Below are 115,446 nucleotides of genomic sequence, written 5' to 3' on the forward strand. Positions count from 1 at the left end.
TGCTTTTCTACAGCTCAGGATGTTGTTTTAGTTAGTTTTCATGGTCAAACTCAGAGATAAGATGACCAATCTGAAAATAATTCAATACTGAATTTTCTATAAAATTTTAAAGTTCTGTTTGATTGACAGGTCGTCTGGACTCTCATTTACTGTAAACTATGCAATAACTTATTGCTTAATGCTCCTGTTGTTTTGTTGTTTTTTTAACAGAAGTGAGATGAAAGATTTAACATGTAAGAAAGGAAAGAAACGTGAGGGAGATTGATTTGTAAATTCCTTATGATACTGCCACCACAGTGCTTCACACCATGATGCTGCCATTAATCATTTTTACATCCAGTAGTAATGCAGCATTGGTGCCTTTTTAGTCTCCACTGTCTACAGTCTCTTTCACCCATTGTCTTTTTCTGTCTTGTCTCTAAGCCCCACTTGTCCTACTCCAAGGCAACAGCCCCTTTTAGAGAAAAAAGAATCTTTTTTCCTTTTATATGCTGACATTTTACGTTTGTAATATGCCTCCTGAACAGAGTGGAATTACATGTAGTGAATGATGCTAACTTGACCGAATGCTTAATTTCACCTTTAAAACTTAAGCTAGTAGTATTTGGACTGCAATGAGCCTTTAAAATCGGAAGTTGTGCACTTTATCCATCATCCATGGAGGTAGGTGGCGCTGTTTCAACCAGAGACGTGACTCTTTTTTTTAAAAGAACACATAAAAGACAAAGACACACAAAACTCCTAAAAATGGATGCAAAATAGCCAAACACTCAAATTAACTAAATGGAAAAAACAAAAACCACAAAGAGAAACAACACAAGCTACAAAATGATACAAATTTAGTTCAATCAAATGCCAAACAACCTCAGAGATGCTAGATAACAGATGAAACGCAAAGTGACTACAGAAAGACAGAAAACAGCCACAAAGTGATGCAACATTAATAAAACCTGATGTTAAACAACCACAGAGACACTGAATAGCTAAAACATGTTTTAAAAAAACAAAGTCATCTGGTGTTTCAGACTGGAGGTGTTGCCGTTTTTACATCTCTGCATCCCGGAACCTGTTTCATAACATAAAGCCCCAAATGATAGTTTGTAATCATGCATGTGGACACAGCTCCTGCTAAAACTATCATTTTGATATTTTTTGTTCACACATTCACACGTATGGACAATTTAGAGTTACCAATTAACCTGAGCATGTTTTTGGACTGTGGGAGGAAGTCGGAGTACCTGGAGAAAACCCACGCACACACAGGGAGAAGTCAAATCAACTTTATTTATAGAGCAAATTTAAACAACAAGCAAAGTTGACGAAAGTGCTTCACAGTTCAAAATAGAAAAGACAATCTGTAAGAAAATATACAGAGCAAGATAAACACTTCCACATATCAAGGTATCAGGACTCTGCTTCAATTAAAAGCCAGACAGTACATATGTGTCTTCAGTAGGCACTTCAAGGCATCAAGAGATAAACAGTGAAAATCTGATGAGGTAAGCGGTTCCACAGATTGGGTCCAGCCACAGAAAAGGCTCGTTCACCTCTGTTTCTGAGTCTGGATCTGGGAACTTTAAGGAGGCAGATAAACTGGAGCATGGATATATAAAAGTTCAGATAAGGAAGAAGGTGTCAACCCATTTAACACCTTAAAAACAAACAATAAAATCTTTAAAACAATTCAGAAGCAGACAGGAAGCCAGTGGAGTGAGGCTAAAACTGGAGCGATGTGCTCCCTACGCTAGAAGCCAAGTAGCTGCATTTTGTACCAGCTGGAGTCGACGAAGTGACATCTGATCAGAACTGACAGAGTTACAATAGTCTAGTCTAGATGTGATAAAGGCATGTATGAGTCTCTCAAAGTTGTTGTGGGACAGATAGAGCCTTACTTTGGCTAATAGTCTCAACTGAAAGAATATGGTTTTGACAACAGAGCCGATTTGTTTATCAAATTTAAAAGCGTTTTCAAAAATCACAACCAGATTTTGAGGAGGGTTAATTATAAATTTCCAGAGGGCGAAGAGCACTGATGCAGTCACCTAAAAACAACACTCTGTTTTGGTTTCATTGAGAAAGAAAATTAATGTCCACCCGTGATTTTAGATCCTCTAGAGGTTAAATAATGGCTGCAATGAACCCCCAGTTTTGGGTGTAATTGGTAAATAAATCTGGACATCATCTGCAAAACAGTGAAAGGAAATGTTATGTTACTTAAAAATGGACCCCAGGGGTAGCATGTACAAAGAAAACAGTAAGGGGCCTAAAATAGACCCCTGGAGGACCCCGCAAGAGAGAGGGGCTGACGAGGAGGAGTAACCACCGAGTTGAAAAGAAAAGCTTCTGTCTGTCAGATATGACTTCATGCAGTTAAAACATGCAACTCCACTGAGCAGAAAAAACAGATAGGGGGTGAATTCAAATCTAAAAATCCACAGAAACAACCAAAGCACACAGTTGTTGAGCTAAACGAAAGGGAGGAGACGTGGAAACCAATCAAGTGTCGACTGCGCGACAAAAATGATCCACCTAACAGTAGATCTGGTGGTTTCAGAAGGGACCCCATCCTCACGTGTCCAGAACTGGTCCGTCAGCTCCACACCTGTAAGCTGGAGATGGATAGATAGATTTAATGTCATTGCATCAAAATATTAGGGCTGGTCCCAACAGCAGTTTCTGGGCTCTGGATATCTGGCCCCTATTAATGACGAATATCCGAATATTCGGTCCGGTACGTAACATCCAACGGAGGAGGGCTGCACGTGAGGCGAGGCGAATATTAGGATCGGTTCCTATAGTAACCCCCGAAGGGAGGACACTCGGGCGAGACAATACTGTTCGTGCGACATCGTCTGACGGGGCGGGGATATTCGGATCTCAAAATTAATATCCGGATACCACCTTCACGGCTGAATATTCGGGTCCAACCCTACAAAATATACAACAAAACTAACAGTACTGCTCCACATTGTGTTTGTCAGCATCAACATGCACACACTAAGGAATCATACAACAGTAAAACACGTACAATCAGTAACTAAAAGAATAGATTACCATGGTTACTGCACAGTCTGAAAAAGATGACTGATAGAACATTGTAAAGTGAAATGAAACATGAATAGGGCTATTGCATGGCTGAGAATGACGACATGGATACGATATGCTCTGTTAAAACAGTAATATGTCACTAGGATATTTAAAAAAAAAAAACAGGATATGGTGAATAAAATGAGATCTTTCTAGAGTATATCGTTTTTAAACTGCTGATGGCTTTTAGCCTGGTGGTCCTGCACCTGGCTGTCCTGTATCGTCTGTCAGAGGGCAGGAGCTCAAAAGGATGGTTACAGCGTTGTGTGGATTCTATTACAGCACATATATGGGATGTAACTCCTCAGTCAGACAGCAGAGGGTGCTGCTGAACGTTTCTAGTCTATAGTTGCTCCATCAGAAGGCAGGGTGGTGGTGCAGATTTCTGGGATGCAGTTCTTCAGTTAGCCACTAGGGTGGATCTGCATTTATCATCTGTAAATCCTCAAACATACAGCAGAGCGGCGCTACACATTTCTATCAGACAAGAGGGTGGTGCTGCACATTGGGGGTCGACAGATAGTCCGCCTGGCCGATCATACACAGCATCTTTCTAATCATCAGTAATTATTTTTAACTGATTCCTGATAAAAATAAATTAATTTAAACTTCAATTTTACCTCATTCTTATTTGCAAAATCCCTTAAACTATGTCAGGTTAGACTAGGGTTGTGAGTGAACAGCTCTTTTTAAGTCCAGCTGCAAATTCTTAGTTGGACTGAGGTCTGGACTCTGACTCAGCCTTCAGAACATTCACCTTGTTGTCTTTAAACCATTTCTCTGAAGCTTTGGCTGGTGACTTTCTGTCACTGTCTTGCTGGAAAACAAATCTTGTCCCAAGTTGCAGTTCTCTTGTAGACTGCATCAGCCTGTCGTCCAGGATTTCCCTTTACTTTGCTGCATTCGTTACAAGTTTTGTAAGGGAAAGAATATTTTTTAGAGGCACTACAGGTGAGAACATCTTTTGCCGTTTACCTTCGCAGCGTAGCTCCACATGTCGATTCGGTCTTGAAGTCTTTTCTTACACTCAGGCTGCAGACGAACTCTCTTGTCCTGTAACGCCTCCATCAGACACGACATCTCTGCAGGGCGAGAAGGACCAACAAAGACACTGAAGAACATCACTGAAAGGCTTCCAAACTCCAATCTGTGAACAAACTAAGTGTGCAGTTAGAGGTTAGTGAGTTCACTGGAGTTAGACACAAAAACACTCACGGCGTCCTTTGCCAGGCGGGATGGCGGCACAGTGGTGTTTGATGTCCAGAGCGCAGGCTGTGTAGAGGACCGGGTCCACATAGATGTCCGCCTTACTCTCCTTCAGCATGTTCAGGACTTCCTGCAAACAACAACAAACAAACAGCTCAGTTTCATATCACATTCTACGCTCTATTGCACTTTCATTTGACCTCTACTTTGTGCAGCTGCTGTGTTCAGTTTAAAGTATTTCTTCCTTTTCAGAATATTACATTCAAACATTACAGAACAGTGAAAGTCTTCAGCTGACAACTACAATTAGATGTATATGCAAAATCCATCCATCCATTATCTATACACCACTTAAGCCTCATTAGGGTTGTGGGGGGGCTGGAGTCGCCACTGGACTCTTGAGCACTGAGACGTGTTCTCTGGAGTGATGAATCACGATTCTCTGACTATCCGATGAACCAGTCTGGCTTTGGTGGCTGCCTGGAGAATGGCATTTACCTGACTGCACTGTGCCAAGTTTAAAGTTTGGTGGAGGGGGATCATGGTGTGGGGTTGTTTTTTAAGATTTGGCCCCTTAGTTCCAGTGAAAAGAACTCTGAATGCTTCAGCATACTGAGACATTTTGGACACAATAAGATGTCATTAAAGTTCACGTGCGTGTAAAGGCTGACGTCCTATTACTTCTGGCAATATAGTGTATATAAAGGGTTAAAACTGGGAACTTTTGACTTTCTTATTGTTCAACAGTTGCATTTTTTGTGGTCTAGTCTGGATTATTTACAAGAACATCACTCAGTTTAAGCACAGACTAAACTGTTTTTCATCCACATATTTCCAAAACATTTTCAGTGCATGAAGACAAAATCGTATTCAGTAATTTGACATTTAAAATGCCCCAACAATGAGGACACAGTGACATAAACGCACCACTACACAGCCATCCTGTTTGATTTTCAGCAGGTTGACTTTCAGACACTCCTCCACCTGACCGGTCTGCTCCTGAGCCGCCGCCTCCTCAGCACACAATCTGGAGATCTGCAGGAGAAATGAACAACAGCAAGGGAAATAAAAACTGAGGATATTTGATGCAGTCACAGATCCAAGAACAGCATTTGTTGTGTCAGATGTGCAGCTCATGAAGGCGTCTATACGACAGGACACGAGCACACTGTTGATTTAACTGCTGCCAACGGATGTGATAAAACCACATTCGTTTTTCTTTTTCCAGTTATTTGACTTTATTGGACAGGTTAGTAGAGAGGCAGACAGGAAAGTAGGAAGAAGAATGGGAGTTAGACCAGCAGCAAATGACCGTAAGCTGGGATCGGACCCAGGCAGCTGTGTCAGGGACAATAGCCTCTGTTCATGGGTCGCCCACTCAATCAGCTGAGCTGTCTGGGTGCCCATAAAACCACAGTCTGTGTGACGGCAGAACTGTTCTGTAGCATCTTTAACGTGTTGTTTTTCCGGTTAATCCTAGAAACAGGCTGTTCAAACTGTACATGGATAAACTATTTTCTAATCTGTGAGGTGGGTGATATTTGGCAGCTTTGAACATTTTAACAGACTGAATATTAGTGAGTCACGGCTGATGGGTTTCCCAAGGGAAACGGCTGGAGAGTTGATGAGGTTTTGTTCTCTACTAACCAATGCAAACCAGGAACATCGCAGAAGACCAACTGTTTAGGAGAAGCTCTGACCTTTTTTCATCTGTGTCTCAAACTGACCCTGATCAAACTCTTTCAGATTCTCAAGCTCACTGAACAGTTTTTACCTGACATATTCCTTGAACCAACAGGAGCCATTGTAACGAGACAATCAATATCAGTGGTTTTAATGTTGGCCTCTATACACAAACTTGACTCTTGTGCATGTATTTGGCAGATTAATGCGAGACAATCTGAAATGTTTGTACCTCACTTGTGCAGTGTATCTGCAACTGAGGGTCTAGTCTGTAGTCGAGTGCCGACTCCTGCAGAATCACTCTGATCTGGTCCTCACAGTCTGGAGACAACCTCTGAACCAAAGCCCAGACAGAAAACACACAATTAACACAATGATAAACAGGATGTTACATATTTTCCTACCAGCAGCATTAAAATACATCCACCAATCAGGCATAGCATTATGACCACCTGCCTAATATTGTGGTGGTCCCCTTATGTGGTCAAAAATGCTCTGAACCATTGGTCCAGACCAGAGGACCTCTCATAGTGTCCTATGGGGTCTGGAACCAGCACGTTGGCAGTGGATCTTTGGGTGCTCTGGGTTGTGCAGTGAGGCTTCTGGGAATCAAACTTGCTTCACTGCTTCCTGCTGATGCTTGATCAGAATGGGGTCTAGGAAGTTTGGAGGTCAAATCAACATCTTAGGTGATCGTCATGTTCCTCAAGATGTTCCTGATTGACGTTTTTATGGTGTGGTGGGGTGCATTTTCCTGCAGGGTAGGCTGGTGACATTTAGGATTTCCATTTAAATGAAGGAGTGTGCTGTTCTGGGACAGTATTTATTTGGGTGTCTAAATCTCAACAGATTCCAAAATCCAAGATTTTCCAGCAGAACACCACAGAGTCCCAATATGATCGATGTTCACCTGTCAGAGGTCATAATGTTGTGGCTGATCGGTGTATGTACATGTATTATTTTGAAACAACACAACTTTACTGGATAGTTTTGTACAATTTGAAGCCTGCTGTATGTAGTTGTGGTCTAACCTGGTCGGCGTATTTCAGCTTGAGGCAGGCGATGACTTGACCCTCCAGCTCGCTGTCCGCACTCGCTTTGTTCAGGACAGACTGACAGAACTTTGGGATGTCGGCTCGACAAGCTTTCCTCAGCACCGGGTTCAGTCTAAAGTCTGGAGGAGGAAGAGGAGGATGAAGTCAGACATGTGCTTGTCTGAGCCATGAGGGAATTATTTAGAAAAAAAAAACAGTTTGAGAGACGTTTTTCTTATTTTTATTTGAAACACGCATTGTTGAATAGGTCTAATGTCTTTTCAAGTCATATTCATCTTCCTGCTGTAAAACTATTTTGCTGCTTGCAGTATTTGTTTCTTTGTCTTTGTGTACCTGTGTTCTGTGTGATTTGTCTCTTGGTGATCATCTGTTTACACTTTGGATCCATCAGCTCGCTGTTCTTGTTCTGCTTCAGACATTGAAGGATGTTTTTGCCGTCTGATTCAGTACAGAACCGCTGCAAGAGAAAATTGAATAAATCAAATCACTTCAAGTCTCGTCTCGGTTCATAACAGCTGCTGGCATCTGAGAACTCACTTTACAGATTTATATTTTACACAAAAACTTGTGATAAGATATGAAACACAAACCAGTGTTTCATAACAACTTTGTTTTTGATCCCATATTTCAACAACTTCAACTACTGATTTCCTGTCAATTCGTCGGTCAAACTTTAAAAGATACAACATTGTCTATTATTCCACAACAGAATTGCTTTCTCTTTTATCTTTTCTCCCTTATTCATTGTCTCATGCCCTCCAAGACTTATTTTCTGTATCAAAATTAGTTAAAATCAGCAGGAAAATGTTGTTTACACATTGATGAATCTGTATTACGAATCCATCTATCCATCCCTCTGAAATAAGAAATATTTTTACTTTGGCCGATAAATGCTGATAATATTCAGCACTTTTCAATCAAGTAAAGTCCAGATTATCATCTCTCAGTCACCCGGATCATGTGCTTGCAGACTCTCATCAGCTGGTAGTCCAGCTCCGAGTCGCTCATCTCCACTTGCTGCAGTCTGAAGATCCTCTGGTGGCAACGTTGACTGAGCTGCTTCTTCTGCTCCTTCAGACACTCGATCACCTGAGGAAGGAAAATAATAGAAGAAGGATTAGTCTGAATTTCTGATGCTACTTAACATATCTTTACATAATATCACATAGTCCTCACCTGAGCGTTTCCAAAGGCCACGTTGGGACACAGACGACTGATGTCAGACTTACAGGAATCATAAAGCTCAGGTACCAGTCGAATATCCTCCGACTGAGATGAGAGGAAACAAAATATTACAAAGGAATTGTATTGTTCCTCCTATTAACTAAACTGTAGCAGCAAAGGTTTATGGTGTCAAAGAGGCCACAAAATTCATCAGAGAACTCATTTGAGACATTTTATGTATTGTGATGTACATCAGCCAAAGGCTTGGACAAACCTTCACAATTAAGGGTTTTTCTTGATTTTTACGACTGTTTACCTTGTAGATTCTCACTGAAGGCATCAGAACTATGAATGAACACATATGTAATCATGTAGTAAACAAAAAAGTGTGAAATAAGCCAGAAAATGTTTCATATTCTTTAAAATAGCCTTTGCTTTGATTACTGCTTTGCACACTCTTGGCATTCTCTGGATGAGCTTCATGAGGAAGTCCCCTGAAATGGTTTTCCAACAGTCTTGAAGGAGTTCCAGAGATGCTGAGCACTTGTTGGTCCTCTTTCCTTCACTCTGTGGTTCATCTCATCCCAAACCATCTGGATTGGGTTTAGGTCAGTTGACTGGAGGCCAGGTCATCTAAGCAGCACTCCATCATCTCCTTCTTGGTCTAATAGTCCTTACAGCCTGGAGGTGTGTTTGGGGTCATTGTTCTGTTGAAAAATAAATGATGGTCCAACTAAACGCAAACCAGATAGGATGTCATGTCACTGCATGATGCTGTGGTAGCCATGCTGGTTCAGTGTTCCTTCAATTTGGATTAAATCCCCAACAGTGTCACCAGCAAAGCACCCCCACACCATCACACCTCCTCCTCCATGCTTCACAGTGAGAACCATGCAAGTAGAGATCATCCGTTCACCTTTTCTGCATCACAAAAAGACACAGATGTGGAACTAAAGATCTCAAATGTGGACTCATCAGACCAAAGCACAGATTTCCACTGGTCTAATGTCCATTCTTTGTGTTTCTTGATCCAAACTAATCTCTTCTGCTTGTTGCTTTTCCTTAGTAGTTGTTTCTTAGCAGCTATTTGACCTTAAAGACCTGATTGGCTCAGTCTCCTCTGAACAGTTGATGTAGAGATGTGTCTGCTACTAGAACTCTGTGTGGCTTTTATCTGGGCTCTAATCTGAGCTGCTGTTAACTTGTGATTTCTGAGGCTGGTGACTTTGATGAACTTATCCTCAGCAGCAGAGGAGACTCTTGGTCTTCCTTTCCTGGGGCGGTCCTCATGTGAGCCAGTTTCCTCACAGCGCTTGATGGTTTTTACGACTGCATTTGAAAATACATTCACAGTTTTTGAAATTTTCCAGACTGACTGACCTTCAGTTCTTAAAGTAATGATGCACCGTCATTTCTCTTTATTTAGATGATTGGTTCTTGCCATAATATGGATTCTAACAGCTGTCAAATCGGACTGTCAGCTGTGTATCAACCTGATTTCTGCACAACTAATGGTCTCAACCCCATTAAGAAGACAAGAAATTCCACAAACTGACAAGGCACACCTGTGAAGTGAAAAACATTTCAGGTGACTACCTCATGAAACTCACTGAGAGAATGCCAAGAGCGTGAAAAGACGTAATCGAAGCAAAAGGTGGCTAGTTTGAAGAATTTTAAATATAAAACCTGCTTTGATTTATTTCACACTTTTGTTTACTACATAATTCCATTTGTGTTCATTCATAGTTTTGATGCCTTCAATGAGAATGTACAATGTAAATAGTCATAAAAATAAAGAAAAAATGTTAAATGAGAAGATGTGTCCAAACTTTTGACTGGTAGTGTCGTCAGAATGAATTGGTGCTTCTTGTTTTATGGAGGTTTCTTGTCACGACCTCATGAATAGTAAATGGTCTTTGCTAATATCAGCATGCTAACGTTGCTGACCTTTAGCACGTATAATGTTCACAGTATTAAACATCTTGGTTTAGCATGCTAGCATGCTCGTGTTTGCTAACTGGTAACTCACTAAATGCAGAGTGCAGCTTAAGCGGACTTTTAAAGTATGTGAAGTTAGCTATTAGCAGTTGGTATGGATGTACAGAGCAGAACACGGAGTTTCCTAATAGAGTAATTTTTTAGCATATTTCTGGACTTTTAGTCTCAATGTACATCAGATATAGTGACAGCCACTGAAATTGTTAGTAGTATTAAATCTGTGAATCTGCTGCAGTTTCTAAACAGATTTATAAACAAAGAGTGACGTCTTCAGATCCAAGCAGGGCTGGTTTTTATTTGTTTTATCAGGATTGGCATCATGTGACAGGTTGAACAGACTGTTGTCATGGATACGTGTCACACACAGCTGGTTCACCCTGAAGTTAAATTAACTTAACCTGAGCACCAACTGAAGCATCAAGACAAAGTGTGAAAACGCCCTGAGTGGGAGTTCAGCGAAGTGACACTACAGCTGTTTGTGTGTTTTTGTGTGTATTTGTGTGTGTTAGTTTTTGTTACCATCTCCACCTCCTCCACTCGCAGCTCTTTGCGACACTTGAGAGAAACTTGCTGTTCTCGGGCGTCCTGCAGCGTATCGTTCCTCACCGTGGTGCTGAGACAGATGACGGCGTCGACCCTGCAGTGAAACGGAGACATGAGAATGAAGTGAGACAGTTTAAATCAACTGGACACATTCAACAGAGAACAAGTTCACATTAAAATTATGATTTTCTGGATGTTTTCCTGGAATTTAAACTCACTTTTTCTTGATGTTTGGACACAAACGCAGAACATCCTCCTCACAGGCTGTCTTGAACTTGTAGGAGAACCTGAAATCCTTCATTTGAATCTGAAAGGTGAGGACAGAGACAGAAATGAACATTTTAATGATTCATCAACTCCTATTGCAAGTATTACATGTAGAATCTCATTTATGACCATCCACAGTACATCTTGCAGACCAAATTCATCTCAATAAGTACAGTGCTTTTTTTCACTGGTTGGCCAACAGCTTTTCTTTAAAAATCCAAAATTTTTTATTTTATTCACATGAAATATAGGTACATTTGTATAAAACATTGGCTCACATGGTCTTCTTAAACATAAAATACAGAGACAACCATGGTGTGAGTTAGTGTATAAAAGACATGTAAATGTGTGAGTACGACCATTTATACAAATAAAAAATACAAAAACAAAAAATAAATTAAAAAAAAACAAAAAAACAGGACCTTCCCACTCATCCCACCACTGCTTAACAGAATGTTCACTCCAGGATAAAGATTATACTATGCTGCATCGAATGAATCACAGACCTGGGAATGCCTGTATGAATGAGCCCCACATAGCCTCAAAAGCACCAGGAGTTTGTTTCAGCGAGTATCTGATCTTTTCCAAATTTTAAATGGGACATAACATCCTGCAGCCACTGTGCATGAGAAGGAGGGGAAGCATCTTTCCACTTTAGTAAGATGGCACGACGAAGTGGTACTTCATTTTCAGTAACCCCAAAGTTAGAGGGCTACGATAGGATTTGGTTCCAATCTACAGCCATGGCCATAAGTTTGGACACCGCATGACTTACTATGTCTGTTTTGATGTCTATTACAGAACATAACTAATATTTTTTGACAGCACCAGTTTAATTAGTCAACAAATCAACAAGGGATATAATATTATCAATAAATTCCAACAATTGCAACAACTTTGTTCCCAAAACATAATATTAGAAGAAAATAACAAAAAAATGCAGTACTTTCACAACCGAATTTGGTAAGAATAACAAAATGACACCAAACTCTTTTGATGTTTTTTTAAATATGAAACTTAATATAGTTCTCAGGAGTTGTATTGTAAGTGACAATTTTGTGGTACTTTCTAAGATTCACAAGCGTCATGGTACTTGTGTCCAAACTTATGGCCATGGCTGTAATGCTCAATATCCCAGAAAGAGTGCTAAAGATGGCTCCCCGGTAGTTACTCAAATGTGGGCAAGACCAGAACATGTGGCTGAGGGAGGCTTCCGTCAGGTTACACCTGGTATATAGAGGGCTAACTTCAGGGTACATAAAGGGCAGTTTGGCCTTGGAAAGGTGTGCCCGGTGTACGATTTTAAATTGGATTAATCGATGGCGAGCACAGAAAGAAGATGAGTGAACCTGTCTCAGCATGCTAGTCCAGACATCTTCTGTTATAGTGACATCCAAATCCTCCTCAAAGGCTCTTCTGAATTTGTTTACAGAAGGGCTTTTAGGTTCTAACATAATGTTATATAATTTACAAATGAGGCCTTTGGATGGCTTTAATGACATGATTTTAATCAAGTGTTGCTGCTTGTTAAGAAGTTTGGGATTCAGATAATTGTGACAAGAAAATATCTAATCTGAAGAAAAACGAAAGAAATCAGATTTTAAAAGGTCGTAGATCACAAGAATAAGTCCAGTTGCCTGAACTAAACCCTTCGCCTTAAGATAACCTGGATGACTGGGAACATTTACAGAAAATCAGATTTTAAAAGTTTTTCTTCAATTCTGAAAAGGACAAAATGTTGCCTCCTTTGAGCAAATGTTTGAAATAAATGATACCCTCCTGATGCCATCTCTGAAAACCTGCATCCATGATGGAAGGCTTAAAAAAATGGTTCAGGATAGGGCTCCAGGTAGAGAAGCTGGTCAGGGCAAATTGCCTTCTAAATTATCCCCAGATTATCAAAGATTGTTTAACCACAGGATTATCAAAAACACTAACAGAAGGTAAAGGTAAGGCAGAGTCAATTCAAGCCAGAGGGGAAGGATTCTTCAAAGAAAGCTCCAAAGCAACCCAGTCATGAAGTTCAGACTGTTCATAATAGAAGGACCCATGAACTAGACATCTCAAATAAGCTGCCCAGTAACAAAAATGGAAATGTGGCAAGGCGAGACCACCAGTAAATTTAGACTTTCAAAGAGGTTCTGCGTAAGTGTGAAGGCTTGCCTCTCCACAAGTAGGAGGACATGATTGAGTAACTGTTGGAAAAAAGCCTGTGGAATAAAGACTGGCAATATTTTAAAGAGATACAAGAATTTTGGGAGAATAACCATTTTAACAGAGTTCACACGGCCCACCAAAGACATTGATAAGGGTGAGCATTGTGATGCCAGTTGCTTGGCCTGGTTTGGAAGGACAGACAGGTTTTCTTTGAACAAATCTGTTACGGCTGGTGGCTGGAGAACCCAAGCGCAGACTCACATAAACTGGCAGACACGTGGATAATTGAAAGGGATTTATTAACCCAAAAACTAAACTAATACATAATGGAGAACAGAACTAGCGGGAAAGAACCAAACCAAAACTATGAAAACTCTAAAAGCAAAACTCACCAACACTAGAATACAACACAATAGAACCAACACCAGGAATACAAAAACAGATCTATACACCAAACAGCATTGACAAAACGGAGCTAAGGAGAGGTACTCACACTAAGGGAAACTAACAACCAAGGGAGCAAACAGGCTGAGTTAAATCCAAAACAGACAGGATCACAACAGAGTCCAAGAGGGGGATTCCACAAAGGAGGGGGAAGCAGAAGTGTCCATATCAATCAATGAACTTTATTTCTAAAGCAATTTAAAAATGACGCTGTCAACCAAAGACACTGAGACGACACATTCCAGCCTATCCTCCTCAGTGGTGTAGAGAATGTCCAAGAGGCGTCTGATGTTAAAATATGATGGCCTATTTCTAATGAAACAAGTTTGATCTTTTGATATATGGAAGGGAGAAGGTTTTCCAGTCTGTGAGCCAGCACTTTGGCCAGGATCTTTGCATCTGTGTTGTCAAGTGGGGCCTAGTTATTTGAGATCCCAGGAGCAACCACTACCTAAATAAAAGCTTTAAGCAAACCAATGAAAAGTTAAAATGAGAAACATTATAAGTTAACCACATGATTATGCTTGCTGAAATACATATATTCTTGAGTGTTGATTTGATTAAAGAGAATGATTTCAAATGAGTTATTTGATCATGCTAAGAAAAATGATTTAAAGAAGTGATTCAGTGTAACTAAATGAGTTTTGAATTGAAGTAATCTGTGCTGTTCTGAGCTGTATGCAGGCAGGAAAGAGAAAAGCAGAAGTCTCTTCAGAAATGAGGAACTTGGAGTTTCCACAGGATGACAGGATGGGCTGAGGCCTACATTGTCATGACAACTGAAGTGTGTGTAACAAGTGGATGTGTTAACAGCAGAGATTGATGGAAAGAATACAATGATGTATGTGTAATAGGAAGAAGGTTGTGTCTTAAACCTATGAGTTGATTAATTGGGCGTACCTACTAGTTAGAATTGTGTGTAAAATGTGTATGTGCAAAGCTGAAGTCGAGCTAGGGTATAAAACCCAGAGCCAGAGACACTGAATTCGGAGTTCTCCCCCAGAGGGGAGAGATGCTGCTCGCCGCAGCTGCCGGAGAGCATTGCCAAAGTTCTGAAGAGTCGACACCGGACCTTTTGCCCAAGAGACGTGAAGACAACGCAGGACTTAGGCTGCAGAGTTCTTTGAGGACGTCTTTGGAAGCAAAGTTGTTCTAACTTTGGTCAAAAGAAGAAGACCACACTCTGCTGAAAGGGGAGTCCTGAGAGGTCTACAGTTATCCAAAGAGATGAAGAGAAGACAGCACCAACGACATCCAGAGAGGGAAAGGAGGCAGCAGCAGAGGGCTGCTCCCCTCCCCGGGGCTGGAGGACCCAGTGACCCACCACAGCCTGGAGAGTCGGGGGCTTTCCACCACCACCACCCGACTGAGAAGACAGCTGAGACGCCCGCACTTGTGTTCCAGCTGCTACTAAAGATAACTGCCAGACCAACGACTGGCTTTCGGGACCTCTCCACTCCCCCTGCCTATGAAGAACACCCTCTGCCCACAAAGAAGACTTCGTACTGAGTCTACTGGTCGATCGAGTGGCTCTCCCAGATGCAGGTCAAGACCGGGTGAAACAGCGGTGGCCACGCTGTCCACTCTCTCTCCTAAATTTACTAATTAGAGAAGATTCTTAGGTACGCTCAGCTTAGTTTAATTTAGTTAAGTTAGAAATAATCAGAAATAATTAAATTGTTTAATCATGAATTAATGCTGTGCCCCTGCTAATAATTGCTTAATAAAACGCTATATTGCATTTAAAGAGAAGTCCAATGAAATGATTATGATTCACCTATTCTGCATAGTGGTAAAAAGTTAAGTTGATTGTGTGCATTAAATCTAATGGTTCTTAAAGGTCACTTTAATCCAACTAGTTACTTTAAACATTACCCCTGAGGTTAGTTTTCCAAACCTCTAAAACGAACCTAGGAATATCACGAAGTGCCACAGTTTTAAGAGGAAAGCTGTCGTTAACAAACGTGGTCAATAAATCAATTCTACTACTTAGGAGGGCTGCTTAGTAAGAGAGTATTTATTGGAGTAAGAGGGGTAAGACGTTTGGAAGAAGACAGTTAGGACCTAGGCGAGTATTCCTCGACACCAGCTTAATTATTCTACTGAATCCTGTTAGGTAAATTCTAATAGGCAGATAGAATCTTACCCTTTAAACGGAGAGCTGGTCCTGAATTAACCTGAGGAAAGGGTTAAGGAGGGCTATACTGACTGACAGTGTTCAGGAGGGAAATGGGCCTGTATGAGGCACAACTGGTTGGGTCTTTGTCTTTCTTTGCAATTAGAGTAATGCATGCCTCAGTAAAGGATCGAGGTAGTTGTTTCACTTTGCAGGATTCTGAAAAAAAATCCCAACACAGCTTGTAAAACCGTACATAACATGAATTTACTTATGTACACCTTCAGAATAAATAATGTGTGATCTAAGAGGTATTTTTAATACTTCACACATGTTAAATTTAGAATAATTTACACTGATAAACTGTCCCAGTCATTGCATTTAAACTTGTATTAATTAGCTATTTATTTTTTGTTTATCATTATCAATACAACAAGTTTTGATTATTCAGTTATACTATTATATCATTCTTTATTTTGTACTGCTATTACTGCTATCACTGCAGTAGTTTTCTGTGTCAATGTCAAACTGTAACTCCTAACTATTGCCTTTTCTTAAACTTAAAATCCAAAATAAATAAATGCTAATCTATTGATAAAATGAAACTAAGTACATTTAAAAACTGAAGAAATATTTCCTTAATCATGGAATGATTACTGGATTTCATATCTCTCAAAATAGGTAACATTAACTTTTTAAAGTATAAAAGCCAACATTAGGGAAAATCTACTAATAAGAAGGCGAAGAGAGAAACAAAAAGATATTTTCTTGATAACTGACCAGCTGGAAATGCGTAACACCGACTCCACACTTGTCGTTCATCTCCTTCTGGTGTTTATTCTGAACCAAACACTCCATCAGATCACCGGTATCAATCTGGTTATCGGCTACTTCCTGCAGACACACAAGCAGAATAATAAATCAATATTTACATGCTCCATAAGTAAATAAAATATGAGCAAGAACCCAAATCAGTGCTGCTTCACTGAACCTTCACAAAATCTATATGATAGAAAACTCAATTGTTGACATGTTGGAGAATTAAATGTTAAATTAATGTTCAATTATCCAGAGCAGTCACTGCAGATTTCATTCAAACATGCTGTTATTTAAATATTTATGCAATTATGAAGCATCGGAAGATAAATGATAGTTTCTACATTCTGGTAAGCATGAATGAGTAGACCCGAGATCAGTAGGGGACCACAGTCCTGTTGTTATACATGACTCACCCATTGAGCAGGTCAGCTCATACAAGTATCTTGGAGTTCATTTAGACAGCTCTTTTAGTTGGATTGTCCATGTGGAAAGCCTGTGTTCCCGTTTACAGCAGAGACTGTACTTCTTGCGCAGGCTAAGACTGTATGGTGTGAACAAAAACGTTATGTTTTTATTTTATCAAGCAGTACTGGAGAGCTTAATCCGCTATGGGATGTCAGCCTGGTATGGAAACCTGACTGTAAAGATGAGAAGCAAACTGGCTCGTTTGGTGCACACGGCCATGAAGCTGATGGGGAAAAATGACTACCAATCCTTGCAGTCCATTTATGAGCGAACGGTTCTAAGGCAAGCTCAGAGGATAGTGACTGAACCATCACATATCCTTCACTCAGAATACAAGCTCCTTCCCTCAGGCAGACGGTACAGAGTCCCCAACTGCAGACTCAACCGTTTTAAGAACTCATTTGTTCCCACCTCCATCAAACTCCTAAACAATGCTGCTTAGGCTGAAGATTGTGCAATTATTTTTAATTTTCTATAGCGTATGTTTGTGTCGTGTGACCTTGGCACATGTGCAATACTGTTTTATGTGCAATACTGTTTTTTTTTTTTTAATAATGTGTTTGATGTGCAATATTGCTTTTATGTGTTTTTATGCACAATATTGTTTTTATGTGTTTTTTGTGCAATACTGGTAGCACAGCTTTAAGTCCAACACAAATTTCCCCAAGTGGGACAATAAAGTATATTGAAAATTGAAATGAGTGCGTTATGGAGAAGTGTGTTTGCTCACATGGCAGTAGGTCTGGATGACGGGTTCACAGGCTCTGATGAGCAGAGCGTCAATCTGGATGTCCTAAACAACGACACAGAAACAAGAATCACTTTAAAACCTCAGCTTCTCCTGCTGGGTTTCCTGTGATATTTCCAATGAGATAACTGGTCTTTTTCAGTTTTTCTGTTTAGTTTTGGTGACCTCTGACTCCAGCTCTGTCAGGTTTCCCACCACGTCCCTGCAGGCCGACACCAGATCCTCCAGATGATCCTGCAGACACTCCAACTCCTGGAATCAAACACAGCAGCAAAGACACAGCATGAAGGTTCTGGAAGTTGTTTCTGTTTTATTACAAATATAATTTTGCACAAGAAGTTCTGATTGTCTCTTTTCTGGGGCGCCTTTGGCTTCTATGACTCGTTTCCACATAAAACAAGTTGCTTGAGAACCATAACTAAGATTTTCAATAAACCAATGCAAGTCTCAAAACTATCAGCAACTTAGAAACTTCACATACGTCAAAGTAAATTGTAAGAGCTACTGTTGGTTCCTAAATCAAATCAATATATTGTTGTGAACCTCAAGATGTCTCTGGGTGTTACATGCTCCATTGTTTTACTCACTGTTGTATGTAATAAATAATCCTCCACCTCTAAGGAACGAAACATCCATAGAAGTAGAACTAAAGGCAGAAAGGGTTTCTGAGCAGGTAAAATGTCATTATAGCAAAACTAAAGACAAAAACAGTTGAATTTATTTATTTAGCAAAAATATTTTCAACCACTCATGAACATTATTATTAGCTTGGCTCCACATGCTACAAATATTTTATTATTTACACTTTTAGATCCTCTACAAAGGAGGACTTTTTCATGCAAATCAACTCTAGAAATGTTTCACCATGCTGAATGTATCGTCCAGCAACTCGTTCCTCTGTTTACCGTTTTTGAGCCATGCCGTGTTTATTTTATTAATCAAAAATGTTGACTTTTCCCCTCAATCTTGCAAATTTATTTTCACTCCGCTCCAGCCTGCAGTTCAGCCAAATGGTCTCTGATTTTTTGTCATGTGACTGTGGGTTGGAGCAGAGTTACTCATAGCTTACTGTTTGCAGTGAGGAGTGCACTGTATTTTTGGTAAATTTTTATGAGATATGTAGAATAAAGTGGTTTTGATGACATTCTTTCTGACACCCATAAATGCTGTAATTTTAGCACTTTTCCAAAAGATAAAATGTGTTTCAAACCTGTCGCTGGGGGTTTTGGGGTTCAGAGGGTTAACTAAACCAACAGATATCATCACCAGCAGCCTCACCTGTCCAGCATCGGTCTTCTCGCTGCACCACTTTCCGAGGTCGGTCATGCAGCGTCTTTGCAGCTCCGGGTCCAACTTCACGTCCAGCGCCCTCTGGTGGAGAATCCTCTGGACCTCCACCTTACAGTCCCGAGATAACTGCAAACACAAACACAGAAAAACATCTTTACTGCAGTTTCATCTCCACCATAATATGTGCTCATAACCAGCTAATACTGACTGATAACACTGACTGGACCCTCATGGACATCATGTGATAACAAGCCCCTAAAGTGTTGCAATAATGACCAGGTTCTGACCCCAAATTAGCATTAATGAAACAATAATTTGTCCTTTGTCAAGCAGGTTGCGCATTATCTTTGCTTTGGTTGTTTCATTAGCAGCGAAAAAGTCCCAACTTCCAGAATTATGCTCAGTGTGAAGGTCTGAAACACAGCAGATTACTGAGGATACAATCACATCAAATCAAGCAGTCAAGAGCCTCCTCGCTGACGGGAGTAATTACCAAAATCATGGACGAGGGCAGCTTCCCACTTGGTATTTTTAATAGAGAGACAGTGATTACATGGATATCAGGACAGAGCAGACTTCATCATTATGGTTAAATGTGTTTATTCAGCAGATGCTTTTGTCCAAAGGCTCAAACTAACGACTGAAATCATGTCCAGAAATTGTTTATTTTATTCTATTTTAGCTCTGCTTATGATTAGAATCTGACCGTTTCTCAAAAATACTGCAGCTCAGTCTTACAGTACATAATACTAGCTGGTTGATATATTACCAGAGATAAAAAAGAAGACATAATCATCCTTTGTCTCATATCTTTCTAAAGCAAACTTTACTGGTTAAATTAAATTTATTCTCTGCACTGGATGTGAATTATTGCAACCTGTTCTAACAGTTTGCCTACATCGTAGCTGCAAGGCCACAGTGTGCTCACCAACCACTGTGCAGCACAAAGTAAATACATATTTAGCAATTTTATTTTATTTGCTCAGGACACTTTTTGAATAAAAAGATTATTATTTGTTATGTGCACACTGACCGGGCACTCCGGTTTCCTCCCACAGTCCAAAAATATGCTGAGGTTAATTGGTGACTCTAAATTGTCCGCAGGTGTGAATGTGAGTGTGATTGTGTGTCTGTATATGTAGCCCTGTGACAGACTGGTGACCTGTCCAGGGTGTCCCCTGCCTTCGCCCGAGTCAGCTGAGATAGGCTCCAGCCCCCCCCATGACCCTAGTGAGGATAAAGTGGTGTATAGAGAATGAATGGATGGACACCGACCGGTCCGTGGTTTAAAAAGGTTGTAGACCGCTGCTGTAAAGCACTTTGTACTTTACAAATAAAGTTATTACTAACATTATTATTGCACAGATATGATTTCAGGTGCTGTGTTTTTCATTCTCACCTCAGCCAATCAGATGACAACAGATTAAAACCACAATTCATCCAGAATCACTGCTGTAACCGCCATCATTAAACCCCTCGCCGGGATCAATACTACTTGATTGATTAACTGATTGATTTAGGTGAACTTCGGACCGCTTACCTGCTTGTCTGGCTTCACCTGTTAGATTTAAAAACATCAGAGTTGTAGATTCTGTGTTTAGAGAACCAGACAGAGAAATCCTCCAACAAACATCAACACATTAAATCTTCTACATTATTTAAACGTGAGTGTGTTTGTGCCACCATCGTACCCGTCGTCCCTGCTCCTCGGTGCGGTAGGCGTGGCGATACAGGCAGGAGAAAACGGCGCCCGGCGGCATCAGCTCACTGGTTTCATTCCAGCCGTGAGTGTGGCAGAGTCGAGCAGCGTCGCCTTGACATTTCTTAAAGAGGATCGGGTCCAGTCTGGGACAGAAAGAGACAAAGATCAGACGTATTAAAGCACAGAACAGACTTCCTGTTCCGTTTCCTGATTCTTCACCACTTCTAGAATCATCTGACCTGAAAACTGAGATGAGTTCACTTTGGTTCTGTTCTTTCTGTCCGAGGGAAAAAAGCCACAATTCTGAGAAGTGTGAACTGATGAGCTTCTTTTGTTTTCTCTGCTTCAATCACAGATCATGAGTAAAATATGTGTATTTAATTAGAACTATATTTGAATATTAGTACAGCTGTAGGTACTGGTTGGTTGATTGACTTTCATCTGATCAAACTCTTAACTCAAACTGGGAGTAAAACTCTACACTAAGGTGAGCAGGTGAAATAATTATCTGCAAACACACAAGACTGAGCTCCTGAGTCAGATATTTTCATACAGATATGGACCTTGAGTTGTAGTTATTCATTCAAGCGGCCATGTCTAACGTAAAGAATGAACTTTCAGTGTCACAAGCTGCTTGTGTTGATCTTGTGATGCCAATAATGTTTAAGCTTGTGCCTGTAAATATGACAAATTAAACCAAACTAGCTGTTTAAACCAGCTGAAAAACGAAGAGCAGAAGAGTTTCCACTGCCGAGGGCTGAACTTCGAAGCCAGATTAGTGGGTTAGAGAGGCATGTTGAACCTAAAGTCAGAGTTTTCTGTATTGTGAAGGTGGCTCTGTTTAAACCTGACTAGAACTGATGCTGAGGTTCTGTTCAGAGTTTTGATTTAAACCAGCTGGAAGAAGCATCTCCCTTTAAACAAGACATTTCCTGGTAATCATTTATGAACAACACAGATTCTCAGATAATAGAAAACGTTTTATCTGTAAACCTGTTGATCAGTTTGTTACTAAAAACACCGAATGAAGCCGTGTAGTTACAGTATCGCACACTGTATGCATCACGTTGCCATGGAAACCTAGATGTCCTTCATTTACTCTGATGGCACTGCAGCTGACAGACCAGAGATTAGAACACTGGTTTATATTACAGAAAATATTCAATCAGCAACATTAGTTTCACTTTGATTTGGCCACAAATTAAAGTGATCTCCTTCATTATGGGATGGTGTCAGACCTAAATGCACTTTGGGAAAGCATCACGTTTAAATATATGAAGTTGAAGGTTGAACAGTTTTATTGTGCAGCTATCAATAAAAATCTGCACTGATCAGTAAAATGTATATATTAACACGCGTTTACCAGTTTTCTACCAGCATTCCTGTCTTACATAATTTCCAGTCACAGCTTTTTATTGTCATAAATTGTTCATATTCCTCATTGTTCTCCATTAAAACAACCTCTTGACTAATGAAGGTGCATACGACTGTTTCATTTTGTGCAGCATTATAATCACACGATGCATCATTTTATGTGAACGTGCACAGAGTTCGAACACCTTCGTGATACCTGATAACTCTGACTGAGGTTTTAGTTTATGTCGAGTCGACTCACACAAATAAAGTCTGGATATGTCAAACACGCTTCGTATTATAATCCTCAGGATGGCTCAGATTTATTGTGTTACTGACTCACTTCCAGTCTCTGGATATGAAATACTGCAGCTCCAGCAGTCGGTGTTCACAATCCTCCACCATCTTCTCAGTGTACAGATGCTCCATGAGGCACGACAGGATCCTGCACCGACACACAAACACCAGGGGAACATCCAGTGATTATTAAAGAAGAACACGGCTAATTATTTACGGTAACAAAGGTTAAAAAAATCACTGGATTACAGTTAAAAACATTGTGTAATCTGCTCACATTGGGTCTCCGTTGCGGATGTGTTTGCAGGCGGTCTGGATGACGGACTCACAGGCCTCGTTGAGCGCTCGATCGATCCGATAGTCGGCTCCGGGGTCGGCCGACTGGATCAGAGTCTGCAGCTGCAGCCAGAAAAACATTTGGGAAAATACTAAAAACAACAAAAAAAATGGGATTTTATTTGTTTTTCTATATTTAATTTATTCATAAACAACCTATCAACCCTCACTGACATGCAGTGAAGTGGAGAAAGGAGCATAAAGAAAAGAGCATGATGAGTTGTAGGCCCTTAAAAAGATGTCTTTATGGATTGCTTGAATATGAAAAGTGAAGAGGATTCTCTCATATATGACATATTTATGTATGATAATTCAGGACCAAAACATACACGACCATTCAAAGATTTGGGGTCACTTAGAAATGTCCTTGTTTTTTTAAAGAAAAGCATTTTTTTTTGAGTGAAGATAACTTTAAACGAATCAGAATTCCAGTCTAGACATTGTTAATGTGGTAAATGACTACGGTATTCTAGCTGGAAAAAGCTGATTTTTAATGGAATATCTCCATAGGGGTACAGAGGAACATTTCCAACAACCATCACTCCTGTGTTCTAATGCTACATTGTGTTAGCTAATGGTGTTGAAAGGCTCATTGAGGATTAGAAATCCCTTGTGCAGTTATGTTAGCACATGAATAAAAGTGTGAGTTTTCATGGAAAACACTAAGTCGTCTTACTGACCCCAAACTGTTGAACAGTAGTGTATGTTAAATATATGCTTTCTGATGTTCCAGCATTCATTTTCTTGCTAAATATATAGATTTTTAAAAAAGTGTATTTTTGCTTGAAAGCAGCAGATCCAGATGTGCAGCAGCATCTACAGACTAAAAATCTGTATTTTACACAAACATGGAAAAAACAGCAGGAAGGAATCACAGCTGCTGAAGTTTTAAATTATGCTTGTGGAGGATTTCGCACAGCTGGTGTACAATCTGAATTTAAACTTCATAATCAAAAGACAACTTGAAGTTTTCACATCAAGATTTCACAGCAGAAAGCATCCATCAGTCTGACTAGTGACAGCTGGACCACGGAACGGACGGTTCTGACTGGATTTAGATGCTGGTGTGACAAATTAAAAGCGGACCAGGAACAACACCGACTATTTCTCAAGTTAAATCAAAGCAGGAACTAATTTCATGTTAAATATCAGCAGACCTGGCAAGATAAGAAACTACATAACTGGCTGAAGCTTTGTCAGACCCCACAAAGCTAAATGAAACAGCTTGATGTGGATGATGAATCCGTCTAATGAGGCCTCTGCTGTGATGTAATGTCTAAGCATCACGGCGGCGGCTCTATTTCTTACGGCGCTCTGGCAGACGCTGTCAACGGCGGTGCTTCGGTCGCCGCGGCCGATCCTCATCAGGCAGTGCAGCGTTCGTCCTTTGCGTTGAAGTCCAGAGCAGTGAGCCTCGATCTCTGTCCGGCAGTGAAGCACGATCTCCGGACTGAGAGAGAAATCCTCCATCAGCATCCGCCGATAGTCCAGCATCTCCCCCTGACACTCACCACTGACCGGACGACCTGCAGGACACAAGATCCAGATATTACTGACAGAAATACGCCAGGACGACACAAAGGAGGCTGATTACGACGTGACTTGTACTATTTTTGTTTTTTAAGAATGTTCTTATAAATTTGATGCTCAATTGCATTTTGTGGTCTTACTTGTACATTTTGAACAACATTATCTCAGGAACTGTTAAAGATAAAAGCTGCAATTTTCACTCTTATTTCTAATCATGCCATGATTCAGAATGTAAACAAATCTTCAATGCAGGGTTTATGCTGACAAAGTGGAGTCTGAAAATAAAAATATCTGCTCACATGTACATAAAAAAATCTTTTCAACATCAGCATTCATGTAGAGTTGTGTTTACGTCCACCAGGTTAATGTTGAGCTCAATAGTTACTCTACTTTTAGCTCTGCTTTGGTCTCCACCAGCCTTTTTGCTACTAAAACCTTTAATATTTGTTCACTGCTGATAACTTTGTCAGATTTCCGTTTGGAAGCATGAAGACGTTTTTTTGCAGGCTGCAGCAAATGAGGGTCATGAAAGTGAACTCTATCAGCTGATGAAGTCTGTGAGATGCAACTGAAAGCTTAAAATCAGTGGTGGTACGCGATTAAAAAAATATAATTAATTATAGGCTTTGTAACTAATTAATCACGATTAATCCCATTTTGTCAAATAGCAATATTTGACACAATAAGCAAAGTTTTTCCATTCAAATAAATTTTGGTTGATAACTGAATCAATGAATAGACATAAAGGTGAACTTAAACAACAAAAATGTTTGTTTCATTTCTATTTATCTGCATTTTCATCTTTCTACTAAATTCACAGACTACTGCAAACTCAAAGTGAAATTATAGTGATTATATTCAACATTTTCAGTCTTTTTGTAAACTCAATCACTTTCACTGTTTTATAAAGTGGTTTATTATGGGATGGCTACACCGCCATTACCAGGACAGTCGTAGCTGACGTTAGCTCTGATGCTAACAGCAACATGTTTTACACTGAGGTGAACAGAAAACTCTCCGTTGCACAATTTGTACACAACCACATTTTTACCCAAGCTGCATCGGGAAGTTTTTTAAAACTTTCTGCCCGAAAATTTCAATTCAGTTTCATCTTCCATCATCAAACTTTCTTGTGCGCTGACGTCACTCAGTTCGTCCTGTACATCTTCTTCACAGCTGGCAAAGATTTGAGGTTCACTACCGCCACCTACTGGGCTGGAGTGTTCATCAGTGTTACTGATGTGCCAGAAATTAGGGAACTGAGAAAGGTGTGATTAAATGTGTTTTTTTTTAACAAGTTATTTTTTCTGTAATTAATTAGTGATCGAAATTAACATGTTAAACCCCTACTTAAAATCAGATTTTATATCGTGAGACTCATGCAGTCGTAGCAAAACAGTTGAGTTCGTCCATCCTGGTCTACATAAATAAAGGCTTCAGTAAACTGTGCAGCAACAACAGGTTTAGTGCAGGTCACAGTTTTAGTTGGGTGTGGGCAATATGAGTCAGAGCGATTTGTAAAACGCAGGTAATGTGTTGCATCTGACGACTTCTCACCGCGGTGCACGGCGGCCTCCAGACACAGCAGCAGGTAGGACAGTCGGGCCTCGCGGGCTCGAGGCAGGTTGGTGTCGAGGCTGCAGCGCTGCTTCCTCAGGTCCAGTTTACAGGCTTTAGCCAGAGAGTAACTGACTCTGTAGTCCTGAGAGATCAGCTTCTGTCGGGTGGTCAAAGCGTCACGGCACTGTGGAGGGAAAAAGAAGGAAACCTTAGAGACCAAGTTAGTGAGGAAGAATCCTCCTGTCTGAGGGTCAGGAGCTGGTACCTTTTCTGACATGGCCTCTTCAAACTTGTGGTTGAACAGACACTTGTAGACTTTTCCTTCTCCTGCCTGAGTCTGAGGAAAAGAAGAATAAGAGGGTTTGTGTTTTTACATGTTTATTCAATGGAAAGTTGTTTGCGTCTCTTTTTGTCGTTAGAAATAATTCACACTAATCCTGGCGACTATCTGCCTTTAGGGTTTCTTGACTCTTTTCTTCTTTCAGAATAAAATAGAAGATTTTTATTGTCAGTTTCTCTATATATCCAGGACATAGAGGAACTGAAAACACATTTCTCTCCCATCTTCTTCTTAGTAACTATACATTTTCAAAATATAGTTTAAATAAAATAAAGTAAAATCAACCTGTGTACACTGCCCGAAGTGCAACATAGTGACAGCATAACTCAAGTTTCTAGATGATTAAATATTTGGCTTTGCAGAAGTTGGATGATTTTTCCGTCAGCTCTTCATTTTCACTTTTATTTTTGCTAACTAGTTGTCACACCTTCAACTGTAACAGTTTGTGTTAAGGTTTAACAGAACTCAAACTGTGTGTTTGGAGCTGTAGTTGCAGGAAAATTACTGTTAATGGAAAATAAATATCACTAATTGTAATCCTATCTGTGGATTTATTTTAATCTAAAACACAAACATTTACATATATTTCATCATAATTGTTGCTGTCTTTGAAAGGAGCAAGTTACTGAATTCTAATCGTTCACAGTAACAAAAACACAAAAAAAACATTTCAGCTGATGTTCACTGCATTTAAAAACAAGCTAAATATAATTAGAATTAATTAACTTTTGTTTCCATTTCAGTATCTCAAAATCCTGAGAACATCTAAGAATGAAGTATTGTTGAGAATCAACTCATCGATAAAGCAGCAAATGAGTTGGTGTCAATGTGGAATATTCTGAACTACTTCAGAGTTTCATGAAAAATCTGTCTCTATATAATAAACACAGAACTGTGAAGCGTGCAGTTTCTGCAGTTTTCAACAATTAGAGGTTTGCACGAAATATTTTTTAAGAAATATATTAAAATAGTCCGTTCTCACACACCTGCATCCTAATCTGTTGACAAATCTGAATTAAAACCAAGAGGCTCCTGAACATCCCTGCTGAACTCTGCCCCTACACATCACTACACATCTGTCCATCCACACTGAACCCATCACTCCTCCTGGTTACACTCATGTATGTCTCTCACACATCTGCATAATATGTCTACAGCACTTAAATCTGTATACAATGTTCAGATCAACTTTAAGCTGTTATCTTCTTGTGTAATGCGTCCGTAATCTGCATATTATGACTATAATGTTCATATATGTCCTTATATTACATCTATTAGCATAGCATGTTCATTGCACCTGTACAGCATATTTGTAGCACCCCAATAATCTGTATATTATGTCTATATTCATTCATATAAATCTGTCAAAATGTGCATGGCATCTCAACATTCGGTGCATTATATCTATAATAAACCATTTGTATTTCATTGCTACGATATATATTTGAAGTCTCATTCACTTGTATATCTCTGTACATTTTTTAAATCTTGCATTTGCTGCCTTTTACACTCCTGGTTAGATGTCAAACTGCATTTCATTACATTTATGATTTCCACCTGATGTGAGATAATTATCAGTTGGTCAAAGTGTGACATCCTGCACACAGCATCATCAGTCTCCTTACGTTCTGACAGAATCTCTCGCGATCGTCTCTGCAGAAGTAAAGATGTCTGTCGAGGTGGAAGTCGTCCGACGACAGCTCGGCAACCCTCAGGATCGCTTTCTGACACTCCTCTCTGATTGGACGAACTCCTTTCTGCTGCTCCGCCTCCCTGACCAACGCCTTCTCCAGACAGGCGATCACTTCGCCCTGAGTGTGGACGTCCTGGAAAGAGATTAAAAACCTCGAGGCATCAGGGATTCTGCTGCAGAGAGAGCGGCGTCATTCAAACCAGTTAAAGCTGCTGAAGGCTGATTGTCACAGCAACAAGAGACAAAGGTTCATCAAAACAGCTTCTCAAGATTTTTTCTTTACAAATGAAACATTGGATTTAAAAGAAAGAAACACACTGACAGAAAACATTGAGGATCCAGAAATAATGTCGAAACTGCACAGTGGGAAAAAAACAAACACTACCTGACATTTTGTAGGCCGAACAATTTTCCAACAAATCGACAAAATAATGGAAAGACAAATTGAAAATGAAAACAATCGTCAGCTGCAACATTTTCATCAAGTTTGAGCTTCATCATGTGCTGTGACTCCAGCTTTGGAAGGCTGTTGATTTAATGACAACTAAAGTAAAAACAAAAACACGTCTCATTCACCTTACTGATCATCTACTAACCTGCCAGTGGGATGGAACTACTAATGATGTGTCCCATTGAAGTTACATTTGTGTAGATTCTCGGTCGCCTAAAAGCTTAAGGAAAAAAACAACGTCTCTCTTTTTTAAAGAAATTTCACTACTCTGTCAGAAAAATTGACCAAAATCTAAACTTAAAATCACCAATATCACTTAATTCTACATGTTTTATTGAACAATTTGCCAAAAAATATGCACCAGATTCTGTTAAACATTCAGAAAGTTTTCAGCTGAACTGCAGGCTGTGTAGCAAACAGATATAGAAGCAGATTAGAGAAACTGAGATGAAAATGAGACTAATCTGATTCTTAATATAAATGCAGCATGGCTCAAAAATGGTAAACAGAGCAGCAAGTGGTTGGAAGATACATTCAGCTTGGTGAAACGTCTTTACGTCCAGAGTCGTGGTAAAAAACGTCTCGTTTGTAGACCTTGTAAACATATTAATAGTAGAATATCTACAGTATGTAGAGCCAATCTTTGTTATAGTGTTGGTGACACCTGTGGGCTCTTAGACAAGTTATTTATTTATTTTCAGGATTTATGGCATTGTAATTGTGCCATACTACACCAAGGATACTTCTGAGTTCTGTCTTCTTGTTGCCGTTGTTGTGTTGTTTCCATAAAGGTGCAGGACTTCATTTTGCAGTGAAAAATGATTGTGGTTCTGAGCTTTCTAACTATTATGTAATGTGCATTTTTTTAGTCACTAAAAGGCAGTGTGGTGCAGGAAAAAAAAAAAAAAAAAAAAAAAAAAAAAAAATCGACAAAAGTGATCGAGTGCACCTTGCTTCAATATTTTCTAACCAATTTTATATCATTATTGTTTAAATAAACAAAAATAACTTTAATTTTACTTCATAAACATGCAGTATTTTTGTTGTTTTAGTCAACAAACGTCCACCTTGTGTCCGACGTTGATGCTGCCGCAGTGCAGCCTGTTGATGTCGTCTCTGCATTTGTCCATGAAGCCGTAGATCAGCCGGAAGTCGCTGAAGATGATGCTGGTCATCTTGGTGATGTACTGGTTGCACTGGTAGTCGCTGATGCTGCCACGGTGATCCACCAGGCAGGACACCAGGTAGCCCCGCCCCCTCTCCTCCTCGTTACACTCCTTAATCTGCAGGTGAGCAACATGCGACACATCAGGGGTCCAATCAGATCACAGGAAACCTCTGTGCAGGCAGACTTTTGGAACCTTTTACACTTCTGGTTAGATGCTTGATTACATTTTGTTGTCTAAAGCCTTATTCACACGGTATTAGTACTACCTTGGGACCAACCGTGATTTGTAATAAATGCAGAGGAGGTCGGTGATCTTAATCCCGTCTGAATGCGCCATGTCTGTAATTTGTAAAGTAAAAATTCCCCTGCAAATTACCTACTATATTTCGCCAAACACCGACGTCTTGTAATACTAGTCCAGTGCAAATCTGCATCTCAGTGATTGGGGGGGATTTTTGTTGTTTTTTTCCTTGTTATTGCGCACCGTTTTCTACCCGTTTCCCGGTTGAATTATGGAGGCTGTTATTGACAGCATTTCAGGAGCAAATGCAGGAGTAGGCTGATACACAACAGGCCTGTGGACCATTCACAGAAACAGCAAAATGAAATCAAGAAGAAGAGGGAAATTTGGAAGATATTGAGATGGATGACATGCGTAGCAGCATGCGGTAAGCATCTTTTAACAGTCTGAATACAAACTCCCTGAAGGCCCGTTATCCTGACAACGCAGCAGACTGTTCTCAAGTCACGTTGCTGCTTTGACATATTTAGTGTTGCCATGACGACTACGTGCCACGTTAAAAGTCCGAACCACAAGCTTTCCATAAACCTAACCTCGTGGTTTTTGTGCCCAAACCTAATGAGACCCTAACAATAGCGTTGTCATGACATAGGCTTTTAATGTTTTAATGTTTATTCGTGCGACCGGTGTCTGTTTGTTTGCGCGTAGTGGCCGACCACTTTGCACATGGACGTGAAAATAGCGGATGTTGCGAACTGCACAGATTTGACATCTGTAACGTCAGTAAATTAGAGTAAAATACAGACTTCACTTATCCCATGTGAATGCACTGCAAGAAACACAGACGTGGAGGTACAATTCACAAACTACCAGTGATCCTCAGGTAATACTAATCCTGTGTGAATAGTACATTACTTGTACTGTAGTCTGTGCAATGACAATAAAGTTGAATTTAATCAAAGTTGAATAATTTAATCCTATCTAATTCGGCTAAAAAAATATTTCTTTCTTAATGCTGCAGTGTGGAGTTTTGTTATTTAATTTCATTCAATGACAAAAGAAAAAAATTCTATCCACAAACATCATTTATAGCAATCAGTTTACAATGAGCATTAAAAACAAACAACAAACAAAATGATTAAAAAGTCTGAGAGGCCTCCACAGCCACTCTCACTCATGTCAGAGTCTTCTCTCATAACAAACACTATGATACTCTTAATTCATTTCTTTGTATTTTCATAAGATGCTGGTATTAAATACATTTTCAAATCTTGCGTGTGATTTAGATTTATTTGATTCTTTGTCTGGATTGTTCCTTAAATCGACCCCTTTCACAGAAATATAACGCTCCTTTAATTTCATCCTAAATCTTGTTTTTTTTAGGATCTCTGTTCCTTTCACTTACTTTCTATTTTTGCAGATCTGCTGTGGACATAGACTGGTAAAGTTTTAAAGTTTTTTAGTGAGCTTTCTACATAATTTGCAGAATACTATAATAAATTTTGTCCTGAAATTTCAAGTTTCAACTGAGGGAATAATTTTGTCTCCCCCTTCTGGCAGTGACAGTAATTACACAAACACTGCCTACATGTTCTGGACTTCAACATTTAGACTGCAATCCTTCCTCTGAACAATAATTTTGCAGCTTCAGAAACTTTTCTTGGTTTTCCACGGTTTTCTTAGCTGCAATTCCAGACAGTTTATCTTCTCAGTAGATGCTGATTAATGTAAAATAAATACAGATAGTTTGGCTTAATTGTAACATTTTCTTCTGACATTTACTAATTAGTCCATGAGCCAAGTGGGTAAAATTGGGGTCATCGGTACCACTTTGGGGGGCAAATTCTCATATGCATTTTTGTTAAGGACAATATCCCTAGTAACTATTCCTGTGTGATAGACATGCACAAGTGGCAGCTTTATGTGAGATATCCATGGGTTTTTAATAGGTACGTCAATATAATTTTCTAGCCTCTGATACAGTAAATGCCAGCATCTACATTGATTTAAATACTAACTACACTCATAAGACATTCAAAATCATTGAAAACTATAATGAGTTTCTTATTGATATGCTGTGACACAAAGAACTTAAAGGAATGTTTTTATCTACACATTTTAACTGAGAAATTTAAATTAAAGCAGAGCGTTTAACACTTATTTTTGTCATTATTCTTCTGGTAGATTGTAACACATTCATCTTTTATGTAATACATCTGTAGTGTGACATAGAGCAAGGGAAAATGTGTCCTTACAACTTTTAGCATCCTTACCACCTCTGTGATTGGGCTTTGACCTTTACATGTAAATATTAATGGTTAACATAAGGGTTATCCATGTAAGACCATGTAAGACCGCCAATAAGATGGCAACTACACTAGTAATATACTAGTAAATAGAGCAAATATACTTGTATAAAAGTGCTCCTCTCTAGCTTTAAAGCTGCATTAGTTCAGTGTTTTATACGGAGGCGAACTGACCTCGGCGATGGTGCTCTTGCAGACTTCCGTGGCCACAGATTCAAACTTCGGATCCGTGATCAGGTCGAGTTTGTAGTTCCAGAGAAGCTGAGGAAGGAAAGAAAACATTAAAATTATACACATATATGCAGCTGACACCTCCAGGTTGTTTATTAATCACAAACAAGACTCAGTCAGAAAAAACTTAAAGCACAACTCTACGAGAAACCAAAGAAAAGGAGAGCTGGTGGTGGTTGTGGTTATTGCGTAATTTCATAAAACAGTGCCTGCATGTAAGAGAATGAGTTCTATTTCCTTTTTCTCACACTTGTTTTCACACTTTTACACTCTGACAATGATGACTGACACTTTTTATGTCCAATGAGGCAGAATTTATAGCAACAAAAATATGTTTCTTATCAAACTCTGCTGAAAATGTGGCCTGAAGCAAAATCACATCAGTGTTGAGAGAAGTTGAATATTTTAACATGAAACCTGAATGGACTGAGATTGTACAGGAGATAAACATCACGGAAAACTTGATGTTTGAGCTTTATTTTAAATTCCAGTCAAGATTTACATGTCCAAAGACCCCACACGTTATTCTGTGTTAAAGGGAGATAATAATGCAACTGACCTGCAAGCACAAGAATCAAGCTCCTGAATTAACTTTTACAATTAATAATCATGGACGTCTTGATTAAGTTTTTTTTGGATCCGATTTGTGTGCAAACATGTTTAGGATGAGGAACTTGTTCTTTTGAGTGAAATGATCCCACAAAGAACTTTCTTCACCTCAAAACTCGAGTTTATCCTCCAGAAAAAAAAAAGCAAATCCATTTTTGCAATTGTTTTGTCACAAAGTGGGTTTTATCAGTGAAGTTTAGATGGAAGTTTAAGTCCTCCTGTTTTCTTTTTGCAGTTTATACCAGCTATGTGTTCTTATGAAGTTTGTATTTTAGGCCGAAGTGAGTCAAGATTTTACTGAGAAAGTGTAATTATTTAATCGTCAAAGGGACTGTCTTGATTCCAAACATTTTAGATTGTATTTACCATTGAAATGTTAATTTGTATAATGAAGTTTAAAACCACGGGGCCCATGGGGCACAAAAAGAATAAAAATGTTTAATTTTTTATTTTATTCCCGGCACAGTAAATGATTAGATTTTCTTCCGTCTGTGCTTGGTTCTCGCACATTGTCACTTCTCATGCCGTTAAATGAAGCCATTAATCTGCCAAAATGAATAAAAAAGAAACATCTTTAGAGAGCTGCTTTGAAAAGAAGAGATTTGATGCTATGACAGCAGAAAAAATGAATATGTTAAACAAATGAAAAACTAATTTTATTTGTTTGGCATACTTTCTTTAAAATAATTTTTAAAAAACATTATTATTCATTATGTGTGTGATGACCGGTCTGTAGAAAATCGTCTTGCTTGAAACCAGTCTGTGGTGCAAAAAAGTGTTTTGATATTCAAGATGAAAATAGTATTTGGACTTTTTTAAAAAGCTGTTATATAATAATTTTAACTTTAATGTCACATATTTAATACCTGACACCATTTTCCTGCATTATACACACTTTCGGTACACTGAAGGTATTTTAATTTAGGCTGTTAGTCAGACATTTGATTATTTTATTTTATTTATTATTCTTCTTAATTTGTTTTGTACTTTTTTGATTTCTCAATGTATTTACCTATTTTAGTCTATTTAATGTACTGTTTGTTCTTAATTTTTATAATTTCTTCTTCTGTTTTTTTAAATGTATTTTCTATCTCTAGCTATATTTTCATAATAAATATTTTATTACATTTATTTTAGCCATTTATCTAGCTATGTTAAATGGGGTGGGTTGGTTTCCACTGATTCATTTTATTTTTTTATTTTTGTAAAGCATTTTTGTTCGTACTAAAAGTGCTACATAAATGAAGTCTGATTGAATGATTGGTAAACATTTAAATTGTGATATGATGAATAATGCTGAAAACTCTCCCATTTCCTGTGTCTCCGTCCTTTGAATGATCTAATAGAGAAATAAAAGCCTGTTTGTGTGCGTTTTAATGGAAATACTCACATGGTGGCAGTCGGGAGCGATTTCACTTTCCTGCAGAAACACAGAAAAAGAGAAAACAGTGAATCCAAACACAGAAAACCTCAGAAGCTCATCAGTTAACATATTGGGCTGAGTTTTTTGTTCAATGCTTCCAACAGAGAAGTAAAAACACCAGTTTGTGTTTTATTTTGGTGTAACTACGTCTCTGCAAACAACAGACAGCAACACAGCAGGAGTTCCAGGCTCATCTTTAAATGATTCATTTCTTTGCACTCTGAATAAACAAACAAGACATAAACGGTTAATCGGTGAGTTTAAGAGGTGTCTGTAGGCTGAACTGTGCACCGATTCAAACCCAGAGGGGACTAAGTAAAGCCAAACCTTTAAAAAACATGTTTTATTTCTGATAAATACTCAGCAAAGCAGTCGGTTGTGTTGCCGTCATCAGGGCAGTTCAAACCAGTAAATTAACTCAACGGTAAAGTTTGTGCAGAGCTGCCAGGTTGGTGTATTTTAAGTAAAAAGTGATGAAAACACAAGAATCACCTGGGGTTTTCAGGTTATTAGAACGTATTGGGAACGAGGCCATGAACACCTATACTGCTGTTTAAAAGTTTGGGGTCACTTAGAAATGGGTCATTCCATATCATTTCAACCGTGGTCCCCACCTGACCCTCTCAGTTTTTACATAAATTTAGTACATTGTATATGATGGGAAAATCCAAAATTTGAATGCTTTATTGTCATTAGTTTCAAAGTTATGGCCATTTGAAGTTGGTAGTGGGTACCCTAAAATTGCGGCCAAAATTAAGACTTGAAATTTTCGACCATTTCCAGACTTCTATAACTTCTGAACAACAAAAGATAGAGATCTGAAATTTTCAGAATCATTTCACAGTGACCTATAGTCCTCAGAAAATATTTACTTTATATTTATAATTGCATGTTTCAGACAATGACAAAGTTGTGATTTTATCCATCACGAACTTCTAAACTACTACATTTGGCCACCCATTACACAAAAAGTAATCATCATATCCATTAGAGATTTTATGTGGTATAATTAGGCCATCTAAGGATTGGATCTGTATAAAATGAAAGTGCTATGGTATGTAATGCATGAAATATGAACAGCTAAAAATCAAAAATATCTGTCCGACCTTCAGATTCAAAGGTCAATATCAGCATGTGGGAGAGGTGGTATCAAAAAATAAAAGACATCATGTAAAATTACAGGAATTTCCCTCAATTTTAACACCAAGCACAACTTGCTTCTATAAACCCTTCTATGTTTAATGTATGTACGTTTAATGTATTTTAATTAATGAATCCGAAGGTCGGACATATGTGACAACAACACCAACATGACACCAAAGCACTGAGCAAAGCAGCACTTTCCCTCCAAAAAGCAGCAGTTTAATAGGAACAAAGCAGCAGAAGCTCTTCACAGATTTGCCCACAACATCCTCGCCTATCAGAGGAAACAGCAGCAGAAGCTCCTCTCGCAGCTTCACATCGCTGTGCAGCACAAAAAAAAATAATAAAAAGAGAAAAGACATGAAAGCACTTCGTGATAACTCGGCTCTGCCCACGGGAGCCGAGACAAAAAGCCTTCTTCTGGTTTCAAACCCTTGTTTCCACTAAACGTTTCGCAGACAGAGGAGTGAGTGTAATGAGGATACAGACCCTCAGCGGCCGCCCAGATAAAAATGACCAATTAGCACGACGATGACTTATTAATTAATGAAGAGCCGTTCTGTTCACATCAAAGGCCTCTGGAACAAAACCTCATTAATCAACAAGACTGATCAAACCGGAGAGCTGAAAGAGGATTCATTGTGTCTGAGGCTCATGTCACACTCAGAACCAAATGTCAGGGACGGACTTAGACGTAATCTTCACATTTAAAGCACATTGAAGCGATTTTTTCCTTTCATCTATGAGTAAAAGTCATTAAAATAGCAGTGTGTAATGTGAAAGGGATCCCACAGAGAACCATCACTGACTCTGCAGCGCCTCCAAGCATCTTTTAGTGCATAATTTAGGTTTTTACAGCACATGTACTGTTTTTGGTTCACTCCCACTGACTTCAGTTTGCAGCAGGAAGAGTCCCACGTTGTCCTCAGGAGTTAGAGGAGACCAAACCAGAGCTAAAACTAAACTTTAAACACTAACATTGCTTTTATGTGTCTTAGTGGCCGACTATCACCTACACATTTTTAGCTTATTGCTATATGTAACAAAATGGTAACATTTTCTTTGCACTAAAGATCATAATGTCAGTAATATTCATTGAAAGTATGCAATCAAGTAGCCCCGTCGGACAAGGTACGTTTTATCCGTTTGTTTCCTGGCTATAAAAGACACAAGCAGAAACAAAAAATCAAGCCGTTTTTTCGTTTTGAGCAAAAAACAAAAAAACAGGAAACGGTTCGTTTTTTTGTTTTGAACAAAAAAAACAGGAAACGGTTCATTTTTTCGTTTTCACCCCCAAAATGAAAATACGACTCCATATTCCGTTTCATTGGTGGGCGGGGCTTCGGAGCCTGCCAGTGCACAATAAAGCTCCTGCCCATCACAATAAAGCTCTTGCGCTGGCATTCATAGACAGACTGACTTTCATTGTATTGCCTGCCCCCACTGCACTTCCCCTAACTCTAAATCAAAGCAAGTCGTGTACACAGTAATGACAGTCATAACCAGTGGTGTAGTCTAGTTTTTTCTAGTGGGTATACTCCAACCTCATAAACCAAAGCCAGGTCAGGTTCTCATATATGTGCGCGTCGCGTGCACTCACATGTTCACACACACACACGCACGCACACACACACACACACACAGCAGCAGCAGCAGCTCCTTTATTTCAAACTACCAATTAGATACTTATAGACATTATAGCGTCAGCAGCTCCTCCTCCTGCCATCAGGTACACACGTGGACAAAATTGTTGGTACCCCTCAGTTAAAGAAGGAAAAACCCACAATTCTCACTGAAATCACTTGAAACTCACAAAAGTAACAATAAATAAAAATTTATTGAAAATTAAATCATCAAAATCAGCCATCACTTTTGAATTGTTGATTAACATAATTATTTAAAAAAACAAACTAATGAAATAGGGCTGGACAAAAATGATGGTACCCATAACTTAATATTTTGTTGCACAACCTTTTGAGGCAATCACTGCAATTAAACGATTTCTGTATTTGTCAATGAGCGTTCTGCAGCTGTCAACAGGTATTTTGACCCACTCCTCATGAGCAAACAGCTCCAGTTGTCTCAGGTTTGATGGGTGTCTTCTCCAAATGGCATGTTTCAGCTCCTTCCACATATGTTCAATGGGATTCAGATCTGGGCTCATAGAAGGCCACTTTAGAATAGTCCAACGCTTTTCTCTCAGCCATTCTTGGGTGTTTTTGGCTGTGTGTTTTGGATCGTTGTCCTGTTGGAAGACCCATGACCTGCGACTGAGACCAAGCTTTCTGACACTAGGCAGCACATTTCTCTCCAGAATGCCTTGATAGTCTTCAGATTTCATCGTACCTTGCACACTTTCAAGACACCCTGTGCCAGATGCAGCAAAGCAGCCCCAAAACATTATTGAGCCTCCTCCATGTTTCACCGTAGGGACAGTGTTCTTTTCTTCGTATGCTTGGTTTTTGAGTCTATGAACATAGAGTTGATGTGCCTTACCAAAAAGCTCCAGTTTGGTCTCATCTGTCCAAAGGACATTCTCCCAGAAGCTTTGTGGCTTGTCAACATGCATTTTTGCAAATTCCAGTCTCGCTTTTTTATGAGTTTCTTTCAGCAGTGGTGTCCTCCTTGGTCGTCTCCCATGAAGTCCACTTTGGCTCAAACAACGACGAATGGTGCGATCTGACACTGATGTACCTTGGCCTTGGAGTTCACCTTTAATTTCTTTGGAGGTTGCTCTGGGCTCTTTGGATACAATTCCAACGATCCGTCTCTTCAATTTGTCATCAATTTTCCTCTTGCGGCCACGTCCAGGGAGGTTGGCTACTGTCCCGTGGGTCTTGAACTTCTGAATAATATGAGCCACTGTTGTCACAGGAACTTCAAGCTGTTTAGAGATGGTCTTATAGCCTTTACCTTTAAGATGTTTGTCTATAATTTTTTTTCGGATGTCCTGGGACAATTCTCTCCTTCGCTTTCTGTTGTCCATGTTCAGTGTGGTACACACCTTTTCACCAAACAGCAGGGTGACTACTTGTCTCCCTTTAAATAGGAAGACTGACTGATTATGAGTTTGGAAACACCTGTGATGTCAATTAAATGACACACCTGAGTTAATCATGTCACTCTGGTCAAATAGTTTTCAATCTTTTATAGAGGTACCATCATTTTTGTCCAGGCCTGTTTCATTAGTTTGTTTTTTTAAATAATTATGTTAATCAACAATTCAAAAGTAATGGCTGTTTTTGATTATTTAATTTTCAATAAATTTTTATTTATTGTTACTTTTGTGAGTTTCAAGTGATTTCAGTGAGAATTGTGGGTTTTTCCTTCTTTAACTGAGGGGTACCAACAATTTTGTCCACGTGTGTAGACCTGATGTTTCCTCTTCATCAGGTAGACCTGATGTTTCCTCTTCATCAGGTAGACCTGATGTTTCCTCTTCATCAGGTAGACCTGATGTTTCCTCTTCATCAGGCTCCCTTTCCTAAACTTTAACCTTATCTCCAGCTGTAGTGTTCCCTAAAGCGGCAATATTCACAGGACAAGCAACAGGCTTATTAAAACACTGAAATAGTTTCATTTAGCTTTGCTTTCTTTTTCTTATTTTTTCTCCACTGACTGATGTTGGGTCATTAGAAGTTCTAGACTCATGTCCCTCTTCTTCTAAGCCAGGGGTATTCAGCTAAAATTCAGAGAGGTCCAGTCAGCAAAGGTCCAGAACATCATAATGTCTAACTTGAGTTACTGTGATATATGCTGATGTAACCTGGTAGTTTTATTAGAGTCTGCCTGTAATCAAAAACTGACCGTCAGATAAATTCAGTACGGTTCAAAAACATTTTGACATTTATTAATAAATAACTTATATGTAACTGTATATCTTAAAATAAAGTGCAGAACTTAAAAAAGCATGACTGAACAACCTGAATCAACTTCTATACATCTTTTACAATAATTAAATCTCATAAATGTAAACATGTGAACACTTTTACATTTTTGTCTGTCTCATATCACTCCCCTAATATCTCTGCAGCTTAATGGGAGAGCTGAGCTGCTGCTTGTTTGAGCCGTTCTCAAAACATATTTTGATTATGTTCATAGTTGAGAAAGCTGCCTTACAGCTGTTTGCTGAGCCAAACATGGTCAGCATGTGACCACGTCACGTGGGATGCCTGAACTCGTACATAATTGGTCTGTGCGTTTCTGAGCCGATAGACCAATGATAAACACTGGAAAGCTGCACCGGTAAAATAGAAGCGACCTGTCAAATTTACACCCGTATAGACGGCGTCTGGGTCCGGATCCGGACCGCGGTCCGCCTTTAGTGAGCCCTGTTCTCAGCCAGACACCTTCCCCCTTCCCATACAGCTTCACCGCTTCCTGACACAGAGAAAAATGAACGTTATGTCAAAAAAACATACTAATACATGTGTTTGCGCATTTTAAGTGGTTATACGGAAATTCGGACCGTATCTTTTGTGCCTTATACATCTCTAGAGGACAGACTGTGGTCACATGCTGACCATGTTTGGCTCAGCAAACAGCTGTAAGGCAGCTTTCTCAACTATGAACATAATCAAAATATGTTTTGAGAACGACTCAAACAAGCAGCAGCTCAGCTCTCCCATTAAGCTGCAGAGATATTAGGGGAGTGATATGAGACAGACAAAAATGTAAAAGTGTTCAAATGTTTACATTTATGTGATTTAATTATTGTAAAAGATGTATAGAAGTTGATTCAGGTTGTTCAGTCATGCTTTTTTAAGTTCTGCACTTTATTTTAAGATATACAGTTACATATAAGTTATTTATTAATAAATGTCAAAATGTTTTTGAACCGTACTGAATTTATTTGACGGTCAGTTTTTGATTACAGGCAGACTCTAATAAAACTACCAGGTTACATCAGCATATATCACAGTGACTCAAGTTAGACATTATGATGTTCTGGACCTTTGCTGACTGGACCTCTCTGAATTTTAGCTGAATACCCCTGGCTTAGAAGAAGAGGGACATGAGTCTAGAACTTCTAATGACCCAACATCAGTCAGTGGAGAAAAAATAAGAAAAAGAAAGCAAAGCTAAATGAAACTATTTCAGTGTTTTAATAAGCCTGTTGCTTGTCCTGTGAATACTGCCGCTTTAGGGAACACTACAGCTGGAGATAAGGTTAAAGTTTAGGAAAGGGAGCCTGATGAAGAGGAAACATCAGGTCTACCTGATGAAGAGGAAACATCAGGTCTACCTGATGAAGAGGAAACATCAGGTCTACCTGATGAAGAGGAAACATCAGCTCTACCTGATGGCAGGAGGAGGAGCTGCTGACGCTATAATGTCTATAAGTATCTAATTGGTAGTTTGAAATAAAGGAGCTGCTGCTGCTGCTGCTGCTGCTGTGTGTGTGTGTGTGCGTGCGTGTGTGTGTGTGTGTGGACATGTGAGTGCACGCGACGCACACATATATGAGAACCTGACCTGGCTTTGGTTTATGAGGTTGGAGTATACCCACTAGAAAAAACGAGACTACACCACTGGTTATGACTGTCATTACTGTGTACACGACTTGCTTTGATTTAGAGTTAGGGGAAGTGCAGTGGGGGCAGGCAATACAATGAAAGTCAGTCTGTCTATGAATGCCAGCGCAAGAGCTTTATTGTGATGGGCAGGAGCTTTATTGTGCACTGGCAGGCTCCGAAGCCCCGCCCACCAATGAAACGGAATATGGAGTCGTATTTTCATTTTGGGGGTGAAAACGAAAAAAAGAACCGTTTCCTGTTTTTTTTGTTTTTTGTTCAAAACGAAAAAACGGCTTGATTTTTTGTTTCTGCTTGTGTCTATTATAGCCAGGAAACAAACGGATAAAACGTACCTTGTCCCTCCCGTCCGTCCAGAAACATGTCCTTGTACAAAATTCTTTTAAACCACTGATATTACAAAATAAACTGCTTAATTGGAGAGAAGTAGTTTGTCTTTTATCTCAAAAAACGAACACGCTCAACAGGCGACACACCCAGCGGACCCCCATCCCAACACCGGGACCCGTGTGAACTCTCCCGGCCGCTCACCTCTCTGCGGTCCTCCAGGCACTCCAGCACGGCCAGGTTGTTGGTCCAGGTGTGCTTGGGGCAGAGGCGGGTCAGGTCTTCCCGGCAGGCCTCCTCCTCCAACAGCTTCCAGTCGGGCGAACTTCGAGGCTGCGACTGCGAGGTGGCAGGTACATCCTTGACCGTTGGATCGGCGGACGGGTTCGGCGGCTCAATGGTGCCGTTAGTAGCCTTCAGGCTGAGGACAGAGGCAAAGCCGCAGAGAAACACGGAGGAGAATAGCAGCAGCGGAGAGCGACTGGACGCCGACATCTTTACTGCACCGTCAAGCTGGACCGGATGAGACCATCAGAGTCCCGGTGAGCTCAAAGTCCGGTTCACAGGAACTAGTGATGTTAGTGACGAGTAATGGAGGGGGCGTTTCCACGAAGCGAGGCTTGCTTCATTTAGGGGAGGAGCCAAAAATAATGACGTCCGAACCCTCGTTGCCCGGCTGAACCACGTGACTACTTCGGAAAGTGGTTCAGATTTTGCCGCGAGGTCTGACAGCAGAATAAACCCCTCAGGCTCCGTTCAAAATGCGAGTTTTGATAGAGAGTTATGGTCAGTCGAGAGTTTGGATAGAGTTTTGATAGTCTGGATCCTAGAGTTTGGATAGTGTTTATATAGTTTGGATATGGTTTGGAGAGTTTAGAGAGAGAGAGATAGTTTGGAGATTTAGGAGAGTGAGGAGAGAAAGATAGGTGATAGGAAGGAAGGAGCCAACCAGGAAGTGGAAAATTTCCCCTGTGTGGGAACATTTTGATTTTTTTAAACTCATAATAAGGTAAGCTAAATCGAACATTATTACAGACACATTAGGTTTGCTTATCAAGAATTGTATTTTTCACCGTTTCTTATTTTACTCAAAGGTGAGGTGTTTATTGTGTGTCAAAAAATGAGTCGTTTAAAACCAGAAACTGTTGAAAACCTGTTACTTCTGAATAAAATGAATAAAATATCCCCTTTCCTGTACTTCCTTGTCTAAGTTACACAAGCATATTCAGTACAATCTTCCTAGTTCCACAAGCACTTTCACTGTCCTCTGCCTGCATAAGGCCATGCCATTTTCCTAAGGTAACAGAAAGACATTATTACACAACCTGCTACATTATATGATACTACCATTTTGGGGAAATTTACACACACAGAATACATGAAAATATATTTTATTATACACATATTTGATCATTTATCTATAGAAATTATTTGATCATACATTTTTTTGTTTTTCGTAGTCATTCCCAACAGCCATAATGAACAATGATTCAGTGCATCAGGCATGTGGTTCAGATACAGCTGCCTGTGATTATACACTTGACCAGTAGGTGGTTTCGTGTGCTCATGAAGCTTCAAGAAATGAACCCTTTCTCGAACCAATTGGCTCAAGTGGCTCAATGCCTCATGAGGCTTCATCTCACCATCACTAACCGGAACAAACACACAACTCCGGTCACTTTATCAACAACACTTTAGTATGAAACACGTAGAAGTGAGGCTGTCAAAAACGAACGTTTCTAATTTCTTCCTCATTGCCTTAATAGTGTAATAAGATAATATAACAATTCCTTATAAACGGCTGAGCCATTCCTCCACATCGGTACAATATAAAATATACAATGTTTATGTTTATTATTTTTACATTAAGAACAGTATTCTCCACTTTTTGAACTGTATTATCACTAGCAATTATCATTTTGCACTACTATTTATATATTCTTTTCTATACCTGTACATAGTTTTTTAATTACTATTTTTCCTCTTCTTCTTTCTATTGTTATTTTATTATTCTGTGTTTATTATACACTAAGAACAGTATTCTCTCTTTTTTGCACTATCACTAGCAATTATCATTATGCACTACTGTGTTCATATATTCTTTTCTATATGTGGAATTGCTTGTATATATTTTTTAATTACTTCTATTTTTTTCTCTTCTGTGTATAGTTATTTTATTATTCTCTTTTTATCATGTACTAAGAACAATAGTCTCTGCTTTCTGCACTATTATTACTAGCATATCATTTTACACTACTGTTTATATATTCCTTTCCAGATGTGTAAATATGTGCATATACATTTTGGAATTACTAATATTTTTTACTCATTTTATTTTTTTCAATTTTTCATTCTATAGTTATTTTATTATTCTCTTTTTATTGTGCACTAATTATCTGCTTTTTGCATTGTATAATCACTTTAGGAATAATAATTCTGCACTACTGTTTATATTATTTTCTAGATGTGTACATATCTGTATACCTTTTCTACTACCGTATTTAAATTAGCAAAATATATAATTGGTTGTAGTTATTTGAAAGAGAAAAAAAATCTATATTTTGGACTGAAAAATCATTTACAACTCTGCTACAATGTCAGCTTTTTCACCATGAGGGATCGAGTCACCCAGACTTCCTGAATTATCTGAATAACTCCTCCTTTTCAGAAGCTAACTGAACTGAAATTGAGCACAGTGTGGTAGAAAGAGCTACAGAATGAACAGGGAGAGGGAGCAGTGGCAGACAATATGCGCTCATCACACATTATTTTCCATTAAATTCTCATCATTGATATTTTTTTTCTGTTTCTACAATACTAGTATGAATTTCCTGTCGGTAAATAACTATCTTGTGTTATCAACATGTTGCACAAAAAAATGTATTTTGGTACATAAAACTTTACTACAGTTGTAATGAAGGAGAATTTGGAAGGCTGACTGAAAACCAAAAATAATACTTAAAAAATAATTATATTTTTTGCTGATCTAAATACAGTAGAAACAAAAAATACTGAGAAAACAGACATGAAGAAAATAACAGAAAATTGTCATTGAAAGGCACATCAAAACACCCCTAAAACAACTCAAAATAACATGAAGTAATCTGAAATATCCGTGCTTTATCTTTCAGTGTAACTTTTTGTTTTAATACTGAATTAAACTGACAGTGTTGTGGCCCAACACACAATAGGAGTCCCTTTCAAAGACAGAAAGACCTGAATGTGTGTGTGATCCTCAGAATGCCACCAAAATGTGATGAGCTACTATCAGTGGAGGCAGCCGATGGTTCTGTCTCCTTGGAGGTCCCAAACGAAGAGCTGGAAGATCAGCATCGCCAGACTGCCAGAGAGCTCATGGACGGAGTGTTGATGGAGTGCATCGATCTCTACAACCAGAGCCCTCTGAGTCGGATCCCCAAGTCAAGGAAAACCTGGAGACACCTGTTGAACTACAAGCGGTCGTCGTCAGAAGTTGTTCAGCTCACATCCGAGAGCGCTCAGAGGAGACCTCCACGGGAACTGAATGGAAAGATGTGCTGGCTGTGTGTATCGTGATGTTTATCTTTCTCCTCGTTCTGTACAATGGATCTCATGAGGACTGTGGGACTCCGACGGACCCTGCTCCTGCAAAAACTGAATTTTTAAATTCATCATTCTAAAATATTTGAAATGATTTTTATTGCATAGAAAATCATTTAAATACTTACAATACATGATTTTTTACCAAATATATTGAATAAATCTATGTAGAAATAATCATCCTATTGCATTAGTGTGCTTTTGTTGTATAGAACAAATAGTTTGGAAAAAAAAGTCCAGTGTTTGAGTTGTGCAGTTAAAACATTGGGGCGAGCAGACAGCTCAGTTTATCACACTGACCCATGTGTTGAATGCTGCTGCTCCATATTCTTCATCTGATTGTCCACGTTAAAATGTTGCGGTCTTGGTCTGTTACTTCTGCAACAGTTTTTCCTCTTATGAATCCAGGATCTAAACTTTTATACTCCACAAATGTAATTAGACGTCATTTTTCAAGCACCGATGACAACATTTTTCTGGTCTGTGAGAATTTCTTTGCTTCCTATAATGCAATAATGGATGTAAGTGTATAAAAAGCAGTTTGAAGATGATTATGGGCTTTTAGGAACACATGGTTGCAATTTTTCACAATTTCCAAACATTTCAACTGAGAAACAATGAGGTAGATTAATAATGACAATATTTATTAGTTACATCTATATTTTAATGAATTTGGCAGGTATTTTTTCACCCCTTTTGAATTTTAGACTCTTAATTACAGAAAAACACATCAGGTTTCTTCCATCCTGTGGTTTGTCTTCTTTGAACCCAGGATATGAAGTTTATTGCTGATTGACTACTGCAAAGATGTCATTAGACTTGTAATTTTTCAAGCTGATTTTTGTCACTCGCCTTCTCCAGACCTGAAAATATGTAATCGAACAAAGAAGTCCTGATTTAATATTCTGGCCTTACAGCCCCATTATACTGTCCTATGAGTTTTCTAGTTTCATAGGTAGATACTAGTGAACGTCTGATTCCTCAAAAACCCAAGGCGAGACTTTTCTTGATGATTGAAGATCACTTTAATTTGAACCGTAAAAAGACAAGTCCTTTCCAAGGCCACCACATTAAAATGAAAACAGCAGGAGAAGAAGCAGCTACATCCAGACCCTCTCATGGTCTGACCAACAATAAAAACTCTCTTCGGAAATACCCTGCTTTGACATCACTTCTACGGAAAAATCAGTAGGAGGCACTGCAGCACACAAAATTCTGCTGCAGGGCAGAACACCCATATTTGTTGCATATATTAAACTGTATTACTATAAGCCTCAAAATAATTCTATTTTATCAAAATACCCGAGTTGAAAACAGTTGTCATGTACTTTAATGTTGAAAATATGTTGAATTTTGTGATTTCAACACCACTGTATGGCTCCTTTCATCTGTAAAAATGAGGACTTTTTTTTCTGCTGCAGCCCTGATTCACCATACATTCATGTGGAATGGCCCAACATCACAGACATCTTTTCACATTAGAAAATAGTGCTGCATTCTGTAGTTTGTGAAATAAAGCGTATGTGACTCATGTCAGGCTCTGACCAGCCATTCAAGAGGTGAGATTCTTTATATGCAGATTATATAAAAACATACTAACAAAGGCAGTCATTAGGAAATCAGTGGTTTTAATTCATGTGTCACTAAGAAACAACTTGGCTAACAATAAGTTTTTACACAAACCGTGGCAGTATCCAAACAATGATAGAAAATTGCCTAATCATGATCATGACGTAAAGCATTCAAAATTAATTCAACAAACATTAGTCTTCCATCGTTCAGGTCTGATGTTTTCATCCATGTTTCAGCTTTTCAGAGAACTTAATGTGTTCCTTTAGCTTATCCAATAACTCAGTTTCTTTTGCATTTTTTTCCTGTTATCTAAAATATTGTGAACAGAAATCTTTTTCTCTGCAGTACCACACAACAGTGATCTGAATGCACTTACTATAAAATAACAATCAATAAATGACACCAACACAAGGAACAAAGAAAGTCTGTGAAACTTCCAGCTGCAGAAAGCTCTTTATTGTTGCTCTCCACTTTATGAACTGTACGTGTTACAAACTTGGAAAGAAAAGCAAAGAATCAGAGGAGCAGTGCAGTTAGCATTCATTTTTCTAATATCTCTCTTCATGATTTGAACGTCTACGTGGGTTAGCTGTAGCGATGCTCCGATCAGCAGGGCAGAGGAGGCTCCCTCAAAAACAAACGACAAACATAAATATGAAAAACCCAAAACCTGACATTTTAGACTAAAGACTGAGACTTATTTTAGGTGACTGAGGCGTGCGTCTGGATCCAGCACAGCGAGACAAACTGACAACAAACCACCTTCCAGAGGCTGAATATCCCAAAGCTAACAGTCAGTTCTACACTCCCTGCTTTACTCAGTCTAGCTCGAATTAAAATGATTGCTAAATTAGGAAAATAAATTACAAAGTAAATAAGATGACACTGTAAAAACGCTAATCTTAAAAAAAATTCAAAGAAACAGGTACCAACAGTTTACAGTGTTCATATTCAGAATCAGTTGACTTAATATAAACAGCTATAAAATTAAGAAAAAATCCAAAAAGGAAAGAAGGTGAATCAGTGTCAAATCTAAAAATCTACAGAAACAATGCAAAGCATGCAGTTGTTGAACATTTAGCTCAACAACTAAGGGAGGAGATGTGGAGACCAATCAACTATGCACCTGACAGAAGATCTGGTGGTTCTGGACTGGACTTTATCAGCATGTGACTTGGAGTCCTCCATTGGACAGCAGGGTGGCGCTGTTAAACATATATGGGCTGTAATTCCTCAGTCAGACAGCAGGGGGAGCTGCTGAACATTTCTAGTCTGTACTTCCTCCATCAGACAGCAGGGTGGCGCTATATTTAATGGGAGTAATTCCTTCGTCAGACAGGGTGGTGGTGCAGATTTCTGGGATGCAATTCTTCAGGTAGCCACCACGGCAGCTCCACATTTATCAGCTGGAATTCCTCAAACACATTTCAATCAGACAAGATGGTGGTGCTGCTCAATAGGGGTCGACCGATTATCCTATTTAGCATGTTTCTAATTATCAGTATTCTGATTTTTAAGGTGATTTGAGATAAAATAAATTAATTTACAAACAAGTTACTGTTGCTGTGATGCAGTCGCTTCACTGTCTGTCTTCAGGAATGTCCCATCTAATCGGTTTTACATCTCAAATAACAGCCTCAACACCAAAGGATAAATGTTGAAAAGTACAAAACCTTAATTTTTACTGCACATTTCTACTGATTCTAAATATTGGTTATCTGTCACTTTGATTAATAATAATATAGATTGGCATCAGCTGTGGTCGACTCCAACTGCACATTTCTGGTCTGTAATTCCTCAGCTGTACATCTCTGGCCTCATCAACTAAAGGCACTGACAGTCTTTAATTGGGTTAGTCTTCATATCTTCAATCCGACTGCAGCCACCACAGCTAAGCAGAGAAGACTAAATGATGGGTCCAAGAAAACTCAAAGACCACCTTGAAAAAGTCAAGACTTTTCTCTTGAAGTCAAGATTTTACCCCTTAAAAAGTCTGACTTCATGTAACACAAGTGATATTTAACAATGGGGAATATTTATAAAAAATTATGTTAAATGCTTTGGGGAATGTACTTATAGGATTCTTCACAAAAAGTTCAATGTTAAGATTATTACCACTACTACTGCCAGCAGCTGATCATCTTAGGTTAGCATGAGCATCCAAGGCTATGCAAGAAACTGCAAATCCGTCCACTAGCTACTCTAAAACTTTTTGAGAACCACAAATTGTCATTGTTGAATTTCAGATTTTGTACAAATCAAACAAACCAGATATTTTGAGCTAGCTTGTATGCTAGGTGTTTCCCCTTGTCTGCCTTCATGCTAAGCTAAGCTAACTAGAAGCTGGTGTTAGTTCTACACGAGAGAGGTATCAATCTTTTCACCCAACTGAGTCATTGCCCAAAATGTCAAGTTATTGACAATTAAACTTAAAAAAATGGGAAAGGGGGGGGGGGGGGGGGGGGGTCCGATTAATTAATTGATTGATTGATTGACAGATGTTTTTGCCCAATCACAGTTTGACCAGTCGCTCATTCCACCTCAGCTACACCCAGGCTTTGTCCTCTTGATGATTAAATGTGGATTTATGGCTCTTGGAACAGAAAATGATGGCAGTGAGCAGAAAACTAATTATCCAGAGTTCAATTAAACGTCCCGTCAGAAATCGGCGGATGGCGTGACAGAAAATACGTCCATGTTTCTCTACTACAGTTTCACAAGAAGGGAACTTCAGCTCTGGCTGGTTTTCAAAAAGCTCAAACAACAGAAAATCTGTTTAAAAAACTCAGCGAGGAGCTTTTCAGTCAGTAACCAAAAACTGTCCGAGGGCGTGTCTACCTGTCAGCACTAACAGCTTCTGATTGGTTCTGGCATCATGAGTGAAGTGTTACCATTGGCTGGCTGAGCAGAGGGGGCGGGGCATCAGGAGGCGATGACCTGGACGTAGTTAGCGGGATAAAGGCCAACCTGACCTCCGCTCAGCTGACCTTTACACCAGCCCTGCTCATCCTCCTCACCCAGCTTCAGCAGCTCCTCGCCTGGATGGAAGAGAACCAAAGTCAGGCCAGTTTTACACATTTTAAATTAAATTTAAACTGTATAAACATGTACAGACTTTGTCCAACTAAATATAGACACAACTGAGGCAGATTAAAATCTTCCTTTTTGCACATTTCGAAAATTAAAGCAGACTAATTTCCTTTAAGAATGATTTTAAGATTGTACTGAATACCTTTAAGGGTCCAGATTATATTTAAATCTAAGATGCTAAAACAAGAACCTGCTGGCTGCATCCAAACCAGTACATTTTAACTTTAAACTGTGTTTTCAAATTAAAACACTCTTGCTAAAGACAAGCATTTTTGTGCATCCATCTCAAATCATTTGTAGCCTCCTTCTTCACCATCTCTGATTTGCTTAAAACATTTTTACAATATGATATGGATATTAAAAAAATAGCATTTGTGAAATTTTAGGCTGATTTATCAAATATTTTCCAAGATATATTTTTAAAAATTTGCTCGTTGACTTTGGCACATTTTCTTGCACGTTGAAATCCAAGTCTATGCTTGCATATCAATATTTAGGAACTATTAAAAGGGAAAAGCCTGAAATTTTCTGTTATTTCTCATCATGTCATTGATTCAGAAACTACAATACTGGACAACTAAATGAAATGATATCTGATTATGGATGAAGTAAAAAAATGAAGTTGTCATAAAAAAGTGACATTTTTGAGTACAGATTTTAGTCAACTAGTGATATTTTCTGATCCATATGTAGCTGCATGCCAAAGTAATGGAAAACTAAACATATAGAAAACGTAATATGAACTACTTTGTCATAAAAATAAAGTTGAAATTCTTTTCATTCAAATTTAATAACTGATTGAGCAGGTTTGGAAAGCTGAACCAAAAAAAAAGGGAACTATTTGTAGATAGCATAGCAGAGTTCTGGGTAAAAAAAAAGTATTTTGGAAGTTATTTGATATATTAAGCTAAAATTGTACAAATATCTTTTTCAAGTAAATCAGAGATGGTCAAGCAGAAACTGTTCTACAATTGTCATTATTTGAGATTTAATGATAATTTCTGTGCAGATCAACATGTCTGTGAACACATCGCAGGATTATTCCGTAAAGCTTGATATAGATGCTTTTGCACCCCCCCCCCCCCCTTTTACAAACAAGAGAAAAAAAGAAACTACATGTTGGGACTAGTTTTCTTCGAGAAAAGGGAGTAAACGTAAAAATAAATAAAACTCAATCAGATAGAAAACATGGGTTCTGACTGGGTGTCCTGTCAGGTCAGTCAGTTATCAGTATTGGAATTTTCAAACTAAAACTAAAAAGCTTGATTTTCGGGACCTAAAACTCTGGAGAAGTGTTGAGTGTCGTTGTAAATTTAGTAGAATGTATGCGTTTTAAAATAAAAATGTATCACTGCATTTGAATCAGGAGCGACCTGCCTCAGACATGAAGTCATTAAGGCCTCGGTCTTGTTCAGTTAAAGGGAGATAAGTTGAAAAGTGTACCAGGTGAAGGTACCCGTCTCAGCTGATCAAGGATCTAGTCTGGTTAAGACCAAGACGAGCTGAGCCGGACTAAGCTTTTCTAAACTGAGCTCTGACCTGCTGTGATTCCATCAGGTTCCATTAACTCTGTTGTTCTGAACCACATGAAGCTCGACCAACTGCAGAGTCCCGACACTAAAACCTCGACGCTAAAACTTCAACGGTAAAACCTCGACGCTGGAACCTCAACAGTAAAACCTCCACGTCGAAACCTCAATGCTAGAACCTTGACACTAAAACCTCGACAGTAAAACCTCAACACTAGAACCTCAATGCTAGAACCTTGACACTAAAACCTCGACAGTAAAACCTCAACACTAGAACCTCAATGCTAGAACCTTGACACTAAAACCTCGACAGTAAAACCTCAACACTAGAACCTCAATGCTAGAACCTTGCCACTAAAACCTTGACGCTGAAACCTCAATGCTAGAACCTCGACGCTGAAACCTCGACGCTAGAACCTCGACAGTAAAACCTCAATGTTAGAACCTCGACACTAAAACCTCGACGCTGAAACCTCGACCCTAGAACTTTGATGCCAGAACCTCAACACTAGAATCTTGACGCTAGAACATCAGTGCTAAATGTATGTCTTAATGTCACCAAATATGATAACAAATTCTAAATATCTGCTAATTTACTTTAAAAAATGCAAGTTCCTCTCTAATCATACCAACTTTCACTTGTTTTTAAGCAACCATTGGCTAATTTGAGATAACAACTCATTTAAAACTGATTAAACCTGCTTTAAAGTCGACCAAATGTTTACAAATTCTTCAGCAAACAACTTAATGAACTTTCTGCCTAAGATTTGATTTTAGTATTTAGAACGTGATGTTTAAAAAAAGTTGTAAAAGTCTTGAAAGTATTTCACTATTTCTGGTTCACCCTTGTTGCTAGATTTCTTTCCTTTTTTTAACAGATTATTTTTACAGTGTAAAGAGACTCGCAGATGTTTCAGGGTTGTTAACAGCTTCACCAAATAGTGTTTTTCCTCCAAAATCAAAGATCAGAGACAAACTAAACAGATTTATGCCTCAGAACCTTTAAATATAAAAATAATCCAAGCATCAGAATAACACATACACAGAAATATTCATGTCACAAAACAACTCCAATCTATGTAATAATAGCATTAATTCATAAAAATTTCCCAGATAAAGTCAAGTTTCTCGTCTTATTCTTTCATTATTTCTTGTTTCTCCTTAACTGTACTTGACTTACCTGCAACATGAGCTCAGATTATTCAGTAATAATCACATAAAGCAGAGGTGATAATGTCAGAACATGCAGTAGATCAGGAGGAGATCAAACAGCAACATGTTCAGATTATTTTTAAGTGAAGCAGGTTAAATATTACACACGTGGACAAAATTGTTGGTACCCCTCAGTTAAAGAAGGAAAAAACCCACAATTCTCACTGAAATCACTTGAAACTCACAAAAGTAACAATAAATAAAAATTTATTGAAAATTAAATAATCAAAATCAGCCATCACTTTTGAATTGTTGATTAACATAATTATTTAAAAAAACAAACTAATGAAATAGGGCTGGACAAAAATGATGGTACCCATAGCTTAATATTTTGTTGCACAACCTTTTGAGGCAATCACTGCAATTAAACGATTTCTGTATTTGTCAATGAGCGTTCTGCAGCTGTCAACAGGTATTTTGGCCCACTCCTCATGAGCAAACAGCTCCAGTTGTCTCAGGTTTGATGGGTGTCTTCTCCAAATGGCATGTTTCAGCTCCTTCCACATATGTTCAATGGGATTCAGATCTGGGCTCATAGAAGGCCACTTTAGAATAGTCCAACGCTTTTCTCTCAGCCATTCTTGGGTGTTTTTGGCTGTGTGTTTTGGATCGTTGTCCTGTTGGAAGACCCATGACCTGCGACTGAGACCAAGCTTTCTGACACTAGGCAGCACATTTCTCTCCAGAATGCCTTGATAGTCTTCAGATTTCATCGTACCTTGCACACTTTCAAGACACCCTGTGCCAGATGCAGCAAAGCAGCCCCAAAACATTACTGAGCCTCCTCCATGTTTCACCGTAGGGACAGTGTTCTTTTCTTCGTATGCTTGGTTTTTGAGTCTATGAACATAGAGTTGATGTGCCTTACCAAAAAGCTCCAGTTTGGTCTCATCTGTCCAAAGGACATTCTCCCAGAAGCTTTGTGGCTTGTCAACATGCATTTTTGCAAATTCCAGTCTGGCTTTTTTATGAGTTTTTTTCAGCAGTGGTGTCCTCCTTGGTCGTCTCCCATGAAGTCCACTTTGGCTCAAACAACGACGAATGGTGCGATCTGACACTGATGTACCTTGGCCTTGGAGTTCACCTTTAATTTCTTTGGAGGTTGCTCTGGGCTCTTTGGATACAATTCCAACGATCCGTCTCTTCAATTTGTCATCAATTTTCCTCTTGCGGCCACGTCCAGGGAGGTTGGCTACTGTCCCGTGGGTCTTGAACTTCTGAATAATATGAGCCACTGTTGTCACGGGAACTTCAAGCTGTTTAGAGATGGTCTTATAGCCTTTACCTTTAAGATGTTTGTCTATCATTTTTTTTCGGATGTCCTGGGACAATTCTCTCCTTCGCTTTCTGTTGTCCATGTTCAGTGTGGTACACACCTTTTCACCAAACAGCAGGGTGACTACTTGTCTCCCTTTAAATAGGCAGACTGACTGATTATGAGTTTGGAAACACCTGTGATGTCAATTAAATGACACACCTGAGTTAATCATGTCACTCTGGTCAAATAGTTTTCAATCTTTTATAGAGGTACCATCATTTTTGTCCAGGCCTGTTTCATTAGTTTGTTTTTTTAAATAATTATGTTAATCAACAATTCAAAAGTAATGACTGTTTTTGATTATTTAATTTTCAATAAATTTTTATTTATTGTTACTTTTGTGAGTTTCAAGTGATTTCAGTGAGAATTGTGGGTTTTTCCTTCTTTAACTGAGGGGTACCAACAATTTTGTCCACGTGTGTAAATAAAGCTCAGTTTGTTGTTTGTCAAAAGCAGATTGTTTCATCAAAATAAAAGCATTAAATCTGTGGAGCAGCTGTTAACATTTGAAATTAATTTCCAGCTGTACTTCTTATGCTTTTATTTCCAGATGTTGTCCAGCTGTAACATCTGTCACACATCATGAACTGATGTGTTCGTATTACTGACAGCTTAAGCAAATAAAACGTTTTCTAATGATCTAATTTGGAGTCACAGAAATGAGTCAGTTTTGTGTGTTTACAGAAAACAATCAGAACATCTTTAGTGAATGATAAAAATCTTCTCTTTTCTGTAAGAGATGTTAAATTTACTGTGGTTCTACAGGTTGTTTTGCCGTTGTTGAGCCAAACACAGATTGTTTTTTTTAATCTACTGAAGCTGTAAAGTTCCTTTGAGCTCATTTATTTATCACTTTAACTAAAGCTGAGATGTTTCTGTGACTCACGTTGATTTATTTATGTAACATAATGAAATAAAAGGTCTCAGTTCTGACAAACATTAAGGAAAGACAGATTTTTGCAGCATTTTACACGTCACATTACAGTCTCACTACATTTAATGATCATGTCTGAAGCCAAGTGTTTGACATGAATCTGTAAATGTGTTAGATGAGGCATCACAGGTGGGAAAGAAAAATTAAAAGAAAAACAATAAAAAATTAAAAATGATAAAAGAAATTTTTTAGACACTAAAACACTCCCTTTTTATTCTTGCTCTTGTGTTCTGGATGTTTTATGTTCAAGAAAACTGTCATTTCGTGCAAAATAAATGTACAAATTAGCTGCAAAGTTGACATAAAAGTTTGTGTCAGATTTTATTTCCTCATTTAACTGACAATTAAAGTTATTTAAATGTTCTTTTGGCTCATTGCTTTTAAATAAATGAGTTTAATGTGATAAAGCACTATGTAATATGTAAATAATTTGTCATTTTCAGACGAAGCCCAAAACTAAAGTAGCTTTTAGAATCTATGTTTGCTTTTGTTTTTCACACTGTTCAGGTTGACAAAAATGCTTATTTCTAGTATTTATGTGCTGAATATATGTACACAGTGGATTGTACAGAATCTGAGAACATTTTTTGCCTTTGAACTGATCTCACTATCATAGTCTTATTATTAAACTGCTTTCACATGATCTTTAATGATGAATTATGGTTATCATGTGATTCTGTATCTTGAGATAAACGACATTTTTAACAGGATTATACAACAGTGGGACTGACTTTGGGTCTTAAACTGGGATATTTTGCTCTTATGAGTAGAATGTCTTGTGATAGCTTATTTAATAATTAAACTGTTATTTATAGATAGATAGATACTTTATTAATCTCCAAAGAGAAATTCCCATATATACTACAGATGTAATTTTACTGGACAGATTCATGTCTCTAAAACATGAAATTAGTTTGTAAATGTCTATAAGTGTGTGCATTTAGTAACATGAGGCTAATATTTATTATTAAAGCTCCATTTCAGAGCATTTCATTTATTTATGGAGCAAAACTAGTTTCTCTTGTTTGTAACTGGTGAGAAAGAGACAAATGTCCACTTCTACTGTGTTTACTGAGTTTAATACAACTGAATTCACCATACAGATGTGCTTATTTACACATTTTACTGATGCAGATAAAGTCATTATTTTACTATAAATACATTTTCTGACCAAAATACCAGTTTGTGATCAGCTATAATCACATTTAAATGATTTTCAAGCAGAGCCAGGAAGCATCCAATCAAGTTGCAGACTTATAATACACAAAAAAATGGCAGAAAAAAATACATTTTACTGCAAATTAAAAGGCGCTCTGCCCATGAAATGATCAAACTAAGCCAGCCTTGATTGATTTGAAACAGAAAGCAGCCAGATATTTGAAACATAAGAAGCTAAGCTGTGATCTTGAGATAATAAAACCTAAAACATTAAAGTTCTCTGCACATACACTGTGATTGTGTTGACGTGTTGTTTTAGATTGTTCTTGACCTCTTTGATGCAGCTGAAAATGTCATTTTTTTGTGCACATTTTACGACATAAAAGTGATGGATTAAACCATAACCCTCACCTGTGATGCCTCTTTGCTCTATGGAAGCGTTAGTAAAGTGTTAATACCTGCTTTAAAGCTCAGCTCATCGGCCTCCTGTCCTGTGTAATCGTACAGCGCTCGGACTCGAACTCCTTCTACCTGCTGCTCCTCCTCGTCCTCGGCCTCCCCGACGCCGTTCACAGCCAGAGTCTTCTTAGGACTCTCATCGTCCGACCAGTCTGAGGAATAATCTTTCACTCTGAGAGGAAAGAGAGGAAGGAGATCAACGTCTGACGGAGACAAACACAGTCCAACCAACCCACCAAATACTGAGGATGCATCCTGTTGCTGCTTTTCCAGAAGCGGAAAATCGCATTAACATTCCATCAGACTAAATGTTCTCCAAAAACCTGCCAGTGGCCTGGAAACGAATCTTATCTTTAAAAGAAAGAAAAAAAAATCACCAAGATGACACCATTTATCAGAGTCAGAAACTGTGAAGGAGAAAGAATCCTCCAATTTTCAACTTTCTGATGGTCTTTGAACTACACATCTGTGAAACACAGTTCTGTCTAATCAAAGCTGAAAATCATGATATTTCAATAATATCATTTTATAAATTAGTCAAAAATAAAACAATTGCAGTAACCAGATTATGGAGAAAACTAAAAAATTCTGGGCTCCTCGTCACAACCGTGAGGCCTTTAGTGACTCAGCGACAACCACCAGTCTGGTGACAAAAATTCAGGAACTTTTAGGCTGAACTGCAAGTTGTGTAACAATATCTAGATATGCAGAGCCACTATTTCCCTCCCAGTGTTAGGAACACTTGGACAGATCCTGAAAAACACTGTTGTACATATTGAATCCAAGTTATTTAATCCAAGAAATTCACAGTTTTTCTGTGACTTAAGCCACTGAGAGCTGCTGGTGCTTTTTCAAAGGCATGTCGTCTTGAAGGAAATTATAATTATTACTTTTTTAAATTGTAAAAATCAACAAAATGACACCAGAAGTTGTAAACACAGAGAGGATCGGCTCATTTTTAACTCTGACATGCCGTTCAGTCAGGAAACCTTGTCTAAATTTTAGATATTTGATTAAAATTACTTTATTCAACATGTCTCATTTAAAGATTTGTAAAAGCTAAACCATTTGTTATAACCAAAATCTGGAATAAAAAATGTTTTGCTCTTCAGCAGAAACAAGAAGTCTTTAGTGACTCAGCAGCGACCAACAGTCATGTGACAAAAATTCAGGAACTTTTAGGCTGAACTGCAGGTTGTGTAAAATATCTATTGCACACAGAACCACTATTTTTCCCCCAGTGTTTGTAACTCCTGGACAAAACCTGAAAAACGCTGTTGTACATATAAATTCCAACCTGCTGGTGGTTTTTCGAAGGCGTCGTCTTCAAGGAAATTCTTGTTTTTACTTTTGTAAATTCTACAAATCAACAAAATGACACCAGAAGCTGTAAACACAGAGAAGATGACCTCATTTTTAACTCTGACATGCCTTTCAGTCAGGAAACCAAGTCTAAAATGGAGATATTTCATTACAATAACTTTCTTCTACATGTCTCATTTAAAGATTTGTAAAAACAAAACCATTTGTTCTAACTAAAGAAAAAAAATCTTTGTTCCTCAGGAGAAACAAGAAGTCTTTAGTGACTCAGCAGCGACCGACATGTGACAAAAATTCAGGAACTTTTAGGCTGAGCTGCAGATAAATGTAAATATGAAAACAAAAATACTCAAAGTAAAGTATCTATAGTATGTACAGACATTTTTCAGTCTTGGTAACACCTGCAGGCACATGAAATGCTTTACATGTTGATTCCATGTTTTAATAATAAAGAAATGCAACTTTTTTCTATTTATTTTGGTAATCGATGGCATTATAACTACATTTTACCACACAAAAGTCATTTATCAGTTCTCTCTCCTTCTAGTGATGGTTGTGCTGTTTCTATTGAGGTGCCTGACTTTATATTGTAGTGAAAAATGAGCCCACATTGAGCAAAAATGTGCAAAAAAAACACCCAGAAACTGCTCTGGGTTGAACATTCCCAGGATATTTTCTCAGCTCCTCTCCGGGTTACTGAGCATCACATGTTCTTCAGCTGAGGTGTCGTAAATAAACTCTGCAGCTTTGTCTCCTGGAAACCAAAGCTGTTGTCATCACGACGTCCAGCCGAGAACAGACAGTGTGAGAATGTCAGAGCTTCAGACCAGAGACACAATCACAGATAGAAAACCGGAAATCAGCCCCGTCATCCACCACAGAGTCGCGTTTTTATGTTTTCATCACTTCTGAGGACTGACTTGCATTCATTTCCTGTAGGCTAATTCCAAGTCTTTCCCCTCAAATTGAATATTTCATATTACTAGGACTTGATTTATGTCCTGAAAACAGAGGCAGATCTCCACAACGTGACTAAGCAGATTTATATCCTCATGAAATGTGTAAACAGACACACACACATAAACAGACACACACACACAGCTTTCTAGCTACTAATTACAGTGTGTTCTGAGCAGGATGTCAACTCCTCAGGGTGACTACAAGCTAGCCACACAAGTAAACTACATGCTGCTGCCATTTCTGTCACAGACACTCATAAACACACACACACAAACACACACAGACAGACGCACACACATGTAATTGTAGTGTCATGTTTAGTCTGAGCTAAACAGCCTACAGGTACGAGCTGCTTTAAAAAACAACAAACACACAGGCGTTCTTCCTAATTAAGCGGTGCATGTGTCTGTGTGTTTGTTGTGTATCCGTGTGTTCGTTGTGTGTGCAGAGGGAGGAGGAGCTCTTTACCCTGAAGTGGAAAAACTCTGCAGACTCCCTCAGATCACATTTCAAGCATCTCTATCCAGATAAAACCCAGATGAGATTTAGCACACAAGTTCAACCTTCAGATGTTTGTTAGATGGCTGATAGATGCCAAAAAAACACGAGAAGAATAACTCCTGCAGTCATCGAAATATACATGTAAAAAGAACCAATATTATTAACTTTGCACATCCTCTCCTTTGGCAATATTATTAGGAAGCATTGCATTAATATCCACTGCTATGCAGATGACACCCTGCTTTATTCATCTATGAAGCCAAATGAAACCAATCAGTTATTTAAACTCCAGGCATGTCTGAAGGACACAAAGGCATAGATGATCTTTAACTTTCTTCATCTAAATTCAGACAAAACTGAGGTTTTTGTATTTGTCCCTAAACACCTCAGAAACACACCATCTAACCAGATAGTTGCTCGAGATGGCATCGCCTCAGTCTCCAGCTCTACTGGAAAAAACCTTGGAGTTATTTTCGATCAGTATATGTTGTTCGACTTGCATATAAAACAAGTTTGTAGGACAACTTTCTGTCATCTATGTAATACTGTAAGAATCATCTTGTCTCAGAGTGATGTTGAGGATCTAGTCCATGTATCTATATCTTCTAGGCTGGACTAATGATGCCTTATTAGGATGTCCCAGTGATTCTCTGAAAAGCCTCCAGCTGATACAAAATGCTGCAGCCAGAGTTCTGACATCCATCCATCCATCCATTTATCCATCCATCCATCCGTTGTATCCATCAATCATCCATGCATCCATCCATCCATATATCCATCCATCCATCCGTTGTATCCATCCATCCATCCATCTATCATCCATCCATCCATCCATTGTATCCATCCATCCATCCATCATCCATCGTATCCATCCATCCACCTATCCATCCATCCACCCACTCACCCACCCATTTGTTGTATCCATCCATCCATCCAATCTGTTCTTCTTAACTACAGTAGATTGAGACCTGATTGGCCCGTTTTGTGCAGAAAAAGAGTCACATGACGCATCAATCCCCCCTTTCATGTAAAATTTGAAGCAAATATTTTGACTTAAAGAAAGCAGCTAACCACCATCATGATACTCACTATCTGACTGCAGCTTTAGGTTTTGTTGAGTTGGCTAACACAAAGGAAGCCTGGCTAAATCGTAGTATACCCCCCCTCTGTAGGTGTCCTCCTACCTGTTGGTATCCACGGTGATAGGACTCGGCGGGGCGTCGCCTCCACCTGAAGAGACGATGTTGGTCAGAGTCACCACATTGTCCTCAGAGTGTCCGGATCGTTCCTTCCTGCTGATGGAGCGACTCGCCTCTGGAGACCACTCCTAAAACACAAACACACCAACACAGAGCCACTTCCATCATTAGAGTCTGAACCAAAGGACTTCACACATTTGTTTCATGAGGCCGGTGAGCAGGAGAACGACGAGCAAATCCAAAAGTTTCAAACAGCTTGACGAAGGTTTAGCATCAAACGGTTGCACTAATAAACATAGCTTTGCAAATTAGATCATTACAATCTACAACAGCAAAGATTTATAACTGTGTTCCAAATAGCATACTACTTCTATATACCTGAAGTTCATATGTTCATGATGAATATTCTGGACTTTTAAAACACCCCATGCAATATTATCTTCTACACACACACACACACTACTGTTCAAAAGGTTAGGGTCACAGAGAGAATTTCATGTTTTCCATGAAAACTCACACTTTTATTCATGTGCTAACAAAACTGTACAAGGGTTTTCTAATCATCAATGAGCCTTTCAGCACCATTAGCGAACACAATGTAGCATTAGAACACAGGAGTGATGGTTGCTGGAAATGTTCCTCTGTACCCCTATGGAGATATTCCATTAGAAATCAGCCTTTTCCAGCTAGAATAGTCATTTACCACATTAACAATGTCTAGACTATTTCTGATTAATGTTATCTGTTTTTCCTAAAATATAAATAATTTTCAGGTCACACCCAGACAAGACACAAACACTCATAATATAATAACAGGGTTCAGGTGTCTGCAGATAAATTCTCAGTATTTACAGTCTATATCTGCAGCTCATGTCCTCACAAGTGTAGAAAGAAACACTGAATAATTACAGCTCCTCCTCGCTCTTTAGGAGTCAGATATTTTAGCAGGACTGTTATGAATGAACGTAGCTGACAGAGAGAAGTCCTCATGAGTACAGAAACGCAAACACGTGTGTGTGTGTGTGTGTGTGTGTGTGTGTGTGTGTGTGTGTGTGTGTGTGTGTGTGTGTGTGTGTGTGTGTGTGTGTGTGTGTGTGTGTGAGAGGACAAAGCCTCTCTGTTTGCGTGTCTGTGGGAACGTCAGGAGATTCCTCGGAGGACAGAAGAGGAGACGGACTCTTTCCACCAGAGTCTCTACAAGTCTGAAGAGCTGAGGAAGCTGCAGTAAATAAATGTTCATCCTCAACGTTTTCTACACTGAAGAAATTTTATGCTGATTCTTCATGGCAAAATAAAATCCTCAAATATGAAGAAAATCTCATGCATTTGTGCAGTTTTATACTTTTAAACCGACGACAACAAAAGAACAGCAGAATTATCCTTTAAGTTGTAAGCATCACTGCACTTCAGCTGCACTTTAAAGCCTCAATTTAGCTTTCAGAGCATAAACTTTAACTATAAGCATTCAAATCCTTTACTTGTAGTTAAAATATTTAAGCAAAAGTCCCGGTTTAGTCCCTCTTACTGACATATTATTACATATATGGCATAACTAGTAGATTAATAGTGAATCATCAGTGTGTCGGCAGTGTCTTCCTGTTGTTTAAACTGTTTTATATTCAGAGACACAATTTAAATCTTGATTATTGAGACCAAAAAGAAGAAAAAACAAACTTCTGAAAAACAATCTGTTTTCAGTTTGTCTCTAATCTTTTGCAAACACATGATGCTATTCAAAAACATCAGAAAAAGACTGCATTTAGCAAAGATTTATTTATTTAACATTTCAGGGATTTATTTATAGCACATATCAACTTGTAAATATAAACTTGCATCTTAATTGTACATTTATATAAATTTTACACCACAGCTGACATGTTTAACTTATTAATTTATTATAAATAAATGTTTTCATCTATTAATTATTGAGATTTGCACAGGAGAAGCATCCTCACAAGCTATTTCTATGATTTTTTTGAATATATACTTTTTCTAATTTCTACAGTCTATTCTTTCTATGTGCCAATAAATGTCAAAGTATAAATAAACTAAATCTGAAACTCCACCGACTCAAATAAAAACAGGTTGTATTTTTCTTTATTTTAACTTTGCATATGAAGAAACAAAGCAGGTTTTTACTGTTGAGAATTTCAATAACACCACCTCCTGTCAGGAAAGATGATCAAAAAGTTTAAAAACGCAGAGTAAATAAAGTATGTGGCAATTAATCATTCAACAAGGATTTCTTTTTTAATCACAATATATGTATTTTGAAGCTCTGGATACACCTGTGTACATATTACACATTATTTTATTTATACTGCGTAAAACTCTTATCAGAGAGGTTTTAAATTGTATAAAAACAAATATTTCAACACTAAATTTAAATTCTAAGCATTTAAAGTACTTCCTCATTTTCCAGCCTTTCCTGACTGACATTTTGTTTTGCGTTCAGAAAAATGGTGAGTAAAGCGCCTCATTGACTGGTTTTAGTGAACAAAGAGCAGGAATGCTGTCTGGAAAATTATCACAAAAATTCAAAGAGCACAACTAAACCAACATACAGGAGCTGTTAAAGAGCAGCAGAGTGAAGAAAAGCTGCTTTCCTCTTTACTTCTACATGTATAAATGCACCTCGTTGTCATGTTTTCACATTGTTATGTTACGTTTTCAGTATAAAACTAAAATTTTATGCCCTGAATGTTGTGGGATTTTTGTCCTGGTTGTATCTAGTGTCAACATTTTGAAGTTAAAGTTAGAAATTCCAGTCTTCTGACAGCACAAGAGCAGCCAGACTGGTGGGAATATTTAGTCCGCTCTCCCTGATATGAAAAGAATCTCTGGTTTTCACACCACATAATTAAGACAAAATTGCAGCTGAATATTTGCTTCAGTCGAGATTTTTAAACCATGAAGAATGGTGGGTGATCGCATGTCAGAATCTGCACTTTAGTGCACATAAAATCTGGTGTTTTGAGCTTTTTCTGCATGTGATTAATCTTAAATCTTTATTGTAAATCACACTTTTGCCTGCAAACCGACCAGTGTCCTCTACCTTTGATTCAGATCAGAAAAACCTTCCTAAAGAAAACCTAAGACAGAAATAAAAATGAAAGGACTGAGGAATCCTTTTTCCAGGACGGACAGACGAGCAGCAGATGTCGCTTACGGAAAAGGAAAATCGCAGAGTTTAGACAATCCTCTCTCAGACTAAACCATCTTCCGCTGCTACACTTCAACAAGTCAAAACTGCTGAAGCGCCTCAGTTTAAACTGTAAATTAAAAAGGATTCCACAAGACATAACATCTATTTGTGGCCCAGTTTCTGCATTTTCTTGATTCCAGATTCAAAAGTTTTCATTTGCTCATGAAGTAAAGCATTCCTTCAAAATAGAAAAGCTCACATTTACAGAGCAGTAAAGGGAGTTGTACATCTCAGAGTATCACATGTCAGCTCTTTGTCTGGTCTGAAGGTGCTGCTGCAGAAACATGACGTGGAGGATGGGAGGCAGGAATCCAGGTGATGGTATCTCTGTTATAACACAACAATCAGAGCTGCAGATCTTTTCACGGAGAGAAAATGGGACAACACGGTGTTGGACAATGGCTCCTGGCTGCTGTGAGGGTGTGGAGCAGCGACAACATCTAACACCTGATACAGCCTCACATCTGAGACCACAGACTTCCTGAGAGCAGGAAACTGGTTCTACAGAGCTCGTGTTCTGGTTTATGAGGTTCTCCACTTTCCTTCAGCGTGAAGGACAGACATCAACAGAATGAGCAACTTTAATTAACACAGAGCAACTTTAATTAATATAGAGTAGTTTTAACTAAGATAGAACAACTTTAACTAATGTAAAGCAATTTTAATTTAGAGCAACTTTAACCATTATTGAGCAATTTTAACTATTGTAGAACAACGAACTCATTTAGAGCAACTTCAATTAACGTAGAGCAACTTTAACTCATTTCAACCCGGTCTCACGGGGATTCGTGAAACTGTGACGTAAGTTTTTGTTTCGGTTTCATGCGCACCAACACGATGTCGTCATGTTTTTCGTGCAGCTCACCACGAACGAAACCGGCTGTGGTAATCACATCTGAAAGTGGTTTATACCGGCGGATTCATGACGATCTAAGCTGTCCATCGGCGTTTGCGGCCGCCACCGCGGCCACCAGACATCCGGCCGCAGCAGCGGCCGCAAACGCCGATGGACAGCTTAGATCGTCATGAATCCAACGAATTCGCATAGGAATTTAAAGAATGTCCGGCGGCGGCGGCGGCGGCCGCAAACGCCGATGGACAGCTTAGGTCGTCATGAATCCGCCGGTATAAACCACTTTCAGATGTGATTACCACAGCCGGTTTCGTTCGTGGTGAGCTGCACAAAAAACATGACGACATCGTGTTGGTGCGCATGAAACCGAAACAAAAACTTACGTCACAGTTTCACGAATCCCCGTGAGACCGGGTTGCTCATTTAAAGCAACTTTAACTAATACAGAGCAACTGTAACTAATGTAGAGTAACTTTAATTACTATAGAGCAACTTTAGCTCATTTAGAGCAATTTTAACCATTATAGAGCAACTTTAGAGCAATCTGAACTAATACAGAGCAACGTTAAATAATGTAGAGCTACTTTAATAATATCAACTTTAAATAATATAGAGCAACTTTAACTCATTTAGAGTAACTAATATCAACATTAAAATAGAGCCACTTTAACTAATGTAGAGCAATTTTAACTTATATAGAGCAACTTTAATTAATATAGAGTAGGGTTAGCCCAGTTCAAAATGAGTTACAGTTAACTCGACTTTAACTCACTTTTACGTAACTTTTATTAATACAGAGCAACTGTAATTAATATGGAGTAACCGTAATTTATACAGAGCAACCTTAACTGTTATAGAGGAACTTTAACTCATTTTTGAGCAACTTTATCTAATATAGAGCAATTTTAAAACAGAGCATCTTTAACTAATACGGAGCAACTTTAATATAGAGCAGCTTTAACCAATAATATCAACTTTAACTAATATAGAGCAACTAAAACAGTAAATTGTCTGGGTGACCCCAAACTTTTGTGTATTTTTGTATTATAGTATGTATTTGATCCCTGCTATAAAAACAGTTATGCTAACATTTAGTACATGAATTACTTCTAATATGACACAAATTAAAGTGTTATGATTCTGAGTGTTAGATTTTTACCAGCAGCAGGACCTTTAAGTCATTTTACTCACTTTGTATCTGCAAGCAGCCCAACCCAGCACAAAGTTAGAAACTGGACTATTTCAATGGTTCTATTTTTTCATTGGTTGGACAAAAAAAAAAATTGCTTAACTTTAGATTGAGTGAAAAAGATGCACATTTAGGTGGTTTAAAACCAGAACGGCTGCAGGTTCACTCCAACGTAAACACAAATCATCTGAAATGTCGTCTTTCTGTCTGAACTTCAGGTCCAGCTCGTTCTCCAGAGAGGCTGGTGGTTTTGTTGTTGGCCAAACACCAGTAAACTGAAAGGAGATTTAACCATTTTTCTGTTATTTTGATGTTTCTTAGAGCAGCAGCAGCAGCTTTCCTGAAAAGACCCAAACAGAGATTGATTCTGTTCTAAAATCATATCAGCATTTACTAGCACCAGAAGTAGCTTAGTCTAATTTAGCTTATCTGAGGAGAAAACATCCAACAGCAAGAATAACGACATAAGAACTATTTAACACGCAACGTGATGCGTGTTGAATTAATGCAGAAAACAAGATGTAAACACAACAACTTGCTGTTTTATGGGGAAACCCAACAGTGTACAGGTGAGGTGTAATTTTCCTGATTTCTTCTTCTGTATTTCCTCTCTCAATTGTTTCTGGTAATAAAAGGCAAAAAAAAATGTCCCTGAAACAATTTTTTTTCTTTTTATCTTTTATATGGCCGTTTAAAAGGGACTCTGTTTTAAACTAGATGGGAAAAAGTGGCCAAAAAAACTAAAAGAAACTGTTTAAAATGCTATCTATGCAAAATATGTTTAAATTTGTTTCATGCCTTCAATTTTAAAGTCTTTATTATTGACTTTTGTTTAAATTATCCTCTGCAGAAATTCATTTAGCTTCTTGTCTTATACAAAAATTTAAAAAAAAAAAAAAAAAGGAAAGATTTTTAATGTGTTTCTGGTTATACTTAAAGGTTTTATTACTGCATTTTGCTAAATTGTGCAGAAGTTCATTTATGTTCAAAAAAATCTCCAACTGTCTCTTTTTGATAGGCTTCTGTATGAATTCTTTAATCATTTATAATTTTTACTTTTAGTTAAATTTGTACTTTCTTGGTTCTGCCCTATACAAAAATCTTAAAATAAAGCAATTATATATATAAAAAAGAACAGTATCTTATTTATTATACGATTTCATCTTCATTAAAAGTCTTATTTTTTTGTCTTTTGTTCTAAATGTATTTTCCAGATGTTCATTCAAGTTCTGATCTTAAACAAAATGAACAACATCTCATTTCTTCATGTCACAGGAAAATTTTTCACCAGCAAATGATAGAAAACTGGAGTCTGAAGACACTCAGCAGCTCTGAGGAAACATAATCTGTCGTTTGTGTTTTCAAATCTGTAAATATTTGTTTGTCCTCAGCGGCAGAAAATCAAATCTGTAGATTTCCACCAACGACTAAACAGACCTGTGTGTGTTTTAATGCATTTTGTATGTGTGTGTTTTTGTGCATGTTTGTGTGGTTTTGTGAGTCTGTGCACGTTTTTGTGAGTGTGTTTTCTCTGTTTTTATCCGTCCATGTGTGTTTTTGGGTGTTTTTCTGTTAATGTGTGTGTTTTTATCCATCTATGTGTATTTTGTGTGTGTGTGTGTGTGTGTGTGTGTGTGTGTGTGTGTGTGTGTGTGTGTGTGTGTGTGTGTGTGTGTGTGTTTTGTGTGTGCCTGTTTTGTGTTACTGTGTTGTACATTCCTGACCCCACTCGCTGCTCTCATCACAAAACACGTCTTTCACTGGAAACCTGTTTAGTATTCGTCTCTGAAACACACACCGAGTCCGTTTTCCATCCTTTATGAAGACTCTGCAGCGACTTACACTCATCTCCTGCAGATTTACAGACTCATAAATCCCAGTTTACCAAACCTCAAACCAAACCTTAGCACTAAACTTTAATCATCAACATTATGAGGAGTTTATCTTCATTTCCTGGAGGAAGTTAAATCCCCTCAAAGTGACATCAAACTGATTAACGTCCCCACAACATGAGGAATCCCTCGGACACGCCCCGACCGTGTTTTTATTCATCAAGACATTCCAAGAAACACAATGAATGAATGCAGTCGTGTAAAACACTTCCCAGTGTGAAGTGAGATGCGGTGAACAGAGTGGGTTTTGTGTTTTCTCACCTCAAACTGGGGCCAGTTCATGCTCATGCCCGGTCCGTGGGTGTTCCTCCACCATCGCAGGTCCTCGGTGTCGTTGGCGGCTCGGATGGTTTGACCCAAATCTCTGTGCAGATCTGAGAAGCTGGAGGACAAACACACCGTCGGTTATCACATCTGCAACCTCATCAGACTGACTGTCCATGCAATTAATGAAAAAAAAAAAACATAATTCTGGCTTTTTATGGTTAAATGAAGATGCTATACTGGGGCATTGAGAAAACAGTCCATGTAAATAAAGTCACTTGGCTCCATCTTGGGTAAATTTTACATCAGAATACAATATTTTACTCTTTTTAAAGTCATTTTTGGTCGCATCTGTCTGCAATGCTGAGCGGAGACTAGAAGCTTCTCTGGAAAAACCTACAGCAAACAGTGTTGATATTTTTAAAAGCAAACTCAATATCGACCGTTTTAGTCGGGCTTTTTGATTGATTTTTTTTTACTTCTCTTACAACTGATTTTATTTATTGATTCTTCTATTTACGTATTTTAGTCTATTTAATGTACAGTTTATTACTTCATTTTTATCATGTCTCATTCTCTTTATATCTAAACATAGATATTATTTATTTATTTTATATCTCTATTTTAATAATAGATATTTAACTTCACCCATTGCATTTTATTTATATACCTGTCCTCATTGCATGTAATTTAAAAAAGTGTTTCATTGTGAGTAACCCTCGGGTCGTTCTGCAGGTCAAATTGACCCGTTTTAACATCTGAAGATGTGGAAAAATATATATTTTCACAGTGAAACTTCTGAGGTCCACATTTTCAACATTTTTGGGAAATCTTTGAAGATTTTTTGGTGGATAGAAAGAAATTTTAAAAATGTTTGTGAAGAACTTTCACGAAAAAAAATCAACCAAAATCCAGCAAAATTCACTGGATTTTGGTTGATTTTTTTTTGGTGAATGTTCTTAACAAAAATATTAGAAGTTTTATTGATCTACACACGTGGACAAAATTGTTGGTACCCCTCAGTTAAAGAAGGAAAAACCCACAATTCTCACTGAAATCACTTGAAACTCACAAAAGTAACAATAAATAAAAATTTATTGAAAATTAAATAATCAAAAACAGCCATTACTTTTGAATTGTTGATTAACATAATTATTAAAAAAAACAAACTAATGAAACAGGCCTGGACAAAAATGATGGTACCTCTATAAAAGATTGAAAACTATTTGACCAGAGTGACATGATTAACTCAGGTGTGTCATTTAATTGACATCACAGGTGTTTCCAAACTCATAATCAGTCAGTCTGCCTATTTAAAGGGAGACAAGTAGTCACCCTGCTGTTTGGTGAAAAGGTGTGTACCACACTGAACATGGACAACAGAAAGCGAAGGAGAGAATTGTCCCAGGACATCCGAAAAAAAATGATAGACAAACATCTTAAAGGTAAAGGCTATAAGACCATCTCTAAACAGCTTGAAGTTCCTGTGACAACAGTGGCTCATATTATTCAGAAGTTCAAGACCCACGGGACAGTAGCCAACCTCCCTGGACGTGGCCGCAAGAGGAAAATTGATGACAAATTGAAGAGACGGATCGTTGGAATTGTATCCAAAGAGCCCAGAGCAACCTCCAAAGAAATTAAAGGTGAACTCCAAGGCCAAGGTACATCAGTGTCAGATCGCACCATTCGTCGTTGTTTGAGCCAAAGTGGACTTCATGGGAGACGACCAAGGAGGACACCACTGCTGAAAAAAACTCATAAAAAAGCCAGACTGGAATTTGCAAAAATGCATGTTGACAAGCCACAAAGCTTCTGGGAGAATGTCCTTTGGACAGATGAGACCAAACTGGAGCTTTTTGGTAAGGCACATCAACTCTATGTTCATAGACTCAAAAACCAAGCATACGAAGAAAAGAACACTGTCCCTACGGTGAAACATGGAGGAGGCTCAGTAATGTTTTGGGGCTGCTTTGCTGCATCTGGCACAGGGTGTCTTGAAAGTGTGCAAGGTACGATGAAATCTGAAGACTATCAAGGCATTCTGGAGAGAAATGCGCTGCCTAGTGTCAGAAAGCTTGGTCTCAGTCGCAGGTCATGGGTCTTCCAACAGGACAACGATCCAAAACACACAGCCAAAAACAGCCAAGAATGGCTGAGAGAAAAGCGTTGGACTATTCTAAAGTGGCCTTCTATGAGCCCAGATCTGAATCCCATTGAACATATGTGGAAGGAGCTGAAACATGCCATTTGGAGAAGACACCCATCAAACCTGAGACAACTGGAGCTGTTTGCTCATGAGGAGTGGGCCAAAATACCTGTTGACAGCTGCAGAACGCTCATTGACAAATACAGAAATCGTTTAATTGCAGTGATTGCCTCAAAAGGTTGTGCAACAAAATATTAAGTTATGGGTACCATCATTTTTGTCCAGCCCTGTTTCATTAGTTTATTTTTTTAAATAATTATGTTAATCAACAATTCAAAAGTGATGGCTGATTTTGATTATTTAATTTTCAATAAATTTTTATTTATTGTTACTTTTGTGAGTTTCAAGTGATTTCAGTGAGAATTGTGGGTTTTTCCTTCTTTAACTGAGGGGTACCAACAATTTTGTCCACGTGTGTATATGCAATCACTGTAGATATTTTTAGGATTTTTTGGAAAATTTTTAATAATTTTTAAAAAATATTTACAAGAATTTTCTTGCCAAATTTCAACTTTCAAGGGAAAAAATTATTAGAATTTTCTTTCTGAAGGTTTTGCAAATTTTCAGAAATTTGGGGATTTTTTTGTGGAAGTTTTGGATTTTTTTCAGACAAGGAAATAACATTTTTTAGTCTTTTTTTAGTGCCCGTAAATGAGGACAACAGTCAGTCATCTAATCACTAACTGTGTCCGTTTCCTGTCTAGTGTTGAGCAGGTTGTAGAACAGACTGTTTTTCCTGAGAAGTTTTGCTGGAATCAACAGAACGATGAAACCAAACCAAACGATAAAAATTGAGAGACAGAAAATGAAAACAATGACCTGAAACGCGCTAAAACCAGTGACTCCTTTTGCATTAGATAGTCAGAAAATTTCTGCCGCTTCAAAGAAAAACTCAAAGACAAGACTTTACACCTTAACAGAATAAATAGGAACCTTATTTGTACTATTCATCATCTGCTCTTACTGTTTACAGAAGTCTGGATTTCCTGAAGCAGCTTCCTGATTGCACCTGTTTGCTCTGAGGGTTTGGCCTTTGAAATCCTGAAACCTCCATTTAAAGATGGAATTCAAGATAGGACTATTGTGTGCTGCATATTTTCTAGTTGGTTTGTTTACGCTCTGATGATATGAAGGAAAAACCTGCATCTATTCATCAACATCCAACTGAGCAAACATTTTAAACTAAGTTAGATGGTTAAATATTGTCTGAAGCCACATTCAGACAGAATTAATAACACACAGGCAGGTAGAGGATAAAGTGTAAATTAACTCATTATTCCAGATTGGATTTAAATTTTTCTAATTTTTCTTCTTTTGTCAAGCAAAAGTCGCTGAGCAGAAACGCAGAAGAGGGAAATAAAACACTAAGAGATGCACTTTAAAATATCTAGTTGATTCTTTACAGGATTTAAACTACAATAACAGGAGGAAAAGATAAATCAGGAGGTAATTGGAGCAACACATACTACTGCAGAGGGAGCAAAACTCAACAAACACATCAAATATGAAAAAAATCTCAGCCCATAAATGAGCCTGAGACCATTTTCACTTGAAGCTTTTATTCTGTAATTGTAAAAACTATTCATAGAAGCTGTATCTTGTTTTATTAGGGACAGTCTGAGCTATCCAGATTCACCATAACTGTCTATGGTAATACTTGCAGATTATATTAGCTTTTATGTCAAGAAAAAAATATGAAAATATTATTACATGTATCTCATCATAATACTCTTGCAATACAGATTAAGGCAGTTTTATAATCTTATGGTTTTAATTTCATCTTATTTTCAGCTGCTCTTGTTTTAGCTGATATGTTTTAAATCTTAAATAACCAAATTTTTCCGAATTTATTTATTATTCTATTCATTTTCTTTTTAACACTTTTGTCTAACAGCAGTTTTTATCTGAGTTTCTTATTTCTAAGCCTTTATCTTCTGTTTATTTGTATCTTTGCCACAATATAAATGAGGCCTCCACCTTAGTAGTTTAAATACAGGTTTCATTTATAACACATGTACTTAATGCAAACATTTAAAAGACATTTACAGTTTACATTTGCAGCCTTTGTTGTCCTGAAATTCTGACACATAAATACTTATCTGATATTTGATCAGACTATATATAAACAGCTTTACCGTGTAAATTTGCAGTGTTTTCTTCAGTTGTTGCCTTTTTTTCTTACTTAACTAACTTACTAACTCTTGGAGTGTCTAATAATTATTAATATGACATAATTTCAAACTTTTTGGGGATGAACAGTCACTTTAAACTTAAAAAAAACTCATGTAACCTCTGACTGTGGCCCACATGGAGGTGCTGAGTTTGAAGGACACGCAGTGCTGTGATAATTAACTTCAGGTAAATGACAGATTTCATGAGCTGCAGTCTGACAGTCTGGACTTAAAGCAAAGTGGCTGTAGGAGGACAGGCAGGTGGTCTGTTATTAGCAGGGCGAGGAACCTCAACACACACAAACTCACCTCCCTGAGTCGACTAATTCAACTACTGACTGCGATTTTAGAGATGATCTGACACCAAAGCAGAAATTTAATTCAACAAAATACCTTTAGGTTAATATAAAGTTAAAATCTCTTCAGTGCATATTAAGTTGCTCTTTAAAGAGGTAAATGAGGTCAGTATTTGGACAAAGATCTCTTTACCAGTCATGGCTTCCACGGCAACAGTAGCTTGTTCAAATAAAATCAGAGGTCAACAGTTAATAGACAACAGCAGAGTTTTCTATTAACTCCTGAGTACACACACATGGCCAAAAACACACGCATCGAGCCGTGACGGGTTTCTGCATACCTTCAGTCCGAGTCATAATGGACCATGAATCTCGTGTGTGTGTGTGTGTGTGTGTGTGTGTGTGTGTGGTCCTACCTGTCCTTGGCCGACAGGTCCAGGTGTGTGTGGATGTCCAGCAGGACATCTTTGAAGAAGCGCAGCCTCTTGCGTTCGGCCTCCTGCGTGAGGTCGAACACCTGCTCCATGTCCTCCATGTATCGAGGGTTACAGCGGTTCAGCTCCTCCAAGGCCTTCTGGTAGCGCTCCTTAGCCTGAACACACACAGAAAACAGGATAAACACACCGCAAAACCCTTCATCAGCTCACAGGACGACGAAGACGAGTAAATGTGGATCTGTGTCGCAGTTAGGGAGGACGTTTTCTAACACAAGGAAGCTGAGTGACTGAGATAGATTCAAGAACTTTAATGTCACACACACAGCAGACACACAGTGGTGAGACACAGTCATGAGTGTCTTATTCTGCGAGTTCCCGTCAAACAAATGAAGTAAACTTTTGAGCAAAATAAATGTTTTTGATCAAGACAGGACAATATTTGGAACAGATAATGTACTGTTTTAACATAATGTGACAGTAGAGAACCTGTCATTCATAACGAGGCTTCTTCATTAATACATGTGACTATAACTAAATACGTAAAACAGAAATAGGAGGGATTAAATTAGGATGCTCTACTCTGCCTATGTGAGATTCATTAGTTTGTCTCTTCTCTATTTTCGTAATATCTCACTGCTCTGTTACTTCTATTGCCCACTAAGGTCCATATCGTAAAGAATTATAAATTGTTGTTTCCCAGATGCTGTTTCAGTTTAATCTGTGGACTCCTTCCAACTTAGCCGCTAGCTGTTAGCATAGCTAATTTCCTGGTTAGTTTCTTAGTTTTTTCTGCTAGGGAGACATTTCTGATTCCACACAGACACAGAGAGGAGACTGCATTAGACCTGAAGTAGAGCATTTAATTTATCAATAAGCAGCCAATACATATTCACACAATTGAAATAATACCAAATATCAATCGTGATAATCTGCCATACTAATAATCAGTCCATTCCTAGAGTTTACCATTAATATTTGAACTAATTAAAAATAAAATAACTGATAAGGCAGAAGACAATGGAGCTGCATGTCAGTAAATGTATTGCAGATCCGCTGTAGTACCTGGTAGAGCCACCAGGTGGAGCCTCTTACTGTTTATAGCATTGCAGCTGAGAGGAGGCAGTAAATCAGACTACAGACGGTCAGTGCTGGCCACCAGAGGGCACTGTGGGAGTTTAGCTAGTAAGAGGCCACCAAGAGAAAGTCTCATGTGATGCTTAATGCCTACCAATCAGAGCTCATCTTTAGTTAGTGAGTTAAAGTGTGACAACAGCCTTTCAGCAGACAGATATCATGTGACTGCTTTCAAGGCAAGTTTATTTGTATAGAGCAATTCATACACAAGGAAATTCAAGGTGCTTTACAACGACAAAGAAATACATCACAGAACTTTAAAATTAATTATAAAGATGATGTAAAAGTAGGAATTAAGACATTAAAATCAGAGAAATAAAACATGACAGTTGACATTAAGATCATAAAAGTGCATTAAAAGTCAAGAAAACAGATTGATCATCTAAGAAGCTGTAGGAAACAATCTGGTTTTCAGGCCCGATTTAAAAGAGCCAACAGTTTGAGCAAAACCTCAGGTGTTCAGGAAGTTTGTTCCACAGGTGAGGAGCATCATAGCTGAATGGATGCTTCATATGGAGATAAAAAATCCAGCAGTTTGAACTCTATCCTCTGACTAACAGGAAGCCAGTGCAGTGATCTGAGGACTGGTGTGATATGGTCGTTTCCTGGTGTTAGTTAGGACTCTGGCTGCAGCTGCCTGATCGATTTCTTGTTCAGACCTTTAAAACACTATTTCAATAATCTAACCTTCTGAAAATTAACGCATGAACAAGTTTCTCTGTGTCTTCTCTCGACAGGAAACCTTTGATTCTAGCGACGTTGTTCACGTGGTAACAGGCAGATTTAGTAACTGCTTTCAAGTTGTTGTTACAATTCAGGTCTGAATCAATAATGACACAGAGGTTTCTGGCTTGATTTGGAACACCTGATCAGGACTTTGCTCGCCGGTTGACACTGCATAATGATTATTGATAAAATGCTGCTTTTTCTGCACCTCTTTTAGATGCTCTTTATCAGCTGCATTATTTTCTGATGCCTCCAGAAAAATACATTTCTAGATAACTAAATTCTTATCACAAATGTGCAAATACTAGTCAGCTAACGGTTTGAATTAATGATTATTATTGACTGTTAGAATCTTTAGCTGGGGGCAGTTTTAGCTGAAATATAGCGTTAAATTCAAAATAAAAAGTGAGTCTGAAGTTTTGAGGAACAACTGATGTTGAATATGTAAAAATGCAACAGATGAGGTGATATTTGCTGCACTAGAGGTTTGGAGATTCACCTGTCTGCAGATTTTCCCACCTGGACCTGTTCAGTGCAGCTGTTCCTCCCACTAATGTATAATTTAACTACAGGAAGTTACAGCAGTCTAATGCAACACTGTTCTTCTAGATTCATTTATAGAAAAACACGATGTGATCAGTTTTAATTAGCTGGAGCTTAATGAAGCAGATGAGGCTGTTTGTGACAATAGAGGAAAGTCTAGAGGCTTTTTTCGGGTATTTTTGTATTTAAATTTTGTCAATGAGTCATGATTCTGAGTTTCATGTCCTGGTTTTGATCTGTGTAATAAAAAAATGATCTTGAGTCTGTTCCATCGTTTTCCCGCCTCAGAACCTCCAGCTGTTGTTTTTTTTTTTTTGGCTGTTTGGTTTGTGCAGAACAAAGCAGAACAAGTCCGGTCATGTTTCAGGTAAAAACACACACAGGTATGTTTTTCTGGACTCAGCGACACACCCAGACAGGTAATAACGGTGTGTGTTATTCTGTGTGTGTGTTTCGTACTTTCTCGGCCTCCTGGTTGCAGCGCTCCGCCCGGCTCGTGTATTTGCGGACTTCCTCCTGCGACTTGGACGGGTCGGCCTTGGCATGCGTTTCCCTGGTAACGGCCGTCCACTCCTCCTTCCTGGCCTGATGGTAACTCTTCTTACTGGACTCCACCTTCACACAGTTACACACTTTAATATAGAATAAATACAACATGAACTAGCTTTATGAAACGTTTCCTCATTGTTACCTTTGACCTTATCGTCTAATATTATAAAGGTGACTCACAAACACTCAACAAGTATAATTAACTTTTAAAGTCCCGACTAATCACGTTACTATCTGACATTAAAGAAAGTATTCTTGAGTTTTAGGTGCAACCCATTTCCAATTAGGGTCGACAACCAGCTCAGCTCAATTTAACTTCATCTACTTCCTGTTACATTTACAGAATCTGGAAACATCTACGCCTGAAGTGTAAATGAAGCATTTTTTCCTGCTTGCTTGTGTATTTATGTCTTTAGTTACAGCTGTTATTACACCTGTCACACCTTGTGTTGTCACATGGGAACAAAGTTTCCAAATATGGTCGACACTTTCTGTTAGGCGTTGACAGCTTCATGAGGCTTTTTAATGCAGGATTTAACATAAAAACTCACCAAAATACCTACCACATTACACCTCTAACTGGGTTTATTCAAGCTCTACAGAATGCCCTTCACTAAATTATCAGCTTTAATGTGGTGAAGCTCAGCTTTCCATCTGTTCTGCAGGTGGTTAAATGTTTTTTTTTCCAGCTGAATTAAATGCTAGACTGCTGTTTCTACCACACAAATCACACTAATCATTAGTAGCAGTGGTTGCACTATTAATAAACTTTCTCATCCCTCTTCCCTCCAACATGCTGTGAACATTAACAGCTCAAGGTTTTAAATCAGGAACATTTCGGTCAAATCTGGATGCCAGAATCCACCCGCCGTCCCTCACCTCCTTCAGCTTTCGGACCCAGGGTTTCTGAGCTTTGCGGAAGCCGTCGTCTGCATCCTTCGTCTCCCTGAATCCTCCAATCATCTGCTTGTGGAAGGCGTCTTTCTGCCAGCCGCGAACCTTCTCGCTGTCTTCTCCCGCCAGACGCTCCCGGAGCTCCAGATGAAGCTCGCTGAGCCGATCGGCCGCCTGCATGAAGGCGTGCCAGGCTTTCTCCAGAGTCCCGTACTGAGGCCCTGAAGCAGAGATTTAAACCACCCAGGTCAGAATAAAACAGAGAAAATTAACAAATCATCATCATTTGTCTTCATTTATAAACTTGTGACAAATCAGTGCTGCAAAGCTTCGTTTTGAAAAAGGTTTCACTGTCATCATACAGTGTGCAATGGAATTGTAAAATGTAGAAATATCAATAAAATTGGATTAAATGACCAGTCTGCAGCACAAAGCTAAAATAATGAATCAACTCATTGATTAATTGATCGACAGGAATCTGAAACCATTTCTGCAAAATGAGTAATCCTTCCATTCAATTTTAAGAAAAAATGCCAAACATTTACTATTTCTAACTTTTTAAATGTGAGAATTTACAGTTTTTCTTTGTCATATTTGAGTTTTAGATTCTCAGACATAAAAATTGTATCAGAAGACAAGACAAAGAGCATTTCTTCTCCATTTTTTGGCAATGTAAAGACAACAAATTCAAATAATTTCAGTTGCATCCTTATGAGAGAGATCAATTACCACAGTATAACTATCAGTATTACCATTTATTTTTCCATTTCAGCATTTTCTTAGGTCACTTATTATATTTCAGTCATATATTGTATTGAAATCTTACTGTTTTCTACTTTTCATGCTGCATTTTTTATGTTATGTCATTTGTTTTTTTTTCTGAGCAACTTCTGCACAAGACTTTCCATCTGGATTAATAAAGTTTTACCTCATCTTATCTTAAAAGCTCATACTGCAGCATAATAATAATGCTTTATTAAACTGGGATCTCTGTTTTGAACGTATTTTTCATAAAGTCTTTGTGTTTTGTTATTGATGTTGGTAATTCCAGGAGCTGCTAAACGCCTTTCGTTGTTCTGTATCGATGACAATAAAGATCTGTTCTATTCTATCAGATTTTATTATATCTGGTTCTTTATTCTGACATGACTTAAGCGGACCTTTCTCCACGACGCCCCTCCACCTCTTGGCCCAGTCGCTCAGCTGTAAAGCGTAGCTCTTTTCTATCTTGGCTCTCTCCTGGAAGCAGCTGACCAGCTCGTTGCACAGCCGGTGGCCGTCGTCGATCCGCTTCACCGTCCTTTTGTAGTTCCCCGGCTGCAAACAAGCGCACAATGAGCGAGGAAACACTGACTGCTGAACAACAAAATCCCGTCAGAACATTTGAAAGGCATGTTTTCCTTAAAGTCAATAAATCACCACATTTAGAGCATTAATAAGAGCCAGGAAAAGTAAAGAAACTTTTCAGCTTTCCAGACATATCACGGGTGATTTATGGTTTCATCTGAAAAAAAAAACTCTCAGCTTGAAGTTGTGAAGTTTCATAATGATTTATAAGAAGTGAAATGTCTCATTCACATTCAGGAAAAGCTACAAATTCTGTGCTTCTTGGTACAACCGAGGAGCAACGACTAACTCGGCTGTGATCGACAGTTATGGAGCAAAAATTCTGAGATTTTTGGTTGAACTGCAGGCAGTGTTTGGACAGAGCAGAGAGGAGACGACAAGAGAGACCGAGAGGAACATAAAACAAACTGGATCAATAAAATAAATGCAGCATGGCTCAAAAACAGTAAACAGAGGAGCAAGTTGTTAGAGGATACATGCAGCACGGTGAAACATCTCTCTACAGCTGATGAGCAGAGGTTCAAAACTGAACCTAAAATTGTCCAAAATTATAAAAAACTCAAATTATGTTCAAGCTATTTGGACAATTCAAGTCAGTTTGGATATTTTTTTGTCACTTTGGACAAATTTTGAGTCAATTTGAACAGTTTTATATTATGCTGGACCTGTTTTAAGTTAGTTTAGACTAATTTTAAGTCATTCTGGAGACTTTTTGAGGCATTTTTGGATGCTTGGACACGTTTAAAATCACTTTGGGCAATTTGTAGACTAAGATTAATAGTGGATCAAGTAGATGGATTTATGAAACATCTTTCTAAAAATGCAGAGTTTGTAGAGGTTTTGAAAACGTAAAAAGTAAAACATCTATAGTAAGAAGAGACAGTACTGGTAATACCTGTGGACACCTGGATAAATGTTTTCCATGTTGATACAGAAGAGGCTAATATTTGTGAGAATTCAAAATTATTTTCGTCTCGTCTTATCTAAAAATAAAAAAATAAAAAAAAACGGTTAAACTTAACAAGTTTCTGTAAAAACCTAAAAATTCTGTGCTCCTCATTGCAACTTTGAAGCCATGAGCGACTCAGCTGAGACTGACAGTCACATGACAAAAATTCATGGAAATAAAGTTCTCTCTACTTCCAAAAATGTGGAGTTCAGACAGTTTATTGCAGCACTTCATTGAGCTGCAGCATTTGGTGGAAACCTGATTTTATATATGTCAGAATTTTTTTTCAGAATCAGAATATATATATATATATATATATATATATATATATATACATATATATGAATATACATGAAATGAAAGAGGACAGAGAGTCGGAGGAGGAGGATTTTTTCCCAGATGAAGGCAGCAGTCAGTCAGCAGGGATTCATTAAGTCTTTGTCTGTTTAAACACTGCAGATCTACACCCGGCTCTATCTGGCTGATTCCACCTCCTGATCCTCTCACAGCTCCATCAACAGGGATCAGAGTCCAGAATCATGAGCACGAAATATAAAATATAAAAACCTTGATAAAATTAATGCAATCTAATATGACAGACACTGGGCTGTAATGAATAAAGCTGAACAGAGAGACGCTGATGCTTTTGGAGGTTGCAGTTTGTGGTTGATATGTTACACTAACCTGTCAAACTGTTTTTATTTTTAAATTGAACACATATTTTTCTATTCTAATCTGTGCTGAGACAACAGTAACGGAACAATTTAATTCTGTGTGCTTTGCTGTATTCTGATTGACAGTAAAGTTCATTTAATTTTCTGTTCTTGTGACATTTTTAATCACTTTTCTGAGAACATCAAGGCAAAAAAAATAATAATAATAATAAAAAAACACAATCATCATGTACATATTTTTTTTTTAAAGCCCATGAGTTACCAATACTGGAGGAAAAATGGCGGCTCTACATAATAAATTTCACTAGAAACATTTTTTATTTGTTCTCATCCTTGCCTCCTCTTTCGTTTTGTGTAAACCAGCCTGCAGTTCATCCAAATAGTCCCAGACTTTGGTTAGTTTTGCTCACTAAAAGCTTCTTGCTTGCAGCAGAATGTTTAGATTTTTACAGAATCTAGTTCAGAAAATGGTTAGTTTTGCAGATTTAGGCAAACAAGACATGTAGAATAAAGAAATTTGATAAAATATCCCAATTTCAAGTTTGAGTTTAGTTAATTTTCCCAAAGGAACTCCATGATTAGTTCAAGGACTTTTGGAAGGTCAAAATCTAACAAATATTTTACTTTTACAGTTCCTAACTCTGATAAATAATGTAATTTCGGTGATTTTGTAAAAGAAAACACAGCTTTAAATGAGAAGCAGTCTAATATGAACAACATTCACCTGTAATGAATAAAGCTGCTCAGAGAGACGCTGATGTTTTTAGAGGCTGCAGTTTGTGGTTGGCATTAAATTTTTATTTTTATTTTTAAACAGCCTGCAGTTCATCCGAGTGGTCTCTGAATTTTTGGTCTCAACTCAATAATAGCATCTTGCTTGCAGCAAAAAGCGCAAAATGTTTGAATTTTTACAGAGTCTAGTTCAGAAAAGGGTTCGTTTTCAAGATTTATTCAAAAGACACATGTAGAATAAAGTGATTTTGGTGAAATATCCCAATTTCAAGCTTAAGTTTGGTTAATTTTCCCAATTGATCTTCACGTCAGACATGATTACTTCAAGGACTGTTGGAAAGGTCAAACCCTAAAAAATATTTCAGTTTTTACAGTCTAACTCTAATAAATGGTGTAATTTTAGTGATTTTTTTTTAAAAGAAAACATGACTTTCGCACATGCTAGCTGAGTTAAAGTAAGTTTTTTTTAATCATTCCTTTATCCTCAACATCCATTGGACAGTTAGAGCGACCAAGAAGCACAGTTGGATAAAATGGCTCATTCCAGTTGGTAGAAAAAAAGGCAGAAAAAGAGGACTTTGGAAAAACTTATGAGACACTACCAACATGATAAAACCTTTGTGCAAATTAAACAAATCTGTTCCTTCTCTCTGCAGAAACACAGATCATTTCCACACAATAAAGGAAGATCTTCAATGTTTCTTCACCTACAACACATTTCTGCTGTTTTAACTCATATTCTGCAGACACACGTGTGAACATGTGGCCGTTTTACCTCCCAGAAGCTGTCTGAGCTCCCCAGGTCGCTGAGGTCTCCGTTGGAAGACATTTTGGGGTCGGCCCTGCAGCACGGAATGATGGCGGCTTCACAAGAACCTGCGAAGAGAGAAAAAAAAAACACTCATTCATTTATTACACACTGCTGGTTCCACGAGGACGCTTTAATTCAATCGAAGCACGTGATTTTTTATCATTCGGTCAGACCTACTGAATGGAGCAGCACGAGATGAGATCATTTCATTCTTAATTCCACATTAAAGCTCCAAAAAAGCGGTTTCTTTGTACAACAGTCGGCAGAAAACTTGTAAAAGCTGGAAAAGCTAATTTAGCAGTGGGCAAGAAAATAGTGTAAGGAGTCTGGTTATAGTTTATTATGATACGAAAAGACTCAAATATGTTCTGAGATTTCAACATTTAATTGAAAAAAATGGGGAAAATTAAATCACAAAGGCACTGTGGAACTGGAAAAGTGACTTTTTAAGTAGCATCATGAAGGTGTTCACCTCACTGACACCAGTGTTTGTGAATTCTAAGATTTTCCATAATAATTATATGAAACATATACAATAAGCAATTTAATAAGCAATAAAATGACATCAGAGCCACTTTGACTAGTTAAAGTAAATGTTTAATGTTTGGAATATTGAATCAGGAACAAATTTCTGACTTTTATTTCCAGAATTAAGAAGAATATCTTTGAAAGTCGACTTTTGAAGGATAAAATTCAGACTTTTAAAGTAGAATTAAATCTGATCTAATATAATAATATAAAAACCAATAAAATGAAGTTTAAAATCATGCTTCCTCATTAGATCCTCTCTAAATGGTGAAATGCTCATATTTTATCGGTCAACACCCAGTTTGTAAAATCACATCAGAATCAACTCTTAGACTTTAACCAACTGTGGTTTCCAAAAATTTGAAGGACACATTTGAAACTCGACTTTTAAAGGATAAAATTCAGGCTTTTAAAACATGATTCAGTCTGGTGTGACATAATATAAAAAAAATAAAGTCTGAAAAATACAAAAAGCAATAAGATGAAGTTAAAAAAGGCAGTTTTCTCATTAGATCTTCTCTAAATGGTGAATTCTCAGATTTACCAGTTTGGAAAACTGAATCAGGATCAAGTTTCTGACTTTTATCAGCTGCAGTTTCCAAATTTAAAGAGAAAAACTCAACTACAACAGGATAAAAATCTGGTTTATTTCAACCCCAAACATGAATCATTTTAATGTTTGTTTTCAACGTGACTGAAAACACAGAAATCTGCCATCTGGAACAGACATGTTGCCAAACATACCAGCGGTCAGATACCAGCTGCTCTGATCACCTGAACGCCGGTTTGTTTACATGAACGAGGCTCGTTTTCTGGAAAATCTGCAACAACGGATTAACATCCTAAATAGTGAAGGCTGAGAATGAACACAGATGGTGTTTGAGCTGCTCAAAATGAACCAGGAATATAAAATGACCACATTTATGCACCTGACAGCCAGTCGAGATGCAGGTCCACATTCATTTACTGTATTTACTGAAGGCTGTGAAGAGTTTAAGTTTATTAAACACAGAGAGATTCCCTGAATGAGTTCACGTTTGATCTAAAAAGCAGATTCTGATAGTTGTACTAATGACAGCAAATATCGACATCACTACAAAGGAGCTACAACTTCTAAAGCAGGAATATTTCACATATTTTCACCCTAAAAACACAGAAGATCTTTACAATCACCACAGTTTCAACTCAGTATCCGGCCAAACATGGAATATGGCCACAAGTTCATGTTTTGTTGTTGAAAAATGACCTGAAAAGAACATTTTGGTGTCACAGTGAAGCTGGCATTTTGGATGTAAAAGGCCATTACAGCCTCTTTATTATTATTATTATTATAATAAGGCATATGTGAAACATTGTACTCTAATTAACATTGAAATTCTTCAGCTACGGCCAAAAATGTGTAGTTTCTGTGTAAAATTTGAATCCTCTGAGATTTCATGTTTACAGAAACACAAACACAATGGATCCAGTCACAGCTGTTGTCACTGAGGAGATGTCAGTAAAATCTGTTACAGCGTGAAAAAGTCTATTTATGGTTGGATATTTTATCCGCTATAATCCTGGCAGCTGACCCACAGCCTCACACACTAAACATGATTCTTATGTGGATGAATTCACCAGTCGACCTCCTGCAGGGCAATCACACCAGTTTTTTCTGATAGAAATCCCAGACAGTCAGTAAAACGTCTGACCCCAGCAGCTCATTTCTGTTCACTTTCAAACAAATCAAAAGTATTTGATATCTTAATGTAAAATTTCACAGATGTCATTTTAAGTATCTAGAGTTTATGAAAAAAATATTTTATTGTCCTGCGATGTCGATCAAACAGCCTCAAATTTCAACACCTGAAATTTGCAGAAAGTTTGTCAACGGGCAATTTATTAAGATAAATAAAAAAAATAAATCAAGGGAACTATTTGATACATTAATTTAAAATGTCACAGATGTCATTTGAAATATTCATAATTTATGAAAAAAAAAAAATCTTTGATAGTTCCAGAGATATTATTGTTCAAACAGCCTCAAATTCTAATGTGTGAAACAAAAAAACTTGCAGAAAGTTTGTCAATTTAAAAAAAAAAAAAAAAATAAAGTCTTGGAAAACATTTGATATTTCAACGTAAAACCTCACAGATATCATTTCAGGTATCTATAGTTTATGATTAAAAAAAGATTTAAGTAAATTTAAGCTGCTTGAAGACCTCTAATGATTTGAGATGCAGTAACCTTTATGTGATTTTTAATAGAAAACGTGACAAAATCTTAACTTGCAAAAATAAAACTAGAAGCTAAACTTTTTCAAAACCAGGATGAGAAATAACTGCGAAAATTTCAGGTTTTTACCTGTAATAGTTCCTGAGATAGTCGTTCAAACAGCCTCAAATTTCACATTTTCACATGAAACTTGGAAGATAAATAAAAATCATGTGAACTATTTGATGTAAAATTCAATCCATATCAGTTTAAGTATTTATAGTTTATGAAAAAAGATTCAAGTAAATTAAAGCTGTTTAAAGGCCCCGACTGGTTTGAGATAGAATCACCCTTATGTGATTCTTTTATGTAAAATTTGATAAATTCTTAACTTATAAAGTTAAAAATAGAAGCTAAACGTTTTTAAAACCATGATGAGAAATAACTGAAAATCTCAGGTGTTTGTCTTTAACGGTTCCTCAGATACTGTCGTTCAAACATCCTTAAATTTCAATAAAAACCTGCAGAAAATGAGTCAACAGAAAAGAAAATATCTTATAAAGTATTTGATATATGAAGCTAAAATGTCACAGATAAGATTTTAAATATCCGTATTCGAGGATTGAAGAGTTTCAAGCAGATCAGAGATGTTCAGGTAGACGCTCACTGATGATTTAACCCTTTAAGCTTCAGTCAATTCCAGCCGTTTTCAGTACAAAAAAATCGCTAATATTCTATTTTTAAATAAAAAAAATTACGAAAAATACAGGGAATATTGGACGGGCATCGCGAGGTGCATTTCCTTGAAAATGACCGATTCGGGGATTTTATACCGACTTCAGGACATGTTTTGGACAAAATAGTTTACTGGCTTGTGTCATCTGGATGTAAAAGGTTGGATTATGGCCGTTTTTTGTGGAATCTTTTTTTGTGTGTGTAATAATAAACCCGGAAATGTGAGTCACGCTGTGTGCGTTGAAGCCGTGTATAGAGAACGGATGGATGAATATTCGTTTTTGTCGGACAAATGTGTTTTTCTCACCCGCTGTGGTAATCGCATCTAAAAGTGGTTTATACCGGCGGATTCATGAGAATCTAAGCTTTCCATCGGCGTATAGTGTTTGTATAATCGTGTTTGCAGCCGTCGGACATTCTTGAAATTCCTATGCAAATTCGTAGGTGTACCGCCGGCGGTACACTGAAGCTTAAAGGGGTGGAATCATAATTTAGTTTACATTTTTGTGAATTAAATCCGTCTCTTTGCTCCACTGTCTGAGTTTTTTCGCTGCCTGCTGCCCACACGTCTGATTTCTCCATCCAGCGTTTGTCTTGAACCGTCCATTACTGAGGCAGGAATCTGAGTCTGCTTCTGAACAAAGATCTCCTTCATCAAACACAAACATTTCTACACAATCTGCTGCCATAATGAGCCACATTCAGCAAAACTGAGACGCACAGAAAACCAGCAGCGTTTACATTCCTGCAGAGGGTTTACAGTCACTCATGTACTGCATCTGGGTACTACTTTGAAATAAATCTAGTCTGTACTACTTTCACCTTTACTTTACTACATTTATCTGATAGTTTAAGCTTCTAGTTACTTTTCATTCTAAGTTGTTGTCAAGTTTTACGTAAAGGATGATCACATACGGGTTATTCCATTTCAAATCAGTCGGGGCATCATGTTCTTGATTCAGAATCTGTAACACTGGACAAGTAAAAAACAGTTTCTTCTTTATGGGGAGTTGAAATATTCAATGAAAAGTCTCATTTTTAAGAACAAATTAACAAAAACAAACAGAAAACAAAAAGATTCCTGAAACATTTAATGAGCAGCTGTGATTAAAGCAGATTAAATTCTTTAAATGTTGTGGAAAGGAGCTTTACTGCTTACTCAGTTATCAAAGTAAAGGAGATAATATCGTTACAGAAATCCTTGATGCACCGCCATCAGTAGTGTGAGTACACTTAGATTCTATCAGCATCAGTGTTCTCATGAATTCTCCTATACGTTTTTCTTTCACCTTATGACAGGAAAGCTGTTGAGGAAAACTTCATTCTTTTGCCTGCAACCTGTAGAAGCTGGGTGGAAGAGGATCTACTTCCTCTGTAGATATAAAGAGCTCAGTTTAATGCAGCGGTGTCAAACATGTGGCCCGTGTTCCAAAACCAACCCACCAGAGGGTCTAATCCGGCCCATGGGACGACTTTGTAAAAATTACAGAGCAATGCAAACTGTAAATTTGTAAAACTGTAAATTTAAAATAATTTCTAAACCATCACAAGTTGTTTTTATCATAAAGCAAAATATTAGATTGCTTATTGTTCTTTTGTCGTTTTGCGTCTGTAGAATTCCTATTTTCAGGTGATTCTACACTAATAAAACCACAATTATGGATATTATATATTATTTCTGATGTTAGATCTCCTTAAATCCAACAAACTGAAGGTTGGAGTAAAAGATCTCAGTGCATCTTTCATCACTGCGTTCATACCAACAAACAAGGACTCCTCCTTTTATTGCAATTTGCTGCATATTTTAGTTTTTTCCCAACCAACCAGCCCACTGTTTAATAAAACCACAGATAAGAAAATGCATCATTCAACGTGCACGAAACAAACTAAACACGAGTCACAGCTCTGTAGAGGCGACAGTCAAAATACTCCACAGAGAAGCTTCACAGTCACACAAAAAGTCACTTCAGATGAACTTTATTTAAGTTCACAGAATGTTATTTGCAGAAAAGTTAAAAACCATGCAGCAGAATATTAAAATCAACCGCACTTTCTTTCAGCTGTGCAGTGAATTGGCTGGTTTCTCCTACATCTACGTCCTCTGTGCTGGACTCTGATTGGACAAAACCCTGATTCAAGGTCACAACTTCCTCAGAGAGGAAAACAAGACCTCAGATCTGACGGTTTCTGAGGTAAATCAGCTTCTTAAACGAACACACAATATAAACAAGAATCTCTCTGACAGCTTTAAACAGTAGAACACATCAGATATTGGAGGTCAGGTTGCATTGTGGGTAATTAATGCTCCAGGTTTTAACACAGAGGATTAAAGCGTGAAATAAAACCGATGATATCTCAGCGTTCATTGTGTGTCTGACAAGATTAGTGGAATTTGACAGCAAACAAACTTTTTATTTTTGTCACACATGCAGTTTAATCACTCACTGATCGACTCTATTGATCAGTGATTGTAAAAGTAAATCAGAAAGTATTAAACTGCATGAAGTAAAAACTCCCTGCAGGTGTGATTGCTAAAGTTATCAATTTAATAAAGTGACATTTATGTAAAAAAAATAATCAACTTGTGGCTGTAAAATTATTGTCTTTAAATCTACACACGTGGACAAAATTGTTGGTACCCCTCAGTTAAAGAAGGAAAAACCCACAATTCTCACTGAAATCACTTGAAACTCACAAAAGTAACAATAAATAAAAATTTATTGAAAATTAAATAATCAAAATCAGCCATCACTTTTGAATTGTTGATTAACATAATTATTTTAAAAAAACAAACTAATGAAATAGGGCTGGACAAAAATGATGGTACCCATAACTTAATATTTTGTTGCACAACCTTTTGAGGCAATCACTGCAATTAAACGATTTCTGTATTTGTCAATGAGCGTTCTGCAGCTGTCAACAGGTATTTTGGCCCACTCCTCATGAGCAAACAGCTCCAGTTGTCTCAGGTTTGATGGGTGTCTTCTCCAAATGGCATGTTTCAGCTCCTTCCACATATGTTCAATGGGATTCAGATCTGGGCTCATAGAAGGCCACTTTAGAATAGTCCAACGCTTTTCTCTCAGCCATTCTTGGGTGTTTTTGGCTGTGTGTTTTGGATCGTTGTCCTGTTGGAAGACCCATGACCTGCGACTGAGACCAAGCTTTCTGACACTAGGCAGCACATTTCTCTCCAGAATGCCTTGATAGTCTTCAGATTTCATCTTACCTTGCACACTTTCAAGACACCTTGTGCCAGATGCAGCAAAGCAGCCCCAAAACATTACTGAGCCTCCTCCATGTTTCACCGTAGGGACAGTGTTCTTTTCTTCGTATGCTTGGTTTTTGAGTCTATGAACATAGAGTTGATGTGCCTTACCAAAAAGCTCCAGTTTGGTCTCATCTGTCCAAAGGACATTCTCCCAGAAGCTTTGTGGCTTGTCAACATGCATTTTTGCAAATTCCAGTCTGGCTTTTTTATGAGTTTTTTTCAGCAGTGGTGTCCTCCTTGGTCGTCTCCCATGAAGTCCACTTTGGCTCAAACAACGACGAATGGTGCGATCTGACACTGATGTACCTTGGCCTTGGAGTTCACCTTTAATTTCTTTGGAGGTTGCTCTGGGCTCTTTGGATACAATTCCAACCATCCATCTCTTCAATTTGTCATCAATTTTCCTCTTGCGGCCACGTCCAGGGAGGTTGGCTACTGTCCCGTGGGTCTTGAACTTCTGAATAATATGAGCCACTGTTGTCACAGGAACTTCAAGCTGTTTAGAGATGGTCTTATAGCCTTTACCTTTAAGATGTTTGTCTATCATTTTTTTTCGGATATCCTGGGACAATTCTCTCCTTCGCTTTCTGTTGTCCATGTTCAGTGTGGTACACACCTTTTCACCAAACAGCAGGGTGACTACTTGTCTCCCTTTAAATAGGCAGACTGACTGATTATGAGTTTGGAAACACCTGTGATGTCAATTAAATGACACACCTGAGTTAATCATGTCACTCTGGTCAAATAGTTTTCAATCTTTTATAGAGGTACCATCATTTTTGTCCAGGCCTGTTTCATTAGTTTGTTTTTTTAAATAGTTATGTTAATCAACAATTCAAAAGTAATGGCTGTTTTTGATGATTTAATTTTCAATAAATTTTTATTTATTGTTACTTTTGTAAGTTTCAAGTGATTTCAGTGAGAATTGTGGGTTTTTCCTTCTTTAACTGAGGGGTACCAACAATTTTGTCCACGTGTGTATGAAAGTGTTAGTAATTTGCAGATTCTTGTTGTTATTCTCACAGTTTTTAGATACTACAGTAGTCCTTCATTTTTAGCGCAGTTTTTCTCGGAAACCTGCTGCAAGATTTAGTGGTTTTTTTATTGATTTGTTTTTACAGTGAAGATAACAATATTGTGTGTTTTTAATTTTAAATAGGAAACATATCAACTTACAGATTTATATTTAAGTAAAATCTGTGCAAACATCTGAACTATAAGAGCACATTCCTGTATTTTATATGAACTAACCGGGCGAGTCTTTTCTTTATGGTTTGTTCTGCAGGAGTTATTAGAAGCTTTACGACTGTTTGAATAGTTCCTTTGTGAGACTCTACAAGTCTTCACTTGGCTGTGAGAAGCTCCTGGTTGTTTTTCTTCCTCTGCTGGTTTCACAATGTCCTCCGTCGCTGTAAATAATCAATGACTCCCACTTTAAATCAGCACTGGGAGCTAAATTAGAGGCAGCGTCGAGCCTCGTGAGATCTGCAGGAACAAAGTGGGAGTTCTGCAGCAACAGGCTGAACTGTAAAAGACAAAGAAGAAAAAAATACACACAAAAAAGAAAAGAAAATGTACAAAAGTGTGAAAAAATTGAAAAAAAAAATCTAAATTAAAATTCAAACAAACTCTGGCACACTATGTAATGCCCCAGAATGGTTAAAAAAAGGGGGGGAAATACAGTGAAGCCGTTAACATAAAAGAAAAAATTAACAGATTTCTGATGTGGAATGTATTTGGCCTGTATATTCTACAGTAAACATGCAAATTCATACTTGTCTGTAATTTAAGAATGCAGGGAAAATGTGTAAAATAACAGCTCAAACACTATTTAGCATTTTTCTATCCTTAATGTACATGACTTTCCTTTAAAATTGTAAAATTATGTCATTTTTAGCAGACTTTGAAAACAGTAAAATTGTAATTTTGCAGTCAAACAATGTAAAAGAACAAATGACTATTAGTAAAACTATAGATTTTTAATTAGGGGTTATTTACAGTTCTGGACTGTTTTTATGGTGAACAGGCAAATTTCTATTTTTAATTGTATGACTTTATTTGATATTAAATGTAATTTAGGAAAAAATGTCCAACATATTGCAGCTCAAAAACAGGATATTTGTAGCAGAGCAGCCTGCAGCCGGAGCAGCAGCATGAATAAGAAGATCAGGGGTGTCTGTTGTGTGTTGTGTCTGAGGAGACGACTGACACTCAAAGATTATCTGAGAGTGACGCTGAGCAGCACAACATCACACCTCAGGACGGATAACCCACGGCAGCACTGAGCTCTAACACCCACCAGCACAGTTCAGATTGAAGCCCACAGGAGGAAACACTGCAGTGTGCATGAGAGATGTGTGTGTGTGTGTGTGTGTGTGTGTGTGTGTGTGTGTGTGTGTGTGTGTGTGTGTGTGTGTGTGTGTGTGAAATGAGTGTGTGTGTGTGTGTGTGTGTGTATGTGTGTGTGTGTGTGTGTGTACATGAGAAATGTGTGTCTGTGTCACATGTGTGTGTCAATGTGCCAACAGCAGCAGAGGCATCTACCACCAGCATGCTGCAACATGAGCAACCATGAGAAACTGACTTCACCGTTAGTCGCTAATTACTGCTGGAACAGACGTTCAACCACAAAACTGTCACAACTACAACAAGAAAAGCACTCAGAGCAGTACTCTGCCAAGGCTGTTCATTCCTCCATATAACGTTGTCAGAAATGCAGCATTTGTTTAATAGTTGTTGATGATCAGAAATCACGGCAGCATAGAACATGTCCGTTTAATATAGATGTACCCACAAACAAAATGACCTTGCACTGAGCACCTTGTGTTATGCATGTGTACGTTATGTACAGATACCGAATCACATGACCTAAATATGTAGCAGGAGGCAGGAACTGATGTATGATTTCTGACAGATAAGTCCCGATACAGGGTTCTCGCCAGCGCATTTCAGCGTAACGGGCCGTTACGCTGTCATAACGGTCCGTTACGCTGTCAGTTTAAAAGATTACGCTGTTGTTACGAGAGTGTGTGACTCCATCATCAGAGAGGGAGAGAGAGCAGCGTGTGTGTGTGTGTGTGTGTGTGTGTTTGAGAGGGGGAGAGCGAGATGTCCGAGAGAGACGGCAGTCGGTTCGGTAGAGGAGGAAAGAAGGTGTGTAGTTGCTGGGTTGGCAGTACTGTGCGGTTCAGGAACTGTTGGTAGACAATAAAGGCTGCGGTGTTCTTCGATACGGCTGGGCTCCTGTGTCTTTGCCTCTACGGCTGCTGAGGAAGTGAAGGGGGTTAACCCCGGGCTTCCTGACCACGGTCGGGGGCCGAACAGGAAGGGTTAACACTGTGATTAGGGCCGCTGCGCTGTTATTTTGACAGATAACGCCATGTGCTTTTGTTTTTATCGACTGAGTGCCTATCTAGGTTAATTTATGTCTCCCCACCTCAGTCGTACTTTCCTGTCGATTGACCCGTTCCCGTCTAAATTTAAGAGTCGCTTCCAATCTGCTGGGTTACGGTGTCAAAAAGAAATAAAGGATTCTGCTCTAGCTGGGAGTTAGTAGTTCAATAAACAGGTCATGTGAGGTAAAAGCTTTCAGTTTTGATTTAGTGAACATGCTGCAGAAGAACACGTGTTTTCTCAGTAAACCAGCGCTCAGATCTGGGTGCAGCTCAGTCTGGGTGTGGCTCATTGAAAACAAGTAGGTTCGGCCGCTCACTCTTATTATTATAGTATTAAGTCTGGAGGTGTGCAGGTGAAAATCAACAGAAACATTATGCAACGTGCTCTTTCATAAGTTACAGACGTTCTGCTTCTGTTTCACATTAAATCAGCATCTTAATCCACAAACAGCACTGATTATCTGGACTTCAAAAACTCAAATATGAAGAAAAACAGCTTCTTGAGATCACTTTCTATGTGTGCAAATTTATTAAGTTGATTCTCAGTGTAAACTTTTTAAACCTTATTTTAATAAAAAACAAAAACAATCTAGTCTGCAGCCGTGCTATGGATGTAAGTGAAAAAGCAGAGAAGTTGTTATTGTTGGTATTGAGGGATAAATTAACGCTTTGAGATGTGACGCTCAAACATCAAACAGCTGCATTTCTCAGTGGCACAGAAAATGTGAGAATGATTAATCCATCACATTTCAGCTTCGTCTTGTCCTGTTTTATGTTCGTATATACTTATATTGTACCATCTAATGAATAATATGAACCTTTAATTCTGTATCACCTTTCGAATGTTAAAACATATAACACCTGTACAGTGTTGTCTGTAATATCCACCTAACTTGAATTGATGTAAAGTAATATTAAAGTATATTATTGCCTTTGTACAGTAAATGGGTCATTCCACAACTGGAGGAGATTTTACATTCCATCCATCAAATTTGAAATAAATCATGTACAAAATACTAAAATATGCAATTGTTGTGTAAATTTACTTGTCCTGAGACCAAATCTAAAAAATAATAGGAGAAAAGAAAGTTTGAAAATATTTTTAAAGTTCCAAATAAGTCTGGAGATCCCTCTAAAACGTCATTTTTCCTTTGTAACACCCCTCTGATGACCAAACTGAATCTCAAATAAAACAGTTAAAATGAAATTTAAATCTACTTTTTATTGATGTCTTTTATAATTGTGGGAAGAGTTTTTAAATAAATGTAATAATTTAAATTATTATGATGCATGGAATGCAGGAATTAACGTCATCAAGCAGTTTTCCAAAAGAATGAGCAGAGCGAAGCTATGTCCTCCCTTCTATTTTCTATATTTTCATAACTTCGCCAGCCTTGATTGAATCTCTCACTCTACATTATATTATCAGGATCAGACTCATTCTTTGGACTGTTTTCCATCAGTCAGTTTGTCCTCTTGGTCAGCAGTAACAGCTAGCTAAATATCTAACTTCTACTGCTGAGAAAAAGCTAACATTAGCATGGATTAGCATCCCTGTTACTGTGATTAGAGTAGGGTTAGCAAACAACAAATAAAACATGGAATAAAAATGTTACCATTGATGTGTAAGCTGAGCCAATGAAGCGTTTGATAGTTTATTACCTATTATTGATGAATATGAAGCAGAAAACTGTAAAAGGTCTATTTTTCAAAACTTTTGAGGCCAAAATGTCCTCCAATTCTTAAATGACCCATATACTCATCAGATAGTAGTGTCTTTTGTTATTTATTGCATATATTTTAAATATTAATGTATCTAAGTCGGCTTTATGTGTTTTCTACAATAACACTGCAGTTTCCCTTTAGTATTAATAAATACTTTATCGCCCTGTTAGACATTAGCCGCTCAGAAAATAATTAATACAATTAAAAACAGGTTCCTTGGTGTGTTTACTAGTTAACTGCTGAATAATTATGAAAATCCTTTATTTTAATCTATGAAAGCTGCATTTAATCTGGGGATAAAAGTAGACATGTACACTTTTAGTGCCTCCAGGAAACATATGTGTTGTGTGCATTATTTTCAATTCATTTCTGTATTTAATTGTACTTATATATATATATATATATATATATACACACACATATAATAAGATTTGTCAATGCACACAAAGATATTAATAGATGAAAAGTCTAAATATTTGTCTGCAAGTGCAACAAAAACAGAGTTATCAGTTAAGCAGGCCTCACAGTTGGATGTCTTTTTACACTTACTATGTTTATAAATTTTAATACAGATTAGCAGATTTTTTTACACATTTGAAAACCTAATTACAGAACCACACTTTGAAAAGATGTTTGCAGATCCAGCTTGCAAAGACAAATCTCAGAACACATTTACAAATTCTTTTACACATTTAGAACTCTCATTAAAGATTGAGATGCAGACACACAACTCTCCAAACACATTTAAAGATCCAACCACATTTAAAGATAGTTTTACTACAATACTGTAGCCTAACCGCACTAGACAACCCACGGCAACAAATTTAATTCTCTGCCAGGGTGGGTCTAGTTACCCTCCATAAGGCTCGAGGCTGGATTCTCCTAAAACTGGCCGGACGAATCACCATGAAGTGTAGAGTCAGAAGGCGGGCGTAACGAAGTGACGACAGAGGCGTGACAATTCTGACAGAAACAACCGGAAACAACTAGCCTAGCCACGCTAGACAACACACGGTAACGAATTTAATTCTCTGCCAGGGTCGACAACATAAACGACAACAGTCGTTGAGCTCCATTAGCATCAACTCTGAATAATCTTTCTGTTAACATGTCTGTAATATACTTGAGCTTCACCCATTGACTGGCTTCACCGAACTACCGCATCCTCTGATTTCCGGCGCTCTAGGAGCCTATTTGTTGCACTGATTGGTTTTATACCTACCCAATCGCTGCAGAGTGATTTGATAGACAACCTTTTAGCCCGCCTCCCTCCCTGTCCAGCGTGCCTAGACCCTTGCGTCTTCAGAGCATGGGTCTAGCGCGGCTAGGCTAACAATACTGTGCAATTAATCCACTATTTTTATTTGTGCACAACCATAGATGGATGTTTAGATATTTGTTTTATAGACAAAATACATATGAACTGACAAAAAAAAAATCATAATCTAAAGTCTTATTTTGACTTCTGCTTCCACATCTTATTTACTGCTATGCACTGAAATTTCTTCTCTGTAAAAAAGTACTGAGTAATAAAACCGCTCTTATTCTGAAATTGTTGCATTTGTTTCTGTTGGAGCACAATTTTGAGGGTTCCATTACCAAATACTAGACTAGTCCGTGTGTTTGCTGTATTTACATTGTTTCATTCACCACAACAGACAGCACTGATGGTGGTTAGAGTCATTTTGCAGTAGAAATTTATTTTCCAAACCACTGACCTAAACCTAAGGGTGCATAATACTTCAATATTTTCCAGTTAATTCCTTTCATTCCTCGGTGAAGCCTCTGAATGATCCGTGAACAGATGGTCAGACTACTGAGATCACTGAGACACCATCATCTGCTGGTTATTTGCTCTGTGAGAATGTTTACTTTCTCCTGGTTGTGAACTTGGGTTCAGTCCCCTTTAGTTTAATCACACGCTGACACACAACACTGAACCCTGAGCTACAGCTGGAAACTGTTCGGTTTTCTGAGCAGGTGAAGGAGTTTGGATCACAGTTTGTTCATCTAAAGGTGATACATTCTAATGTGACTTCTTCGTTCTTTCACCTCAAAAACAAAAACATCCAAATACATGAACTTCATTGACTTGTAGCTTGAGTTTCTACTGGTTTTTCAGTAGGTGGCTTCAGATTAAAGTAAACATGACAGGAGTCTGCTTTGAAATTGACTTTTTCAGATGCATTTTCTCCTCTTGTCCTCCATGTACTGCTGGCCAAAATAAACAAGTGTTGCAACACTGCTCCTGCGTTTATTGGGCTGTAAAATTCACAGCTGCAACATCTTGATGCATTTTAAACTGAATTCACCGTCACAGATGTGTGCAGATGTGGGAAAGCCAAGTTGAAGGTGAAACAGTGGTTTGGAAGCAAGTTCTGAAGATTGAGATGTTCAGTTAGAGAGTTTTGGACACTTTACATTTGTATTCTTCACACTCTTGACAATGATTGACCAGCTGAGATGTAAACTAGAGAGCATGAAGCAGCGATGCATGGAGGCAGAAATGAGGGATGAGGAAGCAGAGTGGTCCAACACACTTACTGTAGTTTTTGAGAAAAATGGGTTCAAAGTTATTTTGCTTTGAAGAATGGTCTAACATTAGAAGTGCCACTGTAACGCTGAGGTTGGGTTGTGAACGCTCTGCCACTACAGTCTAGACCATTAAATATTACAGAAATTACCTAAAACTTTGTTCTGGTTTTTGTGGGTTACAGCACTCTTCTAACTCCCTCAATTACATCTTGACTAGAGCTGCATGCAACCAAAGAAATTGTCTCTACTCCTTAACCAATCAGTTGGTTGCAGTAAAGAAACTGAACATTATTTCGAGACAAACTGCTGATTGCAAAGTTTTTGTCCATCAGTCTGAACAAAATGCAGCCGCACTGCTGACTTCTTAGACACGGTGTCAATTAGTTTGTAGAAAACTTCGAGTAAACAGTCTGCGTTAAATAACTGAGATCTCATTGACTCCATTAGGTAGGGCGAGCTCAAAGATGTAAAAACACAGAGGTGTTCACAGGTAGTCTGTACTTCTTGCTTCCAAAAATGATGGGTCAAACCTGGAAGTCTAGACCTCTGAAAGAAACGCCAGAGATTCTCTGATCAATTACAAATGAAGAAAATCGACCAGCTGAACTGTCGACTACAGGCTAATTTCTGACACATCCACGCTCACCGTTTCCTCCTGTTTTCTACATGTATGCTAAGCTAAGCTAACAGGGTGCTAGTGGTGGCTTTCAAGGGTACTGTATCAACTTAAGACTGTCAACAATGTTCTTATGTAACTCTCAAAATTTCATTTTTTTTCTCTGAAAGCATCTAAAAGTTGTCCTTTATCATCCAGGCAGTGAGTCGTCCTTATTCTCCAGATGTACACACGTGGACAAAATTGTTGGTACCCCTCAGTTAAAGAAGGAAAAACCCACAATTCTCACTGAAATCACTTGAAACTCACAAAAGTAACAATAAATAAAAATTTATTGAAAATTAAATAATCAAAATCAGCCATCACTTTTGAATTGTTGATTAACATAATTATTTAAAAAAACAAACTAATGAAATAGGGCTGGACAAAAATGATGGTACCCATAACTTAATATTTTGTTGCACAACCTTTTGAGGCAATCACTGCAATTAAACCATTTCTGTATTTGTCAATGAGCGTTCTGCAGCTGTCAACAGGTATTTTGGCCCACTCCTCATGAGCAAACAGCTCCAGTTGTCTCAGGTTTGATGGGTGTCTTCTCCAAATGGCATGTTTCAGCTCCTTCCACATATGTTCAATGGGATTCAGATCTGGGCTCATAGAAGGCCACTTTAGAATAGTCCAACGCTTTTCTCTCAGCCATTCTTGGGTGTTTTTGGCTGTGTGTTTTGGATCGTTGTCCTGTTGGAAGACCCATGACCTGCGACTGAGACCAAGCTTTCTGACACGAGGCAGCACATTTCTCTCCAGAATGCCTTGATAGTCTTCAGATTTCATCGTACCTTGCACACTTTCAAGACACCCTGTGCCAGATGCAGCAAAGCAGCCCCAAAACATTACTGAGCCTCCTCCATGTTTCACCGTAGGGACAGTGTTCTTTTCTTCGTATGCTTGGTTTTTGAGTCTATGAACATAGAGTTGATGTGCCTTACCAAAAAGCTCCAGTTTGGTCTCATCTGTCCAAAGGACATTCTCCCAGAAGCTTTGTGGCTTGTCAACATGCATTTTTGCAAATTCCAGTCTGGCTTTTTTATGAGTTTTTTTCAGCAGTGGTGTCCTCCTTGGTCGTCTCCCATGAAGTCCACTTCGGCTCAAACAACGACGAATGGTGCGATCTGACACTGATGTACCTTGGCCTTGGAGTTCACCTTTAATTTCTTTGGAGGTTGCTCTGGGCTCTTTGGATACAATTCGAATGATCCGTCTCTTCAATTTGTCATCAATTTTCCTCTTGCGGCCACGTCCAGGGAGGTTGGCTACTGTCCCGTGGGTCTTGAACTTCTGAATAATATGAGCCACTGTTGTCACAGGAACTTCAAGCTGTTTAGAGATGGTCTTATAGCCTTTACCTTTAAGATGTTTGTCTATAATTTTTTTTCGGATGTCCTGGGACAATTCTCTCCTTCGCTTTCTGTTGTCCATGTTCAGTGTGCTACACACCTTTTCACCGAACAGCAGGGTGACTACTTGTCTCCCTTTAAATAGGCAGACTGACTGATTATGAGTTTGGAAACACCTGTGATGTCAATTAAATGACACACCTGAGTTAATCATGTCACTCTGGTCAAATAGTTTTCAATCTTTTATAGAGGTACCATCATTTTTGTCCAGGCCTGTTTCATTAGTTTGTTTTTTTAAATAATTATGTTAATCAACAATTCAAAAGTAATGACTGTTTTTGATTATTTAATTTTCAATAAATTTTTATTTATTGTTACTTTTGTGAGTTTCAAGTGATTTCAGTGAGAATTGTGGGTTTTTCCTTCTTTAACTGAGGGGTACCAACAATTTTGTCCACGTGTGTATACATCCTGCACCGCTTGAAATATTCACTACCGTTCAAAAGTTTGGGGTCACTCAGACAATTTCATGTTTTCCATGAAAAACTCACTTTTATTCATGTGCTAACATAACTGCACAAGGGTTTTCTAATCATCAATGAGCCTTTCAACACCATTAGCTAACACAATGTAGCATTAGAACACAGGAGTGATGGTTGCTGGAAATGTTCCTCTGTACCTCTATGAAGATATTCCATTAAAAATCAGCCGTTTCCAGCGAGAATAGTCATTTACTACATTAACAATATCTAGACTGGATTTCTAATTCATTTAATATCATCTTCATTGAAAAAAATGCTTTTCTTTCAAAAATAAGGACATTTCTAAGTGATCCCAAACTTTTGAATGGTAGCGCACATTCAAACAACCCTGTTTTCTCAGATCTAAAGAAACTTTGAACAATTAAGAAATTTCTAACAATTTTCAAAAACTCCATCCGTCAGTTTTACGGATGTTTGTGTCAAAACTCTGTTCTGGCTTCTTTTCATTGAGTCCATTAACCCTCTGAAGTGTACAAAAAGCTGCCGGTGGATCTTTGATCTGTAACAGGGCAGCAGAACTTCAGGCCTCAGCGACACAGAACAGCAGGACTGTTGAAGGAGAGCAAAGGTGACGGAGGAGACGAAGACTTAAAGACTGAAAGACGAGAGGAATGAGAGAGTGGAGTTGGTGATGGATGAGATGTGAGAAGTGCAGCAAACTCAGTCTGATGAGCTGAAATGTGACAGAAGTTTTTGAGCTTTAGAGGCACAGCAGGAGGAGAAAGAGGAGGTTTGATATCAAAACAAGAAACATGAGATGATGTTTCTACAACACAACATAACAAAACACAGCTTTAATGGCGCCTGAAGCTGGTTTATCGAGCTTTAATCAACGAAGCAGTAGCATATTTGTGCACACAACACAGATGCAGCCCAACAGTAAATGAACCACAGATCAAATTTCACCAAAAACAAAACTCTACACCTCGACTTCTCTGAGTTTGACACCTGAGGCGTCTGTCTCACCGCAAACACCTCAATGGTCTGCATTTTGAAGAACTTCTTAACCAAAAATATCTCTTTTGGGTATCAGTCACATAAATTGTTGCTCACATCTCTAGTTTTTACAGTGAATTAGACAGATTTGTTGCTGATAAAGTAGAAAACGAGGAATTTCTAAGATGGAAAAATATCTTTCATGACTGCCAGTGAAAAATACGGCAGAAAAATAAGACAGAAATGGCAAAAAGGAGCTAAAGAGATTCATTTTCAAAATTTAAGTTTGGAAAATGACTCTCAAAAATGGCTGCATTTCTTTGATCAACAAAAAAAACTCTCCAAGCAGTCGCCTCTGAAGCATCTACATCAGCCAACCATCCATTAAGTAAATAGAAGAAGCAGTAAATACTTAAAGGAGTGAATTTCTGACCAATCAGACGCCTCCATGATGGTATTGATGATATCTAAAGTGTGCTAACAGGCTAAAGCGACATTGGTATAATGTTAAGTTTAGGATGCCAACCGCTGCTTATTATCCCTAAACACGAAGTACCACTGAGGCTCGCTTGACAAATGAACACTTTTGAGCTGCATGGAAAGTCAGAGGATCCTCAACAGCATCAGGAATCATTTTCCAATTTACAACTGGTTCCAAAAGCCCAACTTCAAAACAATTAAGAAATCTTAATGAATTCTGCAAATCAGTTCATAAAAATGACAACAATCACCTAAATTTAACAAATGTTACAAACTGTTTTACAATGATGGGATTGGACTCTGCTTTTGTTAGAGTAAAGTAGCTGAAATTAACCCTCCTGTGGGTCAAAAATCGACCCGTTTAAAGTACGAAAATGTGGGGAAAAAATATATTTTCACAGTGAAACTTCTGATGTCCACATTTTCATTATTTTTGGGAAATCTTTGAACATTTTTTGGTGGAGAAAAAATGTTGATGTTTCTTTAAGAACATTCGCATAAAAATCAACCAAAATTAAGCGCATTTCGCTGGATTTTGGTTGATTTTTATGTGAATGTTCATTAAGAAAATATTAGAAGTTTTACACACACACACACACATATATGTATATAAAATCACTTTATATATTTTTAGGATTTTTGAAAGATTTCACTCATTTTTTGAAAATATTTACAAGAATTTTCTTGACAAATTTTGGGAATTTTTTTAAAAAGAAAACTTTTGAGGGAAACTTTTTAGAAATTATTGGAATTTTCTTCCTGAAGGTTTTTGAAAATTTTCTGAAATTTTGGGAATTTTTTTGCAGAATTTTTGGACTTTCTTCAGACGAGAAAACAATATTTTTTTTGGGCCCGTAAATAAAGACCACAGGAGAGTCAAGTCATAAATTGATGTAAAAACAGGATTTTACTGTTTCCATAACCATGTGCAGCTCAAGAACTAGAATCAAGAGTCGCTAAAACACAAATGATCAACAACTAATCCTTACAAACAGCGTGATTCATCCTGTGTTGAGCCATATTTGGACCAAATTTAATGGAAATCTGTCACCTAGTTCAAATAATATATTAGTCTTGATCAAAGTAGTCGACCAACAGATGACAGACAGATCATTTTTTTTACTGTTAAGAGTAAATCTACCACCTCAGAACAGAAGTAACCAACATGAACTGTATTTGGCCAAATAATGAAGAGCAGGTAGTCAGCAGTTGAAACCAAGACCTCCAAATCACAATAAACCATTTCAGAAAGAATCAAAAGACTTCAAACTGCTTCTCCTGTGTCTGTTCAAACTGCACATTTTAGTCTATTCTAAATACTTGCAGATTTTTCACAACATGACTAAATATATTACTCAGATTTTGTGCTTTTTGCCTCCACAAAACTCAAAAGCTCCAGCAGAAACAGCGTATTTATTGATTTATTGGGATGTTTGGAAGATTCATGCAGAGGAGGATGTTTATTTTTAAGTTGTGATTCCACATGAATCCGTTCAGAGGAGCTCAGCCACCTCTCAGGCCCACACTGGGGCAGCGTTCAAGACTCAAAATAAGGTTATTCTGAGCAGCATTTCTGTAAATGTGGAAGAAAAATATTATCATCTGTGGTTTTTACATCAAAGTTCACAACTTCTGCTCCCAATTCAATACTATTCCTGACAGCTAAAAGTCCACAAACGCATCAGATTTCTGTTGAATATGGAGTCTGTGCTTTCGTTGAATTATTTTTTAGATCAACCATCTCAGCTCAGAAGCACAGAGAGGATCAGAGACGTGAAACATGGTCCATAATTTCACCCGACACACATAGTGGGGCTGATCTAACAGTGAAGAGGTGGGTGATGGGAGGAGACAGAAGGAGATCCTGGTAGTTGGTTTATAGAGAAGTGGGTCAGGAGGAGGAGGAGGGGAAAGAGCAGCTGAGGCGCTGACAGACAGAGAGGCAGGTCCAGACCTCATAAGCTGCACTGGAAAACTCACAACCATTAATCTGATTAATGTAAACCTACAGTTTCCCCGCAGCTACAGACTCCCACACGAGGCCCACGCCAGCTTTAGTCCATAAGCTCGTCTGCATTCCAGCAGTTTGTGACGTTCTGTAGGTGCACGAGGCCCCAAACATCTAAAAACAGAAGCTCTCCGAGGTTCGACTCCGTCGCCAACAGCTGGCTGGATATGAGAGCCGCAGAGCCAGCTGTGGACCAGAGTCTGCCCCAAATGACAGAGTCGCTGTTTAGAGAAACAAAATGATAACCGTCGCTCACAACCATCCCAAAACGATCCCTGCTGACGGAAATAAACCAAACTCTGGGAGCAGCAGAGGAGCTTCGCTTTGATAAACAACCGTCTGTCGCTGGAAACACTAAAATCCATCCGTTAGAAAAACTAGTTTGTGAATTATTTCTGGGATGAGTTTCCTGCAAGCTGTTTTATGGGCTTGTTTCCGTGTTGCAACACGACCACAGCGAGTAACCAGGTTCACACACAAACACTGAGGGAGAAATAACACCCAAACTAAGACGACAGGAAAAATTTGTCTTTTTAAAAACCCTGTGCAAAGTTATTCTTAATGCATACACTAGAAAGTATACTACTAATATTACTGTTCAAAGGCTCACTTAGAAATGTGCTTGTTTTTGAAAGAAAAGCATTTTTTTCAGTGAAGAAAACATTAAATGAATCAGAAATACAGTCTAGACATTGTTACTGTGGTAAATGCTACATTGTGTTAGCTAATGGTGTTGAAAGGCTAACTGATGATTAGAAAACCCTTGTGCAATTATGTTAGCACATGGATAAAAATGTGAGTTTTCATGGAAAACATGAAATTATCCGGATGACCTCAAACTTTTGAACAGTAGTGTATTTTTCTACTTACATAAAGTCTGTGCAATATTAATACTTATTCCTATATTTTCACTCATGAAAGAATCTGTGCAATAATTTCATTTGTATAATTAATGCTTATGTACATCTTGGGTTATTTCTGTTATTTTGTTTATTGGGTCAGTTGCTCGATCGTCCCAGAATCTATTGAAACTTTGTAGGAATGATCTTTGGCACCTGAAACTGACATCTGCCGTGTTTTTTTTAGCTGAAATTCCAATATTTTCATAATTTGTCACCCAATGGAAATTTTGGAAATTTAAACAAGATGAAACTTTCAATTCTGGCAAACGAGCCTCAGTTTTGTGGGTAAGACTTCTCAGATTCAGGATATTTGTTCAAAAATTGCAAATGAAGCGATCAATATTATTATGAGAATGCTACCTTAAGGGGGAGCTTCACCCGGCCGAGTACTAAAAATGACCAATGTTGAAAGTTTCATATTGCACACACTTTTTAAGATAAGGTATGCAACCTGTGCATTTTTAGAGACCTCTAAACACCAACTTCACTGTGAAACCAAATTTTTTTCATTTTCAACAACTGGACTGAAATTAAATGCTGTTGAATTATGGAACCCAAAATTACATCTTGTATTTGCCCCAAGCAAAATCTCATGCAATATTTAACATAAAATGATACCAATGCACCACAGAGTAGGCTACTTTAAGTATGGACCTGTGCACCTATTAGGCATTTTGTCATATTTCACTGTGGTTACCATGGTAATGAAATGAAACTATTGCTACAAAGATTTTCGTACATAACTCAGCATAGAATGAAGTTATCCAAAAAATGGCTAACAGGTGCATTCTGCATAGCCTTTACTACCAGCATGCCAAAAATGGGAAGTTTTGGTCAAAAGCGTAAGAACATAAATTAAGGGGCAGTTTATGTGTGTCCGAAAATCAAGTTTTGAGAAATTGGCACTTAAAGTTTATGATTGATGAGGACTCATTATATAAGCAATCAAATCAAACAAACAATTCATCAGGAGAAAGAATACATGTTTAGGTATATGATAATATTCTTTGTTGAAAATTTGACTTTTTCACCCAAATCTATCGTATTTGAAGGTAAAGCTCCCCCTTAAAGATGCTACCAATGCTTACAAAGCTTTCATATGCTAGTAGAAATGGGAGTTACGGCCAGTCAAAGCTGATACAGATAAAAAGTAATTAATTTCCCTATTGTGTACTAGATTTCCTAAATGTCGGCACCATCTTTGCTGCTGGAACAATGCGGATTTCCCCACTGTGGGATTAATAAAGGCTCATCTTATCATCAAAAAACAAGCTGCAGACTAAAACTACATTTGGTGTAACACAACAGTAAGGGCCAACAGCATGCATCATGGAATAGTTATGAATCTGTTTGCAAACATTAAAACCTGAAGCTGACATTCATGAATCACCCTTTAACACACTGCTGCTTGTTCATGCCAACAAGCTTTGAGCTGATAAAAATATCTTCGGTACGGTTTAGGTGAACCAGTTTATATGAATAAATCAGTATTTGGTGAAACAGACTTCTTTGATTTCTTGCTGCGAATAATACAAGAATTCTGTTACCACGCATATCTAATATGAAGCTATGCTAACAGCTAGTTAGCACAAAGTGATGCTAGGACGCTCTCCTTTGTTTGAGACTGAACAGTTTGTCTCCTGCAGTTACATCTGCTGGTTTTCTGTGTTATTTATTCATGTTTAGTCATTTTTATTGCCCCCTAAGTGCACGTAAGCTTCATATATTTTTCTTTTTTTAAAAAAAGTTTTATGACTTTGTTTGTATTTACAAAGTTTTAATTTTTTATTTCTTCTTGATATTTATTTAATTGGTGCTTTTGTAGAAATCTACAGAGACAAAACAGATATTCATTTAAGATTAACAATACTGCTGCATTGTACCAGATGCAAATAATACCACAACAGCAACACAAAACTGGCATTATATACTGGCATCAACTGCTGATACTCTCTTATTACCAGCAACTACCAGTGAAAAATCTATATCACTCAACTACTGCCAGTCAGTATCATTCAGTCACTAGTTAATTCTGATAAATGTCACCTGATGAGTCACAGTCCAGGTAGACAAGCCTCATACAGAAAATGAACAAACAGAAGTTAATCCTAAAACCTGCTCCAATTATAATTCCAACAAAGTGAGTCAGGGGAAGAGCGAATTATTTTCACTTTGAATCGTCCAGAGGTTTGGAAGGTGAACATGGTGAAGATTTCAACACTTTTCTAAAAACTGTGACAGCTGAAGGACTAAAATCAAAACTCCAACAAAGAACATGTTCACTTTACTCACTGTGACGTGGTCTTTAATATTCTGATCCACTCAGACAACATGAACAACCTGCTCAGATCCTTAAACTGTTCATAAAACTCAGTCTAGGTATAAATATGAGGTTAGAAATACAGTGCCGTGAAAAAGTATTTGCCCCCTTCTTGAATTCTTATTTTTCTGAATATTTCCCCAACTTAAATATGTAACTCTACTGTTGTCCTCATTTATGGGCACCAAAAAAATATTGCTTTTTGTCTGAAAAAAAAAATCAAAAAAATTCAGCAAACAAAATCCCCGAATTTCTGAAAATTTGCAAAACTTTCAGGAAGAAAATTCCAATAATTCATTAAAAAAATTCCCTGAAAAGTTTTATTTAAAAAAAAAAACAAATTTGGCAAGAAAATTCTTGTAAATACTTTCAAAAAATAAGTGAAAATCTTCCCAAAAAATCCTAAAAATATCTATGGTGATTACATACAGCATAACTGTGATAACATACACAGCAAAACATTTACAAAAAAAAAAATCAACCAAAATCCAGTGAAATTCAATGGATTTTGGTTGATTTTTTTGTGAATGTTCTTAAAAAACTTTTTTTTTTCCACCAAAAAATGTTCAAAGATTTCCCAAAAATGTTGAAAACGTGAACATCAGAAGTTTCACTGTGAAAATGTTTCTTTTTCCACATTTTCAAACTTTAAACCGGGTCAAGTTTGACCCGCAGGATGACATGAGGGTTAAATAATTGCACAAACCGATAAATGATGATCAAAACATTTGGTGATTAATTCATTAATTGACATAAACTGATGCAGAAAAGGGACAAAATGTGGAAAACGGCGTGTTTGATGCTCAAATTTTCCACCCAGACCTGCCGAGTAATAACAATAATCACAAAAAAATCACGTCTATGAACCACAGAACGCAGCTTGTTGAACGTAGCAGCAGCACAGTAAGCAGGACAGTAAATATTCAGCACACAGGGAAGATTGCAGGAACCTTCAGACCTGATCCCAGAGCAGCAGCAGAACTTACCTTCTCAGAGATGAAAACAGAGATGGACAGAAGTCCCGACAGAAGACAGCGTCTGTCTCCGGCGGCCTGAGAGGCAGAGAAGGACAGACGAGGAGCAGAAGCAGAGAAAACAGTTTGTTAGCGGTGAAGCAGCGAGCGGTTAGTTGCCCTGCACAGCGCTGAGCTGCTGTTATAAGCTGCCGGCTGCTGGGTGCCACATTCTGCTGCTCCTGGTGAAATGTAACATGCGCAGCCTGTAGTGAGGAGTTAATGAAACAGCAGCAGAGCGTAGCAGGAGGTCACAGCACACAGCTAACACCTCTAAATATACCTGCCGGAGCAACGAGGTGGGAAGAAGGGAGTGGCAGGGTTTAAAAACACCTCAATGCTCATTTTATCAGCCAGTTTAACATGTGTTTACTTTTATTATCATGTTTTTGCACCTTATAGAGACTTAAAACATGTTTAATCGCTGCTTTAATCCAGAAATAAGATGAAATATGAAGCATTCGGTGACGTACGAGGGTGGCAACAGATGATTATTACTTCGCCAAGGAACGCAGTGGAGTTATGTGATGATTGGTGTTGGTTTGTCCGTCCGTCCGTCTGTGTGTCTGTCAGCAACATTACTCAAAAACAGATCAATGGATTTGGATGAAATTTTCAGGGAAGGTCAGAAATGTCACAAGGACCAAGTGATAAGATTTTGGCAGTGATGCAGCTTATAGTCTGGATCCATAGATTTGTTAAACATTTTTGTATGATTGCAAGATAGCAGCATGGCGTCACTGTAACCATGAAAACAAGTGAACACTACGTCAATCAGTTGTTCTCAAACGTTTCATTCACAACTCAAAATATTCAGTTTGGTGTCACAGAGGAGGAAAGAAATCAGGACATATTCAAATTTAAGAACCTGGATTCTGAGAATTTGGACTTTTTTATGTAATCACTCAAGTCTATTAACTGACTATCAAAGCTGTGGGTGATTAATTGAATAGTTGACCATTTTTGGTGCATAAAAGGCACAAATTGCACATTGTTCAATCTAAAATCAGAGGATTTAGACATTTTTTCTTTAATAAATGTGCAAATTGATAACTGATTTTCAAAACACTTGGTGACTAATTCATTAGTTGACATAAAATGATACAGAAAAGGGACAAAATGCAGAAAATGACGTGTTTGACGCTCAAAATTTCTACTCAGACCTGCTGAATGTGCATTAATACATATTAATGCTGCAGCAGATGATTATTGTCTTTGTCAATTAATTTGACAACTGTTTTCTCGGTTAACCAATTAGTCGTTTGGTTGATAAAACACTGATCTGTGGTTCTCAAAGCACAAGATGACAACTGCCTTGTTTTGATCAAAGATATTCAGTTTACTGTTACAGAGGAGGAAAGAAACCACAAAGTATTCATATTTAAGTAGCTGGAATCTGAGATTTGGGGCTTTTTTTTAAATTGACTGAAATCTATGAGTTGATTATCAAAGCACGTGATAAATAATTGATAAACTGACATAAATTAGTGCACAAATGACACAAATGGTAAAAAATGAAGTGTTTGACACTAAACATTTCCTTAGCTTTAGCTACAACCAAACTGGATGTATGTGCTTTAATAAAGTCTGGACTGAACTGGTTGAGATGCAGACTTCGGTTTTCCACATTTAGAAACATTAAATCATGTGGATTTGCAGCTAATAAAACGAGAACTTGTTCAGATGTCCAGGTTGAAGGAACTGAAGATCTCCTGAATCTAAAACCACAGTGACAGTGAATGTTACTACTTTTGGCACTAATCTGCACTCTGAAGTGGAAATATCTTCTTGGGAGTTCCTCCAGTTACGACTGTTGGATCATTGACAGCAGTTTCACTTGTGAATGACAAATGCTTGTCGAGCCGTTCAGAGGACTCCACCCTCCACTCAGAGCAACAACAAAGAGAGTAACTGTTGGTAATAATGAGCTGCTGCGTGACGTGGAGGTTAAATATCAGACTTAAGTGAAACTAAACTGTAGCTTTAGTCTGTCTTCAAAAATAAACAATACATTTGCAGCCACAGTAGTATAATCCTAGCCTAGCCGCGCTAGACAACCCACGGCAACGAATTTAATTCTCTGCCAGGGTGGGTCTAGTTACCCTCCATAAGGCTCGAGGCTGGATTCTCCTAAAACTGGCCGGACCAATCACCATGAAGTGTAGAGTCAAAAGGCGGGCGTAACTAAGTGACGACAGAGGCGCGACGATTCTGAGAGAAACAACCGGCGCACAATAAATGGTTATCTTTCGACTCGGCTTTGGCCACAGCCCTTAAAGATTTGAAGCTAAAATTCAACTTGAAAGATAAAGGACGGCACTGAAGTGTTTCATTGAGAAGAAAGACGTATTTGGACTTATGCCGACGGGATATGGCAAATCCTTAATATACCAGTTGGCTCCGCTGGTTGGGAAGCTAATGAGACTTAGCCACAATCCGCCGGCGCTCTAGGAACTCCGTCAGCCTATTCGTTGCACTGATTGGTTGTATAACTACCCAATTGCTGCAGAGGGATTTGATAGACAACCTTTTAGCCCGCCTCCCTCCCTGTCGAGCTTCCCTAGACCCTTGTGCCTTCAGAAACATGGGTCTAGCGCGGCTAGGCTAGTATAATCCAGGTTTATTTAATGCTGAAGTTCAGGACTTTTACTCACGTGTTCTTCACATTCAGGCCAAACAAGCTCACACAAGTAAATCTGAGTGAACAAAAGGAGCCACTAAACCCATTAAAATGAATCGTTTTCAGTTGGTTTTTACTTTCACTTTGCCTATTTTAATTATTTTAACCTCAAGAAGTTTTCATTAACGTTAAACTGCACCTTACTTTTAGTTAAATCTAAAATTTTAAGCCCTCAACGTTGTGGCATTTATGTTCCTGTGGCAGCTAATATTCACATTTTTAAAGTTAGAAATTCCAGACTTGTGAACACTAGTGCAGACTGAGAGGTGCCAACTTTTAGCGATATTAAAGGAATTCAGTCCTGGTATTTACATCCTTCAAAGATAAAGTTGAAGCTGAATATTTGTCGCTGTTTATCACGAGTCAACATCTGCATTTTTGTGCACATAAAATCTCTTTCTTGGGTTACTTTCTGCAGCTGATCAACCTTAAATATAAACTATCATTCAAAAGTCTGAGGTCACTTACAAACTGCTTTTTTTTTTCAATAAAGATTACATTACACTAGTCAGAAATCCAGTCTAGATATTGTTAATGTGATAAATGACTATTCTAACTGGAAACGGCTGATTTTTAATGGAATGTCTTGCACTTGAACTTGGAGAACAGTGGAGTTAACGAAGGAAAAAAATCTGATGCTTCAAATGTAAAAAGACGAAAAAAGATGCCGAATTTTCTTTGAGTTCCTCCCATTGCGACTGTTGGATCACTGGTGGTCACATTTATGATGCTGGAATCAGAGAATTTTGCATAACTTGCTCTTATTTTAGGGTTCCTGAATACAGTTCAGTTTTATTTTTAAACTTTATTTACAAGAATTTGACGACATGCAGGCTGCACACGTGCACAGTGAAGGGAGTAAATCTGGCAAATTCTCATTTTCTAAATACACTAACCGGCTAAATATAACAATTTCCCTCCAGAATCACAGACTTTATATTTATTCTGTCTGTTGTGTCTCTTTGGGTCAAGACAACGTTGCATTTTCTAACTTCATTGGAGACGAGGAGCCACAAAAAAACTGCACGTTTTGGGGCAAAAACTCTTAATATTTTGCTGCTGGTTTGCAAAAAAAAAAAATGAATCATTTCTACATGAATCATTTTAAAAGTTTCAAGCATATCAAAGTAAACAGAAATCAGTGACCTGGAACGGGTATTTTTCAGACTGCATTAGGGATCTACAACATGTGATACTTGGAGGAACCTCATTAATCCACAAACCGACTTGTTTACATGTATGAGGGCGACATGGCGATGGATTACAGTTTCAGTTAAATGGTCACCAGCTTGACATGAATGATCCTTTAATGCACTGAAGCCATACAGTGATTTTTAGTCAAGATTATTTTTTCCAGGCTTTTTTTTTTTTATTGGATACAAACAGATGAAAAAAGACAAGAAATCGAAGAGGAAAAAGAAGTACCAGCCTCAGTACATGATGTGTGTTCGAGTGAAGGACATTTTACGTCCCACCCATCAAATCTCAAATAACATTATAACAACATATAACATTGTCAGCCTTGATTTAATCTCTCACTCTACCTCATATTATCAGGATCAGACTAATTCTTTTTCCTGTTTTCCATCAGTCAGTTTGTCCTCTTGGTCAGCAGTAACCGCTAGCTAAATATCTAGCGTCTACTGCGGAGGAAAAGCTAGCATTAGCATGGATTAGCATCCCTGTTACTGTGATTAGAGTAGGGTTAGCAAACAACACATAAAACATGAAATAACAAGAAAAACACTCAGAGAGCGTGGTACTCAGCCAAGGCTGCTCAGTCGTATCAATCTTTAATGAAAAATGACGTTGCGCTGAGCACCTTGTGTTCTGCATGCGTACGTTATTTACGGATACAGAATCACAAGACCTAAATATGCAGCGGGCGGCAGGAATTGATGGTACTCAGAAACACCGCCACAATTTAATCATTTCTGAAGGATAAGTCCTCAGCAGTGGATTTGTAGCAGGATCACAATCATGTGATCGTTCACTTGTTGTCATGGTTACAGTGACGCCATGCTGCTATCTCACAATGACACGGAAATCTTTAACAAATCCGTGGATCCAGACTATAAGCTGCATCACTGTCAAAATCTAATCACTTGGTCCTTGTGACATTTCTGAGATTCCCTGAAAATTTAATCTAAATCTGTTAGTTTGTTTTAAGATAATGTTGCACACAGACAGACAGACTGTCTGTCTGTCTGTGTGCAACAGACAGACATATGTCAATTGTCACATAACTCCACCGTGTTCCTTGGCAGAGTAAAAATAGTACAGCGCTCGATTTCGACGGTCGCCAGGTCGCAAATGGCGACCTGGCGACCGTCGAAATCAAGCGCTCGATCAAGCTGAACCGCCTATCATGTTTTCTTCATGGAGGCAGCCACTTTGTATGATGTCATCAACCTGCCATGATTCCCGACGCTCGCGGCGACCTGGCGACCGTCTAAATCGAGCGCTGTAGAACCATTGATGTGTAAGCGGAGCCACTAAAATACTTGAGAGTGTATTTCCAATTGCTGATTAATATGTAGCAGAAAACTGTAAAAGAGAAGGTTTATTTTTCAAAACTTTTGAAGCCCAAATGTCCTCCAATTCTAGAATGACCCATAATGTGACCGACCAGTAAAAACCAGCACAACATTTAAAACTTCTATACGAAAGCAGTCCAGCAGCTCTTTGCTTTCCTTGAGGTGCCTGTAACGAAGCAGCTGAATTCAATAAAACCAGTTTGATATGAAACAAATGACTTCACCCTCCTGTCGTCCTGTGGGTCAAATTGACCCGTTTTAAAGTTTTAAAAATGTGGAAAAATATATATATTTTCACAGTGAAAACTTCCACATTTTCAAAAAATTTTTAGGAAATTTTTGAACATTTTTGGAGGAAATAAAACTAATTTAAAAAATGTCTAAGAACATTCAGAAAAAAATCAACCAAAATCCAGTGAATTTCACTGTTAAATTTGGGGATTTTTTTATTTTTTAAAAAATTTGAGGGAAACTTTTCAGGAATTTTCTTTCTGAAGATTTTGCAAATTTTTATACATTTGGGGAAATTTTTTATGAATCTGAACTTTTTTCGGACAAGGCAACAACATTTTTTGGTCAGGACAACACGAGGGTTAAATCAGATCAGAGACAAAAATGTTGATCAGGAAATCCCTGATTTTACTGAGAGGTTTTTCTGTTGTCCGTCTTTGTTTTTATAAATCAGTAACAGAGCAGCTGCATTCAATACTACAAATCTGATACGACACCAATGACTCAGATCAGTTTAGGGGAATAAATCTGATAGGAAAACCCCAGATTTCACTGTAACGGTCTCTCTGTGACTCCCTGAAGCTCTCTAACCGACATCAGACCACGTGACGGATTTCTGGCAGAAACAAACCAAACAGATCTCAGGGAGGAGGAGAGCAGCAGCCGAGTGGAAGAAAAGGACAACTCAGCCTTGTTCCCACACCGACAGCTGTTCTCCAGCCCGCTTTTCTGTCCAGAACCACATCAGTGTCGGACCGGTGCCGCCTCCACAGCAGCAGACCTGCAGCTAGCTAAGCACAATCTGCTGCTGCACCAGATTAGCCCAAAACCTGCTGTTCACTGCACCGTTTCTGGAAAGTTCAACACAACGCCAACGTTTTCTGGCAAAATACAGCTTTGACTAAACATTTCTGATTTTTAGAAACATAGCTGAAACAACCAATAAGCAACTATTTTGATAAACAATTCATGTTTTAAGTTGCTTTTTGAGCAAAAATGTGAAATAAATGATGGTTACTGCTAATAAAACATGAGTATTTGATGCTTTTGCTTTAATTACAGTTAATATAAACATCAAACCTGTGCATTTTCACTAATTTATACATTAGAAGTCTCAGGAACCTGTGCAATATCGATGTTTTTCTACTTATATGACAAAACTAATAATCTATAAACAAGCTGGTTTATTTTTTAACTATATGTTATTTTTTGGAGGTTTCCTTGCAATTTAAATGTGTTTAATGACAATAAACTGAACTTAATTGAGCCTTAAAATATCTAGATTTTGTACAAATAGAATCTGTCTAATATCAACAGCATTTATGTGAATTTCTTGTTTATTTCTACATTTTTATTGAGGTTTCCTACATTTTTGCACTTTACCCTTTGCCGTTTTAACCCTGTAAGTCCTTCTCTGTGGTATAAACAAAGGATTGTCTTATCTTTTAAAGCATTTAAATACAGTTATCTCTCCTTTAATTGACAAACTGATCACTCATTCAGGAGCAACTGATAAAAATCAGTCAACAGCGCTTACTTCTGCTGAACAATGAGTGTCTTTTCTGTCAAATAAATGATTAAGTTAAATTAAATCAGCTGGCTAACTGATTATAAAATCAATTTTAAACTAGAAGCGCCTGAAAAGGTTAAACAGTCCTGCACTGATTGAAGTAAGCCCTTTATATAATTCATCTAAATGCAAATTTAGATTAAATTCTGTTCTGGTTTATGTCTTTTTAAGTCATTCTACTTTGTTTTTGCTTTGTTTTCAACTTAAAAGCATTTCCACTAAATTGTTTTTCAATTTACAATAACTTCACGCATCAAAATAAATCTATTTTTCAAAAGCTTTTCAGAGTTTGTGTTATAAGAATGTAAATTTTTGCACATTTAAGGTTATTTGAGTCTTTTTTTAACGTCAAAAAATGTCACTCAGACCTTGAAGAATGTTATTAAGCTAACTGTAAATATTAGATTATAGATCATCATAAAGCAGGAAACACTTTCCAGAAGATTCCTCCTCCAGTTGGCTCCATTTTAAGCTGAACTGGTTGAAGACGTGACATAAATGAAACTGAAAACTCCCGCTGAGCACAAGCAGGCAAGATTAATCCGTCTGTCCCTGAATGACTTGCAGCTCTTCACTTCTGAAGCCACTTTCTTTAGTTTCAATTTAAAAAAAAAAAACAATAAAAGACCAGCGGGCCAATGAGAGGAGCCGACAGACTGTGTGGGAGTGTCACATATTTCACGTTTCCATGAAATTCCACTTTGTTGGCAGAGTCTCAGCCTGAAGGAGGATTCTGTCTGAACCTGCCAAACCAAAGCTCTCCACCTGAAACCTCTGAAGGCCGACTGGAGCTTCTGTCTGCAGCCGAAAGGTCGAAATAACAGCTGAAGGTGATTATTCTGCTTCTCAGAGAACAGTCAGAGAAGCACTTTAGACTACTTTTAAAGTCTGAGGTCTCCAAAGTGTCCAAAGTCATGAAATGTCAGCGCTTTTGAATGTGTTTAGCGTTAAATAACCACCATTAAATGATGTTTTTAAGTGAAGTCAACCTCAACACTGCAAAACACGATGGCGAACAGTAAATTAACCAATTACTGGCCATGAGTTCAGACCGTTTCAGTTACTTTCAGGAGCAAAAGCAGCAAATAACTCTTTAAATGTTGCATTTAGGCCAGTTTTTCTGTTAGCTTTATGCAAACCAGACCTCCTGACCACCAGGGGGAGCCGCACAGGTTGTGGGAAATAATTTAAAGAACAAGTCATAAAATGTCAGCACGAACAGTAAATTTATTAGTTATTGGCCATAATTTCAGTAAACAGTAATCATTTACTGTCACAAACCAAACTCTTTAAATGTTCTGTTTATGTTGTTTTGTTCAAAATCAAAGCTCGTTTGGGTTTTTTTCCTGCCCTGTACATAAAGAAGCAGAGCTCTATATTTATTTAATTAGTGCATTTTATTATAGGTAATGAGTGAAACAGAAGGTGATTTTTGACATTTTTAAAGTAGGTTTGGGAGTTTTTTTTTGGCCTTTACATACAGAGACAAAGCTCAGCTAAGTGGCCAAAATGGTCTAAAGTCTATATTTCTTAAATTAGTGTGAACTATTATAGGGAATGAGTGAAACAAGAGGTGATTTTTGACATTTTTAAGCATGTTTGGGAGTTTTTCTGTCCTTTACATATGGAAGCAGAGCTCAGTTAAGTGCCTAAAACTATCATATGTTTACATTTATTTAATTAACATGAATTATTATAGGGAATGAGTGAAGAAAGAAGTGATTTTTGACATTTTTAAAGTATGTTTGGTCGTTTTTCTGCCCCCTGCTGGTCAGAAATTACCTGAAGCAGCTTTAAAATGTGAATTAATACAGTTTGGCACTTTGAAGGCTCCAGTATCTGACTATTTTTGGTAAAAGTATAAGATTTTACTGCACCAGCAGGTATAAAAACACCACATTTTAAACCGTATTGCACTCAAAACTTGCACAATACTGAATTACTGGAAGAAAACTAGACAAAATGCATGCGTGAACGGTGTCAGGACATGATAAAGCACCTACAGTTCTCCACCTTTGGGAGCTTTGGGTGCTCAGGGTGTGGACATGTGGTGCAGCAGGCGGACAGGTGAGCTTCTTACCTGTTTCCCTCCCTGCTGAAGGAACAAACTGCAACTCCTCCCGTGTTTCTGTAGCTCCGGTAAAATCCTCCTTCAAGCCTCCACAAACTGCGACATGTTGAGCTCCAGCCTCCGGCCCCCCTCAGCCGTTCACACCGAGAGAAGCTCCGACCCGCGGCCGCCCTCCGCTGTTCCAAACACGGAGAGAAAGCGGAGGATTCCTGCTCCTGCTCGGTCGGAAAGTCAAATTTAACACGCTTCCGGTGTGAGAATAAAATGTAAAGTTAGTCCTGCTGGAGGTGAAGACTTGTTCCCCCTGCGGAGCCGACTGGCGTCTCTGTAATCAGATGCTGCTCACCACAATATCCATTCATCCTATTACACCGTTTAACCCTTCACTGTCTGAGGGAGGCTCTGTGCTGCCTTCAGGGCCCGCAGGACGAAACAGCACTCAGCCTGGAAATACACAAGAAATGCAAATAAATGCCACTACTGTCAAGAATAGTTGCACTGTTTGGACTGTTGTTCCTCATTTGCACCGTTTTGAACTTCATCTAATGGTCAAGTTTGCATTTCACTCAGTTTTGCTTTTCTTAGTTTGACTTTTGCTTCCTTTGTTCTTAGTTTCCAGCCCTTCACCCTCCTGTTGTCCTCATTTACGGGCACCAAAAAATATTGTTACCTTGTCTGAAACTTTTATTATTTGAAATAAAAGTTTTATTTCAAATAAAAATAAAAATTTGATTTCAAATAAATCCCCCTAAATTTGGCAAGAAA

The 115,446-nt window shown here is 38.0% G+C and overlaps 2 protein-coding genes across 4 annotated transcripts; both read right to left on the reverse strand.

The window, feature by feature from the left end:
• Positions 1–1,265: 1,265 nt before the first annotated feature.
• On the reverse strand, positions 1,266–41,901 carry LOC110972254 (Golgi apparatus protein 1-like). 2 transcript variants are annotated; one of them, XM_051945020.1, is made up of 27 exons: positions 41,491–41,901; positions 34,250–34,279; positions 32,194–32,280; positions 29,372–29,587; positions 27,786–27,986; positions 26,086–26,157; positions 25,818–26,004; positions 24,039–24,256; positions 22,672–22,793; positions 22,441–22,542; positions 20,734–20,887; positions 20,583–20,600; positions 19,031–19,168; positions 17,918–18,004; positions 17,735–17,797; positions 16,501–16,614; positions 10,955–11,043; positions 10,713–10,830; positions 8,208–8,300; positions 7,983–8,120; positions 7,365–7,488; positions 7,008–7,150; positions 6,209–6,310; positions 5,221–5,328; positions 4,303–4,423; positions 4,063–4,169; positions 1,266–2,609 (listed from the first exon to the last, which is right to left on the reverse strand). In XM_051945020.1, the coding sequence occupies exons 1-27, from the start codon at positions 41,779–41,781 to the stop codon at positions 2,466–2,468; spliced, it is 3,387 nt and encodes a 1,128-aa protein (XP_051800980.1). In that variant the 5' UTR covers positions 41,782–41,901; the 3' UTR covers positions 1,266–2,465. The 2 variants fall into 2 exon arrangements, with proteins under 2 accessions (XP_051800980.1, XP_051800981.1); XM_051945021.1 differs by lacking the exon at positions 20,583–20,600 and having other exon boundaries at positions 41,491–41,900.
• A 4,970-nt stretch (positions 41,902–46,871) lies between these two features.
• Positions 46,872–115,058, reverse strand: pacsin3 (protein kinase C and casein kinase substrate in neurons 3). 2 transcript variants are annotated; one of them, XM_022202034.2, is made up of 11 exons: positions 114,691–115,058; positions 105,566–105,631; positions 80,957–81,057; positions 77,640–77,796; positions 76,465–76,700; positions 75,496–75,651; positions 72,613–72,788; positions 67,518–67,638; positions 60,103–60,245; positions 56,137–56,309; positions 46,872–49,475 (listed from the first exon to the last, which is right to left on the reverse strand). In XM_022202034.2, the coding sequence occupies exons 3-11, from the start codon at positions 81,008–81,010 to the stop codon at positions 49,360–49,362; spliced, it is 1,332 nt and encodes a 443-aa protein (XP_022057726.2). In that variant the 5' UTR covers positions 81,011–81,057; positions 105,566–105,631; positions 114,691–115,058; the 3' UTR covers positions 46,872–49,359. The 2 variants fall into 2 exon arrangements, with proteins under 2 accessions (XP_022057726.2, XP_022057725.2); XM_022202033.2 differs by lacking the exon at positions 105,566–105,631.
• Positions 115,059–115,446: the final 388 nt, after the last annotated feature.

Source organism: Acanthochromis polyacanthus, chromosome 2, assembly GCF_021347895.1.
Source record: "Acanthochromis polyacanthus isolate Apoly-LR-REF ecotype Palm Island chromosome 2, KAUST_Apoly_ChrSc, whole genome shotgun sequence".
NCBI classification, from domain to species: domain Eukaryota; kingdom Metazoa; phylum Chordata; class Actinopteri; family Pomacentridae; genus Acanthochromis; species Acanthochromis polyacanthus.

Excerpts from the sequence above, each read along its gene's own strand:
- LOC110972254 (XM_051945020.1), bottom strand. The coding sequence starts at position 41,781 with ATGTCGGCGTCCAGTCGCTCTCCGCTGCTGCTATTCTCCTCCGTGTTT. Across the intron at positions 32,281-34,249 it reads TCGCTCCCGACTGCCACCAT|CTTCTCTGGAACTACAAACT; the intron begins GTGAGTATTTCC and ends TTCCTTCCTCAG. Across the intron at positions 16,615-17,734 it reads TCATCCAGACCTACTGCCAT|GAAGTAGCCGATAACCAGAT; the intron begins GTGAGCAAACAC and ends GTGTGTCTGCAG.
- pacsin3 (XM_022202033.2), bottom strand. The coding sequence starts at position 81,010 with ATGTCTTCCAACGGAGACCTCAGCGACCTGGGGAGCTCAGACAGCTTC. Across the intron at positions 56,310-60,102 it reads ATCACCGTGGATACCAACAG|AGTGAAAGATTATTCCTCAG; the intron begins GTAGGAGGACAC and ends CTTTCCTCTCAG. Across the intron at positions 49,476-56,136 it reads TGAGCTGAGCTTTAAAGCAG|GCGAGGAGCTGCTGAAGCTG; the intron begins GTATTAACACTT and ends TCTTCCATCCAG.